Source organism: Zosterops lateralis, assembly GCF_965231275.1.
Source record: "Zosterops lateralis genome assembly, chromosome: 6".
In the NCBI taxonomy this organism is placed as follows: Eukaryota; Metazoa; Chordata; class Aves; order Passeriformes; family Zosteropidae; genus Zosterops; species Zosterops lateralis.
Genome location: NC_139761.1, coordinates 41,141,117 through 41,285,295, shown reverse-complemented (window position 1 = coordinate 41,285,295; position 144,179 = coordinate 41,141,117). Strand labels below are relative to the sequence as shown.

General features: G+C 41.4%; 3 protein-coding genes and 1 long non-coding RNA gene across 4 annotated transcripts; all 4 read left to right on the top strand.

The window, feature by feature from the left end:
- Nucleotides 1-13,085: 13,085 nt before the first annotated feature.
- LOC310911050 lies at nt 13,086-22,775 on the top strand. The gene is made up of 3 exons (XR_014590438.1): nt 13,086-13,116; nt 21,057-21,221; nt 22,124-22,775. It is a non-coding gene; the product is annotated as an uncharacterized lncRNA (long non-coding RNA).
- A 1,820-nt stretch (nt 22,776-24,595) lies between these two features.
- HSD17B12 (hydroxysteroid 17-beta dehydrogenase 12) lies at nt 24,596-107,551 on the top strand. The gene is given in 12 exon segments (XM_083863247.1): nt 24,596-24,714; nt 24,716-25,044; nt 55,963-56,009; nt 60,459-60,534; nt 74,146-74,256; nt 78,927-78,991; nt 79,954-79,998; nt 90,171-90,205; nt 95,609-95,690; nt 98,973-99,038; nt 105,543-105,692; nt 105,846-107,551. Coding segments are annotated over 12 exon segments (1,215 nt in total). The 5' UTR covers nt 24,596-24,610; the 3' UTR covers nt 105,951-107,551.
- Nucleotides 107,552-108,899: 1,348 nt separating this feature from the next.
- ALKBH3 (alkB homolog 3, alpha-ketoglutarate dependent dioxygenase) lies at nt 108,900-127,533 on the top strand (the record flags this gene model as incomplete). The annotated part of the gene is made up of 9 exons (XM_083864186.1): nt 108,900-108,969; nt 110,187-110,299; nt 111,470-111,504; nt 112,344-112,391; nt 113,958-114,061; nt 115,331-115,419; nt 118,250-118,459; nt 124,968-125,066; nt 125,592-127,533. 9 exons carry the CDS (start codon nt 108,900-108,902, stop codon nt 125,682-125,684), a joined length of 861 nt encoding a protein of 286 aa, XP_083720312.1. The 3' UTR covers nt 125,685-127,533.
- An 11,807-nt stretch (nt 127,534-139,340) lies between these two features.
- On the top strand, nt 139,341-139,755 carry LOC310910559 (uncharacterized protein C11orf96 homolog; the record flags this gene model as incomplete). Its single annotated transcript, XM_083863371.1, has 1 exon — nt 139,341-139,755. One exon carries the CDS (start codon nt 139,341-139,343, stop codon nt 139,701-139,703), a length of 363 nt encoding a protein of 120 aa, XP_083719497.1. The 3' UTR covers nt 139,704-139,755.
- Between the last annotated feature and the right edge of the window lie 4,424 nt (nt 139,756-144,179).

Sequence of the window (144,179 nt, the reverse complement as noted above, 5' to 3'; positions counted from 1 at the left end):
TTAACTATTTCATTAATTGGAAAGAGAGCTCTCTAAGTCATAATGTAAGCCAAAAATGGAAAATGGAACTGACGTGTTAATAGTATGCTTTGTTCTTTATTTTAAAAAGAAGAATTTTAGAGGTGAATAGTAAATACTCTGGAATAAATTCACAAATGTATATAACTCTATTACTTTTTGAAAATGTTTTGTTCTCCTGTCATTAATTATGACAGTAATTATGTAATCTCTTTGCTCTCCAGAAATTATGCCAAAGTTGCTGAAAGGGCCAAAATATTGCCAGTTTAAGTCCCCCAAAAATGTTTTTAAATATTTCTATATTTCACATTACAATAACCCATATGTGAAAGATGATTCAATGTAATTCATTAATTAAAATTTTTCCAATGGTGAAGATTCAGCTATAAATTTTTATTCTAGTAAACTCTTTCTTTATAAATTTTTTTTTCTGTAGGATACCATAAATATAAGACAAAGTCCTACATTCAAAACTCCAGCTGATAATAGAATAAGATTAGGCAAGGCAGAATTTAGAATGCAGTTTCCTCATTTCTGACCGTAATCTTATAACTATAGGAATATCTATATTAGAGGTTCCAAATTGAATACTTTTCTTCTGCTACAGTTATCTAGATTTCTATTCTATTTACTAAGAGTAATATTTTTGCCACAATTTTGATAGTTAAGGTATTTCAAATAAGAGGACCCAATTGCTTGGTCTCTGGTCTCTAAAAAACCATCCTGTCAGGACGAGAATTAATTAATAGAGCTTTAATTAACTTTAAGTTTTCTCTTTCCCTTTTTTCTCCCTGGTTAATTTGGTAGAGGGCAAAAATAGAACTCAGATTAGTGTAATTTTGTCTGCCATGGCAGGGGGGTTGGAACTAGTTGATCTTCAAGGTCCCTTCCAACTCAAACTATTCTGTGTTTCTGTAATTTCCTAACTAATATCAAATCCTCTGTTTTTGTAAGACAAATTCTTGGGGTAATAATGACATGATGCTACTAGCATGAATTTGTTAACCTAAAATATACCATTCATTAAATTAAATTCACTCAAAAAATCCAGTTAATTTGCCTCAATATTTATCAGAGCTGCAAATTGGGATTTTAGTTATTAAATCTTAGTTTTAATGGTCATTTTACTTATCATATAGAATGCTATTTAAACAGTCAGGCCTCATGCTTTTAAGATTTAAAGCAACCATTCAAGTCATCTTCACCACTGTTCTGCTATAATAATGCAGCAAATCTGTATTTCATGACATAGGGATTTAAGATGAGATGGTACTATGTGCACAAGAGTATCTAATTGGAACAAAAAGGAAAGGAGTCAGAGTATGAGGATATCTGGATTTAAGTGGGTTAGCACCAAACTTCTTTGTTTTTGCTGAACTGAAGATAAGGAAATTTCAATTAATGTAGAATTCATAGGTGTGAAGATGTGAAATGCTACAGACTGTGTGATATATATAAATCCAGCCAGGAGCTTGTCAGTGATCACTGGGCTCATGTGACAGCAGTGACTCGTAGTGCAGCCCAGCTCCGTCCTGAAATGGAGTCTGGTGTTGAGATGTGGATGAGGTGGAGGTGCAGGCTGAGCTTCACAGCCAGAACACAAGCCTGCCCCCCCTCAGAGCAGTCCAGCTCTAGGATGGGAACCATTCCAGGTCTGTGGTACCCAAGTCCTCCAGAAATTTAGGGTCAGGCCTGTTTAGGTAAAAAATATTTGTCTACATTTTAGTGCACAGTGTGGTCAGTTTCAATTAGGTTGTATTTATCAGAATTTTTGTGTACAATATTCTGTATTTATGGCTTGGAGATCCTGATTATTTTAACTGTTTGCTTAAAAAAATGGAAACTTTAGGAATAGAGAGGAGTTATTTTTTTACCATAGAAAAAATATCATATATAGGACAGACTCTGTATAGATAACACATCACCTAGCTGCTGGTGTATTTATTCCTTATGCATGTGAGGTGGGAGGTAACATTAACAAAGAAGGTATTAACGACTGCTTAAACTGGTAAAAATCAAGTGGATGCTGACAGAATCACTTACCATTTGTGGGAGTTTCACATGTTTCTCATTTTCCAAATTTAATTAAAATTCAGAATTTTTCCTGTATACATTTTCTGAAATTTCAGAGTTCACTGGTCACACGAAGATATGCAACAGCAGTGAAGTATGGGTCATATTTTTCAACTGAATGGCATACAAGCTCTGAAGGTTCAAAAGGGGGGAAAAATTGTCATCTAGGTTGGGTCAATTAACAGTGTTCTTTCCACGCTCAGTTTATTTGAGAAGTTCAACAGAGTGTAGTTTGAATTAATCTGCCCAACCTTCTCTTTTTCTTGAGTTTGTATTCTGGCAGCTCACTGGGTCCCTTTACAAAACATAACAAGACCAGCTTCAATACCATTCATGTGAGAGACAGAAAACCTGAGCAGAAATACCTGACCTTAACCTATGTTGAAGTGTCTACTTCCTACTTCTTTGATCAGGAAAATGTTCTTGGGCCCACAGCCACTATTTACAGATAGGTCTGTAATCTATTATCATATGGATAGCTATTTATCCACAAGCCAAATTTTTCTTCTTCTCTCCCCTTTTCTGATTTATGATTATTTTAACTATGGTTGGGTAGGTAGAGAAGACTATTTTGCTATTAGCTGTGACCAGAAATCCTACAGTATTTAGACAAATATTGTAAAACACCATTAATATTGAGGTGCTGCAAAATCATATAGGATGATAAGAAATGTCCATGGAAAATAGTGACAGGACCTAATTTTTCATAAAAATCTGTAGGATCATTAATGTAATTTTTATACAGCACTTTTTTTTTTTTTTTTTTTTTTTTTTTTTTTTTTTTTTTTTTTAATAGGAAAATATCAAAGTCACACCTGTGATATTTCTGAAACCGGAACACCGCATTTTCTTTTTATGGAACTCTACTGAATTTTGTTGAATCCCATTTAAATTGTTACATCATGCTCATAACTGCACTGTTGAAAAGTCACTCGCTTAGTGCTAATGAGTGTGTTTTGATACTTGATACTTTTGACTTGACTTGGTTCCCAGGAAAGGGATGGGTGTACTGTATATCAAAGATTAGTTGGACACAGCTTGGTTTACAACCCACAGATATGCATTCCTGAGGACTAGACACTGTACAGTTTTGGATGGTCCTCCTGAGGGTAAAAATGGATGTTCTGTTAGTCTCCTGTTACTAGATGGTTTCTGATTTTCATTATGCTACAAATTTCTATGCCATAAACTTTTGTTGTCCGGAGGGTGTTATTTTTTACACTAGTATGTTAAGAGGGTGGGAGAAGTAAGGGGTCTTTCATCTTTTCAAGAAGTTTAATATTAACTGAGTTGAATGCCATTTGCCTAGGTGCCCTGGAATGTGAAATGAGATGTAGAAATATAATTCTATGTAGAATATATGTATGAACATGTAGAATATGAAGTAAAAGAAATTATTTCAGATTTGCTGTGGGGGAAATCACACACTATTTTGTCCCAGAAACAGTTGGGAAAGGACTTGGAAGTGTACAAAGCTGGTCTAAGAACAATAAAACAGAAGGACTGTTTGGAAATAAGTTGTTTTTATAGCTGAAGCTCTTCAAAATGGCAGAGGGAAATAGAGTAAGCTCATCAGCTGTCTGCATACAACCCAAAAGGTACCAAGGTCATAATACATTTTGAGACAGGTGAAGCCACAGGATTTTTAGACATACTGAGCACTTCCTAGAGCTAAGATGAGTGGTGTGCAGTTCCTTCCCATTCATCCACTAATATCTGATTCAGAAGGACCAACGTTTTCAGACTGTGAGGATCATGCCCTACTTTTTAATTATAGGATACTGACTATATGGCAAAAAGGTAGACACTAAATGATGTGCTGTTAATTGATCAAATCTAATAGATCTGTTACCAGTCAGCCCATCATCATGGAAAGTTTTCTGTATCTTTTTTTTTAATCTCATAGGGAGGTAACCTGTGGTGCAATTCCTTTTTCTGTTGGCAGGCAGCATATGCACTTCCTTATTTTGCAATCTACTATATGCAATGTCATTACATCCCTTATTACAGTGTTTACTGAACTTTCTGAATCTCTGATTTCCTTTTGATTCACCTCCCTCCCTGTCATTGTCTTGAATTCTTCCGTTATTTGATGATAGATTTTTGTAATTGCTGCCTGAAAATTCACTTTTTCAAGGAGACTGGACTTACTGACAGCCAAGGTAGATCAGTGACTACCCTAGACAGGAGCTTCTTGGTCCCCAGCTGTCAAAACTGAGATACTCCTGACAAACTTTGGTTTTTTTAACACTGTGAGTGTCATTGTCCTTTGGCAACCCATGGTTTCAGAAACAATTGTTTAGCAGAGGTGAAGTTCCCATTGAGTGATGAATTCCCCAACAGCATAATTTTAGAGAATGACAAAAAGCAAGTTTATTTAACCTGGATTCAGAGAAGGTCTGCTGATAGTGGCAGAGGACCTGCATAATTCCATAACAGCACAAAGTCTCTCTGATAACCTGAGTTACAGGTATCTTTCTCTTATGTTTCTCTACAAACAAAATTATTCTTGGTAAGGGATATGGGCCATAGAAGAGATTTTGATGTTGGTATATTTACTTTAAATTTAAGGAAAGAATGAAAGTATCTTTTCCTTATGTTGTGTGGCTATTGTTTTAGATCTCTTGATCAGCCAGTCTTTAGTTAGAAGTTGCAAAAGACTGTGGGAAATCTGTGAGGTTGTGTTACCTTGGTTGTTTAAAATAGGGCCAGGTAGCATTTATAATGCATGTGTTATAATAGTCACTGTATCTCTGAGATGACTCTGTTGTGCAAACGGGAAGATGCTGTTGAATTACAAGCCAAAGGAGGGGTTCCAACACTCCTGGGATTCTCTCCATGGATCCCCATCCCCCGAGCTAGCCTGGTTATTGCTATGCTCATCTTGGTCTCTCCTATGTGAGTGCCCAATTGAGTTAGGATCAGGGCACGGCTTTAAGATTACAAAAAGGTAAAGACAGCTAAAGTCTGGTGTATTTGGGTGAACTAGAGTGAAAGAGAGGTGAAAAGTCAGCGATCCTAGGCTGCACTCCCCTTACCTGTCACAGACACTGTTTGACCTGTTCACATCTCTGTTCCACTGTTTAACCTACCTGTCATGACAGTTACTCTCCACTTGCCAGGATTATGAATAATGTGGCTATTACATAGCACAGGTGTTATGCCTGGTGCCTTCCAAGACAGATACACAAGCAAGTATTTGTTAATAGTTGCTCTGCTCCTTGTTTCCAGAAGGGAAAGGGAGAGAGAGGCAGACTGTCCTTGTGATAACCTCTTGTACTGCAGCAGAATCTGTCAGAAGAGGGTAAACCATTAGGAACCCCAAGAAGAGACTTCAGAGCCCTTCAAAACTGCTGGTATGGCTAGGAAAGGCACCTCATGGAGAGTTCCCTTCTTTGCACCTCAGGAATTGGTTGTAGTATTAAGTATATTTGACGTAACACCAACCCTCTTTCCGTCATCTTTCCTGTGTAATTGTCTTTGGCCTTTCTACCACTCTCACTGTGGGTATTTCGAAGGGTTCATTGAAATACTTGCTGTGAGGCCTTAATATCCTTATTATTGGAAAACAAAAGATAAATGGCATATAGCTAAAATTATCTGGTTATTCTAGTTTTAGAAACACAAAAACGTTTAGCAAATACTTATATAAAATTCAGGTAAAATACAGGCTAGAATGCTCCAGAAGGAAATAATTTCTATGAGTGCACCAAGAATAGCATTTAAGAACAAGGCTAAGTTATGAAGCACATCCTTTAAAGGAACAATTTTGAAATAGGCTATTGTATTTCCTGTAATTATTTATCTGATTCCACCAATATTAACTGATAGATATTTACTGGTTCATGAGTGATCACTTAAGCTTCATCCTATGTTAAAGAAATTGATACAACTCAGGAGTTTTGCCCTAAAAGCTAATGCAAAGAAAGCTGGCAGTAGCAAAGTCTTTCTCCCAGGACACTATTACTGGGACAGATGCAGCCATGGGTGAAAGCCTGATGTAAAATCTGTGTAATAGCTAACTCCCACAAAAACATTCTATCAACAATGTCATTGGACATTAGGAAATTAGGGACAAATAAGTCTTAGATGTTGATGTTGGGAAAGAGTGAATTTTGTCACTTAGCAGAAATGTGGATGGATACTCCAAGATGCAAATATAGCATGTTTTGAATATGTGAAAGTCCGTGTTGTGATCATGCTTTCCAGTAAACTAAGTTTTCTGTGACCCAGGTCATGGTGGTTTGTTTTTGTATGGCACTGAGGCACCTTAAGGTGTGGTTTACCTAAGTGAGTGAATAACCCCACAGAACATGGGGTATATTTGTACACTTTAAATGTAGTGTGAGTCTCATGTTGAACTGGCCTTGGAAACAAAATGATGTCTTCTGGGGAAAGGAGTGGAGACATTGTGGTTGAGAAGGAAGGCAAAGACAAATTCTTTGAAAGAGCAGTTACTCCTCTTCTGTGTAGTAATATGCAGAAAAACAGAAAGCAGGAATGTGTGCTACGTTGTGTTGTGGAAGCTGCTTGTGTCTAGATGTGTAACATGACAATATAAATCAAATATACAGTACCACAGATTACTGGGATAGAAAAGTATGTGAATGTGAAGAAGATGAGTACGTGATTACAATGCAATTCTATGTTTTTATTCACATTTTATATGATGAAATAAACAGTAGCGTAAATAAAACAATGATATAAGTATTCTCACAGGAGTTGCATATGTGAGCTTTTAGTATTTGACTTTTGGCATGTAAACATGACAATTTCTGTAAGCAGCTAGTGACAGTTTCTATGTGTGCTTATGGGACACAAAATGTCTATGAAAGAAGTTGAAAAGCGATTGTTGCACAGCTCCTATAAACCCCTAAGTCTTTCCATTAAGTCTCAGTGTCTCAGAAGTCCTTATGTCTACAAAGGCAGGAACTACAGTGCTTTGGTAGCTAAAGGAAGAGTCCGTTGTATGTATAAATGTTTGCCTCCACGTGTGTGAGTTCACAGCTGTGTTTTGGAGTCTGTACCATAGACAGGGAAGGTAATATAAATGGGAATATATAGGTTTGGAAAATATAAATACAAGATTGTTTTTGTGCTGCTGTTGATTGTTTAGTTGTTTAGAGCATTGTGGTTTATCCTGAAAAAATGAGGGTTACACAAGTATATACTTTGGAAACTTTAGTTAGACAAGGTCCTGGTGCAAGACAGTAAAGGTGCTGTCTGGGCTGGAGTGTTTTTTATAGATTGCACTTGGCATAAGGAAGAGAAAGAGTTACCACAGTTGGTAGCAGGGAGACAGTGTTTCCTTCCCCATGCAAACCAAAGTGAACATATGCCCTCTAATTTCCTCCTATGGCCTATGTCAAGAAGAGTATTTATTGCTAATTTAAAAGTATACAGAAAGGAAAATGCAGGGATCATTTTTTTCCCCTTGAGTTTGCATAGGAAAATAATTAAAGGCAAACACTGTATGTTATAAGGAATATATTGATCTGCATATGGCATTCTTTGGTTGCAGATTACAGACCCAGTGGCCTGATCTTGCTATCACTGAAGTGAATGGCACATTTCCTATTGATTTAGGGAAAGAAAGAGCAGACTATAATCCAACATGAGACAGGTGAAAGCTGCTCCTTTAGTAGAAGCATGCCACCCATTATATTTAAGCTCCCAAATTACTTTTTTTTACTGTCCTGGGAAGTAGATGGACACGAATTGTTCGTATTAAAAATGTAATGACGATTGTTTAAAGATTTAAATGTTGTCTTTAACATTGCTGAACCAAAACCATAAAAGATTCTGCCAGTGCATGAAAGTGAAACTAGCTGAGAACAAAAGTGAAACCAACAGGCAACTCTTCCTTCCCAGGCTGAATGAAATGCAGAAATCCTAAAGTGCTGATGCTTAACAATAAATTTGAATTTTAAAATTTCCTTTACTTTTATTAGTGTGAAAAAGTGTTGCTAGTAATCTAGACAAAGATTTCCTGTAAGACAGGTGTTTTCTCATGATGGTATATCTTTAAAAAGTCAGAACTAATCAAAAATGTCTTTTTCTTTTTCTTTATGATATTTAGGGGCATCTGTACATGTTACCCTCTTCTTCTTTCTCATGCATTTTCCTTTTGCATGTGTTGCATCACAGACTTTTAAGTCATGTACCCTTAATATTATGACAGAAGTATGTGCTAGAGCAGAACAGAATTGATCTTGCTTTACAAAAGTATTGGTGACTGTAATCAGCAAGTTTCTAGGGAAGGGAAATAAAAAATATCTTAAAAAAAGATATGAAAATGATGGTCAAATGTGTTTAATCGATAAAACACAAAAAAATTAGAGGCAGTGTAGCAATGGGGAGAGACAGATATTCAGTTCTTCCTGCCTGATCTAGTAGGACCAGCAGGAGACAAATGTACAGGAAAGTGGGGAAATACCAAACAAAACAACAGCAGAGGGTAAAAAAAAGTACTGGATGCCATGGACAAAAAGAGAGAATGGAGGAAACAAGTGGTTTAGATAAGTTAACTTTGTGCAAAATTCTTCCTTGGTTCACATTTGTCAGTGTCTAGGAAATTGTGTGTACAAGTGTAAAAGATCTACAGTCTGCTGTAGATCTAAGAGTATGAGGAGGGTGAATACATGGAAGGAAAAGGGTAAGACATGACAGATTTTTTTTTTTTTAAGGCAGTTTAGTCATGAATACTACACCCTACAGTGCTGAGGCTTTCTGACCATGATTTATGTTGATAATGCTTATTAAATGACAAACTGAAGCAAGGGTTGTTTTTTTAAAAAATTAGCACACTGAATTTGTACTCATTATCTTAAACATTTTTTCCCTCTCACATTTGTTTGGAAAAGTTTAGAGGGAAAAGTGGCTGGGGGGCGAGGAATGGTGTATAGACAGTGATTTTAGCTGGTATCTACCTCGCAGGTGGAGGGAGGAGATAGAAATCTCAAAACTACAGGCCTATGTAAATTCTGCAGCATCAGAAGTAAGTACAAAATAATACAAATCACAGAAAAATAGGTAAAGCAAAGATTATATTTATCTGGGAAGGTATTCAACTTTTAAAGCAGAGAAGGGAAAAGTTACTGTCGGAAGAAATATCTCAGGACTTTGTCCCTCAAGTAAATGGCTTTAAAATAATTTCAATGTATATAAAAAATATATATTTTTTAAATATAAATCATACCACTTGCAGATTAAATGTTGCTAATGAGATGAAGCATGCAGTGAAACAGAGACTGCTAAGAACTGAAAACCAGGCCTGGGGACTCTGGTATTTCAATTGACAATGTATGGAACTAATTTTTGACATGTGTACCTGACTTATCAAAACCAATTTTGAGGTCTAGAATGTAATAAGAGTTTTAAAAATGTTTTTCAGACCAAAAGATATAGAGCTTTTTGAGGGCCAGATAATTTTAATGTGCAAAAAATGTGCCTGGGTATACAATAATTTTAATCTATTCCCTCTTTTGTTACAGAGAGCATGGCACAGCCCCTGTTCTGGACAGAAGGACGGACGTCTGAGGGACATGAGCATCTCTTCTCAGGTAACCCGCTCTTACTGATGGCTTGAGAGAGAAAAAAATAACTTTTCTGTTCAGATTAAATAATACCTGACCTTTTGGCCTGTTAGATTTTTGTGTTTGTTGATATTTCAGACAAACATACATACTTTTGTTTTATTTTGAGAGAGGTGAGGAGGCAAAGTGTTGTGAGGGAGGGAGGCTAATGCCAAGTCCTTCTGATGTCTGATCGGTTGCAGTGCTGACAGTGGTATACTGGATTTTCCCACTAAAAGATGCAAATGATGGGATATTATAGAAAGATCAATGTATTTGTGAACTGTGCTGTGTGTTTCAGTTTGCTTCATATTAGTATAGCTAATAAATTGGAAGTAGATGCTACAATCTCTGGTTGGTCAAAGACAGGGCTAGAAAAAATAGTTATTTCTAATTGTATGTGGTTTTATTGTGTTGACAAATATATTTGATGTGGTAGCAGTTAAAAGTAGTCTGTTTTGATTAGGTTGAAGGGCTGAGACTTTGTTTTAAAGCATGCTAGTTAATTAAGCAAGAGTCAGTAAATGGCATAAAGCTCTAGATAGGATGCTTTTTGAGAAAAATGCAGTTGCTTGAGGTCAAATTAGTTAATAAGTAAAATTTTCTCATCAGGAAGGAGTCTGTGTTTCTGAAGTATTTTATACTTTGTGTAAGCTTTTTATACACCAGTAGATAGAGGAACTGTGTTAAAGTGTTGGAGTTGCTATTGTGTTACGGTACGTCACTTGTTCTTCCTGGTTTAAATTGTTGATTCAACTCAGATAATTAAGACAAGAGAGAAATGTAAATTCCATTTACCAAATAGGATGTTTGTAGTATTGAAAAAAGTGAGAGATTAGAAATTATTAAAAGTCTCTAAAATCTATAGTATTGTTCTGTAGCCTTTGCAAAGGTAGAAATCTAAATAATAATATTTGTACAGGCAAAATAATATACATGATCTAAAATAAAGTATAAACTGCTGCTAGAAGAGTTTTGAAATAAATAGTATGTGCAGATAGGTAGTTAGGATTTTTAGGTATTTTTCTTCCCCTATTCTCTCTCCTCAAGGAAAATAGAAGGATTTATTTCAAATATAAAAGGAATAAATAAATACAATTGGAATGAAACATTATGCTAGATATTTGGTGAAATTTGTTTTCTTCTAAGTATTTTGGTTTTAAATGTAAGTGCTGTGAAATAGTTCAGATCTCAAAGTTTGTGGGGAGGAAATGTTTCAGCATCTTTGTTCATACCTGAGGAATCCATTTTAGAAGTCTATTTTCCCTGTTTGCAAAATACATTTTTATTAGATCTATGTATTTGGGTTAAGACTTACTTAAAATTACTTAATTAGGTTATACTGAAATTCTAAGTGATTTAAAAAGGATTATGGTAATATGACAAAACATAACACTATTTTCATTGAAATTCTTAAATAAAGCCCTTTTAACATGCCAATTTAAAAATCTATAAATTTAGGGTGTTAAAATAGTACAAAATATAAAAAGGCTGAACTTATAATGGAATGTATAATCCTGTAGCAGTGAGCAGGGATTTTGTAGGTACGTCTGGAACATGGCAGGAGGTCATTTACACCTTCAGTTTGGTTTTTAGCATTTTTCTTGTGGTATTGTCCTTCTTCTTACTTTATTATGTGTATGTAAACACTTATAAAATGTTTGTGATCGATTTGTAAAGAAAAAATGTAGAGAAAGAGGTAACAGTATAGGTGCGCTAAGCTAGATAGGGACTGATTGTGTTTTTCCAGGAAATTCTGAAAAATATACTAAAATAAAAATTGCTACAGTAAAGAATAAATTCTAAACAATTTTATTCATACTGTTTGAAATAGTGTGGCTGTGAATTGTCTTTAAAAACCTCCTGTAAGAGTCCAAAAACAGTGCAACATAAAAAGGTTTTCCAATTGTGTTTTCTCTAGATAAATCTATGGGTTTGTAGGCTGATTTCAGGGGCAGGGTATTAAAAAATGAACTTAAGAAAAAGGAGCTATGTGTGTGCTTTTCTCATAGATAGAGTTGTTGGGTTTTTTATAAAAAGGAAAAGGTATATATGTTTCTTTCCTCTGTGTTGTTTATAGTTTGAAATAAATAATAAATTTCTAGTGGCTTTTTTTAAAGACGTATTTGTATGAAAAATATGGCAGTCAGTTTATTTTACTTATAATTTAATATTGGAGAAATAGCAGAAAGTTGCTGGATATTTGCATTTGTTTCAGAGGTTGGAGCCTAAGCCAGATTTCTGTATAGTCTGTCAGGCAGTTACACGTCTGAGCATGTTACATTCTGTAGCATTTCAAATTGGAGCTATTTGACTTTTATTTGCTGCATGAGGCTTTAATTAGAAAAAAAAAAAAAAAAAAGCAAATAAAATAGAAGAATAGGGGATGAGCTCTGCATGTGTGTGGGGGCTGTTTTGGGATGCGATGACAAGCTGGTGTGGGGGGGTGAGACCCAGAGGGTTTTACTCTCAGGTCCTGCTTTTGCCTGAACTTGTGCTATCTGCCCCTGTCCCTCACTGACTTTATAAATTGATCCTGACTTTCCGGGATATTTTTTAGTTCCCAGCAGGGTAGTTGCATGCACGTTGTTACTTATTTTAAGAGAGGAGCAGAAGTGGTGCTGTGTGTGTTAGTCACACGTACACTGAACACCTGTATGCAGAGTGTACAGGAAGGAGGGCAGAACACGAATGTGTGACTGATTCCCACATTAGTTTCACTGCAGGATACCCCAGCTTTTCCCAGTAACTTTGTCCCAAAGTTTTCTGGGGGTTGTAAAGCTATTTTTGAGTTAATTTGTTTACTACAATTTGCCTCCTCAATAAATAAAAAATTCTTTTTAAAACTCCACCATCTAAAATAAGGTATTTCACTCCTTTTTACTGTCTCGCAGGGAGCGTGCAGTTAATGCCAGTAACAGACTGTGGCTGGGACCAGAAACCACACTGCGGGAGTGCAGAAACCCGCCACAATGTCAGCGGCCCGGGGCCCGCCGCTGGGCCGGGCCGGGCCGGGCCGGGCGGCTCGGAGCGAGCTCCGCCGGCGACCCGGGGCGGGGTGGCCCTTCCTCGGGGGCGGCGGGTGCGGCGGAGGCGGCGGGCCGGGGTCCCGGGCAGGAGCCGGCGGGCAGCGGTGAGGGGGCGGCGGGCGGACGGGCCGGCGGAGGCGCCTCGGTGCCGCAGAGGGTTAACGGCGGCGGGGCCGCGGGGGCCGGCGGGAGTTGTAGGCGCCGCGGCATGACGGGAACCGCCACCAGCGGCCGGGATTGGCCGGCAGCGCCCGTGACGGCGCTCGCCCGCTCTGGTGCCGGGGGGGCCGCGGCCGTCCCGTCGGGCCGGAGCTCCGGCCCGCTCCGTCCGTGCTCAGCCGGCCCGTGCCCGCCCGCGTGTCCCGGCGAGCGCCGGCATTACCCCCGCGCCCTGAGAGCGGCCTCGGGGCGCGGCCCGGCAGGTCAGTGGCGGCTTTGCCCCGGAGGCGGGGGTGCTGCCTGCCCGGCCGGCCCTGGCCAGCCCCGGTATCGGCGGGGCCGGGGCCTCCCGGTGCCTCTCGCTGCCCGCTCCGGCAGGGCTCGCCCGGAGCCGCGTCCTCCCGAGAGGGATTTGCTTTGGCTGAACCCCACGGGCGGCTCTGGGCTCCTGCCGCCCCTGTGGCTGCTCGGGCCCGAAGAGGCCCCGGCTCCCGGGCTCCCCGCCTGTGCGGACCTTCCCTTCGCTTCCCCTGGCGCTGAGCTCCGCACACACCCCGAGGGCAGAGCGGGGCCTTCCCGCCGCCTCCGCCGCTCGGCCGCTGCGGATAGCAAAGGCTGGCCCGTGGCAAGGGGGGATCGAATGCTTTTATCTGCAAGTTGGGTTTTTTCCTTTCAGTTTTTAAAATGTGAAGTGGAAGAATGACGGTGTGTGAAGGTGCTGAAGTGCGTTTAAGTTATGGGACAAAGCCAGGAAACAAACAGAACTTGGTAGTTTACCTGACAGAGGGGTATTTTCTCTCCGGGCAAAGGGAGAGGGAAGAAAAAGGAAGCAATTTACACAACGTGTTAATTTGATTATGCCGGTAGTGCGAAGTCAGTTGTTGTTAAACTTTCTGATGTTTTAAAGTAACTTGTTAATTAACTAGCAATAACTTACTCTATGTATCAAAGGAATGACAAATAATAAATCAGGTGGAAGTAAATTTAGTAAATTTTGTTTGTATATTTTCGTTTTCCTCCTTACGTTGTGGAAGTAGATCTTGAAAGACAGTGGTGTCCTGCACCTGCAGTCTGCTGAACTTGGGGCTGAGCAGGCTTAAACTTCTCTTGGGAATAGAAAGATTCTTGTTAGGTTTTTTTTCTTGCTGATAGTAATCCTCTTGAGATTCGGAAGAACACTAATTTATTTGTTAACTAATGAATAAAGTGCAAAGAAAATTACACTGTTGAGCTCAAGCAACAACATGGAAAAATAAATATGCTACAGTAGGCTTGTTTTCTATTGCTCAGTTTCTGCGAGACGTGAGGAACTCTACAAACACCTTTGTGTCAGAAAGTACATCAGATTTTGCCAGTGATATCACCTGAAATACATTTCTTAAAGCATACATAGATGGTTCTCCAAAGAAAGAAAATAAAGAAGTGAAATATATGTTTTTTTTCAAGGGAGGGTATTGTTTTAGTGGAGGAAAAAAGTTGGTTTGCTTATAAAGAAATCATTGAGTAGCCAGAGAAAAGGGATAAGTGCCTTCAGTGCCAGTGTTACAACCTCTGGTGGTTGGGACTTGCAGAGTGAAGCTGGTGAAGGTGGCTTGAGGTACAAAATAAAGCAGAAAAGGTCAAGGCAAGGGAAATAAGATTAATCTATTGTAATGTGGTTTAAATTTGTTAGTGTATGGCCTACTCTGTTCCCATTCTAACCATTGCTTTTCCAGGTTTGCAATAGCAGGTTTTCCTGGATTCTGTTTCCTTAATTCAGTGGCAATGCATTAGCACTGCAGTTGTGCTTTAGCACACCAAATACAATATACCCCCTTTCTAAAAATGTATAATCTACCTGCAAATACTGTACTGTATGAGCAGTGGGAGCTACATGTAAAGGACATCAAATACTTGAGGGTACCCAAAGGAAAGACAAAGGAAAGATTAGTAATAGAGATGATCTAATCTGGCAGCCATTGTACACTTAGCTGTAGGACAGTTTTTGAAGGGCAAAATAAGATCACAGAGAAATTAAAGGCGGGATGAAATGCAGCATTTTTAATTAAAAAAGACTGCCAGACTACCTTATTACCTTATGTTTCATTGTGAGGAAACTTTGATACTGTACGATTGAGGAAATCATGTAAAACAGGGAAAATTTGGATTAAATGCATTGTAAGGTGACTTTGGAACGAACTGACAGATAATAGGTGAAAGACACTATACTGATGGCTGCAAACTGGAGTTTTTCAGAACTATTGGAATTCTTTCCTTAGTGACACTAGTGACAAAGTACAATAATGATAAAATCCTACGACACAAAACCGACGGACTGTATTGGTAGGAGGATTGGAGTATCCATGTGCTGACATGGGATGAATCAAAACTGAGATTAATAGAATTAGATGAGATTTAGTGATGCAAATAGAAACTGATCACGATTTATTCTACAAGGGTTCATCACTTCAGTGACAGGCTGGTAGTTGGTTTAATAGTCAGCAGCAGAATGATAACATGTGACATAGCTGAGAATAAAATTTAAAAAAAAAAGGTAGTGTCCTAGAAAGCATTAAGACTTCCTGTGTGTATAGAAAATATTACTATCAAAGTATATGGCATTAGTAAGACCTTATCTGGAGCCCAACTATCACCCACATTCAGATAAATGGGTTCAAACAGATGGATGGAACAGATGCAGAAAAGAACCACATGGATGTTAAGAGGAACAGAGAGGCTTACCAGAAAGACACAGAAGTGACAATTACACTGTTATGTAAGGAAGAAAAATAATTATATGAGCTCAAGATTAGAACAAAGCAAAACAAATATGTGTAAAAAGAATAATGGATAGACTTTGCTGGAAATTGCAGGAAGAGCTCTAACTATCAGACTAACGATATTCTGGAGTGGTTTCAAATGAGAAACAAGTTTAAATTTCTTTTAGAAGGAAGTTTGATATATCCAGGAAAGAACATTAGTGTCGGATTCTTCCTGGGAAATTTGACTTGGGAATCCTTGATATCCCATCCCATAATACTGCATTCTTGTGTATCAATGGATTCAGAGATGGATATGTTAATTTACAGTGGGTCTCTTTTGAAATTGCTACTGTTTTTTGGCATAATAATTTCCTTTTATGCCTCTTAATAGCAGCAGAGTAGTTTAGTTCTGTTTGCTCTGAACCGTGTGTTTAGTTTGGACACTATGGCTGAATGCATGCAGTGCTACATGACTTCTTGTGCCTGGATGGGCTACTTGTTGGAGTCTAAATGGAACAATTTTTAGGTAAGTTTTTAGACATCTAGGCCAAGACAATGTTGCATTCTAAAATTTATGTATAATCATTTACCTTGGGATGTTACTTGAGACCTTGTGTCTTTGGGGTTTTTTTCCTGCCTCTTGGATTGTATAGTTTTTACATACAGCACTTAGTGCAGTACTGAAGAATTAACAGAAGAACCTAAAGATTAAAGAAAAGTGCTGTTCAGCAAGGCTGCTTGTCCTCTAGGCAGAAAGTTTAGACTGTTACTTGGCATTTTGGCTTTTGGGAAATCTCCACAAGGCAATCATTGGGAGTTAAACAATCATTGCTCAGTCATCCATTTTAATTTTATTTTTCAGTCCACAGCTGTAGCAGGTTATCCAAAGAGAAATAATATGTTTTAAGGGGGTAACTTCCTGTTCAGTGGTCAATAGAAAACTAAGTGACAGAATCCACCCAATCATCAATTTATGCATTAAGTGCTACTGCTGTCACTTTCAGTAGTTGCTGAAGCAAAGAAGTGAATGGATTATAAGAATTAAACTGTTCATATGCCTAGAGGTGAACAAGTCATGAAAATGGAAGACTCATTTGGTATGAGACGGTATGAAAGACTAGGAAAAAGTCTAAAAGTCTAAATGGTTTATTGTACCTTTTTCTCTGTAAAGTGGGATTTGAGCTACAGTCACTTATCTCGAAGCTTACAGGGCAGAGGTGTGACCATAGGGTGATGGTATGAATGTGGAATGAAACATGCTTGGTTGTTACTTAACCTCGATTCCTGAAAGTTATTTTCCTCTTCCATCATGAGTCTGATTCTTTAAAGAAAATAATTCCTATTCATAGCAGGTTCTTTCTCTTGTTCTTTTCTTAACCTTTTTGAATTGGAAGGAAGTCATGGACTTCCCATTGAAATGGTAGGAACACTGTGTTAGGCCTTCAGCAAAGAAAAATTTTCTGACCTGATTTGCCCGTGTCATCCTGCAAGGCATTTTGCCATTAAAAAAGGCACTTCCACTGGTGTCACTTGTTTCTAGTCCCCTTGTACTGTATATGCCTCTTGAAATAACACTGACTGGGGGAGCAAAGTCATGGAAGTGAGCAGCATTCATGTGGTACGGCTGATAATGACATTTGTGAGACTCAATAACAAAAGCAAAACAGCTCATATTTTAGTATTAAACAAAAATAAGGTATTACTGCTGTCACTAAGAGAGGCCAGATCCATTCTTTGGCTGTTTTTTTGTAACTTTGTTGGGGGGAATGTGTACACGTGTATGCTCACACACATGTATATATAAATGTATACCTGCTTTGCTGCAGATGCTGGCTGATGAGTAGAAGTAACAGAGAATCAATATATAGAAATACTGGGAACCAACACACAGAACAAATCAGAGTATGGCAAGGCTTGATTTCGTAGCAGTAGACTCAGGTAGGGTTCCCTGCAGCCTGTGGCAGCTTGTTTTGGGTTGGTTTTTTAAATTGCTCATTGTTTGGTTTTAATTATTGTTTGTAGGAATACTTTGGAGCCAGGCCATTGCTGGTGTAAATCTTCAGATTTCCACTGAAGTCTCCAGAGGGGGATAGCATTTTACACACCTTGAATAGATGACCTTCTGGGTGGAAACATTATTATGGTGTCTTTGGTCTTACGTTGTTTTTAAACAATGGTGGGTTTGAAATGCCAATTTCAATGGTTAAAACTGCAATGGTAAAAGCTTTTAGGAAGCCTGGAAGCCAAACATTGTAAAGAAATATGGAAAATCTGATGAAAAATACACAGATGCATAATTGGGATTTAAAGATAGATTGCAATCCGAGATACTTTTCTTGCTTGCAACTCCTGTCCCTGGTAGGGTGCTAGTTGAACTTTCTGCCCTCACATTTCTTGTAGGAATGATACATTGTGTTTAACAGGCATTCAAAGTGGAATTCATGTTTGTGAAACACTGGGAGTAGCCAAGACAAAGTCTTCTACAAGTATTAGGTTTTGGCAGGGGCACTGGAACTGTCTGGCATGTGGATCTTTAAGGAGACACTTGAGGACTACAGATTTTTAAAAAGGATGAGAAGACAGAGATTTATTACCAAATGTATTCCATCATGTGGTCTGAAAGTGACTGTATCATGCAATATGACACTGAGTGTTGGCAGTGGTGTGAGTGCCATGCATTCCTGAACTTTGTTCATTTTATGTGGACAAGTATCTGTATCACTTATCTACAGTTACAAAACTGGGTAGAAGAGGCATCAAGGATTAAACAGTGAGCACACAGCATTTCATTTCTACAGGTGATATTTTCAGCTCAAAATCAATATATTTCAGTGAGTGGTAGGATTGAAAAAGGGTAATCTGCTGCCACGGCCTTATATATGTCTCCAGTAAACACATGCTGCGCTTGGATTTGCAGCATGCACAACTGTTAGAATTTTTTTTTTTCTTTTAATAGTACTTGATTTCCAATGTTGCTGGTGATTAAAAAACCCAACCCCCACTTTATATGCATGTCCTACTAAGCCTTTCCTTGGTTTGCTTAATAAGAGGATCTGGATCTCCCCATTGCAATCACTTCTGAGAACTCTAAACAGGGAATGGCAACAAAAAGGGGAATTTTAACAGGAGACATACTTGACAATCCATAGTAGGTAAAAGTGAAAAATCTCATGTATCAAGTGCTAGAAGTTTGTGGTACTATTTGTATTGTTTCCTGTTTGTAAGGGAAACTGAACAGACCTTCTCATAAAGAGCAGCGTACATCTGCATGGCACATTAAATTTGTAATCTATAGACTCGATTAGTTAATATGCCAGCTACTGTTTGGCATTAGTTTCTGTTTATCTTCCATTGCTACATTTGTCTAGAGTGTTTCGTTGTTGAGAAATTTGGGACTTTATTCCCTGAAGCAGGCCACGTTGCTGATGCCCAAGGTTTATTTGAGAAGCAAGCAGTGTATAGCTGTTACACAGTGTGGCAACTTAAAATGCCTGACTGAGTCAGTTTCAATGCTAAGATTTGTGTTTTGCAACTTGCCTTGTGTTTGCAAGTTTCTGGTCTTCTCATAGGAACTACACCCAAAAGTGTGCAATTGCAGATGAGCGACACATCAATCAAAATTTGTGCTTAGTTGGTTATTTATTATGGCACTTAATGTTACCAATTCTGTCCCTTTCTCTCAACCTGCTGTTCTCTGGCTCCCTTGCTCCCTGCAAGCTCTGCAGAGCAGGGCCAATCAGCTCAAGGTGCCTTATGTTAGGCCCACAGGAGTCCTGTACTGAAGGAGCTGACAGCGAGAGCCAGCTGGCAAAGCCCAAGTCTGAACCATGGATCCCCCAGCACCTGCTTCATGTGTAGCATGCCAGGAGGGAGGAGGGTTACATAAATACCTGCTTCTAGAGTTGCCCAAATACACCACTTCGACATATGCTGGAGATGTATGCACAGGATGGGGCTGAGAATGTCTGCCCCAGCCCCTCCAGTCCCACTGGCTTTCCCTCTCATCATTACAGCTGAAAGAAAAACAGTTACTGAAAATAAATTCTTTACTGAGGGTGATGAGTCACTGGAATAGGTTGCCCAGAGAAGTTGTTGATGGTCCATCCCTGTGAATGTCCAAGACCATCTTCAGTAGGGTTCTTAGAGCCCTGGCCTTGTGAAAGGCATCCTTGCCCATGGCAAGAGAGTTGAAAGTAGATGATCTTTAAGATCTCTTCCAACTCAGGTCATTCTACGATATGATGATTCTGTGATTTTGTGTGCTGTGCAACAGCTTCATCCCACACACCTGTGCCATGTTGTTAAAGCATTTTTCTGCCCTTTCGAGCAGGGGAGGGAAACCTGAATTCCTGGGTGAGTGCTACACAGTGTACAGACTTGGAGAGGTACCATGACCCCTGCAAGGAGATGGAGTAGGTTCCTAAGGAAAGGCTGAGGATCTGGAGTTCCACAGGTGTCCAACGTATCTTGCCTCACCCCGTCATTACGATGAACTCAGCAGTTGATGAGGTGTGTTGAGAGATTTGTTGGCATGTCTGAATGGTTCTTGTAGAGATCTTAACAGAATGGACAATGAAGACTACATTCTTAGGTATTCTAATCTTTGCTTTCAGTGTGCATTGGGGCAGCGTGTCTTAATTTGGGGCTGTGGATTTAGGCAAAGACACACTGCAGTGCTCAGCACCGCAGCAGCCAGGCCCTTTATTGAATCTGGCCTCACTGCAATAAGTGTGAGTAATGGTAAGAGAGGCATGAGAGCAGAATGACTGTACAGGGGGGAGAGCTGCTCTTGAGTTGCTAGAGTGAAAAACATATTTGTAAAGGGATAAAATTAGTGCTGGGTACAAGAATGCCATTTAATGAAACAAATGACTACACTGCTCAGAGGCAGGAAGAAACGTGACACATCGCAGATAACCAGCAGTGTCCCCCTTCCCTGTCTCAGGGTTGCTGCAGAGCAGACGGCATTTCTGGCAGCACTGGGCAGGATGGAATGAAAAGTGGATCCTAGTGCTGAGGTTTCCCGAGTGCTGAGACCCCCGAGCCACAGGTCCACTGTGGGCACAGTGAGGGACTGTCTTGGGTTCTCACCTGTGGGCTGGTAGTAAGAAGTGTTTTTCTCAGGTACTGAGAGAGCAGGGCAGGAGGGAGATGTGGGAGTGTGGTCTCACCGAGATGTGTATTGCTTATGAGGTATTTGTGGCAGCAATGCCACAGAAAAGCTTCATAGTAAAAATTGAGTGTTTCTTCTTATTGGGTGCTCTTTTATCCCCTCTTCATTGTGTTTTATTGCTCCTATGCTATATTTTTGTTTTCTTTGTCTCCTTTTGATGTTGTCATCTGTGTAGTTCTACATCCTTATTTTTTGTCCCTTATTGTTGCATTTTTTAGTCATGCATCTCCCTACTCCTTTAGCTTTCCTAAAGACTTCTCTCTTGTCTGTGTTGTGATCTGCTGTACAGCTTGGCCACGATCCATATGATGGAGCAATGTAGCCAAGCTGTGGGTTGACTGAGGCTTGCATCACTGCCCTGACCCAGATTGCATCTGCAGTCATCCGGAACTGACTACACGCCTGAACTGATAAAAGAGGCTGTGGAAATATGGATCTCTGGAGCCTCGGCAAGGTATCCTCTTATGTGTATGCATGTTGATGTGTGAGTACACTCAAAATGCCTGTCTGTTCCATCAGCTCAGCCGACTGGGTGCTCCTTTGAGATTTGCTGCAGTTTACGGCAAATGGGAACAGACCTGCAAAGCTCATGGGAATGCTGGGATTAACCCTGGAAAGGGGAATATGCCTGTTGCTCAGGAATGTGTGATGCCCATAAGCAAGAGATGCAAACCCCCTCATTTGACCTTTGTATAATTCTTTCCCTTCCAGTGAGTCCCTTTCCCTGCCTGTGACTCATCTTCTTCTAAATGTAGACTGTAAGCCTCTCAGAGGACTGCCTTTTTTCTCCAAGCAGGGTAGCATAAAAAACAGCAACACTTTTGAATAACCAGTATGACTTTTTTAATACAAAAATCTAGAGGATTGCCTTGCTGTGTCTATGCTTCTCTGTCAAGGGGTTTATCAGTCCCCCTGAGAGAACAGCGGGGCAGGTTCTGTCCTGACCTGCAACAAGAAGGTTGCCCAGACAAGAGGTCTCAGGAGCAGCACAACTGCAGTGCAGTAGGCAGGAGATGTTATAATAAAAGATGGGTAGACTCTGACAAAGACCAGCAAATCTTTCGTAGCACCCACATACTTCCTTCCCTATTTCTGACCCATTTGTAATTGGCAGCATCCCCTTGGTAACTGCAGTGCAGCTTACATAAATATCCAGTAGGAAATTGATGAGCAGGTTGCCCAATGCTCATCTTCTTTCCCCCAGCCTCTACATGCACTGTCCAGCTGCCCAGTCCACCTCTGTTCTCAACACTTGGTGACTCTGTTACCTGTTACTGTTACCTTCCATCCTTTGCTTCAGCTCTTATTTCGTCTTTGACTTGTAGTAGATCTCTTTTCTACCTTTTCTCTTCCCAGATGCTTGTGCCATATCCACCTGTCCTCTGGAAGACAAAAGAGTGAGGATCAGCAGTGTGTCATTTATTCTGCAAAAAGTGAACAGATGAGAACTGCCTTGACAGCCAAAAGGAGAAAATAGTGTGATATGGCCATGTTCTATCAAACAATTGCATTATGATCCCAACAAGGAGTGGCACTCAACCTCCCTCTGATTACCTCTGTTCTTTTCTTTTGTTGTAACAATATAGTTTCTTTTCAACACACAAGTGTTTATGCAAAAATGCCAAGATTCTATATGTAGATTAAAATAGTTTTACAAATTAAGGAAAAACTAGAATGGAACAAGAGGAAGACAATCCCAGCATTTTGCACTTTTTTGTAATTGAAGTCCTGTCTTTAGAAGGTGTTATGTCAACTACACACTTGTGTGAGTACACTCAAAATACCTCACATAGGTGAGGCCTCTGAGGATTTTCCTTGTGTAATGACTGCAGGAGCTAGCCCTAGCATACCACACTATTCTAAAAGTGGTGTCCAGTAAGCAATAGGTGGGCTCTCTGGGAAAAATGCAGGAAGAAAACTTGGAGAGATCTGGATCCTCTGCAGTGTAATCTCTCATGTGTGACTGACAAAAGAAAAAAAAAAAAAAAAAAAAAAAAAAAAGGAAAAGTGAACTAGTTCACCTTGGGGATGGAAGGATGGATGTTGTACAACAGGACAAAATCCTGTGACATGTTCCCTCCTATTAGGTCTGATACCACTGCTTATGATAAAGATTGATTTCTGAAAATCATCTGTAAAGCTATAGGTCAGCCAATAAGATAGTGACTTGACTAATTTTTCATTGCAAAGTGTATGATGGTTTCATGCCTTTAACTGACATCAGTGCAGACAGTGTGTTGTTGAATGTAATTAAATTTGAATGCCACTATGAATTTGTTTTCCACAAACAGATTATGAACAGAAGCCTTTGATTTCTATTAATTATGTATTTTTTAGTGAAAAGCTATTTTGTGTCTATATATATTTAATAACAGGAAAGGTAGCAAACATTTATTTTTATTAAACTAATAAAAGGGATAAACCTATCACAGCAAATTTTTGTTTCGTTTCTTTGGTTTTGCTTCCCTCAGCGTGGATGAAAGGTTGTAAAGTGCAACCTCAGGTATCTCAGGATGCACAGTTCTTTGCATCAGGTAGTTGATGCTATACAAGAGCATCTTGTTCCTAAATGAGAGCTTGAAGTGGCAGCAGTGCTTGTAACTGCATTCACATGGCACATGGTCAGGCTGTGGCCTGGAGGTGCAACAGGCAGGGCACTGATCACCTGTTACAATTAAGGTGGCGCCTTACATGAGCTCTTTCCAAACTCTGAAGCAGGCAAAGGTGAGGAAATGTGGAATGGGATGAGGAAAGAGAAATTGCAGAGCACTTGACAATCCACTGAGCTTACAGTGGGCGGTCTGCAGGAGTGGATCTGCAAAGGGAAGCCAGGATCTGGCAGGTTGGGCTCCTGGAGGCTGCCTCTGCCATCGATATGGTGTGGGGCAAGTCATGCAAAGGAGAGGATGAGGCGGCTGGTACAGCTGGGAGACCTTCAGCAGTAGTGACTGGATTTGAGTATGATCTATTTGCCTGTCCAGGAGAGAAAGGAAAAGCAACATTAAGACTACTCCCTGTGCTGCTTGTTGTTAGTAACTCAGATGGATGGGGATCTCCACAAAACCTGATCTAGAGAAGGTTTCTTACTGCATGAACTAAGGTCATTGTCAAATAAGCGGTATAAAAGGCTTGTTTTCTAGAAAAAAATGTTGGCATTGAAAGTTGCAAGAGGCTCCCTTTAAAAACAGCAGTCCCCTATACCTCAAATGGTCTTCTCTGACCTTTTAATTGACCCACATCTTATACCAAACTGCCACTGATTTTCCATGTTCCTCAGCCTCTCCTGCCGTTTCAGCCTACACTTCTCCCCAGTGCAGGCGCTCCTAACCCATCCTGTGTGGAGCTGTGGGAGAAAGGTCGTGTTAAGCGGGTGGGTGAAGGGCGGGGTAACTCCAGGCATGGCACCACAAGTGGTCGGCTCAGGGGAAATATTTCAGGGAGCCTACGCTGATCTTGTCGGGGAGGACAGCTGGAGGCCGGTCGGGCGGGACAGCGCTGCCAGCCCCACGGTGTAGGCGGTGGCAGCCGGGCTGTGGTGCCCAGCCCCGCTCTCCCGGGATGGCCTTTCCCCGGTGCGGGTTCCCTGTGCCCGGGGGTCCCTGCGGTGCCGTGCCGGGCCGTGCCGTGCCGTGTCTCCGTGGGCGAGCGCAGTGCGGGGCTGGGGGAGGGGAGCCCAGGGACATATTCGAGTGCGAGGCGGAGCCTGAGCATTTTATGAATGGGCTCATATGACGTCAGTGGGGGCGGGAGCAGGGGCCCCATCTTCCACCAATCCTGCGAGGTTCCCGGGCAGCGGGGCCAATCGCAGTGCGGCGGCCCGTTGACGGCCATGCTCACCGACCAATGGCGGCAGGAGAGCGGTGCCGACCACGTGGGGCGCAGGCCGCAAGTAGTACGGGGGCGTGTGGCCGCTCGCAGCCTGCCCCCCCCCTTCCCGGCGCGGCGGGCCCGGGCGGCCCCAGGGCGGGCGGGCCCGGCCGCGTTGCCGGGTTACCCCGTGGCTGAGCGGCTCCTCCGCCAATCGCGGCGGGGCGGGGGCGGGCGCCGTGACGGCTGCGGGGCGGCGGTGGCCGGGAGGGCTCAGTCCGGCCGCGGCAGCCTCCGCAGCATGGTGGCTCCCGCCGCGCTCCCGGCCGCCGGCCTCTTCTACTGGGTGGGCGCGCTCGGCGCTCTCTATGCGGCGGCGCTGGCCTCGTACCGCCTGCTAACCGGGCTCCGCGTCTGGGTGCTGGGCAGCGGCGCGGCCGCCGTGGGGCCGGCGCTGGGCGCCTGGGCAGGTGAGTGCGCGTCCCGACCGCCCCCGCCGCGGCTCGTACTCGGTGACCCCCCGGGCCGGGGCAGGAGCCTCGCGGGGGAGCGGCTTTGGCCTCGGCCTGGCGGGGCGGGGGGCGGGCGGCGGGGCCCGGTCCTGGCGGGGAGCGGGGCGCTCTGGCGGGGTGCCCGTGGGGCCACGGCCGGGGCTGGGGCGGGCCGGGCCGGGGCAGGGGCTGAGCGGCCGGTGGGTCCCACTGCTCTGCCGGGTGGGCCCCGCTGAGCCGGGAGCCGGTCTCAGGCTCCCCGCGAAACGTGCGGGGCAGGAGCGCGCCGGTCGGGCCGGTCCTGAGAGAAGCGCCGATATTGTGACTTGTGGGCGGGCGGTGGGGCGGGCGGTGCGGCGCGTTTAACTCGGTGTCTCGGGGCCGCCCGGCAGTTCCAGCGCGGCCCTCGGTGCGCGCCGCCCCCTCCGCGCCGGCCCCGCGCCTCAGCGCTGACGTCAGGCCCGCCCCGGCCCCGCCGCCCCCGGAGCAGCGGCTGCTCCCGGCTCCGCACGGCCCTGCCCGGCACCGACAGCGCCTCCCGGCCCATCCGCGGGTGCCCCGGGAGAGGAGCTGGGCTGGGTTGCGAGGGAAGAGCCCCGCTGAGAGCGGCGGGCGGACAGCGGAGCCGCTCGAAACTTGTGCCGAGCCCGCCCGCTCTGCGGCTGGGCCCTCCTGGGCGCTCAGGACGGGCTGGGGCACGGGTGGCCTCCCCGGGGAAGGGGTGGCGGTGGCCGGGAGGGGCGGCGGCAGCACTCAGCTGATATCCCCGGAATACAGGAGCGCGGGGGAAGTACAGCGGAGGCTTTACCAGAGTATTTTCTGTGCTGCGCTGCTCTAACTTTTCGCAGTACTTCAATTCCTGGTCATAGGAGCCACGCTGGGGAAAGACAATTTCTTCCGAGTCTGTCACTGCCACTGTAATGATGAGGCGATAGAAACGGCTTCTCTGCTGGTGTAACAAGGGAATTTTTCAAATCCATTCTTGGAAAAGTCATTGGAAAGGGCAAATCTTGTCCCTGATTGGGAATTTATAAGGTGGGGCACAAAAATAATTGTAGCGTGTAAGAGGTGTGAGTTTAAGATGAGATGACAGTTTAAAAGGCTGCAAAAGAGACTTCCATCCCTCAAGGGGACTAGGAGGACATCAAGTGCTCAGCTGCTGCAGCTGCTCCCAGGTGTCAGACCTGTAGGCAGAGCAGTTCTGCAACAAGCTGGCTGATTGCTGGGCTTATGGCTGTGCTCCCCCATAACCTCTGCTGCAGCCAGCACAGAACTTGTGTGTGAGCAGCTGCCTGGGTAGTTGAATGGCTGCTTGTGTGAGACACCAGTGAACCAGCACTGCTACTGGCAGCATACACAATACCAGAGCATGGCACGAGTCCTGTGTGCACAGGCTTGAGCTGCAGCAGCCATGCCTTGGATAAGTTACAGCTTTACATACAAATAACCAAGGCCCAGGTCTTCCTTTCAGCTGGAGAGACGTTATGCCTGTTAAAGCTATGGCTGGCACAGGACACCCAAACCTTCTTTGACTTTCTAATAATAGTTTTGAATATATTACTGCATTATCAGTTGCTTGCTGGCTTGTGGTGCATCACAGAAGTCTTGGTGGTCACTTCAATTTGTTTTGCATTGTTTCAAACGTGGAAGTTTGCAGTGCTTGAACCAAATGCCGGCTTATCAGCTGGAACCACAAACTGTAAACAGCAGATCTTCTCACAGTCACAGCCTCAAACAACAAGAGAACTGCAGTGCAAGTGTCCTCTGTTTCTGTTTGTACAAGTGCAGGCAGCAGTGGGCCATTGTATGTGGCCAATGGCTGTTCACAGAAATTGTTCTTTCTCTGCCAAGATTGTGATCTTCAAGGCAGGGAGGAAGAGGAGCACTGGCAGCACAGCCAAATTCCGTGTTTATTGCTCTGCTTTAAAGTGGCAGCATTGCTCCAGTGTCAGGGAGAATGGAGGAATAGGGTGATGATGCTGCTGTCACTGTGGGAAGTGGCCGTCATGAGTTACTGTTGTGTGTCCTCTGTGTGCAGCTGGTGCAGGTGAGATGCTGCTTTATTGGGACAGCTGCTGTAGTCTCCAGCTGCAATGAGGAGAGGTTGGCTTAGTCTGAATGAATACTGGGGTGGTTTGCCCTGAAGTATGTTGTGACTGGGCAGGCTCTCTGTTTTCTCTCATGGAAAGGAGGATGGAGGCACAGCAGCAGATATGTCGGGTCACCTTGAAAATTAGCAAATTACTAAGTCATACTCTAGGAAGAAGTGCAAGAAGTGCATTAGTGCATTTCCTTTTTTTTTTTTTTTTTTTTTTTTTTTCTGATACTTTAAAAACCAGTGGTTTTGATGATGATTGAGTGCTATGGTTACTGTGTCAATGTATTCTTTCTAGTGCACAACTAGAGAGCAGCTTTATAAAAACCCTAAAACACAAGTCCTTTTGGAAGGACTTCTTACTGCCTTTTAAGTCTTCTACATGTCCAAAATTGGGTTGCAAATTTCTTCCTTGTTTTCTCAGAGATTTTTTTTTTTTATTGCTTCTGTCAATCCTCAATCTAATTTACTGATATTTAGAAGGAGGGGATGTGAGGAGGAGGCACAACTATGTGAACTGGTAACTTACTCTGGGAAAATTAGGTTTGTACTACTTGAAATAGTACCTCTTTTGACAAAAAATTAGGTTGTCTGCAGTCACAGTTATGTGTAAAGGTCTGTATGCAGCTTTTCTGTATGCAGGTTTTCTTTCCATATACCTTGCATCTGGTTTGGTTTTTGGCTACTATACAATGAAGTACAGTGTGAAAGTTGGGTGGATGTGTGAATGTGATATTTCTGGGTGCATCTAGAGAAACTATACGGTGAAAACTCCCGGGCTGAATGTTCTATCTTTAATGAGCCTCGTAAGTTGGAAGATAAGAATAACAACTCCTGTGATTGAGAAACAATGATTGAGAAAGCACAGACTCAACAGGACCAGAGTGCCAAGGAGTCATTCTGAATTCACCATCAGTACAGCAAAGCTGTGGCTGTTCCCCTGCCTTCCTCTAGGCAGACAGATCTGTTCATAGTGCTGATTGTTGTGATCCATAGTGGTATTTCCTTAGGTTGGATGAGAGTCCTGTTCTTCTCCCATTGATGGTAGTGGCAGGCAGCCACCTTGCTTCTCTGCCATTGAAAATTGGGTGTATTCTGGAGTACAGAGTGTCTGGAGCAGGGAACTGTCTGCTGCTGTTATACCATTTGGAGAGTTGCCGTGTCTCCTATTTTAGGAAGCCGCCTCTTTTTCAGGAAAACATGAAATCGTTTTTCTGCTCCTTCCCTTCAGTAACTTGGCAAAACGAATGCAAAATCCTATGAAATTTAGACTGGGAGGGACCTCAGGAGGCTTGTAGTCCAACCTCCTGTTTGGAGCAGGGTCAGCTGTGTAATCAGACCAATTCAGTATATGCAGATAATCAACTTTGTCTATTCAAAACACACTGTTAGTGCGAGTTGGATTGACCTGGTGCTCTAAAGCATCCAAGGTCTTGGTTGTGTCAGTACATGGTTGTGTGGATACTTAAACTTTTTTGTTTCTTTTTTTCCTGTCTCAACATTGCAAATATTTTGGTGATAAATGTCAGTCCTGTCCCCCCCCCCCCCTCCAATTTTCTGTAGCTGAAGCAATATGTTAACTGGAAAAGTTTATTTTGATTGTATGATTGGCATATGACACTTGAAGTCCTGCTTTCTTTCAAGCCTCACAGTGGTTTAGAAAAGCATCCACTTCTTCCCCCAGTGCCTTTGATAGAGTAATGGTTGAATAATTGTACTTTTAGTGGATACAAGATGTCTGATAGGGGTGGTGCTTTCTCATGTGGTGAATACAGCTGTACAGTTGTATTTGGGCCAACAAACATTTGTGAAGATGAGCTTGCCTTAATTAAGCTTCTTGGAGTTTATGCACTAACATGCAAAATTAACTAAATGGGGGCAATTTGCTCTGGGTTTCTTAAAATAGAATTTGTGCGAGGTCGTTAATCAGGATGGTGCTCTCAGCTGCCTCTAACTTTCTGTGATTTAATTTTAGACAAAATCCCCTTATTCAGTCTTAAACCATTCTTTTCCTGTGTAAATATTTAACAAAAAACTTACTTCAGCAGCAACAGAGCTGGGTGACCCTCTCTGTCTTCTTGTCAGCTTCTTTTACTTAACAAGGGCTATGCCTAGTCTGGCATCTAAACATAGAAACTTGTGCACCAGGGCCACTGAGGGAGGCATGAAAAATGTATGTAACTGGGTGCATGAGCAGTGGAGTAGATACTTCTTTGTATCTGTGCAGCCAGGTCTTTTAAAAACTAAGAATATAGGGGCAATTCCAATACTGGTTGACTAGTAAGTTGAGATAATAACAAGCTCTATAAATCAGACCTTATGAATAATATTATTAAATTAATAAGATATGATGCTTTATGTCATGACAAAGAAGTCTGAGAAGAGGACTAGCTGGCTCTTGTGCTTGTAAATGGTTTGACTTCGATTCCATCTGAAAGGTAATGCTTTCTGTGGTCCCTACAAATGCTGTCTTATGAAACAGACCCTGATTCTTATAAAGTTCTTGGGGTATCCTTAATGAAATAAGTCGGATGGTAAAATATTTTAGTTGCAATTTAAGAACTCCATACAGAGGACAGACACTTCACTGCTAATCTAGTGCTAACTTGTTGATGACTTTGAGCAGCTTTCACAATCAGTGTCGTTTTTCAAACTCCTTAGCATTGAGTGAAATGGTTGTTACCTTAAAGCTTCTTAGTTTTCTGCAGGCAAGTTTCAGTCCCACTTGCACAAACAAGTGCAGTTTTGCTTTGCAGGTGTTTCACAATAAGGTGCAGTGATAAATAGTTGACAGACCATATCACAAGTCACTGTTGTGGTTTTAAACAGCCACCCTGGAGCAATGTGTGATGAGGGTGTCGTTAGAAGGAAGACAGAGGGGGAAGGGAGTTTCAACCTCTCTGAGTGTTGCTCTCCCTACAGGGTGTGAGAGGAGAGGCTCTGCCCAGCTCCCCATTTTCCCTGCTCATGGGTGCTTGGCTGGTGTGTGCAGAGCTTTGGGGGCAGCTTTTGGTTATTTCTCATTCTTTAGCTGAATCACTTATTCAGGAATTTGTCACCTTCAGCACTTCACATCCATGGTGAGGGTTTTCTGGCCTTGTTCTCAATTCTGGACACTACCCTTGTATGAAATAAAGCACGACACTTGTTAACCTGAAAAGTAATGTTAAGAATATATGAGAATATGTGTAAACTAACTTGTGATCGTGACAGCCCAAGTGAAATGTGCAGACTGAACTCAGAGCATGTTTTGTTTTCTTGAATTGTTATTGCAAACTGGTTCTGAAGGATTACTGCACTGAAGAGTGGCTCAGAGAACAGTCTGATGCAAGTGTCCTAATCCTGTCTGTTCTTCCCAGGAGTACTGTGCTCCAGCGTGTATGGCTTTTTATTTTCCTATTTGCCATGTAATGTTTCCAAATATTCGTCCTAAATGTTCTCTAGTAAAAATTTAGCTGTCTGCCTTCAGTCATCAGTCCTACTCATAGCTTGTAATATAGAAGACTTCTGTCAGTGTATCCCTTCAGCCTGTGCTTTGTTGGACTAAGCAAATGATGCTCCTCCAGAGCAGTCCAGGAGAAGTGGGATCTTTGACCCTGTTTCTCTAGACTTGGCAGCTCGTGCTGTGTGGTGTTTGAGGGGGCTGTAACTCCTTCAGAGACCTTGCAGCTCTTGGTGAGTCAGGGAGGCTCTCTAGTATTTTTTACATAGGCTACTGCTATTAACATACCCTAAAATCAGTCCTGCTTCCTAGACAGTATAGAGTAATGAACCATACTCTGCAGTTTTCTACAGTTTTTCTTCCTGGTGCTTGCCTACTTCTTTCAGGTGTTTACATTTGCACATGATGTTACTGACTGTTTAAAACCTCTGCCTAGTAGGATTGCTCAACACTTATTGCATTAAGTGCTCCTTTTTGCACTCTCTGGTCAGAAGAGTAGATGGAGATTAACTGTTCAGAGCCCAGATGTCTGGAGTCTCAGTTCTGTTGTGTCCTTGCTGATGGATTTCAACCCTTCCCTTCTGGCTCATGCCATCACATTAAATGTGTATATGTGGGTACCACCAGCCTCACCATCAACCAAGCTCATAATCTACAGCTCTGCAGTTTGATTCAGAATATGAACTGACTTGGCCATGTTTAGCTGCAGGAGCAGAGAGATGTATATGGAGGAGGGTTAACTGCTGTAGTATGGTTTCTTCACCTGCAAAAAAACCCTACCAAAACGCCAGCTAACGTTGAGTGGAGGATAGATGTTTGCATTAAGGTGAAAAGGGTACCCATCTCTGATAAACAGCCTGGGAGGGAAATGCTTGACAATTTATTAGCCTAGAGATAAATAGCTGTGTTATTTTAAGCTAGGTCGTTCATTCTCCCAGTCTTCTGTGTGTTTTAAGGTAGGAATACTTGTAGTGAAAAATGGTTACTTAAAACTAGAGAATTTATACAAGGATGTAATCTAGAGTAATATCTTGCTCCAGTTTCTTTGGTTTGCTCTTTTGGCCAGTGTGCTTCCCTCACTTTGGGAAGATTACGTGTTAGGTCCCTTGGTGACAGCAAGGAAAGGCAGTGCGTAGAAGTAGCGAGCAAACATCTTCAGCAGGGAAGTCCCAGCTGGAATTGTGCTGGGGGTTAGTGCCATTGGGTAAATGCACTCCGGTGTAAGGAACAAGTAAGCTGGCAAGAGGCCAGAGCTGAGAGTGACCTTTGGGAAAACCACAGTAGTTCTCTACCTGGGAATTATTTTTTGGTAGGTGAGTGAAACATGGTGTTCTTGGTCTTGTGAATATATTAGTTCCTAATCCATAGGGTGAGGATGATCATCTCTGCTATGGAAGGGATAACAGTAAGAAAGTATCTTTCTTGATTATCCTAAGAGAAATGCCAAATGTGATTCTTTAGGCCTGTATATGAACACAAATGTAGGATAAACACTGTGACTAGTAGGTAAAGCACCCATGTGTTGGGCTTGCATGGTTTCATTGCTTACCTAAGTTGCTGCTTCTAGCTTCAGATGACTTCTGGTGCTCATTTACTGGTAAGTTTTAGAAAACCTGGGTTCTTAGAGAAAAGCAAAAGATTTTTTCAGATTGAGTACGTTAATAACTGAAAATTCTAGAATTAGGGCAATTCAAGTTCCTTTCCCTGTAGTACATTTAATTGCACAAAAGAATTCTACCTTAAATCTGCTATTTTTTGATTCCTGATTTAAGCTTAAAATAATATATTGTTTTTCAAATCTCTGCAAGTTTCCAGATTCCTGGAATTAAAGTCTAGAGCAGTGCACCATCACCCACTGGGTGAGTCATTACCAGCGTTGAAATCCTGCTCCACAAAAAAAGCATCTCCAGCTAACATGGGAAGAGAGCTATATGCAACATTTCCTACTGAGCTTCTAATTCATTCCATTGCCCTCAGCAGCAGATGGTGACACCTAAAAGCCTGGGGTTTGGTTGTAGATTTTGAAAGAAACCTCTTGTTTAGTGGTTCTTAAAACTGGAGTTGAGGTGTCCGGAAGCTGAGCATCAGGGAAAATAGCGTCTGTCCCATTGTTGCTTCTACTTCTTTTCCCATTTTTGTTACTCTTCCTGCTTCTTTCTCTCCTGAGGGTTCTCTTGTGTTTCTCTCATGATTCAGTTGTAGGAGACACCTGGGTGGCTCAGGTTCAGGAATGGTGTGTGTATGTGCAGAACTGACTGTCTGGTTGGCTGTATAGATTTGGTTTTGGTTGCATGTTTGATTTTTTTTCTGGTTTTTACACCTCCCTTCTATTTTGTCCTCTTAAGCAATTGTGAGCCACATGTTCTTGAAGGGTGTATTCCATCAGTCATATCTCCACTTCTTGAGGAGTTCTGTACTTACTAGACAAAGAAGAGTGGACTTGAGTAGCTCAGCTCTAGGGCTGTTAATCACAACAATTTTTCCAAAGGATTTTTGTGTATGTTACAAGGTTACCAGAGAAGCAGAAAGGGGGAAAAGCTGTAGTGAGAGAAGGGGAATGGGAGGTGATAAGCTCGATGGGAGAAAGGTTTTTGTTGCTGATGGGAGGAAACTGTTGTGCAGTGACTGAAGAGTTTGATCTCCTTACAAGGTATCTAGTCCCTGCTTTTAGGTGGAGAGGTTTGCAGATGTGTGTTAAGATACATGTAGATAGGAAAGGCAGAGAACTATGTCTATTTCTGCAGCTGCTGCTACTCAACAAACACTTTCTTAGGGGCTTGCATGCTGCTCTTTCCTGCACTCTATTTCACCACTGGATCCTTGTTCCAACAAGTCCCACTTTCGCATTCCTCGTCTGTGACTGGCTGATCTGCTTCTCCAAAACTCTTCCATTGTTCTGATTTCTCTGGAAGACCTGTTTCCCATAGGCTTCTGCCCCTTTGCTCCCTTCCCCATGATTCTTATCCTGCCAGCAAAGGTGCTTAATCTATAAACTTGATATAAACTATTATTTTGCATAAATTTTATTTTCTTGAAAGAGATGTATATGCCCAGTATTCCTGCTGTCTCAATCTCATCTGCCAAAGAGCTCTCCATCCCCAGAGTGTGGATTCAGTGTGGCTTATGAGTAAGATCTCTAACAGGAGGGAGAAGCAGCAATGATAGGGCAGTAAAGGATCACTGCACTGCTGGAAGAAGCTGCTACCCAGTCTGTAGTTGAACAAGGGATTAGAGTAAGGATGTCTTACAGTTTGTTCCTGCCCTCAGTTGTCCTGCGTGTCCAACCCAGTGTTTGTATGGCATGGCAAAAAGGGATGTGTATCCTGTCAACTTACAAGTGCGCTTAAAGGCAAGTTATCTGTCCTGATACAAACTCTGTACCTCAGTCTTTTTGTCCTGGTAGACCCAGATCTATGGCAAAACTTTGGGGCTCCACAACTCTGTGTTTGTTCCTAGATTTTGATCTAGATCACTCCATTTGGTGGACTGGTTCTTCACCTTGGGTGTTCACTCTGACCTCCAGAACGTTGTTCATATTCCTTTGCCCTGGAATCAGTTTACTGGCACTCTCACATGGTATCAGTTTATAAATGGGATGAGGTCACAAGAGTGAATGTGTGTTTTTACATCATGGCTTTCTGATGTAAAAGTTTGGTGTGGAAAGAGAAAGTGGATAGAGAGCTCTTATCTTGCTTTTTTCCTCCTTACGCTGGCACTGAGGTTGGTCTGTTTGTGTGGTGATCTGGTTAAGGATTGTGCCCTGCAGAAAATTAGTCCTTTGTGGCTATTTATGCTCAGTAGACTTTTTTGGAAATATGAATTCCACTGCTGGTGCAACAGGAGGGAAACTTGGTAGTATTATGGAAATGTATGTTGAAGATACAGTTGAGCCCAGCGGTCAGCTTGAGTTGCTCTGAGACCAGGCTACTACCAAAAGAATTGGTCACTGGCTGGGAGCTCTTGCTGCTTCCCTCAGTCAATGTGTGGTGGTGGTGTTGGTGAGCCTGCTTGTGTGGCTGACCTCTAACTCTGCAAGGAAGACCAGCTGCAGTCAGCTGGGTCAGCTTCCTGAGCTGCCTGAGAAATAGTTGGCAGTCAGGTGCTGAGGAAGCAAGTAGGCATGGATGGTTGGGTGATGTCCTGCAGCTAAGCTGGCTGAAACTGAGGCTAAAACTGCAGGAGGAGCCTGTTGTCAGTTCTGTTGCTTGGTCCCTTGGGCTGCTCCAAAGTCTTGTTTTGCTTGGTGGTTTGTGGGTAAAGATGAGTGGCACTTCTTGTGTGTTTGAGAGGATTGTTTATGGGTTGCAGAATATAATTTTGGAAGTCTCTGCTAACAGGTTTTAACTAGCTCCTTTTCAAAGACTAGGATAATGGTGTTGTATTGGTTTGATAGTTAGTGTTTTTAATTTTAAGAAATAAACCTCTTTGTCATTCCTTCTACAATAGTTTGTAGTATTGTTCTTCCTGTGACCTTGTCCTTGGGGACAGACTGGTTGTGCTTGGCCGTGTTTCAAACTCTTACTCTGGTAACTAAATTCTTGATGTTTTACAGTGTTTGAAAATGGTGGGGTGGGAATCTGCTCATCTGAAAGTCTTTGTAAGCCAGGAAATTTTGGTAAAATGAAAGAGGTGGATTTTCAATCTGCCAGCTATGCAGAATTTTGGTAGCATCTCATCCCAGCTGGATTTGTCACTTAGTTGCTGTTGATGGTTGTGGTTAAATCAAAGTGTAGAATTTCTAATGTAAAATATTGCTGTGGCAACATAGGAAAATAATGCATTTGTTCAGAAAAATGTGTGATGTTCCAGCATAGACTAGCCTGATTCAGTCACTGTTGGCTTTGGATTGAAACTGTGTTTCTTGTGCACTAACCTAGAATTAGGCTCCTCAAACTGACTTTCAGCACAAATTCTTTACTAAGTGAGGAGGCAGGTTTGAGTAACAAAATATCTTTTTTAATAAATGCATTTTGTTTTAAAGTAGCCGTTGCTGTAGAAGTTGGCTTATATTTTCATTTTAAAGCTTTACTTTGGGGGGAATTAGTACTATGGGATTCATGTAAGTAAGGGATGCTGATTAAAACTTTTAATGCCTGGTGTTGTACTATATGCACATATTCTTACTAGCTGTGGATTTTCTGCAGTCTGACGTTTGCTGTTATTCCTAAATCTTGGAGCAGTGATCCTGTTCTTTTTTTTCCCACCCTCTCCTTCTTTTCCTTAGGGTGTCTTAGTTCCTTAGATGCAAGCTGCTTTCTCTAGCCACAATGGCCATTTTCAGCAGGAATGAAGTCCCTAAATTCACTGCGGGGACAGTTTGCATGTGCAATGGGCTGCTCAGCCTCTCACCAGGCTGGGCTGTGCCCCAGCTGGCCTGTGTTTGTCCCATGCATGTGTCCTGGCAGTTGTGGGACAGCAGTGTTTTGGCGAGGTGGTACTGGCTGTCTGAGTGTGTGGTAAGAAAGGTTTACAGGACCTGAAGGAGTGCAGCAGAAATGCTGGAACATTGGTGGGGAGGGGAGCTTTGTTCAGTTTCAAGGAGTCCTTTGAGAGAGAGGCTAGAAGGACCTGTGGATAATAAAGCTGTTTTGTCAGTCTGGTTCTGATCAGTGGACTAAAGGTGCTGGGATCAGTCTATGCAGATGTGGTAAGAACAACCTCCATTTGCTCTGTCTGGTGCCTGACTTCTAAAGGAGGGTTTTCTCTTGGACTGGAGAAGGAAGTTCACTTGATGGCCCTTAGTCCCACTCAAAGTGGAGTTGGAGAAGGACTAGCGAAAACTTTTTTTGCTGTGTAACCTAGAAAGTTGTCTAAAACAAGGAAACCTTGAGAAGTTTGGATAGGAGGGCTGCAAGAATGGGATGCCAAAAAAGGAAGGAAAGCAGCAAGTAGATGAGAGATGGGGCAGGGGGTACCTGAAGTCAAACAGGGAGCCAGAGGGCTCCTATTGAGCATGCTGCTTTCCAGAGCATCCTGGCAGATGGTGGAAGCTGTTTGTCCTTTATAGCATTGCATCTGTGGATAGGGGATGTTGCTGAAAATTCCTCTGAGCTACCTTTTCTTCCGAGCCATGGCTGCTGGTTTGCTTGCTTGGGACAAGCTGACGGGTCCTGTCGCCACTTGCTTGAGTGGACTCTGTAAAGGAAAAGGGCACTGCGGGGATTGTGATAAAGACCTTGGAAGGAGGTGGTGGTGGACCTTGACAGCGGAATGCTGCATCTTTGATTTAACTCTCCAGAGAAGTCTTCACTTTGTCAGAGACAAGGTGAATAGTGCTGTGCTTGTGCCAGTGCTCCCTGCTGGAGCCGGGGCTCAGTGGGAGCTGAAATTCACGCGTGGTGTGGGCTGGCGCGGGGATCCTTCCCTCTGCCGGGCGTGTGTGCCCCGCTGCCTTGTGTTTGGAACAGGAGCAAGCAGGGCGAGTTCTCTGTGCGGGTGGATCCCGTGTGTGAAGGCCGGACACCCGCGGGGCAGGCGGAGCGGGGGATGCGGGGAATGCTGGGCCGGGCTGGGCGCGCTGGCGGCTCCGCGCTGATCCTGCTGGCAGTGCCGGCTGCTCGGGCAGTGCCGGCTGCTCGGGCAGTGCCGGCTGCTCGGGCAGTGCCGGCTGCTCGGGCAGTGCCGGCTGCTCGGGCAGTGCCGGCTGCTCGCCACCAGCGAGGATCCAGCACCCCGACATCGTGCGGGCTCAGTGCCGGGGGCTGCTGGCATCGTGCGCCGTGCCGCGGGCGTGCTGGGCTCGGTGTCCGGGAATAGGACGTGCCCCTGCCCGCCGGGCCGGGCCTCACGCGTGGGCGCGGAGCCGCGGCTGCAGGGCGCCGGCGCCCCCGAGCCGTCAGTCCGTCCGTCTGTCCGCCCCCGCCCGCCCGCCGCGGCGCGGCAGCGCCCCCTGCCGGCCCGCTCGGCGCGCCGGAGGTGCGGGCACTCGGGGCCGCCGCGCCGCCCTCCCGGCGGGACCGGCCCGCTCCCCGTGCCTCCGGTGGGCGGCGGGGGAAGCCCGCCCCGCTCCCAGGGGAGCCGCTGCCCGCGGGGAAGGGCCGGCCCCGCCAAGGGTTAATGCCGCCTCACCTCAGCCGCCCCGGCCGCGGCGGGAGGGGGCGGGGGAGGGAGGAGAAGCCGTGCCGTCACTGCGGCGGCTCCCGTTACCTAACCGGTGACATAACGGGCTCCCTCCGCTCCGCTCAGGAAGCGCCTGGGGCCGTCACGGGGCCGGCTCGCAGACCCCGCGGGGCGCTGGTAGGGCCGGCCGGTGTGAGCCCTGCCGGGAGCGCCTGGCTTCCCCCGCCCGCACTGCCGCTCCTCCCGGGGCGCCCTGCCTCCCCGCCCCGAGGGCACCGGGTGCCCCGTCCCAGCGCCGGGCGGCGGCGGGGGAGCGCTCCCTGCGTCCTCCCCGCCAAGTTTCCCGGGCCGGCAGGGGATCGGCGGGGGCCGCCATCCCGGGCCCGGGGATGCGCGGCCGCCTGGCGTGACGGGGACACTGCCGGGGGACCCTGCCGGGGACAGTGGCGAGTCCACGTGCGGCCGGGGGGGCCGGGGCAGCCCATGCGGTGCCCGCAGGCGCTTCCTCTGCCTCCTTGCTCCGCCAGGGAGAAGAAAGTGCAGCGAATCAATCGTTGCTGAAACATTTAAGGAGGCTTGATGGGAGCCTCGTTTCCATGGGAAAATCTGGGGAGTTTTCCAGCAGGGGAAATACTGCGAGTTTTTCATGGGCTTGGAGTGAAATATAGAAGGCATCGGTGGGCGTTTCTTTATTTAGAAACGGGAAAGCAAAGGCAATATTGCCCGAGTTCTTCCTTAAATCTTTAAGGCAAACACCTCTTGCAAAACAGTGCCGATACAAATAAAACCGTCAAGGATTTCTAGAGCGCTTTAACGTAAGAGTCTCCCTAATGCTTTATGGTAATTTATCGAGGGCATTTCTCATGAGACAACTGTTGCCTTCTAAGTTGATTAACTTGGGCGTGTTAACATTATTCATTTCCTCTCCCCCCCCCCCCCCACCCGCCGATGGATAGAAATACTTAATTAAAGCGAACGTAATTAAGAGCGTGGGATGGAAGGGACCTCTGCGGAGCAATAATTACCACATATGCTCATTTTAGCTAAAACTGTATATATATTTTAGGGTCAAGGAATGCATAGCGGTGCTGAGATTCGCTGGGTTTCCCGCCCCGCGCGGTCGCCCCCTGTTTTTATGAATGGCGGGGTGTGCTGGGTTGGAGCCGGGCGGGCAGGGGGCGCTGCCGGGAGCGCTCGGGGCGGGCTCGGGCGCGTCCTGCCCCCGCCCAGGGGCACCCAAACCACGGGACCGCCTCGCTTCCCGTCTAAACAAAACTGCTCTGCTGTGTCCGCTTCCAGTGCAAAGGCTAGAGTGCAAAACTAGAAGATAAGTTTATTGGGTTTTCAACAACTTGAATTTCTGGGGTGTGTTGTTTGTATGACCCATCTCTTTGAGTAGGTTATTTCTCATCATACTTAGGGAACTTCCAAGGACAGTAAAAATTTAAATTCTTCTAGTGCTTCTTCTCTACATCTTTAAGGCTTACCTTTATAGGATCTTGACAGCTGAACAAAGGCTTGCCAGCTGTGGCATCTTTTATCTGTGCTTGTCTTTGCATCTTTTTAACAAAACAGTATCTACTAAATATGATCCTGAAGCCATCTTTGCCTCTAACAAGCCATGAGAAACTATTTCCAGTATATCTGAGGAGCTTCCACTTTTTAACAGAAATAAAGGTGTTATTTAGAGTTAGGGATTGTAAAAGATTAGAGCCATTTGTAGCATAGCATAAACATGCTTTCAAGCTTCTTGTGGATCTTCGTGTATGTGCAGTTGTGCTTGAACCTGCAAAAGGGGACACCCTGAGGGATGTTTTCCTCTCTCCCCAAAAGAACTACTTTAGCAGTTGGTTCCAGTAAGATTGCACACATTCTTCATTCCAAAGTAGCAAGGGAGAAGTATTTGATGATAGTTTGTGTCTTGGATAGCAACAGGCAGCTTAAATGGTCCACTTCACCTTCTTTGGTCCTTGGGAATTGATGGTTTGGGTGATCTGAAATTTTGATGAGAACAGAAGCATAAGATTCTACTAGAAGATCCAATATTGTCTCTAAACAATATGATTTTGGTTCTTGCTTAATGTAAACTACTTTGCTAATTAGCTCAGGTGGCTTCTTATTCTAAACCCTTGCATTTTATTTTCCATTTTAAGTGCTGGAGACTTTCACCTGTAGTGGTCATATTAGTTTCAGTCTGCATTTATCCTAGTCAAGCTGTCCATAGATATAATAAGGATTGTGAGTGTCCTGCAGTCCCACACTTCTGCAGCATCAAGTGAGGAGCAGTGGTCTGGGTGAAACGGGAGTAGCTCTTTCAGCCTGTTATGACACTAATGTTTCTTACTTCTGTGTCTAATGTGACACATATTATGTGGCTGCTGTGCTCTTACACAGTCTCTGTAAAACCATGGGGAACTGGCTATGGAAACTGGTCTGTTCTTCTGGCTTATCATTGCACCTGCTGTGCTGGAGTGAAGCTGATGTACATTTGTACACTTGTTTTCTGCTGTATATACATTGAAGGGTCTGAACTTGTATTCTGCAGTTGTTATCCTCCTGATACTTTCACAAGGCCTTGTAAAATTCCCACTGTGATGATTCCCATCCTACTGTTTAGGGGCATCAGATATGGAAGTCTCTGTGCTTCAACTTCCTTACATTTGAGCAGGTTACACAATTGGGCATGAGTTTTGTTGCCACTTCAGCTGTTTTGCAGAATCCTTATTTTCATACATCTGTGTTCCTGGAGCTAATCCTACCTTCTCAGCCTACAGCTTGTTTTAATGTTGCTTCTAGCCAAAATGAATAAAATATCACTGGGTGTCTTCCTGCTCAATTTCTGTTCTACTTCTGAGCCGTCAGGATCTCAGGGAGAGCTTCTGAATGAAATCTCTCCAAGTCTCACCTCTTTGCAGTTGGATTCCTTTTTCTCAGATAGCCTGGAGATCTTACAGATTCTGCAGACATTGACTTTCCCATGCTTGTGTTGGTGGGGGAGGAAGTGAATACATTGTGTGGGTGGTGGGGAGGCAGGCCTTCACTGCTTCAAACAAGAAGTTTTGTCAAGCTTTGCTACTTCTGTCTTTCTTGTGTGGTGCATGGCCTGATGAGAACTCATGACAAGGGAAGATCTTGGAGCTATCCTTACACAAAATAAATGCTTTAGCTGTGCTCAGAGCCATCTTCATACCTGCTCTCTCACAGCCTGTTAGTGCACTGTGGGAGCTGAGGTGTAAAACTTGGGAATATGATACACATACAGAAATTTCTCCTGAGCCCTAAAAGCTGGCCATGACTGATAAATGGATGGTATGAAATAGGACGTAAGAGCTCTTATATGTCCCCTGCCTGTGTTAATAAGTAAAGGACTCAAACTCTGCAGGGCAGCAAGTTGGGCTCATGGATTTATATAACACATACCTAATATATTTTGTCCATGACCACACATTCAAAACATAAAGGCTTTTTTAGAACTGTTGGATGGTGTTCCCCTCCCATGGGTCCCTGGAGGTAAGAAGTAAAACAAAAGTAGTTTCCTGGGTAGCTCTGGTTTTGGGATTAGCTTTGGGGGTTTTGGGAGGGAGCAGATGGAATTAGAATTTAAAAAGGGTCAGTGCAAAACTTAGCAGTAAGCTTGACTGTGTTACATGGAGGTCCACATGGCTGTTGCAGAGCACAAAGGATCCACATGTCCAAAGGGCTGGAAATCCCTATTCTATTTTAAAAACAATTCTAAAAAGCCCTAGCATTTCAGGAACTCTTCTTGTTTTTTAGAATTTTTAGCTATTGAAACAGTTACTTAGCAGAATTGTGTCTTAACAGTTGTCTGTTAGACACAGGAACTTCTAAAAAAATCTCCAAGAATGGAAACAGCTTGAGGAAGGATTAGATGTATTAGCTTTGTGGGTTTTTCAAAGTCTTCACAAAAATTCAGCAAGGAAGCCAGGCTGCTTCGTATTTCAACAGAAAACCAAGAGGTCAGAAAATCTCTGTACAATGTTGTGTAACTTTCTTGTCATCTACACTGCAGGGCAGGTGTGTTTGCTGACAAATGTATAGATACAGATTTTGTCTTCATATGCAGAATCTGTCTCTTTCTTGGAAGATGAAACTTGAAAAGAGTGACTTGCATGGGTAGTAGGCTGGTGCAGAGAATGGGAAGGTGACAGTGCAGGGATATTGGGTGTCTTGAAACACGTTTTAGTATGGCTTGGGCTCTTAAATTAAAGGTTCTGGGAGAGCCCTTGCAGCTATTGCATCACTTGCTAAAAATAGCAGCTATACTGCATAAGGCAGCCTGTCTGCAGTGTGGATAGTCTTGAGAATTTAGTGCTTCTTGTGAATGATGTTCAGTCATTTTTACTTCTCAGCTAAGCATGTTTTTAATCTAAACGGTGATAGAGAATAAAGCAAAAGGTTTTATTTTCTGTTTTTGAGGGTGGAATGAGTTTCAAAGTAGCATTGTCCACAGTTCTGTCTGCAGCATGATTCTAAAAATACATTTTTAAGCTTACTGAAATTACAGTTTAAATGCACTGATAAATATATTCTTATATTGTATTGTCATGGGTGGGGAAGAAAAATTTGTTTTTTGCAGCATGAGGTATTCTGCTCTTCTTATCAATCACTTAAAATTTAGCAGTTTTTTTTTTTTTTAATGGCAGTTACACAATGCAAGTGAAGTATAATGCTAATCTGAATTCTTACCAAAAAAAACCCAACCTCATAAACCCCAAATCCCTTCTCTTGAAAATAGAATATATATTGTACAGTGCTTTTTTTCCTTCTCTTATTTTGAAATCTTAGTCAAGAATCACCAGCAAAGGAGTGTGTTTGTATTCCAGTGGTGTTGCTGAACCAGACAGGTCTGCAGCACAGCATTTTATTTTTAGACTCTAGGTTGCCATTTTTATCCTGTAAAAAATATTCATCAGCGTCTGGGTGACAGGCCATCAATTTTTTTAAATGTGTCAGACCACATTTTTCCACCTCTCTCTATTTCTCCTTTTATGTCCTGCTATATACATTTCTTCTTTGGGGAGAAAGGGAGAGGGGGAACGAGGGTAGGGATTTTAATTCATGCATTAGATTTTTCAATTCACAGATCTTTAGCGTCACACGGTTCATTCATCTTCTGTGCTCGGCTGCTTACGCAGCTTTGCTTATTGTCTGCAGAGGGTGAACTGCTCTGGTGCAAGCAGCAAAGGCATGGGATGGGCAAAACCAGCCTCCTGCTGGTCTGCTCACCTCAGCTGCCCTTTCTGCTTGCCCAAAATACCTCCACGTGGCAGTGCTGTGGAGAAATGGTTTCATGTATGGTTTTGGGGTGCTGGTCAGGTATAAAATTACTTCCTGGAGAAGCTATTCAAGGTCTCTTTGCAATAAATGTATATGGGCCAGCTGACTTCTAACAATAGAAGATGGGAGATCTCTTCTGGTGTGGAATGCTGAGAATTGTTTAGTGCCTGGAAGGAGGGGCTCGAAGCCACACGGTTTTTGGATGGTGAGGCAGTAACTCACTAAGTGGGAATCTGCAGCACAAATCCCATGGCAGAAGTGCCATATTGCAGTTGCTTTCCAGGATGCTGGACTTCAGAGCCTCCATTAGTGCAGCTGTCCTGTTTATGTGAAGAAAACCTGAGGCTTTCTAAAAGAACTGCTCTTTTCCCTTGAAGAGCCTCTAGGTTGGCAGGGAACTGTTGTCATCAGGGCAGTTGGTACAGCTAATGGCCCCTCCCTTTTTCCCCTGAACCCAAACGTGGGAATCTTTCTGTAGCAGTGACAGGAGCTTGTTTTTGAGTGGTTCTTCAGTGCTTTTGGTGGTGCTGGAGAGGAGTTGTTGCTTGTGGGAGGTGGGAGCCAGGAACAACTTGCTGTTGGAGCAGAGTTAGCTCGTAACCCAAGGGGGCCTCACCTGTGAGGGTGATGGGGTTTCATAGTGGTCTGGCTGCTTACTAAGACTGTGCCTGAATCATGTCATCTCAAATGCTCCAAGGGAAATGAGAGAAACAAGAGAAAAGGGTGAATATACTCTTTTAGTAGCTAAAAGTATAAGCCAACTTTTCCCTGATTAGTTTTATTTATAATTTTAAAAGCTTTTGAAGTCTTTGGCGCGCTGATACCCAAGATGGCTTGTTGTGGCAGGGCCAAGCTTATGACAAGTAATAAAGGTATTCCCAAATGTAAGAGCAATAAGGTTTTTAGGATGGTTGGTTACTGATCCTTTTGGAGTTAGAAGTGGAGATGTAGTGTGCTTAAACTATGTATCCACACATGCTAAACCTGTTTTCAGGGGGAGAAAATAGATAGGATTTTGATCATATTTATAGAGACCTTGTAGGTAGAGATCTTCCTAAGGAAGGTTCTTGGGTACAATTGTGCACCTGTGTGTATGGGAAGATAATATACTGAACTTGTGGTGTGACTTGTAACCTCCTTAAATGTGTGTGATTAAAAAGTTTGTTATCAAAGATAGACTTTATCAGTCATATCAATTATACACTTTATCAACCATATTTCTGCTGCCTGAGATAATACAACACTTTCTCAGGGTTAAAACTTGAGTTTGCTTCTGCACAGCTAAGTAGCTGTCCTGATTTATATAATCCCTTCCTAAATATGAAAAATCTTAATTTTTGCATATCAGAATTTGGAAACCCTAAGGAAGTGGCTTTGTGGAAAGTAAAGTGGTAGGTGGTATTCCAGAAGAAATTAAGTAGCCCATATGTTTGATTTCCTTCATCTGTTTTGACTATGATGAGTTTGAAACCACTATGTAAATAATTGGTTGAAGATTGGAGACTAGACCTAAAATATCATAAAGAGTAATGATATCCAGGTTGAAGGAGTTTTACAGGAAGAAGAGGTGAGGCAGTAGCTGGCTCTCTGCTTTCCTTCTCAGGGGCTGTGCTGCAAGGAGATTTGTTGAACGAGAGCAAGACTGGATGAATGTATGACTCCAAGGCATTCCTTAGCTTTTCAGGAGTTCAGAAGGCTCCATATGGAGGCACCCAGCGGTTCTGGGGAGCTGCTTAGGTCTGGATGGGCTTCTCAGCTGAAAGCTGGCAAGCTGTGTTGTGAGAATATATTCCTGAGAGTCTCCGTAGTCTTTCTGTGCTTCCCAGTTTGTCTATTTTTGGTATATTGTTGATGCAGTGAAATTCTGCTCTGTAACTTACATTTGAAATGAAGATTTTAATTCTGGGAGTAGGGCAGGAACATGGTTTTTCTAATATGTGAAATATGGTTAGTTTGGTATTTGAAATATACTTAATTTTTAAAATGTAATTTGCGATCTGCAAATCTGTAGTCTAAGGGGATTCTGATAGAGGCTTCTGTCAAAGGGTTTTCTAAATATCTAATCTTATAAATTTTGTTATATCTGTTAGATTTACCTGAAAATCCACAACATCAATTTAAAGGACAGAGAGAAAATTAAGCAAAATGACCAGTGTCATTGCTTGCCATGATCAAGAGGTAGTGGATAGTGGAGAAAGCACCAAATCCCAAAGTAGCAGATGAGTTTCAAAAAGGTGATACTGTTCTATGTAGGATGTAGTTCAGCTAGGTGGCTTCTTGTATTACATGCTAAAACTTTACACAGATTAAAAAAAATATTCTAAAATACCTTAATAGCTTTGTCTCATGTGGATTTGTCCAGAATCACCAGCTGTAGTCCCCTAAATTGCAGAGCTGCAAGCTGGAGACAGGAAGAGCATCCTGGAGTGGTATCATTATACTTCTCAAAATCTCCCCTCAGTACCTTTTGCTGACCATTGCCAGAGACCAAGTCTTGGGTTAGCTGGATCTCTGCTCTGAGCTGGAAGATCTGTTCTTGGGATAAAATGGTTATACTGTGAGAAACCCTGTCTACACGGTGTTGGGTTTTTTCCCCTTTGCTTCCAGCACAAATGGTTGGATGTGTGCAAAGGCAAAGGAACAGGTGAATGCTAACACGGGGTTTTTTTCCTAATGACCTGATGTGTTGGATGTGCCAGGCTCATACAGAATGATGCGTTATGCTTGAAATATACCCCAACCTTTATTTAAAAATTTCTTCAAGACTGTGTTTTGTGTAACTACAAATAGTTCAGGTCCTAGTCATGAAGCTGTGAAAGGTCAAACAGTATTTCAAAGGTGCAGAGAAAAGGTTGTATTTAGCTCTGCACCAATTTCATGCCCACGGTCTGATCTTTAAAAAGCCATTACAAGGAGGTGCTTTTTTCATGCCCCAAATGGAGACTGGTGTCCTCACTGTGGATAGGGAGGTGCTTGAGGAAGATCATTTGAGTTATTGCTGGCAGGATAAGGGGTTCAAGAGGGAACCTCTTCCCAGTTCCAGTGCTTCATGGAACTGGAGTCTCTGCTCTGTTAGAACCACTGTGCGTTTGACTTGCATATTGTTTTTGTTTCATATTGCCAGCTTCACCTACTAATGAATAGACACCCTCTGGAAGTCAAATTGTGTGTTGAGATGGTGGGGGAGGAAGGATAATTTCTGATGCCCTCTGACAACTTGAGGAAGTGTAGAACCATGAAGTCCATAGAATGTATCAAAACCAATAAATAAATAAGTTACAGTCAGGCTTATTTTGTTTCCCATTTTCTGTCTGATCCATTAAATGGATAGTAATGAACAGATTCTTGTTGCAAGTTTGTAGCTCTATTTCCGGAGTTAGCTCTGGCTTGAAATCTCACATCTCTTCCAGCAGGTCAGGTTCCTTACCCTTATTCTGCTCATCAGAGTCAGAAATAGGTTTGTTTGTTTGTTTGTTTGTTTTTGTTTTGTTTTGTTTTGTTTTTTTTTTCTTCTTTGAGATATAGTGATTTCCACTTGGTTGCCAACAACTAGTTTATATTGTCTTCCCAATGTTAGCCTGAACTTTTTCTTTTCTGGTGATTACCCTACAGGAGCTTATGAAGAACAAACAAAACCCTTTTAAACTCACCTCCCTAGAACAGCTAACTAAATCATCGTAGCAGCCCTTTTTTAAAAAAATCTATTTTGCAGCTGTTTCCATTTAAATTACTAAATGTATTGTTGTTTCCTATTACTACAGGAAGCACCTCAGTAGTTATATAAGTTGTCTTTATAGTTGCATCAGAAGGACAATTTACAGACAATTTTATATGCAGACACCGGATACACCTTTGATCAGATAGAAAGACCAGATAGCTTTTCTCCATTCCGTACAATGGTCAGCTCACCTCTAAACAAAGTTGTTCTCAAGTGCATATTTTCACATCTCTTGGTAGATCCTCTTCAGGAGCTAGGTTGTCTGTGAAGTTCATAAAGCATTTCCTTCTTTGTGTGGTGGTCAGTAGTAACAGTGCTGAACAGGATTTGTGCTGAGATCAGTCCCTGAGGAGTGTAACTAGTCATTTGCTTTTAACCTGATAAAATTCTGGTTTTGGTCTGAACCATTGCAGCTGCCTCCCCAGGCAGCCCCTGATGATATTCTAAGATTCTTTTGCTTCATAGGTCTGGAGCATTATTCTTGTCTAAACTGATCGTACCTTTTAGAAGTTTGTCACAGTTTGCCTTTTGATTAAAAATGGATCTAGTACTGCATTTTATACCAGTCTCTACTTTTTCTATGCTGAAAATTATCCTGACACCTTGCATAGCTTTGATTTGAAATGAAAATGCCCACAGTTAGCCAGGATCACTTGTTATCCTCTTCTATTTGCAAGTGTTGGTTCTTTGTTGCCATATTGCTAACTGGAATTTATTTTTCTGCCTGCTTACAAATACTTAGTGAAAAAGGAAAAACAAATTCAAATTTCTTCTAGTGACTTCTGATGTATAGTCTTCTTTCAGCATTGCAGGCTCTAAACCGAGAGGCCATTCTTCTGGCTGCTTAGTTTCTTCTCAGAAAAGTGACTTATCTATGTGTGTTTCCAGTGGCGAACACAGTGAAAGCCTTCAGATGGTGCCAGTCCTGAGCTATCTGATCTTTTAAATGTTCATGTTGTATTCACCCCCTCCTAGAGGCAGGAAGAACCAGAAATGGTAATTTGAATGACCTCTATGCATGTGTTTTTTTGGCCTGGTCGTGCTTGCCGTGACAGTCAGCATCTGTCACGTATTTCACAATGATGAACAAACGAGAGGTCGTTTTTGCTGAATATTAATGCTATGCAGTAACTCTTACTGTAGTGTCTTACAGAGCACAAGGCAGCTGTAGCCTTTGCAAATGCTTAACTCAACTTGAACTGGCTTGAGCAGGTGATCTGAACAACTTACTTGCTTACTTGCAGAAAGTTTAATTCCGGGCAATCTTGGTTTTACCTGACATTTTCTGGATCAAAAGGCTTGGAAGCAGCCAGGTGGGGGCTTCTGAACAGGATAACAGAATTTCCCCTCTCCTCCCAGACCTCCCATGTCCATAATGCAGCAGCCCTTGAGTAACAGGAAAAAGAGACCTCACAGCAAGGGCTGGAGTTTGAGGGCATAAAAGACAACCAGCCTGAACTGGGAGAGGTCCCATAGAGGCAATTGGAACTGGCAATTCGTGACTTTCATGAATTCTTCGGTATGCTTTTCTTGTAGGAATTTCTAGATTGCTTCTAGTACTTAAATCTAAAGAATCATCAGAGTGCACTGCCCAAAACCCTTTTTTGCTGTAGTTCTGGGTGAAATGGGAACTTGTCAGTGCTGCGGTATTTATAGAATATTTTTCTACCCACAATCCTAGCTCCTAGACACAAGCTGTTACCAAGTAAGTGTTTGGTTTTGGGAATTGAATCTTTTTCTGTAGCCTGTCTTTTCAAAGCCTGACCATTAGGTGTTAGCTCCTCTGTGCAGAAAAAAACCCTTTATGTGGAAAAGAAAAATAAAAAAAGAATATACAGAACTTCTAGGATTCCAGCTTGGGTACAGATCTTTCTGATGAGGCTTCCTATTTCAGCAGTTAAATTGAGAATAGATGTGAAGTTTGTCTTATTTTTTGCACAGAGTTTTCTGGTTTTATTTAATAAAAATGCGGGGAGTTGCTGCTGTCTTATTAACTTGCAGCCGGCATGCTTATCTTCTTTGTTCTTTGTTAAATATGAGCTGGCATGTGTTAGACTGCGTTAGCGTTCACTCTTTGGGACTTCAGTGGTTTCTAAATTTGGCATTGCTAAGCCGGTGCCCTGTTTGCTTGAATCAATTGGGGCTGCTATTTTTAGCAACAAAAGGGAATTGAAATAGCAATTTTCTTTCCATGTAATGGATCCCCAAGAGGAATACTGATGTAAGCTCTCTGTCATCCTGTATTCTCCCCCTCCCCAAAAGCACTCAGACGAAAGGCAGCTGTCATGGTTTGCGGCTGTATTAATCTTTAATCAATCGAGTGTTTTCTGCATTCAGGTGTTCAGGGAAAAAAAGGGTCACGACTAAGATCTGCCTGGAATAACTAAGCACTCATGCATGGTCTGTGCAGTCAGAATTTGTGGATAACGCAGGGATAGATGGAGCAGCTAAAAATAGTATATGCTTCCAGTGTTTCTCCAGTCTATTTTTGATGCTTGATTTTGATAAGGTTGATTGGAGTCTTACTAAAAATAGCCGTTCCTAGCAAGCTGAGGACAAAAAGTAGAATATTTTTAACCAGCACAGACTGAAGTACTTTTGTTGGCTGGAGATAATCTAGAAGCTTGGTATTGGTCAAATGCCAGTGATTTATATAAATCTGTAATAAATGAAGCACTGCTTGATGCCAAGCAGGGATAGTCTTTTCTCCCCTTGCCAGCTTTTGTTTTCCCCAGGAGCTGTCATATTCTTAATATAGCCTCTGTGTTTCGTAGCAGAAGAATCTCGAGTCTTCAGTTATTTATGGGCTGTACTTTAAACCTATGCTGAGGTTAGTCGTGCTGTGAAGTTTCTCTCAACTGTATTGCTTTAGCAATACACAGAGGGTCCTAGTTTATGTTGATGTATGCTGCAGCTGGATACTGTGCTGTGACAGACCCTCACTTGTATCTGAGTTCAGTCTTGCAGGACAGGGATGGCTCTTCTGTGTGAATGGAGGATGTTGCAGACCAACTAGAACTGCAGTGACCATTTTGACAACAAATTTGAACACTTCTCAGGGGATCAGAGATGTAGCTAAGCCATCCTCCTTGAAATCTGTTAGCTTAGTTTTTTCACAGAAAAGGTGTAGGTATTCCCAAATTGCTGGACCCACATCTGTCTAGGGAGAATAACCTTGCTGGTGGCCTGAGTTCTCCCTCCTAGGTAATGACATGCATGAGTGCATCTGCAGTGCTCTGAAAGATTGCCTAAAAACTCAGGCTTTTCTGAATGAAAACAGGAAAATGGCTGAACCAAAATGAATTTGTAGTTTGAAGAGACTAGTAGAGAACATGCGTAATAGTTGCTGGCTTCATTGTGCAGGTAGTCAGAGCACTGCAAGGAGCTATGTCTGGTGCTGTTTGCTAGAGGCAATATGGATAAAAGTATTCTGTGCTTTATCTCCATTAGGCATCTCAAAAGTTCATTTTGCTGTGGAAAACGTGTGTTTGTATCTGAAGGCAGGCTTGATCTCTTTAAGCTTCTTTTTTTTCACTGTAGTCTAACCTTGAGTTGGGGAGTCACGAATCTATAATCTTGTTTCAGCGTGATTGCTCTGCAGAACTGCAGTAGAATTTTCTATGCTTGCTGTTGCTCCCTCTCCTGTGTCAACACTGGTCCTTGCTCCCGTCGTGAGACAAGATGATTTCTACATGCCTGCCTCATGCTTTACTGCACCGCTCTTTGCTTTTGTTTTAAGATGTCCTGGCTGCATGAGAAGCAAGTAAAAATGTTCTTCTCCCTCCTTGAATACTCACTTTAGTCAGAAAATAGACTGCCCATGGCTGCTGGGTTCTGGTTTTGCCATTTCTGGTTCTGGAATGGTAGTCCCTTTTTTATGAGCAAGGAATACACCTCTATTATACTTCTTGGGAGGTGGTGGATGTTTTTTGATTACCTCTTATTTGGCAAACAGTGGCTGTTACTTCTTATAAGCAGAGAAAACATGCAAGTTCCCCACACTGTTAGTGGTACTTTCTCTCATATTTAGCCATGGGCGGTGGGATTTCGGAAGGATGCAGGTGATATTGGAAACATTTGTGTATTTACCCCTATGTAAAGCTTTTGGAGACGTGTCTATATTTTTATGCCCTAAAGTACCACTGATCATTTTAATCTTCCAGACTAAGGTCACTGTATGGTTCCACAGGCTTGGTCTATGGCTTTTTTAATAACAGGAAAGCTGTTCCCTTTTAGTGCAAGATGGCACATCTCACTGACTGGTGAGGTTTTCTAACTTTGTTTGTCAAAGGTTGATCAGGAAATGTTGCCAATACTTATGAACTACGTCATACCTGTTGTATATGTGACAAAAACATTGAAGCATTAGGAGATAAGTTGGCTAGAGAGTATTAAGGTATAGAGAATTAGTGAGTTGTGTCTGTCAATAACTATTCTAGTAGTAGAGGCTGTGGTGGGTCCCTATGTAGCTGTACCTTAAATTAAAGAGATCACTGCAAGAGGTCAAAGATGTGCAGTTCAACTCCAAGTAGGAGTTGAAAAGTCTGTGGGGGGAGGTGTCGGTTTCTTTTTTATGTCTTCTCTCCTCACAACCACATAGGAAGCAAAATTCTGGCACAGCCATTAGAGCAAAGATGCTATTCTGTCCTGAGGTGAAGATTTTGGTGATTTAGGAAAATGATTACATGATGTATTAAGGATAATACTGTAATAAAAATTTAACTGCTGATGACTCGTATATATACAATGGTAGTTGAAATATCTAAGCCTACATGTGGCATAACCTCCTCCAGCAGTGTGAGCAGATGATGCCCCATACTGCTCTCATTGTTTGGAGACCTTGATACAACATCGGTGGTTTTGTTTTGCACCCTATCACTGCATCCAAAGCATGGGCAGGTTCACACTCATTTATTCTAATGCGTACACTAGGGTCTAGCATGAATAGTGATTTTAGTTTCATCAGCTTTCCAACTTCTTGTCTACTAGTTCACGCAGTGTAGGATTTGGAATATAAGACTATCAATGCAAAACTGAAATGAAAGCCAGAACTAGAGGATGAGACCATATATACATCTGTCACCAGTTATAGCAATGATTATGCCAGTCTTACCCAAAATGTCATTTCCTCGAAGAGCAAGAGGTGTTTCTTTCAGTGTGCTGGACTCACTAGGGCCAGGCTTTGTGGACTCTGACTCAGAACAGGAATTTTTAGACAGGCTTTTTTGGAACTTAAAAAAGATTATGTATATGTCAGCTCTCTAGTTATGCATATACTGGCTTCAAAAAGGGTTCTTGAGATGGGAATCTGTTCCAGGTGAGGATTAATTATTTTGTGAAATTCTGTGTATCCAAAGGTCTGGCCAGTGGGGACTTCCCAGAGTAGAACATCTCCAGCCCAATGCAAGTGCATGTATTGATTTATTAAGAGTGAGCTGCTCTCAGAGTATGTCATGTTACTGGATACCTTCCCTTATTTTTTGTCCCCTGACTTTTAGGGCTGTAAGGGGAAAGACAAAGATGGGTGTTGACTTCTTTATCTAAAATTAGCTAGTGCTGCACTACAGGCTTCCATTCAGGCAAACATTTACTTGGTGGGCTCACACACAAGTTGCCTGGGCACTCTTCTTGCTTCTCTCCTGGAGACAGCAGATGGCTGAAGTGGGAAGCTACTACAGTTAGTCTGACTACTGAGTAAATGTGTATAATCACACTTAGGTGCTGGTGCATTTCTTGTATAGACAATAACTTATTTCTATCCTACTTGCTTTGCCTTCTTTAAGCTCTGCCAACTACAGTAGCTTGTAACTTTTGTGGGAAGGCAGTCTGTAGAAGAAACAGAATTCAAAAGCTTAATCCACACTTGGAGTCAAAATAGCTTGGGCACAACAAGTTGATAGTAGAAATTTAGTTAAACTGACACAGCTTTGGAGTGGTTGAAACTGCAACATTTTTCTCCAGTATGGAAGCTTTGAGATGAATGTAATCAATATGAAAATTGTAAGTGCCTTTCTAATGTACAAGCTTTAGGTAATCCAAAATGTGAAGGAAGATAAGGTGGCTGAATCTTGACTTCTGTGATGTTGGTCCTATCAATTGCCTTTACCCCACCTCTTCTCCCTGCTTTTACAATTTAGGGTCTAAGTTTTGTTTTCTGCTCTGGCAGATTCCTGTCAGGGCAGCCTTTCTGACCCTCCATACTGCTCACTAGGAACCAGTAAATGGTCAGTAACCAGACCTGGCTGGACTGGATGCTACTGGTCTGTGTTAGTGCATGTTTCCCATTGCAGTTCATGGGTGCCAGCCTTGATGGCCTCTCCAACAATGCCCATCTCTAGATGGGAAATCCATTTGCTTTGAATGGGAGGGAACTGAGCCAGGTAGCTTCTCTCAAAGGGCCTTAGGAAGAGAAGTGTGGCCTGAAAAAATGGGGTTTAGGTTAGATGTTGGAAAGCAATCTGTGCACTGTTTGTTCTTCTAGATGGTGTGGCAGCATGGAGCAGAGGACAGTTATCCTTCTCCACATGGAACCACTAATTAAATTATGGGCTCAGTGTCACCTTGTGAGGAGTTCCTTTATTGCTAAGAAAAACTAGCTGCATACTTTATCCTGATGCCTATGCCTTTTCCTCAGCAGAAGCAAAACAGGGATGTATATCAACCAGGAGTCTGTTTCTGTAGGTGATGGCTCAAGCACTTTTTTTCTTTGTGATTTTGTAATTTTTATGTACATCAGATTTATTTAAATTTCTCACATTCTGTTCTGAAGGTACTTTAACCTCTGGACTACAGGTTATTTTATTTTGAAGTAGAGCCTATGAAGGGAAAAAACCCCATCATGTTACTCACACTTCCGTTAGAAATCCCTGATCTTCAGCTTATGTCTCGTGCTCCAGCTGATTCCATTACCATTTACCTAAGCAATGGATTCAATAAATGAGTAAATATCCTTGACTGAAACTACTTGTACTTTACTAAGTCTTTAAAGGGCTACTGGTGCTTTTTGGAGTCCCTGCCTCATGGAGCGTGCATTTTTGGCTGCAGCTGCTAGAAGTGGAATAACTTGCTGTGTCAGAAAACAATATTTAAAAATGCCGAGCTTGTTATCTGGGCACAAAACCATTAAGTCCATGGATTCTGAGGTGGATGGAGAAGAAAAAAATCTAAGTCTTACAGGGAATGGCTCTTCTTTAGATGCCTCACTAACTGTAGTGAAAGAAACGAGTCCCTGAAATTGAATGTTTTCCACATTGGGTCAACTTAGAACTTGTCCAGGTACTATTGTGATCCTTACGGGGAGGTGTCCTGGTCCTGTTTTCACTGTACTCCTGTTTGCTTCATTGTTTTGCTGAAGCAGCAATGACTGTGTGATAATACATAATGTGAATCCCAGGTCAACAAGGCTGGAGCCAAAGCTTGTTAGTCCTTGAACTAAAGGGGTCGTGCTGTCCTGCAGGACTGTGGTGTGTCTGACTGAATGGGTAACAGTATTGGTACAAGTTTGGTTGCAGGAAATGGGCTTCTGGGCATGTATTCTTGATTTCTTCTCTAAAGTCTGATTTTTATTGGTCATTTGGACCCTTGCTTCACCTTTCATTACATGGCTTTGCTTCTGTACCAAAACTGTCACTCACACTTCCATAATGTGGCTGGATAAGAAGTGGCAAAACAGACACTTGGTTCTCTCAAAATTCCCTGGCACTGACAGTGCACCAGCCAGAGCTCTGTTTAGTAGCTGGAGCATCCCATGTGTGCAGTGTGCATATCCTTATCATGCTGGAGCTAGGGCATCTTGCAAATAAACCCTACAGCTAGGGAGGGGATAAACATATATGCATCATCTTCATCTGTGGCCATCTGTGAATTTCATTTAAATCAGGGATATGACTGGATCTTTCCTTCTAGCCTGTTACTGAATTGTTGCTGGACCATTCAAACTCAAATAGGACCCTCGTTAACAGTTTCATCTTTTGTTATTACATCCACTTATTTATAGATAGGCACAGAGACTGTGAAAGGATTGCAGCATTTCCTAGCTGTTTTTACTCAAATAGAAATATTCTGGCTGCAATTTGCATCCCAACTGTTAAAGGGGATCTGCAAGCTGTAACTAATCAAATCATCTGCAAACACATCTCCTTCCGGTGCTCTGAAGGGAAGTTATTGCTGAATCCCAATGCCAGACAACACCTCTCTCTGCTGAGTTTCATTCAGGTAGAAGTTGACCAGAGAGTTAAACCAGCACTCCCAGTTCGCTGTCCTGAAACATCAAACAAGTCCAGTTATTTGGCTGTGGTTACATACAGTGATAAGCATTGGAAGCACAAACCAAGCTGTTCTGATCTGATAAAAGGACAGACAGAAAAAATCCAGTATGTTCTGTGGCTACTTGGACAGTGAGAGCAGAGACAGGTAGATGAGGTTAGACAGGAGAGCTAAAAATGTAAGGATGTCGAGGTGTAGGCATTGGGTTTGGTGAGAAGAAAAAGCTGAGAGAGAAAAGAAGTGGTGCTGAATGTACTTGTGCAATAAGTGGCTGGAACAGCAGTTTCTGTATGGAGGAATTGCTATTTACTGAGATGATCAGCTACTAGTGTGGCGAGAGCCCTGGAATAATCTGTCAAACTAATGGCATGTTGAGTCACTCACAGCTTCTCAGCTTGTGGAAAAGAATCCTAGAAAGACTTGAAGCTTGACACAGATCCAGTCACCCACAGGTGAGAAAGTTTAAGTTGTAGAAGCCCAGCTTGGAACTGATGTCTGGTTCAGTCACTCATACTTGCTGCTGGTCAGCACAATGGTCTCAGGGATCTGAAATCTGCTGGAGGAACACTAACAGAGAGCTGTTGCCCATGGCCTAAAATCTGTTTTTTTTGATGCTTACAGGATTGGAGTTACCTTTTATTTTACTGTATACTTAAAACTAAGTTGGCAGCTGGTTTAATAGTCATAAATCAGATTTTTTTAGGTAAATGGCTTGGAGATCTCTCTTAGTCCACAAAGCCTCTGATGAAGTATATTAGGATAGAGGACTGACTTGAGAAGGGGGGCTGAACCTGATTCTTGAAACACATTAGGCTTCTAACTCCATCTTTCTCTCCTTTCTTATCTATGGAAAGGTTTTAGTGTGAGCTTTTTGAGTGATTTCATAGAAGTGGCACACCTGTTCCAGAGACTTTGATGGGTTTCTGTCTAGAATGAGTACTTTAACAGCCTAGTAATGAACACACCCATTGCTGTTACTTCTGTGAAACAACTAATGTAGATTTGTCTTTGTTGTTGCAGTGGTCACAGGAGCTACTGATGGGATTGGAAAAGCCTATGCAGAAGAGGTAAGAATTCTTACCACTTGGAAGTCTGTCTTGATTCTTGGCAATATGTCAAGCTGTCTCTGTCAAGCTGCATGTGATAGATATCTCCTCACCTTATCTTAACACAGCTGTGGAGAAAGAGGTCTCCTACCTTGCCTCCCTCTAGTAACCAGCCAAAAGTTGTGTCTCTTTTTGTTACCTTCTCTTATTTGTGAATTATACTTTCAGTTCTTTGTCCTTCAGTTCTTATTTTTAACTTTTTTGGTTTTTAAAAGAATTTCAACTTTCTCAGCCCTCAGTATTTCCTTTTGGTACTTTCAGGCACTGACTAAACGGCATTTACAGCTGCCAGCAGTATGTTGAAATTATTTCCTCTAGTTCATGAAGTCTCTGAAGCTGGATTTTACCTTTATCTCTTTTACTGTACTTTTGCTCTTAATGGATATGTGGGCTCCAAATATATTTCATATACTGGAAGGTATTGCTTAAGACAGAAAGTGTCTGTTAGTATAGGGTAATTTAGCCTATAAGCCCAGAGAACATAATGACAAATAGTGCTGACTACAACAATTTATAGCAAAAATAACTTTATACTCAGCATTAGTATCAAAGTGAGCCTGTTTGTGCTCATTTTTGTGTTTTCTGAAACACTAGCGTGATTTTGTGTAAGATCAGCTCTGGGAGATTCCCTTTTCCTTGATGGGTGTTTTGTTTTGCAAAGCCCACAGGGAAAATGGCATTCCTTTTCATGGGTAATCATTGTCCTTCAGATTTCCTGTCATCCTGATGTGCCTGCCCTGCCACCTACACCCCTAGCCCCCAAATTCCTTTCTACTTTGCAGGAAATAGTACCTCATTGTATTGGTTCAGGAAAGGGCACTTGGCTGCAAAAGGAGTTAAGCCTGGTGCCAGCAGCACCTGATCCTGGCATATTGCTCACAGCTCATACATGCCAGGTATCCCAGTTACATGGCACAGAAGAAAATGATGCAACACTTAATTTTAACTGTCGAGAGCAAGTGGAAGGAGGTCACTGTGTCCATAGCAGAGGAGGAAGGAGGAAGTCTTCTAGTGTGGGAAACACCCCCTGAACATCATGGGAGATTAGTTTCAGGGTATATATGCTAAGATGCTGGGTGAATAAAACTACAGCTTGCCTTATTTTCTGTAATGTCTCTAAAAACTAGGCTGCTTATGAGCATGAATTTCTGCTACTTGCTGATTTCTGCATTCAACCCCCCATTGGGAAAGCCATCATGAGTGTGAGATACTGTTGGAAAACCATGTCTATTACAGCTGCCTTGCAGTGGTTGCTATAAACACAGAGCACCCCAAAGAGTACAGATACTCATTCTTGGGCTACAGAATAAAACACACTGTTCATGAATTGTATTTATTATTCTTGCATATGCATTTATTTAGAATAAAACACAAATCCATCCTTTGACAGCTTAGATAGATGAAGAATACTTGATAAAGTCAAGTGTGGATGTAGAGTGAAATGTGGAATAGCTGAAGAGACATCTCAATCGTTAAATTAACTTTAGAGATAACTTCAGAAGGCTGCCAGCAGAGGCTTGATTTTTCTACTAAAAATTCCCTTCTGGCTACTATAAATTCCACTGGCATATGGCTGCTTGGGCCCTGATGGCTGTGATTATAGTCATGCAGACAACTTTGTTTTCCTTGGAGGAATTTGTGAGAATTGTAACTGTGTGTTGAGAATTGCCTCTTTGAAAGTTTGATATCGTCTCACTGGAAGGTGATGGACAAGCTTTATGAGTGAGTGGAGTCTTGGGTTATACTCTGCTCTGTAGATTATTTTCCTTTTCCAAGAAAAGAACTGTTTTTACATTTTCACACTTGCTGTATTAAGACCTTTAATATAATGGTAAGGATATCAGCACTGATATCCTTACCATTGCTAGATTACCCCTTTGTGAAAGATTTCATGTTTTGAGGATATGGTCAGGAGTCAGTATTTGTTGCCCCTCTATCATTATCTTTTGTTTGCTTTGGAAAATCATTAGTATGAATTCAATCTTAGCTGTATTTGTGTGCTAGTGATAAACTAGAAGCTGTGATCCCATTGCATACTCTGCGGTACTCTACTATGCACATCTGTTTAGTATAACATTTTAGAATCTCTTGCTATGTCTACTCTAACAAGAGCTTTAACCTTGCTTTGGTTAACTTGCTTTGGCTATTGATGTCATTGTGTTTCTGTCCTGGAGAGAAAGGGTTTAAACAGCACCTGTGTTTTGTTGCCAGAATGGAAAATGTGGTAGTACTAACATGGCATTTAAGGAAATCAAACACCTCTATTCATCAGCTCCATTAGAATGGTGACCCTTGCTTGCATCAGTCCTTAGGCTACAAGGGTATCTTCCCAACATATGGTACTCTGAGTGAGTTTTTGTGTTAAGTTTTAAGGTCTTGTCATTCAGCCATTTCAGGACTCTAAGGATATTGGCCAAAGGCACAAGTATAATAACAGGCTGTCTACAAAGCAAGTGGGTCTTCCTTGATTCTTATATAAAAGTGTATTTAGGAACTGGGATCTTGGGGATTATTATATCTCTTTGGATGATTGTGGTTCTTTTCAACCAACTAGGTCTCTACCAGTGAAGGCAGAATGCTCATCAAGCACCTTAATTGAACTTGCTCTCAAGTGCTGTATCTTCACCAAGTCTGATGACTTCTCTTAGTGATGTTTGTTCCTAGTTACAGGGTCTTCTGTTGGCCGTTTTACGTGCTCTCTACTTAGAACTCTACTTGCAAGAGGGTTTCCAATTTCAGGTGTTCTTCTCAAAACGCATCCCTTTAGTGTGAATGTATCAGAGGTTTCTCTTAGGCTCGCCCTTGTAGTGGAAATTCTCTAAATGTGGTGAGATTCCACTGACTGGATTTATTGGTATCGCTTTACTTCCTTGGCTTTTGAGACAAGCATAGTTGAATACTTTTCTGTTAAGCCCAGGTACCTGCTGAAGCAGTCTGAGAGCCCAAAGGTCATGACTGCTGAAAGAGACCAAACTGTTCTGTAGGCGGTCTGGAGCTTTGCATCCATGAGGAAGATCTCTGGGTCTTTTTTGCCTTATAGGTCCACAGTTATTTTGGATTCTGAGCAGTTTACTGTCAGATTATCCTAGCAGGTTAGGTAATCAAGGCCTTCACTGCCTTGATCCTGTGGAATGAGAGTGCTATTCCCTTCTTCCTGGTGCCTTCCAAGTCTACTGTGGGCTTCATGTAAAGTGTGTTCCAGTGAGCCAGGTGCTTATCTGGTGGCTGGATGTGTTCATTCCTTTTAGACAGTAATTCTTGTAACACCATGTCATTTCCTTGAGCAAAAGGCTTAAGTTGCCTGTAAGCCTGAACCTGGCAGTTGTTTGCCAGTGATTCCTGTGGTGTCTTTGGTTTCACCACACCTCACTCTATGCTCATGAGATCCAGTATGAGATTTCTACTGCTCAGAGATCACATCTGGGAGTAAAGTACAGAGTTCGCTGATGAGCTCTGCCATACCTCTCTCTGACAGAATCACTACTACTTTGCTTGAAGAGTAGATGCCACGAAACCACTTGAGGTTGTTGCTGTACAATGCTGTGGTGTTTTGAGGTTTGGGGTCTGTATGTTTTGTTGGTTGGTTGGGATTTTTTTGTTGTGGTTTTTTAAAATTCAGTTGAAGACCCATTCTCATCAGCTTCTGAAGACAGTGAAGGAGTTTTATTGGAGCATGACAGCATTCATGTTTTTATATGTAGGTCTTAAGTGTCTGAATGGCAGTGTCGTGTTGAGCTGTGGATAGATATGTTGTTTCTACTTATAGTAGCCACAAACATAATTTTCATTTCAAGTAATTCAGATACGTAACTCTCTTCCTGTAGACACTTTTCAATTGAGTTCTTAGAGCCCATTTTAAACCTGCAGTGGTAGGTCTGGTTTGATGACCAGGGTATGCTCTGGCCATAGCTTAAGTTCCACAGATAGCTTCCCTAAAAGAGTTTCAGAAGTAAATTAATCTTAATACCTATGAGTATCACAAAGTCAGAGTGGAGCTATATACTATAGGGAGGAAGTACTGAGTTGCAACACAGGTGTTCAAGGGGATATCTTAACTTGGGATGTTAAACTTCATTATGGGTAGTTAATGTCTTGCTCTGACTTGCAGAGGTAGTGTTTGTAAAAGTTTTGTAAAATATCTATTTGTTTTCTATTTCATAAGTGTGCCTATCCACCTATGTAAGTTGACTGAGAAGATAATGTGGTGTGAAGGGAATTAAGTAAGAAATAAGATGGAAGTATTTGTCCTGGTTTTCCCCTTTGTGTTTCTATTTAAAATTGTATCTTTTTCAGACTTGCTGGTCATATATGGTTGTGGTATTTGATAAATTTTACAGTTCCTTTGATTAGGATACTAACTTAGAAGTGATTTATGACTATTCTAATATCTCCTGTTTTGTTTTCTTGCAGTTAGCAAGACGTGGAATGAAGGTGGTTTTAATCAGTCGGTCTAAAGAAAAACTGGACCAGGTTTCTACTGAAATAAGTGAGTTAAAACTTCTTCCCTGAACTTTGTGGGCATGCTTATAAATAAATGCAGTTTCACATGAATGTCATACATGCTAATATATACAGTCCTGATTCTGAAAATGGTTTGCTCTTGTGCGCAGTGCAAATGTTACAGATATAAGTGGTAAAGGCCTTGCAGATCAGTTTTAGAGCTGTTCATATTTAACTTCTGAGAACAATAGGGCTTAGTTCTGGAATAAGTACTCCTAAAACTGTTAGTCTTCCATAAGAACAGCTTACAAGGCCAGACTGAAATACCACCTATTCACGTAGTAGTAGCTGCCTAAAATCATAATAAGGCAAGAAACATGCAGTCATTTCTCCATCTGAATATTCCCTCAATTTGAACAAGTTTGATTTCATGGGCTCCAGCCATAAGGGTGGTTTATTTGCAACTAGAAGCTGTTCAAGCATTTTCCTTATGTTACTTGTTGTCTTACTAAGTGTACAAATTTATTGTGGGTGGCTTGTCCCTCCTCCCTCTTTTTTGTTTTGTTTGAATAAACTACTCAAAGATTAGATTAGAGATCTGTAAGATCTTTTGAGGTGATGAGTGTCCATAGTCATAAGAATATATGGAATGAGTTAATGTGTTTAAGAACTTGTATTATGGATTGTTTCTTCAGAAAGTGTGTAGTAAATGTCTGTAATGGAAAAATAAGACGGCAACTTTAGTGTTTCAGTCACAAATGGATGTTTGTATAGGATCAGTTAGGAAAAAGCTTCCTCAAGTCTCATGCTGACAAATGATTTTCCAATCAGAGCAAAGTATAATCTAATCCACAAGAATTCCTCTTCTAATCTATATCTCTTTTATTAAGGCATATTTCACACAAGGTTATTAGTTTATGCAGTGTATGTCAAGATAAAGTGAGAAATGTAACCATGTGAAAAGGTTTTGATAAGCAGGAGTAGGAGTTGTATACTATAAAGCAGGTTTCTCATCATAATGATGTTGGGCAAAGAAACCTTTAAGATGAGACTTCTGTTTTACCCTCCCTTGCCTTGCTTAGGTTTCTAAAATGGTTTGTGTACATAATGCAGATAATGGTAAGAACTGCTCTCTTTCCAAGGTCATAAATGTATATTTTTGGCTTAAGTTTACTAAAAATTTTTGTGAATTTGTTAGTGGAACTGCTTTACTATAAAGCATAATCCCTTAAGTCAGTTGTCAACACACTGTCCTGTACTAACTTGTGAGGGACTGCTGAGTGAAAGTAAGGATGACTGAAAAACTCAAGGACTTCAACTTGCTAAACAGTAGCTGTTGTACTAGATCTGTGAAAGTCAGGGCATACAGTTCTATTGATATCAAAGTCACTGTTTCTGATTTTTAGTGTCCAGTGTAAGATGGCATAAGAAAATCATTCTTTTCTATGTGTATGTTTAAGTTGTAGAGAGCATTCCTTCTTAGAGCAAAGCCGTCAGCAAGTTCTGTCTTCACTGATTTGAAAGTAATTGGCATTGTTCATTAGTATCCTGCATTTAAGGGTGTCACTGCAGTGTCTGGACCTGTCTGTGATGCTCGGATCAATCCAGTGACAGTGTAAATGCAGCAGAATAGGTGGCACTGCCTGGGTAAGCTGTATGGCTGCTGGTGCTTGCTGCCAGTACATAAAGAAGCTACAACAAGGTGGTGTTTTTTGGTGGTTCACTGCAGTAGCTGGATGATAGTTTGCTGCATGTGTGTGGGCATGTGCAGTCACGTTTCTAGCAACGTTACATAAAGTTGTTTCGCTAAGTCAAACTGTAACTGAAAGTAGTTTCTACAAATAATCTTGTTCTGGAATCAAACACCTATGCATCAAGTGACAAGCTTCCTGAGAGTGGTCATAACCCTTTCTACCCATAACAGCCTGGGTAGCTCTTTCTCCCTGGGAATTAAGCATGATGCTGACACAACAGATAAATCTACTGCTTTGAGCTTCAGCACTTACATGATAGCTGCTGGGGGAGGTTCTCAGATTAAAAAAATAGGTACCTGTACCTATGTGAAGCAGGCTGTAATCCATAATTACTGTTAGGCCTCACCCAAACATTTTTCTGCTTCCTTTCCTGAACCATTCTGAAATGAGATGACTCACGCTGGGTTTTCAGAGCACTTCTTTTGACAACATGGAGCTGCTGAAAAGTCTGCCTTGTTCATTGTGGCATATACTGAAGGATTAGGATAGTCTGCATGATGAAGCAAGCCTGAGTCGCACTTTCAGATCCTGCTAGGTTTTAGCTGGACAGAATTGGCTTGTATTCAGTCTCATATAGTCTCTGCAGTCTGCTCAGATGTTGTCATATATAAGGTGGGTGACTTTTTTAATGCTAAGGTTGTAATTACTTCTGTGGTTCCCTTGCAGGCTTCTAAGGTAGCTTTAAACTTCTTTATGGTGATTCATTGTTCTTCAAACTGGCATGAGCTTGCTACTCTTCTTTAAGGAGGAATGTCTTTTTAGCTAATTCCAGTTCTTTGAGTTGTGTGATTCTGAGCATGTTTTTGCTCATGTTTGCTCATGTTTTCCTCCTTTTCACTAATCAGCCTTATGCTTATCCTACTGAATGGATAGATGCACTCTGCCACAAATAATGAGAGGGCTTTTGAGGCTCAGGTGCGTTCATTCTGTTTCAGAAGGGTCTTCTGCTTATGGGGTAGACTTCTACTAGGAGTGACATCTATTTACAAAATGCAAGTTGTATAACCACCATCATAAGGGAAATACTGATATGTCTTTCTGCATGTTAAATGCCAGCTGACCTGGAGCTGATTTTTTTTTTAATGTGCATATGCACATTAAAGTGGCTGAACTGATGTTAGAGGAATGCCAGATGTTCTGAATGTGCAGCTCACTTTGAGCAACAAAAATTAGTGGGTTAATACAAGTCTTTTAAGACTTAAGAAGACTTTTCATTGTGTTTTCAAGCATGTTTTAAAGCTATCTTTTTTACAGAGTACTTAAGTGTTACAGGATTTGCCATGAAAGAGAAATTCTGCTTTCTGTTCCCTAAGAAATAGATTATCAGCCACTGACTGAAGAAAAAATTTAGAATTTCCTCTTCAGTTTTCATGGACAACCTTTATGAGGAATTATATAAGTTTTATGGAAATGTATTTGATCTTTTGATCAAGTTGTCATGCACAAGCACAGACTATTAAGGTCACTATAAAAAAATGCTTGTCTAGTTTAGTTCATGCTGCTTCACTGTTCCAGCACTTTTTTGAAGTGTCTGTTGCACTGCATTGTTAAACACTTCCCAAGGTTCAGGGAGGATCAGAAAGAAGAATTTCTCTGTGAATGGAGGCAATTGATGTTTGAGTGCCACGTAATGAGTCTGTTCCTTGATTTGCTGTATTTAATAATGAGCATGGTCCGAGACATCTCAGGTGCTCTATGCCAGCGGTTGGTTCTCGACCCATGGATTTGCAGACAGAAAAGCTTCCATAACTGCACTGGATAGGTTTGTTCTGAGGAGAATTGAGAACTACTTTGCTGTAGAAATGCATTACTTAGGGGCTGCAATATGAAGAATGTAGTGCAGACCAGATAAGCAAGTAACAAACTTCAGTTTGTCTATAAGGAAATTGTGAAAAGAATTTGGTATTGGTGTCTGTTGTTAGCTGGTAGTTTCACAGGACAGGTCAGGGAGTTGAGCATGAGCTGCAAGAGCCAGGGAGGAACAGTTTTTGCTTGCTAGTGTTTCTACTTTCAAGTCTAAGTAGCCACTTACTCCTAGGTGAGTGCATATGAAAGCAACATGGCAGATTTTGAGTTTGTCATCAGTTACTATAAAATGAAAGGAAATTCCTATTTACTGCTTTAAAGTTGGTGGTTTAGTGTTACATACACCCAGGTGATAAAATTGGCTTCAAATGTATTGTTTGAAATGAGAGAAATCAATTGTTTTTCCAATGTATTCTCACAAATTAACATTTAATTGGAATACACTGTAAGCCTTTCATATTGTTTGGGAAATAATGTCCAAAACTTTGATTCTGCTACATGTCTATAAGAAAATACAAGTTTCTTCTATAAGGAAGTACAGGTTTTTTTGTAAATAAAATCTATGTAGCTATTTCCTTCCAATACCTTTCCTTACCCCAGTGTGTAGTATATCTAAGTTGTTGCTTGGTTATGGTAGTTTCATTCTTGAACTACTCTCTAACCCTAAGATTTTGGGTATTGTAAGCTGATAGCTGTTATGCTTATACTCAGGATCTGTTGTGTTCTTACAACTTTGGCATGATTTTTGAGTACAAAAATGGGATGTGGTGCCAAACCCAGAAATGTTTCTTCCCCATTTCCTGGGCCATGTGTTTTTTACAGTTTTCTTCTGCTTTCTTGGTTACCAAGTTGTGGGCAGCATTCTGATGCTGACCCCTGTGCTCGTGCCCCATCCCTTACATGGCCCACTGCAACAAAAGGACCATGCCAGATCTGACCCCAGCAGATGCTCTCCTCTACCTCCCTTGGAGCACTTGGCTCCTTCATTTCTGCTCTGTCACCAGGATTTCCTCCCTGCTGCACCCCAGTAAATCCTCCTCACATTTTGGAATTGGCAAGTAGGAATATTTCTGTTTAACAGAGGAGGTTGAAATGTAGACAAGCTCTGAGAGGAAGGGGACGTCCTTTTACTTTTCTTGCACAGAAATGACAAGGTTCACTTGCCAGAGCTTAACTTGAAGAGTAAGTGAATCCGGCAGTTTTTCTGACCTTTTGTGATCTATTTTAAAGTAGATGAATGTGTTTGCAGCCTTCTATCATCTGAGCCAGGTTCAGCTTGACATACTTGAAATCCCCGTATATTTCTTGAACTTGACAAAATGGCTTCAAATATTTTAACTTGTCTTGATGCACTGAAGTCACCTTTCACATAAAGTTGTAGTGTGAGGATCTTTGATTCAAAATGAACTCTTGGATTTTATTTCTTCAGAAAGTTTCCCTTGGATGAAGTCAAGGAAGTTCTCTTGGTTTTTCCCTTATGTGAGCCACTTACTAAAGGAGCAGTTGGCAGGTGCTGTAGAGAGCAGACAGAGGATTCAAACTGAATTAATTTTTATTAATTTGTTAATAAGTTAAATAGATGAATCCTGATGTAAAAGATAGAGCAGTTGGAAAGGAAGCTTATTTTTAGTTTTTTTCTTCTTAAAGAAGAATTCTGCTTCTGTGGTTTTGGCTGCATTTTTTTCCCCTTTAGTCCCTCTTTTTTATCATCTTCTCTTGAATTTTCTCAGTGACATTTTGCCTGGATTCATTTAAAGAACACAAGCAGAATACTTAGAGAGGAACACTTGACAGATGTCCTGCAAGCTACATGATGCAGTCCTAGAACTACTTCACCTCTTAGGAGTTTTTGAGGCAGCAATCTGGTAGGACAAGCCACAAGTAAAATGTTCTGCAGATGGCTAGTGATATCCTTGCAGAAGGACTTTGTTTCCATGTCATCTGTCAGCATATGGGGTAACAGAGCACATGTCACAGGTGGTTTTAAGGATGAAAACCAGGAAGTTTATTGGTCACTGTTGTGGGTTCCACAAAGCAGTAGGTGAGCTGGCAAGCTCCAGGAGATGGTTTTCACACCTGCTAGGGCTGAGTCAGCCTCTTCCAGAAAGAGAGTGTTTGCTGTGAACCTCATTGCCAGTGTGTTTCTATGAAATATTTATTAATAGTTTGTAAACCCAGAAAGTCTAGGGGAAAGATATGTATGAAGGTTATTTAAATGTGAATTAAGTACTTTGGGTTTCCTTGTCTGAATGTAAACACAGCTGAAGTAGCCTCTTCCTCTCCTTGCATACTCTGTGTATTGTGCCTGTAGGATCAGGACTAACTTTGGAACCTAATGGTTTCCTGAGTCTTAAACTTTTACTTGTTAGGTAGTTGGATCAATGGGCAGGTGACTCCCTTGGTACTTTTGAAACCCACACTTGAACAACCAGGAATTGTCTTCCCTTCAAACATTCAGGGTCTCTGCTGCCTCTGCGTGGCAGTAGTTGTGTCAGGGCTACATTGCATTCTCTGTAATACTCAAACTTAATGCCTATCTCTGCTAAGCCTTTAGGGATGCCAGAACAAGAGCCCTTGTGCTGGTCTCTGGGCCATTAAACACCTTTTGTTAGCATGTAAGCTGCAATCTATTGCTTATCACGTTCGGTGTAAAATAAGCTGAACATCACATGAAAAGATAACTATTGGATTGTTTTCACATTGGACTGGGTGAAAGTCTGATTTGCAAATCTGGTTTAAGCCAGTTGGTGGAAGCTCTATATTCAAGAGACTTAAAGTTAGCCCTTTTAAGTGTCTCTGCAGGGAGCAGTCTCCCTCTGGCACAAGAAAGGACTGTATGGTGCAAACAGTGCTGTTTTTCTTCTGCAATTTCCTTCTATGAATGTATATTTTAGTCTTATGTCACTTTTTTAGCAGGTTAAGTTCCATTACATCAAGTCCTTTTTATCTGTCAAAGCTGTAAAAATCCCTGATAGACTTCTCTGCTGAGAAAATGGTGATAATCGCTTCTATATTTTTTCAGGAATATGTTGTGGTGAGGAAAAAAATGCTAGTTAGTAGCTCTTCATAGAGAAAGGAAACTCAGTTGACTTGTTCTGCACAACAAATTCTTAAAAAAACATCCTGGAATATGAGAAATAAATAATTTTCAAAATCGTGTAGCTAGTGGATAAAAGTATGCCTGCTGTAACTCCTCAGGCATGTGCCACACTTCCAGTGCTGAGCTGGGTACTCTAGCTCTTTGAGCAGTAGATGTGGACTAAATAACAATGTATTTTCCCTTAAAAGCAATACTTTGGAGAGCCCTGAAAAGTTGTGCTTTTAAGTGCCTGACATTGGGATACAGCAAACATTTTACTATGGATGCTGAATTGGAGGTATAAAAGATAATGCTGAATTAGCCTAGGAACTTGTTTCCCTTTTAAAATCTGCTTTAATTCAAGTAGAATGACTGACTTAAATGTCTTGAAATTGACTTGAGAGAAAAGGTACTTTTTTTTTTTTTTCAATCCATGGCATGACACCTTTCAGTCTCTATAAGTGATGCTAAATTCTTCTTATAATATATTTTTTCTGGTCTTTCTGAAATTCCTTCTGTTGAGCCTAAATCTGAAAAAAAGGTGTTAGGTTTTTTGTAATAATTACTTTTCTAATAAGTCTGTGGCTGAAGAATTTAGACTTCATTTTGTAAAAAGTGATGCAAAATTCGTGTTTACACATACACATATTAGGTGTACACACTGTTACAGACAATAATAATGACATTAAGGGAAAGGAAATGTTACAGGAAGTATGGGAAATAGTCCATATGCCCTTCCTAAAATAATTAAGTAAATTAAAAATAGCTCTTCTCATGCTTAGTAAAAATAAATACATCCACGAATATAAAAAAAAATTAATCTTGGTGGAGGGTTGAAAATAGTGTTGGGGAAAGAGGAGAGACAGAAGGGGAGTTTGAGATGCTGCCTGCTACACAATAGCAACCTTCTCACACTTTACCTTGCGCTTCCCCCTGAAACAGCTTGGGCTTGTGCCCTGCCCAGCTCCTTGTGCAGCTTCAGGCAGAGCGGATATTTTGGGGTTGCGGTGAGCAGCGCTATTCCGGGAATCACGACTCCCCACAGCACGAGGGCGGCCGCACGTGCAGTGCCCGGGAGCCTCCCGTGCCTGGCGCACTGGGCTGAGGGGGAGTGCGTGGGGAGCAAGCACTGCCATCACTTACTTGAGTGTACAGCCCCCCTGGCTGTCAGCCTCTGCAGCTGTTTGTCACAGCCTGCTTGATTTTGTGTTTTCAGTTGGTAACAAGCTTGGTAATTAGAACAAGCTTGATTTAGAAAAGCTTACAATGCTGAGCGTAATATTTGGGTGAATGGCCTTATTGATTGATCCTGCGTTGCTCAGAATGTGTTTCTGACTTGGTTAGTGTGTCTTAGAAACTGTAATGTATTTTGATGTAATGGAAGTCGGAGGAGAACGAATGGAGGCAACTATTAATGAAGTGTCTTTTCTGTCTGTTTTGTAGTATTGTATATACACGTTAAAAATTTACACACCCCAATGGCTCAATGGTTTTTGGACTTTGACTTGGAGAGCCAAAGTCATCTGTGAAAGCTGAGGAGTGAGGAACTGACTTTTACGTGTCTGTGTATATTGAAACTTAAAGTTGACAGAACATTTTAATTAATGTCTGTCATTTTTTTACCTGCTCCACAGTTCTGTGTGATTGGATTTTTAAAAATACTCCCTCTTTTAAAGGAAGCTGTTTCTATGAGATTACACGTGCAACTATTGCAGTACGTAAGGAATTCCCTGGATGTCCTGCATGTTTTCTTGAATGAAAAGAATTGGAACCTGTTCTTTGGTGCTTGACCAGGTATTCATATGCACATGCTTTAAAAAACTTACGGAAACATAGCAAATACTGTTAAATTGTAGGCAGGTATCTTAAGCTATGCAGGAACAGCATAGCCTTCCTTTGCAACAGGTACAAGAGCTTCCTTTTAGCAATTTCTTAGGTTATAGGTATTCAGCTTCAGAGTTTCACACCCTTCAAAGTGTTCAGAAAAAACTAGCTCTTGTTATACCCAGCTGATTTTAATATGCTTCTACATGGTGAATATATCACTGTATAATAACAGTCTGCTATCACCAGTTTGGAAGTACTTGGTACTTCTGGAGAAGAGTTTCCATCCATCCATGACACTGTGAGTTACTTCTGTGAACTCTGGAAGTCCTAGATTGGTTACATTACCAAAATTAATGGCTTTTCCTTAAAACCAATCAAATACTTTGTAGAGCTCTCAGGAGCCTCTCTATAGTCTTAAATTCTTCATCTCTGTCCTGCATAGGTAGTGTACTAAAAACCAGGAGGTTTTAATGTTTTGCTTTCATCTCTCAGCTTCTTAACCTATATTGAAAGGTTACAAACTTTGTGTCTGGAGACTGGGTGCTGGATGAGTTTTGCCACTGCAGTGATACTGGAAAGATGGCGTCCTTATTTGTGGATGTAGTTGATTCTCCTTACGTAAACAAATTTGTCCTCTCCTATATGATGAAAAATGGAGAGCTATTTTTCTGCTGCTTAGAATCCCTGACCATCCTGAAGCTGAAGACCAAGTGAGACTTTTAATGTTTCTGCAAGCACTTGCATTATACTATATCACTGTGATGGCAATATTTATATGTGGCTTTGAATGTTAAGTGATGAGATGCTTCATTTCTAGCAAGAATTCTTATTTTTAATGTTCTTTCCCTGATCTTGAAAGAACCATCCCCATTACTTGCTTACTGTATGCACCTTGTATCCCAAGCCTCTCTGTTGCAAAGTTGACTGGATTTGTGTCAATATTCTTGGTGCAAATTCAAGCTGCTATAGCAAACTGCTTTGAAACAGGTGGTTCATGAACTACTGTTATTAGGAATGTAGTTTTCCCCTGTCCCAGCAAGTGTTTGTATGACAGACACCCTGACACTGGTTCTCTTGGGTAAACCAAGCTGCTTCTCCTGACCACCAATCTGGTGTCTGTTTGCTGTTGCATCAAAGTACACAAGCTTGCTCCTCTTGGGAACCTTCTTTCAAGTCCAGTTTATCTGTATCTGAAAACTTCCTTAGCATTTTCTTAGCCTGTCAGCCAAGTTTAGAGGGGCTGCTCATTTGAATTATTTGCAAGCTTAAAAAATTTTTAAAACAAATTAAAAAAAAAATATGCTTTCCTGCTAACCACTTTACAGTTCTTTGGTATCATTTAGGGTGTAGCTCACTGTAGTTTCTAGCTTTCTGCTTAATTTTTTTAAATTACAGTATAATCCTTTTTTTCCTGGTTTTCTAGGTAACATGGTGTTATTTTGCAAGTGAATCTTTTTAGTAGACAAAATGTGTCCTACTTTGCCTGATAGTTAAGATTAGCATTTTCCTTGCATAGCAAGGCTGGATATGTTTCCTGTAAGTCAGACATATCTGGCCTTTGGAACTAATTAAACTTTTACTTCATCTACTGATGTTATAACTGACGATCTTAAGTGAGAAATCAGGCCAGTGTTGTCCTGTTGGCTGTTCCTCAGGATGGTTGTAAGGGTTTTTTTAATGTTTATTTTGAGTAAGTAACACCCTAGCCAAAGTTTCAGACACTATTTGAAGTCCCCTTCTGAGGATACTGAAGGTAGTGTGTCCTTCAAGGGCTTATATGTGAAAGTTTGTACGTCTGATGGTGTGAAGAATGTAGGTAAATAGTGTATTTGTTTCTGGACTGTCTCATCCTGTAATGTGCAGAAATACACAATGGGAGCATGCCTCAGGAAGTCAGTAGTTCTTTTACCACTGCAAAAATAGGCACTTTCTTCAGTTATCTTATATTCCCCTTTCATTGTGTATCTTACATACTGCTTTTGTTTACATGACCACCATATCAGGCTATGCTTTGCCTCTGCCTCTGGAGTCTGTGTGATTGGGTTGCTCTCTGGATCTTGGGAAGAATGTATCCCAGTATCTTCTGCAAAAGTTCACTTCATCTTTTTGTTTTGTACAGTGTTTATACCAGCTTGCTCTATCACTATTTGGACTGTTGGTTCATTCAGCCTTTCCATAGCTGTGAAAATTTGTTCATGGTCAACAGCTTACTTCTCAAATAATGCTGTGATTGCAGAAGATCATGTCTGCTTTTATTGGTTTACCAGGATACTGTTGAGCACAGTTGGTATCTTGCTAAATTACCAGATGTCTTGGCTAAGGTAATACAGACCCTGTAAATTAACTGGACATGTGAATGTTTAGGTTAAAACTTAATTGTGGGGTCAATACTGATCTCACCTGGGTTTTTTAGTAAATGAGATGATTGGGACACTTGTGTGTCAGAATTGAGAATTGTGGTGGAGATCTGCTGAATTCCTTTTCCCATCCTATGGGTAGGTGATGACTGACTGCTGCACAACTGTTGATAACACGATGGTATAATATTTAGTCTCCTGCTAAGGCGCATTTGAAATACCAGTTCCCAAGACAAACCATCAGATTCACTTTTCAAAATATCATCAGGAATGTTGGACGTGCTGGCAGGTAATAGCTCTTTCAGGTCCTTTAGCTATGACTGCAAAAACTGGCTTATACCCTCCTTTCACTCCCTGTGGCTCTCAAGTACCTCCTGGTCCTCAAGCTGAAAGCTCCATTAAGGAGTTTCAGATTTTCTCTTGGGCAGCAGTAGCCCAGACACTCCTAGATACCCTGGATAAGGACATAGCCTATTTGCTTCTTTCTCTATTACTCTACATCTCAGTGTCTTTTTTGCAGATAAAAAAGGAATGTGCTCTACTCTCTCTTCTAGCCCATCTGCTTGAGAACATCTTAATCCTTAAGATCAAGGAAATTCCCGTTTCCATTTTTTCATGCAGAGCAGAGCACACCTGCTCTCCTCTGCACCTTGTGCTCTGACTACTAGACCAAGTTTACACAGAAGTGACTTAATGCTGTTTGCATTGTCATTTGACATAAACTGGTTTTTCAGGTGTATCTTGTAGTCTTTTTCTCTGAAGTAGGGGATCATCCCACCTATTGCAGGTTCTGGGACAGAGCACAGGGTGTGCAATAGTTACAGGATATCTGAAAGCTGTTGTGAAATGGGGAGGGAGGGTTTGGTCAGCTGGTGGTGTCTGCTGGGGCAAGACAGCATTGCATGTTTGCGTGAGCACAAAGACCTTGTCCTCTGGCCATATCAGTGGGCAGCCTTCTACTTTTCCCATGTTTTTATATGTTGTACTCTGCACCCTCTGCCCACCAAGGGTGGTGCAGCTTTTTATAGGTGTATTGCTTAACTAGTTTAAGTGTAATGGCTCTTTGCTAATTTTCTAAAGGCTCAAAGAAGGGTCTTGGATGAATAGTAGTGTGAACACTTTTTCTTTTCTGTTTATAGTACTTAATATGCAATAGTAATATGTATATAATTTATAGTATTATTTCTATTTATAGTATTCAGATTTGTCTTTACCTTGTCCTCTTAGTATTTCTGTAGTGATTTGAGGAAGCTTTGAAGATAGATTGGTAACAATCCTAATGAAGAGTGTTTAGTATAAAAAGGACAGTACCAATTCAGCAAGTTTGTGAGAATGGTGTTTGGGTCCTTTAAACAACTTGCATTTCACAAATGCATCTGAGTGGCAGTGAAGGCAACAGCAGATCCCACAAAACAGTTAAAAATGACACGTGTGTAAAGTGTGTGACTCGGGCTTTGTCCATCTGGTCCATTTGCACATATGAGATGAGCCTCTAATGTTGCCCTTAATTCTGTGTCCTGTAAAAAACCAAATGTGTGTGCTAAACATTAGAACAGCTGTGTTCAAAAATAGACCATTTCTGTGCCCCCCCCCCCCCCCTCCAGTGCTGAACTTGATTTTCTTCTGACGCGATCACAAGACTGCTGCTGCAGTAGGGGCTTAATGCTATTTACGTCGTCATTTGACATAGCAACATCTCTCAGGGGATTTTTAAACAATGCAGCTGTTCAGGGGAGATGAAGAGGTTGAGGATGGGAAAAGGAGCAGAAATAATTTCATCTGCCATTAGGGATATTGAGCGGGGGGAGGGGAGGCAGCCAGCTAACCAGTGAGTTCAGTAGATTCATGATTCTGCATGAATGGATGGCAGGATCATGGGAATCACGGCTTTCCCTTGAATGGGAAGGAGCATCATGGGAATCTGGCTGCTTCTAATCTTTTTTGTGAATGATTCTTTTCCTTTAACATGGCACTGGTTTTTATGAATGGCTCTGGGGGCAAAGTGCTGCAAAATCCTTCTTGAGCTGTATACAGGTCCCTTAAGGAATGCTAGGGTGGGAGTCGGGTGCAGCAGAACAGAGATGCTGTGATGTTAAGCTACTGTCCCTCTCTTTTGAAGTCTGAGAGGACACTGTGCTGCTTTTAATTCAATATAATTTAGCTTGATGAAAGCAGAGTTGCTTTTTATATAAGGTATTTTTACTACTTGCCTTCTCTTTCAAAATGTAGTTGCCTACGTGTATTTTTTCTGTTCTAGTAAGGCTGGAGATGACAGCACATCAGAGAAGGGCTTTGGAATGATCAAATTTGAAGTTCTGCTCTTCTTGTTCACCCACACGTTCCCTTTTCGTTACATGTTCAAAAAACTAAACATTCAAAAAGTTTTATGGGACCAGAAGTAAGAATGGGAAGGGAGGACAATAAAGAATTGTTTTGCTTGGTCTGAAGCAACTTATTTGCCATTCGGCTTTAGCTGAAATAAAGTGTTCTTGTCAAGCTGTATGTGAACACTGTTGTGTACATGTGCTTCCAGATTTGTCCCTTTTTGCTGTTCTATGCAAAGGTGTATAATTTGCTATCTTGCCACCTTTCTTGTCCCTTACAAACAGAATGTGCTGAATCATTTGTGAATTTATGTTCTCACCAAAAGTAGCTTAATGTCATAAACTTCTGTGCAGGTAACATTAAAATTCCAGGATTCCTGTTGCAGAGGTGAAAATCTTCACATGTAATGCTAGCTACTTAAAATGTTTTGTAAAACCTAATAACTGATACAGTCTTAATATCTGAATGGTAAACTATTTCAAATTTCTCAAAACTGTTTTTTTTTCTAGAGGAGAAATACAAAGTGGAAACAAAAGTCATTGTGGCAGACTTTGGAGCGAGGGAAGATATTTACAATGGAATCAAAGCAGGATTGGAAGGCCTGGAGATTGGTGTTTTAGGTTTGTATCTGATCTTTCTAAATCTTTCATTGTGGTGTTTTGTCTTGACATGCCTACTAACTTCTTCCCATATTGAAGTTTATTGAAGCTAATTCACAAAAGCTATTATTTGTCTGACTAAAGCTGTGTTGCTGCATGCTTGAGATGTTTTCTAGCTTGCTGTTGATACACTGTGGTGATGAGACGGTGCTTGCATGTGTGCCTATTTTCTAGGAATTTGTGATGTTTATTGAATATGCTCAGTGTGCTGTCTGTGGCTGTTAGAGGCCTTTGACTGCAGCTTGTGACTGCACACACTGCGACGTGAGCACTTGGGGTTGTTGTCTCTCTCCAGGGGGACCTTGTTGTTGGCCCTTCAGTACTTAGAGGAGGCTGTAAGAAAGATGGGGACACTTTTTAACAGGGCCTATGGAATAGGACAGTTGCAAGGGGGCAATGGCTTTAAGCTAAAAGAGCGTAGGTTTAGATTAGGTATAAAGAAGAAAAGGTATTGAAACATTGGAGCAGGTTGCGCAGAGAGGTGGAGGATGCCCCATCTCTGGGAACATTCAAGGCCAGGTTAAATGGGGCTCTGAGCAATCTGACCTGGCTGAAGATGTCGTGGGGATTGGACTAAAAGACCTTTAAATGTCCCTTTCAACCCAAACTATTCAATGATTCTATGACCTAATGCCATCTTAGATCCTAAGCAAGCTTTACATACTTAGTTTAGGAGATACTCAATATAGGAGTAGAGCCTTGTGGGAGAACTGTGAACTTTTAATTACAGGGTTGTTGAAATTAAATCATTACAATATAACATCAAGTAACTGTCTCCTGCTTCAAAAGTCTTAAGCCTTTTCTGGCCGGGTTGGTAAGCTGTGTTTCTTTTGCTGATAGGAGTGCAATATGCCTGAGTATGGTTTGCTACATCACAGGAGTGTAGGTGGTGTGGGAGTCCTTGAAAAGACAAAGTAATCCCTCCAATTATTTGTCTAATGTGGAACTGAGGTGATTTCATATACATGTTTTATCACAAGCTAAGAAGAGTTTCAACATTACAGCAGTTTACCTGAATCTTTTTTGAACAATGGGGTAAAGGCAATTACTTATTGGTTTTCTGTTTTTTTTTTTTTTTTTTTTCCCTTGGAAAACATATGTCTGTGCATATCCTTATATTTCTATGGTTAGTCAATATAGGGATGAGAACCTGTGATGGTTAAACACATGAAAAAAAGTTTGTGGCTCAGACATCTACCAGTACCTATCATCTGATAAAGCACTCCACACTACAAAACTTGTTTTACTAACCTGAAGTGCAGCAATAGGAGCTGCAACTGTGGGGTATATTAGGTATTACTGTGGGGTATATTGGGGTATTTCAAAACAGATTTGTTTATATACGTGATAATATACTGTATGAACTTTGTTAATAAACAAATCTTGTTGTGCAATGTTTGAAAACAGTGCTCAAGAAAATAGTGTATATGAAAACGCAATTAAAAAAATAATATTAAAGGATAAACCCCAGAATGCTCCCTACTACTTTTAAGTAGTACTTTTTGAGTACATACAACTCATGGCATCCAGTCTTTAATTGCTATAAAAATTCAAAGCCATTGGAGTAACTTCAACTGCCAAGGATGTGTTTTGTGTAAAGAGTGGTTATGACACAGCTGTGAATGCCTTGTTTCTTGTTTCTGAAGGAGTAAGTTCCAAGGAAACTTTGAAGAGTAAAATTAATGTACATTCTAATCTGTCCTGTCAAAATCCACTCAGGGAGTGTAAGGCTTGCAAGCTGCCTGTCACGTAGCAATTGCTGCAGAGTGGTAGATGGTTTAAATGTCTCAAAGCACCAGCAAACCTTTTACTGTGCAAGGCACATATCCACAATGGAAGGGTTTTTATTATTTCTTAGGCTGTGATTAGGTTATGATGATTTACAAAATCATGAAAATCTGACTTTTTATAGCCTTGCACAAACTGGGCACTAAAGCAGTGTATGTGTGTGTCAAGTTTTGTGTAAGCTCCTTACAGGAAAACAAAGCACATTCCTTAAACAGAGCCTGCTTCTTGCTTTTATTTGCGTGAGCACCTTGGCTAAAAACATGGTAAAAATAGCAACTAAATGCTCTAGAGTTGTGTATTCTCCAGCTGAGTTCCTCCACTTTTTTTTTTTCCTTGCAGCCATTGTCAGTGCAGGTTTATGAAAACCTCCCTTCTTAAGTGATCACTAGCAGTTTTAGTAGATCTTGTGCTCAAGATCATCAGATTATGTGATACGTAGGTATTTTCTTTCCCCTCAGATATAGCTGTAATAATAGAAACCATTTGCCCGTGTAGTTTTTCCACACAGATGATGGCTTCCCCAGAAGCATAGTATTTTAATTTTTATGGTAATTAATCTCATGTTTTAGTGCCTTATATTTTAAATTCTGTAATATTTTTTGCAATCCAGAATGTTGCTTTTGTTGAGCTATGTTTTTTCACGTTTGTGTGTGAGGGAAAACATGGATTTAAATGAGAACAGCCATAAGGGTTGAGTTCTCAGGTTCTAGCATATTTTTTTCTTTCAGGCATCATCTGGAGCAGTAGGTATGGGAAGCATTGGTAGCTCAGCACAGTTGCCAGTGATCAATGCTGGTTGTTTTTTAACCTTATACTTGGAGACATAGGAGTCTCCACACGTACTGCTCAAGAACAAGCTTCTAATTATGGAGTTGCACAGAGTCTAACTAAAGTACTTACAGATTGAAATCCTTGTAAACTTCTTATTTGGAAGCTTCTTCTCACCCACGTAGGAAGGCTAAAAGAGTTTGCATAATGTTTTGCTGTGTGTTCAAAACAGCGTCTGTCAGTGACTTCGAACATGTGCTAGCTACAGCAATATGTTAAACAAGCAGAGGTGGGAAATCTTCCTTTTGCCATTCTTAAATAGCTCTGATTCTTGAAAGGAGTTTGTGCTGGACAGTATCTTTCCCTGCTGCTATCCATTTTTTTCTAGTTAAAATATGGTGCTATAACCCAAAAGATGAATTTTTTAATGATCTGTCACAAACTCACAGCAGAGATGATTGCAGAAAGCAGAAAGGTGCATATTTGGGACCCAGCTTGCAGTAAGGGGTGTGAATTCCATGTGACTGTCTCTGTGGCATGAATCATTCTAGGCATTCTAAATTTGGAGAGAATTACCACGGTTAGTGCCATAACCCTGCCACAATTCATAGCCAAAATCCTTTCCAGGGAGATGGAATGAAAAACAGTTTATTTTTGGATGAAAAGAAGAAAAAAAACCCTGGTTCACTCTAGCAGTAGCAACACTGGATCTTCTTCCTTTTAAAAACTTCTCACTCTTTCTAAATATAGCAAACCTCTGCTGGGAATTTGCCCAGTTCCCGTTCCCCTCAATTCCTCACCTCAGTTTTTAAAGGTTATCTAAAAGTTAAGAATTTGAAACACAGAGCATGACTAATGAACTTCCATAAATACACTAAGATCTGGACTAAAAGAGCTTGAGGGAATTCCGAATGAAGTTGGCGCACTTTGCCAGAATCTCTTCCTCCTGTTTCTTCCACATCCTGCTGCATCCCTGTTGATATTTAAATTACCTTTCAGGCTTGGTCTTAAAACGATAGCTTTTGGCACAGATGGAGGGGGCTATTTTATTTTATTTTTTGAAAAAGGCATCAATGCCTTTTTGACGAGGTTTCTTGTCCCCGTGCAGACTCCTGCCTGGAGGTGCCCAGTGCTGCTGAGCATACATAGCACTTGGGGATTCTCTGGGGTGTAAGACACTATATAAATGTAAAATGTTGCCACAGCAACCACATGTCACGCGATTCACTTGCGTAAGATGAACAACAGATACTTAGGAAGCGGAGATCCCTTTTGGTTGCTGCTTTTTGTCTCCATATCAATGCGCTCTGTGGAGTTGGAGGCTGCAGAGCGGCAGCGCTGTTTTCGAACAGAATTAGAAGTTTTCTCCTGTTGGGGTTGGGATTTAGAGAATGGGTATTGCTTTCAGGTCCGAGAATAAAACCGTGCCAGTGAAAAGTATTGAAAAATCAATAAATCTGGGAGGTTTCAGTGATTCGATGGAGGTGCGGGGGTGACGGGGAGGGGGTTTCCCGCGGGGAATCTCCGGGCGGGTCCCGGTTGTTGTTGTTGGTTCCCCCGCGGGGCGCGGCGGCGCTCGGGGCGGGGTGCGGGACGCGCCCGCCCGCCCGGCCGGGCTCTGCTGCCACCTGCCGGCCGCGCCGCGCACTGCGCCTGCCGCTCCCTCCGCGGGGAGTGCGCCTTTGCTCCTGCTTCACTTATGTGTTTATTTATTTATCGGGGGAACGGTGTGAAACGGCTTCACCTGCTGTCCCGCCAGGCAGCTGCTCTCTGGCTCGACACCCCCGGTGGTGGCAGAGGCAGCGTCGTGCCCCCCAAGCCCCGCGCTGTGGGGCGTGGGTGCGAGGTGCTAAATACGGCAGCTTGTAAACAATGGGAGGATTAACGCTTCCACATTAAAATGGCCCGTCCATGTGCTCCCCCATTCCTCTGCGGGTCCGCGGGGATATTTATAGTTGAGGAAACTTGGCCAAAGCAGTTAGAATGTCTTAAATATAACATTTTACATTTCATTGTTTGAAATTTGTCACTAATCAGGGGGCACCCAAGTGATCTGATTCATCCTTTTCTTTCAGTCAACAATGTGGGAATGTCCTATGCTTATCCTGAATATTTTATTGATATTCCAGAGCTGGAGAAGGTAAGTGCTTTTGTGGTACCTTCTAGTGTTTTACTGTGGTTAGCAAACATTAGAAGTATTTAGGTTTGGTTAGGGAACCCACATAATGAGGTTTTCTGAGTAAAGTGTTCAAAAGCTTGGAGATTTCCTTAAGCACATAACACAGTGCTGCTGATGGCAGTGTCACTTCTTGGTGCTGTTCATTACTTACTTTTCCCTGCTTCTTCTGCTCCTGCCCCTGCTCTCATCTGGCTGTTGCTTATGAGCTGCTTTAGCTTTTGCTGGGGGGGTTCTTATGTGACTGAAGGCAAGGAAGCAATTTCATGGATGAAAGTTGCATAGTTCACAACACTTATAAAGCTTAAATATGACCATTTTAGGCAGTTCATAATGTAGGGACAGTCTTGGTTGTACCGGATACATTGAAAACTCTGATTATGAACAATTTCACTGGTGCATGATTTTCTTTTTAAAACCCCTGTAGCTCACTGAGTCTATCATGGTTTTGTGTTTTCTGCTTAACTGTTGTTAAATACATCTGGTGTTTGTTTCACCTTCAAATAAACTTCATAATGTTTAGCAGAAAAGAAAAAAATCCCAATTTTTAACCTGCTGAATAAACTTAAAGTCACTAAAATGGTGAAGAGTAAGATACAGTAGTTAATTTTAAAACATGTGTGAAATGTAACAATTTGTTCATGTTTGTAAGTATTGCAGATAATGTTAGAAAATAGTTTCACTGTGATACACCTGTATTGTTCTGTATTAATGAAAGTCCCTAATCAAAGATGAGACCTGACCAAGAGCAATTTAGAGACTTTGCTTTGAAAGCCTGTCACTCTTCCTGATACTTAAGCAAGTATCTCCTACCTAGGCAAGGAGAAAAGGCATGTAATTTATCCCAGCACTTAAACCCAGAGAATGTATAAATACTGTTCAAATGACTTAAAATGAGTAAACCCCAAAACTTTGTGTTCTTGCAGACGATCGACAACATGATTAACATTAACATCACGTCTGTTTGTAAGGTAAGTTATCAACACTTCTTGATAATTCAAAACCACATAACAAGATTCAGTTGTCTGAGGGGAGTTACTTTGACCTGTTAGACTACAGGTTGACTTTTTGTCTTGGGGAAACCCAGGGGTTCTGATTGTCATATTGGATTGTTCTGATTTTTGTGTGAAATGTAATTTGTTGCAAGATGCTTATTAGCTGTTTGAAAGGAGCAAGGTAAGCACACAAAACAGCACTTAATGCTTCTTCACAATTTTTCTTCTAGTAGTCCTTCTTGTAAATGCTTCATTCTTCTCCCCCATTCTCCGGAATCTGTGTTTCTTGGGGTGGGCAGCCCTTATCTCTGTATGCCTAAGTTTTTTGTACACTGTAGTGAGAAGGCACTTAAATATTTTCTGCAAAATATGTGAGCAAGAAGGAAAACCAAACTCACAGAAGCATGCATTAACTTAACTTAGGGAGTTACCTTCACTTTTTGGTATTTAAACTGAACGTTTTCTTGAGAAGAAATCAGCATGACTTCAGGCTAAAACATATATCTGTTCTCTTGTTGATTAACTTGAGGTCCATTCAGAAATGAGATTTTCATCCTGGTATATCAAAGCTTAGAAAGGACGGAGGGAATAGCTGCTTACGTGTCACAGGGACACTGTTAGTGGATTACCAGCATGTGCTGATGAAACTCCTTGTGACTATTCACTGCCAAACCTTCTTATGCATACCTGTGTATCTCTATTAGCTGAGGGTTAACCTTCTGCCTTAAAGCTAAAATATTAGAAGTTTCAAAGATGGCTCGAAAGATTTGACTTTTTTGCAGCTCTTCTGATTAGGTCAAGTACTAAATTAATCTAATACAGTTCTTTTGGGGAGCCTAAACTCTGGTTTCCATGTGAGGAGGCACAGCACCTCTTAAAATAATGCTTTCATAAGATTCTCACACTTCATTAAAACATAGACAAACAGTGAAAATGCAGCCACTGCATGGGAGTTAGTAATATCAGCTTACTGCTGCAAGGTCCTACTTCTGTGTATGTTTTATTTTACATCTCAGAACTACTTGTTGGAAAATTAGAAATGCCGTAACAGTGAGACTTCAGAAGCCTTTCACCTGGAAAATGACTGTGAGCCTGACAAGTACAGATTTTCTAGTTCACTGAGAAGGACAACCCATGGTGTCTTCTTGTCCCCCTGCAAGATTTAATCAGAGAAGTCAGTTATTAATGAGTTTTCTCTTAAGGAAAGTTTCTCTTAAGGAAGTAATTTAAGTTAACAGAGCTGCATCAGGTGCACATATGAAGAAGTGTCATTCCAAGACCTCCTTTGCTGAGATGTGAGGTCTGTGCTGTGCCAGCAGAGGGAGTGCACTATTCAGTGATAAAAGAATTTGGGGTGTCAGTCTTCCTGGGAGCATTTTGTTAGAGTAAAAAAGTTACAGATGAACTACTTCAATATGTATTTCTGAAGATGGGAGGGTAGAGTAATAGTTTAACTCAGCGTACACCTGAAGTTCCAGAGATGCAGCTGGACTCTGTTGTTTTCCTAAGTAAACTAATGCTTCAGTTGTAGTGTCAGTGTTCATCAACAATTTAACAAAATTGTAATACAACTTCTTGTAAAATTTGCATCCTCTCAGCCTCTTCACGTTCTAAAATGGCTATTTTTGCACATATAGAAAATTACTAAAGATCTGTTTGTTGTGTGTTAGTAGTGTTTTTTGCTTCTGTTTGAAAACTTTTTTCTTGACTGTGAACAACTCCTGCTACTGCATTTAATCAGAGTTTGAGCATAGGATTCCAAGCTTGAAAATGTTTTCTCCTGCACGAGTGTGTTGTGTAATTAAACAGTAGGCATGCCAGATGCTTAGTGTTTTGTGGAGAAGAGCACATTAGAGATGCATGCCATCTGTATGACACTTTTTCAGGAGAACCCATAGAACTGGAGAATCATGGTAAAAAAAAAATTAGGAGAAGTCTGTATATCTTTTCATTTAGACTTTTAGGATGTAATCCTGTGAATATTTAGTTCTGTTTTTTGAGATTGATGCCATCTCTTACGTGTGTGTATATATATACACATGTGTTTTTTAAAAACAGTAATAAGAATATTCTCTCTTCTCGTCTGACTAAAAACATGAAGTTTGTGCACAAAGTTGTTAGGCAAGAAGCTGAAGGACTGCTGAAATGTGAAAGTACAGGACAGCCAGAGCTACTACCCATTCAGGCTCTGCCCACAGTATCTCCAGATCCTTGTCAGAGATGTCATATAACCTGTACTGTTATGTTCTAGAGCATTGGCATCCACTTCTTTGCCATTTGGGCCAACCTTTGTCAGAGCCTAAAAGGTGACGATATCCTCTGTCCTCTCAGTAACCTGCACCATGTGCTATCAGCAGCACCTTTTGGACAGCACAACTCTTCTGGTGTGTGTGTCAAGTAACTCCAGTTCTGGCCCCTTGAACTTGAAGTGGGAAAGTCAGGATAATTAGCACGGATTGATTCTGCAGAAATGTTGAAATCTGTTTTGTTGCCATAAGCATAGGCAGTTTTGAAGTATAATGCTCATCCCTTAACTTTTGATCCATCTTTTTCTTCATTAGTCAGCTCATTGGATTTCCTAGGGGACATGCAACATGTAAGAAGGGTACACTGAGAGAGAAGACATCTTCACCTCATAGGACAAATTTTTAGCCTAGTTGGTCCTGCTGTTTAGTGTTATTCACAGCTACAAAATATCTAATGCTATGAAATTTTGGCAGGTATTTTGAGAACTTGTTTCCTGTCAGACCTTTTAAAACCTGTGTCTTTCCCAAATCGTATTCCATGCTGCCGTGCCTGCCCCCATCAAGTCCTTAGAGCACTGTTGGATTAGATCACCCATGAACCACGCAGTCATGCAATTTTGGGGTTCACTCAGTCTGGCATGAAGTGTTGATTTACCATGATGTGCCTTTAAAGCACCCTGTACATCACTGAAGGGAAGCCACGTAAAACTGCTTAAAACGTGTTGGAAATCTCATGTCTTTTAAAATACTGATTAAAAAAATTGATAAAATACTACTCTGTCCCCCAGCCAAAGTAGATGCTTTTTAAGCAGTCTGGGCAATATCACATTTTTATGATGATGTGCAGTGCAGGAGTTACTCTGGTGTTCGTATAATATACAAAAAAATAGATGTTACGGGTCTTGATGCCATAAATAGAACGAAGATTTTTCATTTGTGATATTTTCTCAAGAGAGCTTGAGACTTAATGTAGTCATATACAAGGATTGAATTGACAAATAAATGAGGAAGAAGATGAGGTAGTATATGTAGTTTCATGGTTCTTGTCATAATCTCACCTCAAGCTTCTGGAGGGATTTAAATAGCAGAACTTTAATGAGTGTTGGTAGCAGTTCAGGTAATGTGGATTTGTATTATAACTTTTGGATATCTGGTTGCATTTTGTGACACAAATATGAGTGGCATTGAGTGAAATATCACGTCAAAATCCCTGAGTTTTTTCATTAATCAGCAAGTGTTGAGAAATCAAAATTAGAGTTGTTCTGCATGGCTCTAATCATGGTTCCTTTGTATTAACTTCATCTTCTTGAGTTGATTAATTTTTGTATTTTACAGTCTTTAGTTTCACTTCAGAAAAAAAGCTTGATTTGGCTATTGGCTTAATGTCCTGAAAGCCAAGGGTGCTAGAACTGCTGTCCAGTGAAAATGTGGGTTTGCAATGAGCACCAAGAATAGCTTCAAATGCTTCAGGGAGCCCTTGTTTCTCCTTTGGAAGCTGCAAGAGTTACTTGGTATGGAAGGAACAGCAAGTTTGTGATTTCTTTTGCAGCATCACAATATGCTAATTGCATTGGGAGTGAGGCATAAACTTACGTTCTCTTGAAAAATGAGAAGGACTAAATAGTTGAGGGAGTGCTGGCTTAGCGGTTGGTTAAGCAAGGAGTTGAATTGGTTTGCAGGCTATTATGTTGTGGGGGGATGCAAATTCTAGGCTTGCAGGCCAGGCTTTGCTTGGAAATTGGCATTAACAGATGAAGCAGGAGAGTAAATTATGTTCATGTACATCCCTTCTGTCTGTGGTAGTCTTCACGTTGATGACTTTACTCCTGTTTCATACTGAGTGTCAATACAAAAGGCTAATAGGCCCTGCAACATCAAGGATTTTTGTTGTCATATTTGAGATGCTTTTAATTTTCTCAAGACTTCAAAGTAAAAAAATACTTCATGTTGAGCTGAGAGATCTGGTGTCAGCTGCCCCTTGTAATGGAGGAATACTAAGAGGTGAATGACATCAGCTTGTGAATCCTAGGCAGGACATGGGAATAACTACTACAAAGTCTGAATTTTGAGTTTAGGAAAGAAAGAAACAACAGAACCCACTATGAATATAAAATTAAAAGGAGGAGCAGAAGTTAGTGTATTTGAGAAAGAGGGGAAGTATTGTTATGCAGACCTGTGTGTAGAAAGGAGAAAAGTCTGGGAAGCATCAATCCTGAAAAGAAGTAGGAAATGACGTCTCTCTCCAATGTGTGTTCGGCTGGGCTAGTGCAGCTAATACCACATCTGTAAAGGTACCTTACAGAATTCAGGTGGTAGTTGCTTGTTCCCCTTAAGAACCCTATATGAATTTTTGTATTTGCTGTGGAAAGGGTCACAGTAAGTGGAACATAATTCTGAGGACAGTGGCAAGACTGACTTGTAAGAAGAGGTCACTCTGTGTGTGAGTATGTATTCCAGTCTAGTCAAGAGATTTTTTTTTTTTTTACATTTATATTCCAAGTGATAATCAAAGAAGGGGTTGATGATTTGGCTAAGTACATAATATAAGTTTAAAACAGAGAGGGAGTTGCCAGCTCTTGGAAAAGGAGTAAGCATCCTGTGAAGGTGGTCATGAATATCATTCAGATGGTCCAGAGGGAGAAATTCAATGCTGTGGTTTCCCACCTTGCTGACTTTGAACCTGAGAGTGTGATACACAGAAAGCTGGATCAAGGGAAGTGTAGCTGTGATAAATATTTTTAAGCAGTAGTCAGAGAAGCACAGAGAATTTTTGTTCAAAGTACAAGTAACTTGGGAAAATTCAGGAAATCCTAGAGTTCTGTGGTTTTCTGTCGATTTGGGATTGACACAAACATGTGTTTTGCCTCTTGAAAAGAGCAAGTTCAGCCTTATTATTTGAGCAGTCTTTGTCCTGTGTAAAGAGCAAGAGGAGAAATACAGTTATTTTGACAGCTTTAAATTTTTAACTTGACTCAAAAGTTTGTGGCTCTAAATAGGGAAAACTTTCTGTTCTAAAACTGTTGCTCAGAGGAAAGTCACTGAAAATGAACGGAGTTTGTTACTTTCATAGTTTCCCTGGCATGGCCACATGTGTTACTGTGTGAGCTGAGCTGATGTCAGGTGTACTTGCTAGTTTTTACAAATAGAAATAATTTTTGTTTGGCTTGGGTGCAAGCTACATTAAGAAGTTACTGTTTCAAGAGAGACACATTAAAAAACTTTGTAGATGATGAGAATAGGCCTCTCAATCAATTAAACCACCAGTGCCTGAGAACAGTTCCTTAGTTTTTCAGTGTACTCTCTGCGGGCGAGGGTGCCAGTTAACTTTGTTAAACAGATACTGCATTTGTGAACTTGTGTGAATCCTCTGCCCAGAAACTCTTGAGTTGTCGCATGGTAGTAGCAATGATGTTTTTGTACATGAGTGGGTGCATCACAGGGAATTCCTGATCTTTAAAAAGTTATATTGCTCTGAGTTGTTAAAATTTCACCCCAGGTTTGTGAATGAGGGAAACTTCTTAGCTGCAAAACACTGTAGCAAACTTGTCCAAATTCTCAAACGTCACCCTTTGTTTCATTTGTATAGCCTAAAGTTAGAGAAAGGGTATTATTTTACTCTTTCAAAATGGAAAGAATGACTTGCAGTTGTAACATCATAGAATGATTTGTCTCTAAATATACAACTGTGGTATTAGATTTCTGGCATTGTATGACAGTTGTGGGGCCCATAAGATCTGAAAGATGACTTTGAATATTTACCTCACCTTTTCCTGCTGTATTTTAGTAGTCTGAGTAACATCACTCAAAAGATATTCAAGATTTTGCATATTATTATTCTTTCCAAGGGCTCTACTTCTGAGCTATTGCTTGGACCAGACTGAGAAAAGACTACAACGCCATGGTAACTAAGAATGGGAGGTTTTCTTCTAAAGAAAAATCGCAGGAAATCCATGGTTATAACTTCCAACTATATTTGTTAGTCCTCTAATAGCAGCTTTTAAGTGTAGTGCCTGCTTTAGAATATAAATGAAGCCACAAGTGTCTGCATTCTTGTGTTTGTAAGTAGGAATCTGAGCTTTGTTAGGGTAAAAGTGTTGTTACTTTTCCTAAAGCTAGAAGGTAGAGGACAGAGTTTTGTGGGGAAGAGTGGACAATGTGACCAGTGCTTGCCAGGAATGTAATAAAGGCAGTTGCAGATAAATGGATGTCAAGAAATGATAGCTGCCTATAAAAGATTATTGAACTGGTTTATAATCAATCTCTACCTTCAGTTAGTCATCTGCCCTGAGCATCCTGGAACTTGAGATCTGGATGGTTAGGTATAAACGAAGTTGACTTAAAAACAAAGCAACCCTCCTCCAAACCAAAGGAACTATACTCTATGGTAGCATTATATGTGTATGTGAAATAATTGGAAAACACATGAAAAAACCAGAGTGCAACAACCACTCTTCATGGTTGTGTGCTAAACATAATTTTTAGCCAGACTCTGTAAAATATCAAAGATTAACAACTTCTGATGTTGAGTAGTCTGTCCTGAACAAATTTGCCAGATGCACATGCTCGCTCTGCTCTAATGGAAATTTTCAGAAAGAAAAAATGCTTTGTTTTGGAAGAGCTGGCAGTTTTCATGTAGCCTAACCACTTGTCTGGAATTACTCGAGTCTTCAGAGTCTTGGGAACCTTCATATTTCTGTGGAAAGTAGTATTCCTTCAGAAAAAAGCTTATGTGAAGGAAGCCTAACCACATTCAGTAATCACCAGCTGAAGGCTCTCTTTTTCGGGTAGCTCCCAACCTCTCCTTTAGGCTTCCTGACACTTCCTTCTACCTGTGTGAAATTGCCTGCAAAGAAACAAACACTACTGTAAAGTTCTCTGACATCCTATGTGCAAATTCCTATAGGTTGACTTGCAAGGCTTCGCCGTTTTTGAAAGAGGTGCCATTATAGAACTGACTATCTCTAAACAAGACTAGCTAGAATTTGGATTTTTTTTTTTAATTTGGGAGATATTTATTCAGTTCTAGATGTTTTGGTTTTGAACTGCCATTTTTCATATCAGCATGTTTGAGACTACAGCTACTGAAGATAAGTGTTAACCAGTTTGACTGTTTTGGATAAAGATCCTGCAATGCAAGCATGAGTGGACACCACTGACACCATTCTTAGTGATACAACTATGTTTCTGCTATTAATTGTTTTATTTGAATTAGTGCTGAAAATATTTTACATGTGTGTACAGTGTACAAAATTGCCAGACCCTGAGTATGGCTGCAGAATACCCTGCCAGCATTTTTCCAATCATGCACTTTGAGTGTGCAGTTGGCTGGGTCAGGTGAGTCTGACTCAGAACACTGCCTTCTGTTATCTTGCTCTTTAAAAATAACACTATTTTTACATCAAGATACTGAATAGTCATAAATGTATCTTTTTCACACATCACAAGGTGTAAAAATACTGATAGAAAATTTTGCTTTATTACACAGAATTTTGAAATTCCCTCAAAATAAGAACTCTAGTAAAATAAAAGGAAGTAATCTTGAGTATGAAATCCAGTTTTGCCATCAGTATTTTTCTGTGGAAGGAAAAAAAATTGATTGCCTGTCCAGCTGAACTTCAGAAACAAACCATTTAACACAGTTGGTAGTGAGAGACTTCTTGATTTCTCTCCAAATTGTGTACCTATTGCTGTATTTAAGCTGTCAATGGCTTCATAGCCTTTTATTTTATGTAAGTCCACCAATTATTGTAGCATATTTTAGTAGCCAGCAGGTTAATGATAAACTGTTAGAGTTGCTTGGTGGGTTGCAATTTGGATTTAGACCATAAATGCATTTGTGTGGATTTATGACAAAGTTTCAAATGTGGGGTCTCCCCTACACTACAGTGGGAAATTGTGTACTGGTTTTTCAGATCATTTATGGGTTGCCTAAGGGAAGGCAATTCCAGTCCATGTCCATGTGCCAATCTGTGGAGATGATATGCAGCATTACACTGCTCTGAGAGGCAAGAAGCAGTATGCTGCTTTTTGCCAAGGGATCTGTGGAAGAGATCATAAAACTTGGATCAGATAAAAGCTCTTCCAGTCTTGAACTAGTCTTTAAAATCAGCCCAAATCATTCTTTATCCTTTAAGATTAAAATAAACAGTTGTTTCTATATCTCTTTTGAAGCATTAGTGTGTGAAAAAGCTCATGTATGCTTAAACTTAATACTAGAGGGTTTTTTGAAGCTGCATCAGATCTGTTTAGCTTGTTGATGCTTATCAGCTCTGAATACTTAGTTTGACTTCTGGGGCAGTGCTGACAGCTAAGTGTGTCAACAGCTGACTTCATGAAAGGAAGGCCTGTTCAACTCCTGCCTATACAGTCCCTTATCAAAACTGTCATGCAGTGTGGCTGATGGCAGAATCTATTCTAAGGGAGAAATGCCAATAAAATGCAAAATACAGCCCTTCTCTAGCATTTTCTTTGTGTGTCAGCTGCAATCAACTGAGATTGTTTACTGAGTTTTTTTTCTCCTTTATTCCTGAAAAGGGTATGTTTTATAATTAAAAAATAAAAACAAACAAACAATAAAATCTCAAACCCAGACTGAGTCATATGTAAGGGCTAATGCAGTGGTGATAATAAAATGAGTAGGTTCGTACAATAAAATGTTTCTTTGTAATGAAAGTGCTTACAGGTGTTGTGTGCCTGTATATACTGATTTCTTTTGTGTGTATTTTTTCCCCATACTATTCAAATATTAAATGTTTTATTTTAAGCTATCAAGGTAATTTGGGGTCAGTGGGACTATCATTACCTTTTGGTGTGTGCTGGTTTTAGTATTTTATTACCCACCTCCCATGTTCTCAAAAACTGTTGGAATACCTTTTAGATGTCAAAAGTAGTAGCAGTTTATATTTCTTGTGTGATCTGTCTTTGGTGTCAGTGGCAATTATTCATAGGATTAGTTGGGGCAGGGCAGAATTTGGCACAAGCAGGAATTTGGTACTATTTCAGGAAGGCAGAAGTTTTGGATTTAAATTGTATTTTAGGATGGTAGTAATTAGTAGTGGGAAAATTAACTATTTTACATTAATTAAAATTTTCTCCAAGTTTGGATCAGTGCTTAATTTGTCTCCTTTGTCAGAGGTGCTCTGTCTGCAACTGGGAATCTTGTTTTAGGATTACTGCTCTGGAGAATCCTTCAGTCAGTTGGAGATGGATTGCTCACAGTCATAATAAAGGCAGGAGTTTCCAGAGCAGTGAGGAGGTTTGCCAGGTGACTTTCCTCTTGGGGGTGTAGCTTTTTCAGTGTGAAAACATTTGTGTAATCAGCAAAAAATATTTTGGAGTCTTAAGTATTTTTTGTAGGTAATAATGGAGGAAACTCATGTTCACTAGTTCTGTCAGTGCTCTTGCTGCTCCCTATTTTTTTTTTTTTTTTTTTTGTTTTGTTTTAAATTCAGCTGTTCAGTAAGCCTACCTAAAATGTATTGGATAATATTTTGAATCTTGGAATAGGTGGTAAATTTAGTCAATATTGAGGAAGACAGGTTTTTTTTGTTTTTTTTTTTTTTGCAAGGAGAGAAAATTGGTGCATATACTGTAGTACTCTGGTGTTTTAATGTTCTTTAGAGGCTATGGATGCTGCAGAGTGGTGAAGACATTTGTTTTATTTACTCTTGTGCTACTAGCTAGATGGGTTCACCAGATTCAGTGCACACACTACTTGACAGAGCCAAGTTATCCAGGTAGAATAAAAATAAACTGCCTACGCAAAGTATGGTCTCTGCTTCCCCGAGCCGTGCTTGGGGTGGAGTGGGTGGCAGCTGCTTCTGGGAGGAAGGGAGGCTTCCCTTGGTCTCTGGCTGTCTGGTGTCTGCATTCTCAGCCATCACGAATGTTTTCCTTTTGCAGATGACACGATTGGTGCTGCCCGGCATGCTGGAAAGGTGAGTCACACTAACACTATCCAGACAAAGTCATCATTATTTATAGGGGAGAATCCTTTCTTGAAAAATTCATTACTGTGACTAATCAGCCTAGTCTCCATGTTTTAATGGCAGAGTAATGCTGGGTGAGTCACGCTGATGGTGCATGAATCATCAGACGGTGGAAGCCTTTTCCACTCGATTCCCTTTTTATTTTTCCTCTCCCTTCTCCACTGTTGTGGTGATTCCTTTTAGAACAGAATTAAAAAGCCCGTCTGACTCATCAGCACTAACTCAACAACCTGCTATTCTGAGGGGGTGGTTACAGTTCCTGGGAATAACCTTCTTAAGGCTATTTCTCTAAGTCATTGTAAGTAAAATGGATGCAAAGAATATGTTCTCATTATACAGTAGGAGGTATATTGAGGAAAGGCTGTGATCATTTGGAAAAGTAGAATTGGAGACCAGCTCTTTAGAATAACACACCACTGTTGACAGGGAAGACGTACACTGACTTCCCAGCTAGCTCCCAGGTGAAACCAAAAGGTTCATGATTTCTATTTAGTCCCTGCAAACTGTTTTCCAACTGATGTTGGCTCTGTTGGTTCTTTGCCATCTCTGTTGGGGTGCCAACCCTACTTTGCTGGGGGTTGCCCTGGATCAGGCTTGAGCCATGTTCACACTACTGGGGAAAACTGTTAGAACCATGCAAACGACTACAGCAGGAGGAGCCTGTATATGGGACAAGCCTCCAAATCTAGCAAAGATGATGAAAAAAAAAGAGTTTATTTTGTGTCATCCCACTGTCTGAGAGTCTTCATTGCAACCAGAATTCAGTTGTTCAAGTGTTGCACAGATGCATAGATGTTTCACTTTTAAAACAAAGCTTCTTCCTGGGTGCAAACTGTCAGAGCTAGTGGTTAGTACAGGAATCAGTGTCTAGCACATCAGGGTTGATGGTGAGCTAAGACTTTTACTTAGCTAATCAGGAGATATGAATAAGTTTATTTCATGTAAAGAGATTTGAATTAGAAATAAAGACCCAAAACTAAGCTCTGGGGCAGGAGTATAATGTTTCCCAAAGAAGCTGGAGAAGAGGGTGAGGATTGTAGTACAGGGGTGACGTACTCAGGGCTTGTAGGTCAAAAGCTACTCCTTGTCCTTGTACTATTATTGATCAATAAAGGGACTTGTTTTTTGTGAAACCACTGTCCTCTGAAGGTATCAGCATGACCAAAACCTTTATACTTTCAAGAGGATTTAATGTTGTTTCATTATCGGGTTTTGGAACTTAAAAACTCTTCACAGTTTCTTGTTTCTTGCCTCAGTTTCTTCTTTGTCTAAAGCAATATTGTAGCTATCTATTTGGCAGAATTCTCTCTTCAGCTTCTCAGGACAGAATGATGTGTACTCTACTTCCAGAATATCCTGTATAGGTTTTTCTGTTACCCATACACACAGGTAAGATTTGAAAGAAAGGCTGCAAACCAGGATCCTGTTGACTTCTGGTTCTGACTGCCCTTGAGCACACATCATCTTTCCTCTTACTTTTCTAACTGCATGACTACGTCAAGGATTCCGGGGGTAAATGTTCAGGAAGCCTGGAAAGAAAAGGTTAATAGTGGTTAAAAAAAATTAAGTACACATCTTGAACTTTCTCCTGAATATAAGGAACCACTTTAAAAGACTGCTTTATTTGGATGACAGGCTTGGTTTTCTGTCTCAGGGAAAAATATTTTAAAAAGCTTCCATTTTCTGTCTGATTTTTGTGAAGTTGGTTGGGTTTGCACAGAAGCAATGCCTGCAGCTGCCAAGTCCTGCACTGTCATAGCTCACAAGCCATTAATACCGCTAGGAGTCTGTAACCACAGAAGGACATGGATGTTCAGCAAATCCAAGGGCATGAATGAATTGGAGCTGGACTCAGCTGCTCTTTAGGTCAGCCATATATTTCTCACATGGGACCACAGGCTAGAAAAAGGGCTCTAGGCTCTAAGAATAAGGCTAGGCTAAGAATCTCATTGTCATTCCTCACTTGTTCAAGGAGGAGAGCATGTTGAGTAGATAGATGTGACACCGTGTGTTAGAGCATCTTGCAGCTTGCTCTAGTGTGTACTTCTGTGTATTTGAATGTTGGGTTTATGACAATATATGGCAAGATAAATATAAAAATAGAGCATGCTTTGCATCCATGTCTGATAGAGAAAACAAAGCTGCATCTTGGTGTGCCTTTTACTTTTTATTTATGATAAACACAGCAGCATTAGATGAAGGCTGCTTCTGGTAATGGTGTTTGGATTCTCTGCTGTGACTTCTCTCCTGTGCTCTGAACACTTAAAGTGACAATTTATTATCTGAAGCTTCCTATTACACTTAAATGAGCAGTTCCTGTATAAATATGCAGGCTACTGTCTGAGATGGGAAACTTGTGGAACTGAAAATCAAGGCTTGATGTCTTTGGGAACAAAAAAAAAAGCCACCACCACCAAAAATCAGTTGGCTGTTGCTAGACAAATACCAAACTATGGTATTTATTGCCAGGAAAGTAGCAAGTGCACAATTACATTACAGAAGAAGCTTGCTCTTTCCACTTGGCATGCAGCTGGAGCAGGCGCTGGTTGCCACAGCAACAGGGAGATGGCTAAATATAGCCTCCCTGGTGCTGGACCACTTAAGGTAGAATGACCGGGAGGTGTGAGGGTGTGGGCCTGCCTCTCTTCATCTTAACCAACTTTTTTGTCTGGCTTTGTTTTGGGTTTTTTTTCCCATTAATGGCACAGTCGAATTCGATGGAGCCAACATTTCTTTTTACCACACTGATGCTTGAGTAATTCTTCAGATCCATCCCTAAAAACATTTATTCTGCAATTCCTCTAAGAAGCAGAATTGTAATTGGAGTAATTGAAAGTATTCCCCCTACTCACATGCTTCTCAATTTCATTTTATCTGTAGGTTTTAAGTTATGAGCTTTTAAGGCTAGGACTGTTTTCTTTAAAATGTAAAAATACAAACCACGAAATCCCCAGTGTCACTGACTGCTTCAAAGAGACCAATACACAGAGCTTCTGCAAGGGGCTGCTATTAATGTTTTGTATTTCTGAGAGGATTTTCTTCACTGGGTCAAACCATTAATTCACTCCATCTAGGTGGTGGTCACGACTCCTGCTAGAAAGTTGCAGCGTAGCCAGACACTGCAAGACCTGTGCTGGCAGTCTGAATGTCAGCCTCTCTTCTAAAGCTTCAGTTTGTTTTAAAAGCGTGAGGCTCGTGTTTATCCATATCAATGCTTATCCTGCTTTGAATCCTGTTAAGCTTTTGTCCTCAGTTAAGTTTTGTGGTAAGTACTCCCTAGTCTGAATAGGAGAAGAGCACTTTCTTTTATCGAATCTAAATTTCAGTCTTTCATTTAAATAAATGTCATTTTTCTTTTGTATTCTGAGAGGATAAATCAAGATATTGATCTTTTTCATTTGTTAGTTTGTGTACTCTTATCATGGCTGCTCTTGATAGTCTCTTAAATAACTAAATTGATGTATCAGGGTGGATTTTTTGTCTTCTCTTCACCTTTCTTAAACCATCAGTTTCTTAATATTTCTGTTCTTATCCCTCTGTATTTGGAGGGATAAAGATGGTTTGTAGACTGTAATACAAGATTTTGATGGTGGTGGAGGATCTGTCCCTACCATTCCCAGCATCCTGTTGTTTGGCTGGTTTTGGTGACTGCTGCACGGAAGAGATCTCCTTGTTCAGATTTTTCATGGAGGGGACAGTTGATTTAGAGTCCTGCAAGGTTTGTAGTTAATTCAGTTTTTTCTTCAGTATGCGTTGTTGGTTATTGCTGCACTCTTAATATTGATTTTTCATCTGCCATTCTGTAGTCTGTTCACATAGCAGCCTGAGCTTTTTAAAAAGTTCCTTACAGTATTCTTCAATCTGATATTCTCTTAAAAAAATGCATAAATACTCATTTCACTGCTAATCTCCATTTGAGCTTATGAATAAATATCACAGTCACCACCTGTCTTGATATGAAAAACTTCTAGCATTCACTGTTAACCTTTTGCTGTATGGAAAATTCCTGATTAATTTGTGATCTTAGGCTTTGTGCTACATATTTTGATCCGTTTTACTACTTTATTTCACCAACCAACCCTTTCAGGGAAGTTCTGAAAAATGCAATGAACTTTGGCAAAGGTGCCTGAAATCCTGAATGACTGAAATTATTCTTTTCTGCCGCATTTGCTATCTCATTTCTCGTGACTAATCAGTCACAGTTTAATTCACACTTGTATCATGGCACAAGCCATTCTGGTTTGAATCTACTTTCATGATTCCCAAAGCACGTATATTGTTTTAATTTTTAATGGTGACTTAAATTACTGTTTCTTGTTAAGATGGTTCCTTAAATGATTGTGGCAGCAGTGGTGTAGGGTGTACCTGGTTGAACAAATACAATGGAAACTCATGTGAATCTGCAGGAGCTGAGCTGAGTGATGTCTACCTGCATGAGTGTCCTCACTGCACTGAGCATGGCACACTTGTGCTATGTTCAAGTAAACTGGCTTGAGTTTCCAACAGAGTAAGAAAAAGTAGAGATTTGTCTTTCACTATGTTGGACTGTCTCATAGCACCTTCTAACAGAGTAATTGCCCTAATTTGCATGCAGCTTTTAAAATTAATTCTTTTTTCTACCTAGCACTAAATATGTCTGGTTTTGTAGGTAGAACTAGTCTCAGCAATAGATATGGCTCAAATCAGTCTGTATTGGGAGGTGAGGAGCCTTCCTGTCCTACCTGCATGTGCTTTAGAACAGCTTGACAGAGCAAGTGGTTGTTAATTTTGGGTATCTTTACCAAAATACTCTTGATGAATATCTTCAGTGTTACTGTAATACAGCTGTAAGACAACTTTCATTTTCTGTGTTCATCCACTGAATATCTTCCATATTTATTAAAACACTTCTATGTTTGAGCAGTAGATTCAGATGCTTGCTATCTTGAAGATCCATTATGAAGTAATATTTAGAAGATGAAAGGAATTATCAAAGTGTAAATCATACAATGAAACTCTGTTGCTATTTCTGCAATCTTATCCCAAGATTTATAAACTCCTCTGAACTTGTGCCAGCTTGACTCAATGGTTTTGCATTGTTTAGCTCATTGTGTATATATGTGTATGTGTATTTAAATACAACTTGGATTCTCTTGCTGTATTGACCTTGGAGTTGTTCCTGATCTATACCAGCTTCTTGAATACTTCTAACTGTGCATAAAGTGTATTTCAATTCAGAATTTGGTTGGGGTTTTTAAACATATCGTAATCTCAGTTGCAGTTTAAAGGGTTTTTTTAGCATTGCTGTAATTCTTGGAAACATGAAAGATGTTTCCTTTATTTAATTTATAATATATCTTTGCTTCCTTTCAGATCAAAAGGGATAATCCTGAATATTGCATCAGCTTCAGGGATGTGTCCAACTCCACTGCTGACTCTTTACTCTGCAACCAAGGTAAGTGTTCCTTTCCACACTGAAATCAAGTGTCAAACATAAGGCAACACTTACAGGAATAAATGTGTTGGTGTCCATCTAGTGGTGCTTTCATGAACTAAAAGTACAGAGTTTCTGTCGTGAATATTTCCAATAGTGGAAGCTGGAAGGTTGAGAGAAAACTGAGTGCAAGGGTTTACTGATGTGGAAATGATTATTTTATGTATTTCCTCATGCATTCCATTTTTACATGGAAAAGGATAGTAGTGTACCAACCAAGCTTAGTGTAAAGTTGAGAAAGGACACTGACTAATCTTAACACATTTTAACTTCTTTCCCCTAAATTCTGTGATGAATCTATGATCTATATTTCATCTTGAGTTCATCTGCTCTGGTTTCTCTTTGTGTCACTGGGACAGTTGCATCTTTTTACAGCTGGTCTTATGTTTTTTTTCCCAATGAATGAACGCTGTAAAGACAGAATGTGAGTACCCAGCATGGAACTGAGGTATATGTGATAAAGCAGAATGCAAGAGACATTTACACTGATATTAAAGCAGTATGGCACTACAGCTTTTTCAGGCATATCTGGTAATTGCCTTGAATATTTCAAGCATCTCAGAGCCTAAGCAGAACCTTGACAGGATGAAGAAACCTTCAGTAGTGTCATTCATGTCAGAACATACTCACATTTCCTTTAGACTCTCAGTAACATCTTCATATTCCCAGAAGGGAGTTGATGCACACTATTTTATTCATACTAAAGGAGGAGGTATTTAAGTGTAGAAGACTGAAGTAGCTTTAGCTGATAAAATTTCCCCTTGAAATGAAATAGCTGTTTCCTGAGAGGACAGTTCTTTGTTTTAATACAAATAGTCACTTTTGTTGTGGCAGTGCTTTCAGCTTTACGGAATTGATTGAGCTTCTCATTTTACACTGCTTTGGTTAGTCTTTTTCACAATGAGAATCTGAAATATTTCTTCTGCTCCCCTTAAAAAACTAAGTTACAGGTCAAATAATCTGCCTATTCTCAGCACTGCCCATCTTCTACAGCAAGATTAGTAAGCATGAAAGTGACTCCCCTAATGTAGCTATAGAATGACTGTATCTGCACTTTCTAGGTGTGTGTGTGGTTTTTTTTTTTTTTTCCTCCCTTCATCCATTTAAAGGGGATTTAAAGCATAATACCCTTCAGATGTAAGTCAATGACTTCAACTAATTATCAGGAGCAAATGCGGTCCAACTCTTTAACCTTCCTGTGGAGAATTCCCTAGTTTATAAGAGAAATGAGACTCTTTTAAAGGAATCATAGTGCTGTATTTTGACAGGTTTACCTACCTGTGTTAATGCTAATGAGAAGTGAAATATGATTATATCATTTCCCACCTCACCCTCATGCCTTTACTGCTTGGATTTGTTATTAGATATTTAGATACACAAGGAGAGAAGAAATTTTCTAACGAAATGCTTATCTGCTTATTCAGGGAATGTTTACTTAGCATTCGTAAGACTTTCAGGTTCAAGGTTGTTGGGGGACTTGAGCTTGTGGAGGTAGGAAACCCAACTTGTCTTGAAATAAACTTTTCAAGAAAAAAAACTCCAAAGCTTATTTGTATACTGGAAGTTGCTTTTTCTTCTCATATAAAATGAGCACTTTGTTTATAGCAAGCTCTTTACAACCAGTAGAGAAAGACAGTCTTTTATACTTTGTCTCCGTATCTGGAGCAGTAGCTAATGTCAGGACTGGTTGTGGAGGCATAGTTAGAAATTTGAATGATCAAAGCACTTTCATTAACATAATATAGTTATTTTAAATGGATTATCAGTATACTCTGTGCCCCTGCCTGCTGTGTTCAGAAACTGCATCAAACTATTTGGCATGTTCATGCAGGTACCTTATTGTTGCAATAGGATAGTCAGAGAATTCACTTGAATAGTTGCTGCTAGGCCAGACTTTCAGTCATGTTCATGTTGAGTACTGAATTTTCTTATGAACTTACACTCAGGGGAGGGGGAGAGGGAGAAAGAAAGAGCAGGTGAACAGCAGGTAAGCTTTTTATGGTTTAAGGAGCCTCCTGCTAGCTTATACATGCAACTTGAAGAAGAGTCAAAGGACGTACCTGCTACACAGCAAAATCCAGTTTTATTTCCAGTCTTCCAAGTATGCTCAAGAGTGTCTATAGAAATAGTCCAGTAGTGTGGAGTGTTTCTGTTGCTGCTTGTATAGGCTGGGATGGTATGCAGTGGGATGGCCCTGGTAGGAAAAAGTTGGCCATTGCCAACTGTAAGTGCTGGTTTCAGTTAGGGTTTGTGTTAAACTACTGGGGACATGGTGACCAAAGGAAGACTGTAAAGGACACGCAGTACTAGAGCTTTGCTGCTTGGTTTTAATCTGGTGTGAAGCAGCTTCTTCTTAAATACTTGAAGAAATTTATTTAAGTATTTATTTTAGCATCAAGCATGGATGGGATGGTTTAGTTCATTGACTTGAAGGTACTCTATTCATCCTACTTGGTTGTATCACTTCACTGAAACAAGAAACCACAGCAGAACTTGATATTTTTTATCACTGGACAAAAGGATAAGGTAGAAATGTGGTTTAGAGGAATTTGGGAAGTGGTAATCTCTGTTGGGGTGAACTGCTAAGTAGCCTTTGATTCTTAGAACAATATTTCCTGGCAGGGTTAAGGAGGCAGCTGTATCAGCTTTGAGAGCATCTGGAAGGCAGGGGCTAACATCCAACTTTTAAGCCCTTTAACATCTTTCTTTGAACTTTCAGTCTTGCAATTTCTAAAACTTCCAGAAGTTTGGAAGAGAATCTGTGGAGGTGGACTTGAGGATTAGGAAAAGTGTCACCATAGGGTGGCATTTTTTAGAAGTGTAAAGGCAGAAGACTAAGTGTTTAAACACTGTTCTAAAAGCTATGCACAAGAGGAACCCAATTAAATCAATCTTAAAAATATCTAAGAAGATGACATAAGTAGTGAACAATGTCAACATGAAGTTGTCATTTCCTCTTTTAACTAGGCTTTATTTAACAAATGTAGTTCCTTTTTCTTCTAAATTAAAAAGGGATTTATTTGTTTAGATTGAGCCTTGCTTCTGTAAAAATACTTCATAAGAATAGAGCTTCTATTTGAATGGCATTGCTCTTGTATGCAAAGTTTCATTGAAAACCTAGGGTTTTCACTTTGAAAACAGGAACTCCAAATAGTAATTCAAATACTCTTACACAAAATTGTTAAACTAGAGTTTCCATTGTAACGTGTAGTGTGCTGCATGTTTCCCTTCTTCTCTCTCCAGGCTTTTGTGGATTACTTCTCCCGAGGCCTCCATGCAGAATACAAGAGCAAGGGCATCATTGTGCAGGTGAGTAGTTTGTTTCATGTAAGTGTGGTTACCACAGCAACATTGGTGTCTTGGCAACAAAAAGGAATCAGCATATTCTCTTATTCATGAGTGTGTGACACAGATTAAGGATAAAGATTTCCTTTGATCCCATTAGCAGCTTTCTTAAATTACTCTGAAACCGTGGGTCTTGAAACAACAAAAGACATGGTTTGGTTTTGTGTGATTTTTTTTTTAGCTGATGGTGCTAATTGAACCTTTTTGGATAAAGTATTCCATAAAACTGTGTACAATGCTGTAGAATACATCTTTATGAAGCTTCATCTACTGGAATACACTTGTGGAATGCATTTGTACAGGCATTCCATGGGTAGCAGCTCAAACAACTAGAATAGTGGAATCGCTGCAGTGTCAGTGAATCAACTGCTAATCTAAGCGTAGTTGAAGAATGAACAAAAGCATCAGAGATTCTTCTTGTGTAACTGACTGATTGAATTTTCTGTATTGCTAAGGATTCTTGCTTCATACCCCTCCTTACCTCCTCCCCATTTGTTTACTTCCCTTGACTTTAATTATTTTTGGTGTGGCACAAAAGCAAACCAAGCCAGTTTCTAACAGATTTATAGGATTTTGCTTTAATATCACTTCTCACATACTCTTAGTGTTTGCTTACAAAGTTAGAATTTCCAGCTTTGGTCACAAAACCTCTCCAGAGCAAGAATCAGTTTAATAAAGGTGGTATGAGATCTTACCTGTACTGTGAAGACAATGGTACCTCTTTTTGGAGTTCAGTTAGGGATTTTACAAACAGGGTTAGCTATGTCCATGCCTCTCATTCCTCTGTTCTGTGTGGTGGTTCTTAAAGCCATTTGAACTTCAAAGGCATTTATGAAAGATAAGGCACAAAGTTGCCTACTTTAAATGTGTAATCATCATACAAAAGAGCACAACTCGTATTACTGGCTAATACTATAGGGAAGGGGTTACCAGATTAAGGCTATGTTACCCTTTTGATGTGCTAGATTATTTTTCCCTTTTAAATATATTTAGCAAAACAAGAACTTCTCACCAGAAAATGTCCTGTCACATTTCCTGAGAATGGACTGCATTAAGAAAAAAGACAGTTTTTGGGTGTGCTATTCCCATGCAGTCACCAACCCTTTAATGGAAACCTCCTGCAAACCTAGATCTAAACCTTATATTAAATATCTGAAGGGGTGTTGTATGTTTTGGGATCTGTTTGCAGTGGAGAGAAAGGGGAAGGTGGATCCTGAAGGCATTCCATCTGCTTGACTTTAGTTTTACACTGGAGTACTGCTCTGAAAGCTTGACTTCTCCCCTGGGTGCTTGATTCTGTGCCCTAGCACTCTGGGATGTACAGCTAAACCAATGTGCACCAATGAAGGATAAAAAGGTAGCATTCTGAACAGGTTCAGTTCAGCATATAGGGTCATTCTGTGTGCTCTCAGTTAGTGAAGTGGATTTAGCTGGAGTAACTTTTAGTGTTTCATGTCTTCTTGTTACTTTCTCTTCTCACAGGGCTTTAGCTCCAAACTGTCCTGCACTGGGTCAATGTTTACCATCTGGCAAGTTCCTTACAACTTTCTCTTCACTTCTACCCTTCTTGATTACTTCTACCTCCTCAGTGTCTTTCAAATTGTATTACTAGCAGATTTATCTCCACTATCAGACAGCTGTTCTTCAATAATTTTCACCTACATGCAATGTGGCCTTCTCTGTCTGTGATCAGTCTCAAAAAGAATCTTAAGGAACTGTTAGAGTATTGCCCTTTCCTACATCAGTATCAAGTCTTCTGGGTGGACTTCCTCCTGAAGTCCATCTGCCAACTGAGCCACAGGGCCCTTCAACACACAGCTTCACTGACAATAAAGATGGTGTGAATTTTTTGGGGCCTGTGTTATGGTACTATGTCTAACCTCTGTTTTCTGATGTTTTCTTAGGCAAAGTGCTCATAAGTTACTTCAGTGTGAGGATGCTTAGGGACAGATGCTTGCAGGAGAAAGAAGTGTTACATCTTTGAGATGTGTTGTTTCTATGTGCAGCTTTCTCCTCCTCCCCAGATTTTGTCTAAATAGTACTCTTAGGAGTTTGAGAGGAGAATGAAGGAGGAGCAAGAACTGTTTATGACTGGAGTACCCGTTGAGACTGAAAAGGTGGATAACCCAGTAACTCATGCTTGGCTAAAGGCAATAAGCACAGTATGAATGTACTGTGTACATTCATAGTATAGGCATATCTAGCTTTTGGGTATAGAAAAGCTAGGAAAAGGGTTTTGGTATCTTACATTTTTAGAATTATAAGCAAATGAAGAATTCAGTCTAACTTTCTGTATCTACACTTATATTTTCCTGTACAAAGCTTCACAGGTTGTAGTAAACTGTCTTTTTGTGACTGGTGTTCGCTTAGGATGCTGAATTCCTGACAGCACTGCTTTTATCCCTTAAATGTAGATAGTGAATTGGCTTTGAGTTATGTGGGTCTGATTATCAATAGCTGTCACAGCTTCAATTTGTTATGCTAATTTTGTTGCAGTCCATGTCCTTGTCCTCTTGTTTCAGCCTAAGTCACTTTAAGCCACTAATGAATATTACACATACCTTCCTGTGAAGACTAGCTGACCTATCTCCTTCAATCCCTAAGAAAGATTGCATCCCTCTTAGATTTTTTTTTTAAGTACATCTCTATGACCTTCAGAAGCATTACACTTTTCCAGACTTGCCCTTCCAGCTAGATCATCATCATTGAAACCAGTTGACTTTTGCCATGCAATACCTACAGAGTACCACTGTGTGAAAAGCAGAAACAAAGTGCTGGTGGAATTTTACCAGTTTCTTTATATCAGCATCAAGTATATCTCTTGCTCAAGTGGATTACCATCTGTGGAAGCTCAGTTTTGATAGTGCTTTTGTTGCAGTGTAGCCATCTTTGGATTAAAAATATATTCTTCTGGCTGACAGGTCTGCTTAATTTTTCAGAAGCAGCACAGTAATAGCATAGGTTAAAATTTTGTGTGTGTTTTCATGGGAAAAGAGGCAAAAGAGGAAGAAGATGAGAATGACTTTTCTCAGGACTTTCAGAAAGATCTCTCCTTGAAAGATTTTTGCAGAGTCTTATCAAATTTTTGCTCTTCTAATATGTCTAGAAATATTGCTTGGTTCTTTGACCCTTTCTTTTACTCTCTTTTTAAACTTCAGTTAGTTATTGGTATTGTCCCTCTCTACTTTGTTACTATGCATAGCAAAAGTATAGACGTAGAAACTTGCACTTTTTAAAATTGTATTCACTACATAAAATACCAGACCACAAATTAATGAAAATGTTCATTTAAAAGGATTACCAGAAAGTTTTCTACCCCAACCTCCTGCTCTCCCAGCTGTTGGATTGCCTAGCAATTAGCAGTGGGATTGCTGCTGGCACTAGGTCATGGACTGATTGTGGCTTTATGCAGCCAGATCTTGGAAATCTTCAGGGGCAGGGTTGCTGTGAGCTCTCTGGACAGTCTGTTTGAATTTTATATTGCTCTCCTAGTAAAAAGACTGTCTCTCTAACGTCCGTTCTGACAGTCTACAGCCAAAATTGACAGTTGTCCCTCTCATTCGATCAGGCATTACCAAGAAGAGTTTGGCTCTTAGCTTCATAGCTACCATTGAAATAATTTAGGTAAGATGTCACCACCAGCTTCCTTTTCACATCACTGAACAGCCCCAGCTCTGTCTCCAGGTATTCTTCACAAAAGTGTGCTGTCACCAAACTGATGTCATTACCTTCCTTATTTCAAAGCTTTTTAGCTTTGCTCTTTAGCTTTCTATACAGGTCACCTTAGGGTGATGTAACTCTAACATTTCCCTTTTATGTTCCCCACTCTCCTTTTTCCAACATTGGAAAGGGAAGGAAACTTACTTGGCAACATTGGAGACTTAAGGTCTTTTTACTTTTTTAAAAGTAAGGTAAAAAAGGTGATGTAACTGTGTAAACAAGTTGTTTACACGGTTGAACAACTGTGTAAACAACTTGTTCTGACTTTGGAGGACTTACAACTTGACTATTCAGGACTTGAGATCTGACTTCTTACATCTAAATAATATTCAAGAACCCAATTTTGAGTGTGAGCCAAGTTTAAGAAGCTTCAGAGCTATAAGTATCAAATGTTTTAAGTGAGCAAGACACATTGTTCTGACATAAGCTACTTTTAAGGCATGTTTTGAAACTGTAGTGCAGGCTAAGTTTTCCCTGAATAAGGAGAGTTACTTGCCCAAGTAGTGTGGGTTATATGGCTGAATGTAAAATGCTGAAAGCAGTGAATTTATTTTTTTTTTTAATTTGTTATGCCTGTTTTAGGTATAGTTCTTGAGTCTCTGAATTCCTTGTGGGAAGGAAGGAGGGGAGAAAACTAAATCAATTTAGCAGGTCTTTTGATGTCTATTAAAATAAGGTCCAGTTAATACAAAGATGGTAAATATAATTTATTTGAAATTACGTACCTGTCGTCTTGTTTTCTGGAGTGCCTCTGGGAGAAGAAAAATGTTGGAGTGTAATCCCATGTTTCTATGTGCCTTGGAGTCTGTGGATCAATCCAGTAGTGCTACCATATGCTTGTTTTTTCAAGTATCCTCGTGCACAGTTGTTTGCTCCTTCATGCTATCCAGTGGTGTAACTGGTTAATGCAGTTCACTTTTGAAGTCTGTTTTGAGTAGAGAAAGAGAATAGATCATATCTATTGTGCCTTTCTTGGTGGGAATGTTGCAGACATAATTTGGTGGTGAATAAGCTTAAATTTTTAACTTTTTAAAACATCAAACTAGAGATTCAGCTTAGAAATGTAATGTGAAAAATAGGTGTGGTTTACATTCTGGAGCTGAAATTAGGCACCTATGCTACTATGGTAGCAGAATGAGTAGTTTTCTTATCCAAGCATTTGTAGGTTTTGATGATTTTAAAGGCAATGGTAGCTGCTTTCACTTCTGAAGTTTAGGTGTCTATGTTTTTCCTTACTATTTGAAAATGGACTCATGTAGTATATTATTGAAAGTCCTATTTATAAACATAATGGCATAATGGTTTTCATGTTCTCAGGTGAAGGAATGAGCAGACATACCAATATTTCCTGTTTGTGGTGGTAAAGTTTCTGTTCAAGTGTGCACAGCTATGGCATGGATAGACACTCAATGAGAACTGAAGGGGTCCTTTCCCTGCTGTGCTGCCAAGAGCAACAGCAGATGTTTCTGAGTCAGGCATGTGTGGTCATTCTTTAAGAGACTAACATGGGGAAACAGGTTTACAAACTGTAACTTGCCCAAATACATACTGTTTTTTGAGATGGTATTCTCATTTGGAGAGGAATTAGTGGAGCAGAAGTGGACACATGCTTCTCAGATACTTGCTGTAAAGGTACAGCAGTGGGAGCAACTGCTGGTTGGGCAGTAGTGGATGGATGTATTGAATCACTGCTAGAGCCACTGACAGTGTCTTAGGAGGTGCTTGTCAAAGTGGTGATAAAGTTCTAACCTCTATAGGCATGTTGAGATATGGTATATTTAATACCTGTTTAAGGGCTGTAGACCAGGACTTTTTTTGATTACTTTTTTAGAGGCAAAAATTGAGAAGTTGAAAGCATTGCCAAAACCACGACCATGAGTAAAGAGCATTACTTCGTATTATACAAGTATATGTGCATTTCCTTTTCCTTCTCCAGCAGCACGAGATTGGCATAGGTGGAATGAGATTTTTGGATCTTTCAGGTCTAACTTGCCCTACCATGGACATGCCTTTGTGCTATTAGCATCCCTCCATCAACATATACCGATGCTACTTCCTCTTGCTTCTCCACTATTCTTCTCCAGACAGTTCTGAGACCCAGCATCACTTTTCTGTTCTGCTTCCAAACATTGCTATTAATGTTCATTAACAGTACCCTGTTTCTTGATCCTGCCTTCTGTCATTCCATGCTGGTACTGATAATCTCCTCTGTCCTCTGAGCCCTGCTGTGGAGTTACAAGCTCCATGTTTTGAGTCTCTGGACGTTCTTTTCTCCTTCCTCCTGCCTCCGTACAGATGCCAAACTGAGGAGCTTTTACTATAACATTCCTTTCTTGGGTTCTGCACCTCCTTCCCAAGCAAACATTGTGGGTTTACTACAGAGAAGCAATAGTACAGCATTTTCTATTAAAAAAACTGGAATAAAGTTTTGTACTTACAAAGGCAAATTGTTAGAATGGCTTTTCAACCCTATGCTTGCAAGAGAGTTTTTTCTAGGGGTCCAGCTGGTGATGTTGACTGTCAGGAAACAACTGAACTATGCCCAAATATGACCCATGGGTTATCTGATTAAATTTTTTTTGATCTTATATTGGGATCCTATTGTGATCTTGGAACTGAAAATAAGGCTGGCTTAAGCTAGAATTCAGTGCACAGATTATCTGATTTCCAGTTACTTTAGATCCTTGATGGATCTGTAAGTTAATCTTGAAAGCATTCCCTGTTTAATGTGAATTTTCCTGTGTGCAGAGTGTTCTACCATATTACGTGGCAACGAAAATGTCCAAAATCCGCAAGGCAACTCTGGATAAGCCCAGCCCTGAAACGTATGTCAGAGCTGCCTTGGGCACCGTGGGCCTGCAGTCCCGCACCAATGGGTACCTACCTCATGCACTCATGGTAAGTCACCTCGGAAAATGTAAGGATCTCAAATGTCCTTTGTGTTTATTATGGAAAAAAACAGCAATTAGTACAGGTTTTTAAATGTTGAGACCTCAACCCTTCCTGGTTTTTTAATTTTTTTTTTGTTTTGTTTCTTTTGTTTTTTTTTAGGGATGGGTCATCTCTCTTCTACCTACATCTACTGCCATTAACTTAATAATGAAAACAAACAAACAAATACGGGCTCGTTATTTAAAAAAAATGAAGGAGAAGTAAGTGAGAAGCAACTTGATCTTGGGAACCTGGGACTCCTGAAGGTTCCATACCATGCTGCAACATCAAGTAGACCTAATGTTTTAAACATCTCCAATCGTAGGTGTGCTTTCTAACAAGAGGACAGTTTTGTTTTGAGGATACTGCTGAAACAAGACTGATAACTTCTAATTTGGATTGAAAAATAGGCTTTATTTGTTTATAGATATTATGAGGGGGGAAGTGCTTTGAACTAAAATTGCATTGTGCTTTACGAAATACTTTCATGGACTTGATCAGACATCATGCTGTTGAGGAACATTTTGGTTATATAGTGTCCATCATATCTATTATTGCGCTCATAGGTGAAGGGCAGGAAAAAAGTAGTTCTCATATATTCCCAGACAGGTGGGCAGGAGAGGAAAGGGACCATAATTATTTTAAAAGGTAGCCTAGCACTATTTGCAGAGTATTGACCTCTTGAATCTCAGGTTTTGGATACTTGCAAGGATTCTGCACTATCAGCTAGCTCAAGAGTGCTCACCTGCTTACATGGTCCAGTGTGATTTTTTTGGTTATGAACTTGGGGGAAATGGGCCAAAAACCAAAATAAGTGTAATAGCTCATCTATAAATATATACATAAAGTAACATTACCGGACGCATTTAAAATGTTGGGTCTTGAATATGGATTCTAACTTTTCAGTAATATGTAATCTTCATGATTTGTAATAACATTTTAAAAAGTTCAGTGCCTGCTCTTTGTAATAGGTGGTGATAACACAATGTAGATAAATGTCACAAGTTACATGTTATATGCTGGTTGCTATGTAACAGATTATGGGTACTTTAAATGCAGAGCTTGAAATGAGTTTCTCTCCTTGTTAGCAATAGCAGTTAAATTCTTTCTGAAGTTATCTATCAGTCTGTCTTTCTGCTGAGGTCCTTTGAAATGTGAATCCTGAATATTTAGATGGCTTTAAAAATGAGAACCAGGAAATGTCTTAACGAGTAGAACAGTTTTAATTTAATTACATTAAAATTAACCGATTTGTTTCATGGTTCTGTTCCAAAGTGGAATGCTCCCATGAGGTTCAAGTTACCGAACTCCTGGACACAGGGGTCAGAGTACATGAGAAATCTGCACTGCTTTGTCTGTATTTACCTACTCTTTATTGAAGATTTTGGTCTCTAACATTCCTTTTTATAAACATAAAATGTATGAAACTTGAAAGGCAAATGGAATTGCAAGTAGATGCCACTGTTTTCTGTGGTGACTTCCTATGGTTGAAGAGGGGAGCAGTTTTGTCTGTCCTTCAAAGAATAATTTCAAGCTCTGATTTTAAAGTAAGATGTGCTGCACTGAGACATGATTTGGGGCTAACATTTCTGTACATTGAAAAAACCTGAATACCGATGCAATGGTGCTGATCAAATCTGAGATGCAGATCCTATCCCATAGTTTTCTTAATTTTTTGGAACAGGGATGGTGAAGTTGGTGGTATTAGTTCTCTAAGCACGTGATTTGGTTTGCTCTGGATCTGATGTGAAAGCATTGGACTAAAAAATCTGTATGTTTTTGACTTTGTAAAACAAATAAAATGGAAATTACTCTTGAGTCTTTAATGTATCAGGTTTTTCTTGTAAAAATGGTTGTGGGTACATTCAAGTGTCTGTTTGTCTTTTATTGTGAGTAATAACATTGAAAATTACTGTACTTTTACATGCCAAAAACAATGCTTACATTAATCTGTTTTCCTGGCTATCATCTACTCCCCATCTGGAGTGCTTTAGGCACAGCATCTCTGGCCAGTTGAGGTAGGTGACCCTCCTGCTCTGCTCTGCACTGGTGTGGCCTCACCTTGAATATTTTGTGTGCAGTTTTGAGTGCCACAATATAAGAAAGATATAAAGCTGTTGAAGAGGACGACTATGAAGATGGTGAAGGGCCTGGAGGAGAAGCCTTATGAAGAGCAGCATGGTTTGTTCAGCCTGGAGGAGACTTACAGGAGACCTCATTGTGCTCTACGCTTCCTTGCAAGGGGAAGTGAGTGACAGACACTGATCTCTGTGGTGACCAGTGACAGGAACCAAGGGAAGAGCATGAACCTGAGTCAGGGGAGGCTTGGGTTGGATATTGGGGAAAAGTTCTTCACCCAGAGGATGTTTGGGGACTGGAACAGGCTCCCCAGGGAGGTAAACGTGGCACCAAGCCTGACAGAGTTCAGGAAGTGTTTGGCCAACACTCTCAAAAAGCACATGGTATGATTTTTGGGGCTGTCTTGTGCATGACCAAGAGTTGAACTTCAGATGATCATTATGGATCCCTTCCAACTCAGGATATTATATGATTTTACAGTGCTGATACTTTAAAACCATCAGGACACAAATTTTATTAGAACTGTTAAGCTATTAATAAATAATTATTTCCAAATAACATTTTTCAAACTATTGAAGGTGTTCAGACAGGCATGGCAGAGGGAATAGCGTGCACATCCACCTGGCACAGGGCAGGGGTGCCCAGGTGAGGAGGTTCTCTGAGCCCCTGGTTCCCCTTCATGGCCTTGTGAGGTCTGCTGTTGTCCAAGCTGCAGCAGGAAATCACTAACCTGATTGTTTACCTGAATTTTACTTATACTTCAACCTAAATTACCTCGACTTTGATTTTGAATGTCTGTTCACCTCCGTGGTGGAGCCAATGTCTATTTAACAGCTGTCCACGTCCTCGGGACTACCCTGGGCACCTGTCAGAAAATAGGAGGGAGGTTCTGGTGGCATCAGTCCCGTCCTTTGCTGGTTCCAAGAATGTTTTGGTTCCCGGCGCCACATCAGGTCTGGTGTGCCTTTGGCCCGCCCTGTCGGGCCGGCTGTGGCGGGCTGGGGGCGGGCCCGGGGCGCCTTTAGCTGCGGCCCTGCCCCTCCTGCGCGCCGGGCGGGCGGAGCTCTGAGGCCTCAGCCCCGGGCAGGGCCGGGCATGGCGGAGCGGCGGCGGCAGGCCCGGGTGCAGGGAGCCTGGGCCGGGGCCCCGCCGGGGCGGCCCGCAGGTAAGGAGCGCTGCAGCCGCCCTTCCCTTCCTTCCCGCCGGCCGGGATTTCTCCCTGCCGTCCTGGGCAGCGGGATCAGTCTCCGGTGCGCTTCCCCCCCCGCCCTGCGCGGCCCCACTGCCGGCCCCGCTTACCCCCTCCCGGCCGTGACTGAACTGCGGGTGCTCCAACCCATTTCTTACGTAAAATTTGCGCGTGTGCCGAGTTTTGGGTGCGGAATGCAGGGTATGGGTGTGTTGTTAAGGCGCACATTCAGGTGAGCGCGTTCTCAGCTCTGGGCGGCTCGAAGAGACCAATAGTGTTTGGTGGAGCTGACCTGCGTGAGAACACTCACTCCCTATTCATGAAACGCGTTATGTGCCTTCGTTTGGCTTTTCACGGGGAAAACATTGTAAAATAAAGAGAAGTAGCGGAAAGGGATGGAGTTAAACATTGAAACCGAAGAGTTCAGAGGCAGAGGAACACTTTGAACGTTTCCAGTGATGAAGGAGGGACTGGTTTGTTTTTGTGAACAGGTTCCACTCACCTGATTACAGTGTCCATAAAGCTCCTGTATCTTTCAGACTGAGCATCCTAGGCAAGCTGGGGTTCTTTTAATCATGGAAGAGAATAGCCAACTGTTTTGACTTGTACATGTGGCCTCAAAATTTTCTGTCACAGGTGCATCTCATTGCTCCTGTTCCTAAGGGGATTAAGAAAAAATATTTTCCCTACTGTTTGAATTACTCAGAGTGAAAACTTTGTGTTTTAGGCCCATTTTAAAGCCTGTTTCTGTGTATATATAAAACACCTGAAGTGGTGTGCCAAAGTTGCTCTTCCATTTTCTCTCTGGTTTAAAAATCCTGTTTTAATAAAAGTATTTTTCTTTTTTTTTTTTTTTCCTAAGAAAAGGAATACAGAGGCAAGCAGCTTAACTGCATGGAGCATTTTCTGCTGGTATGTGATAGGTGTTTGTTGTAGAATTGAAAAGTTAGAGATGTCATCCTTTCTGATAAAAAGTATGTTTTCAGTTTTGTTTGTCCATAAATAACAAATATATATATATATATATATAAAATTCAGTTCCTGTGCAATTTTAACTCTTAAGTTTGGCAATTTCCTGAAGTCTCTGCCAAGCATAGGAGAATACTCTAAGGAATTATTCCATAAGTTTTTTCTAACTATATTTTTTAGTATAGTGATATTCAATTCGTGTGATCTTTTTCTCTTTGTTTTAGCACCTAAGGCACCTGCGGCCAGCAGCCTCACCCTTGCAAGTGCCAGACCAGCATGGAGACAAAAAGATCAGCCTCACACTCAAAAGCAATTTGTCTTTGAAAAACCGTCAGAGGTAAAAATTGCAGGGTAACTAACAGAATCTCATCTGTTATTAAGTTCAAATGATAGGTAAAAATTATTTGAGAATATAGTCCATTGTTTAAGATCTGAGCTGAACTTTGAGCTTTTACTAAGCAGAGTGGGTAATTGTTTTGTGTATATGGCAAGCCGAAAATTACAGTCCCTCTGTTTAGCCTGTTCATAACTACTCCTTTTTTTTCAGAGAGCCAAAATAATAGGTTCTACTGAATATTCATTGTACAATGTCATAAGCGTGGTTTGAACTCTTCTTGTTTTCCTCAGGTGGAGTATCTGTCTTAACTTGTTACAGGGGAAGAGCATGGGCTGTGTTTTATAGACTTTACGTCCCATCAGCTGATGAAGGATATTGTGCTCTGTGCAGAGTGAGGGCACTTCCTTGCTTGGGGAAAAAATACTCATGAGCACTTATTTCTAAGCTAGATTTATTTGAAAGGCTGTTACCTTGGCTTGGAAGCATTGAAGATGGCCTGGGAAGATGCTCTTTCCCCTGTGGCAAAGACCTGCTATCTGTATAGTACTACATTTTGATCCTCTTGTTGGTTCAGTGTAGTAACTCCTTGCAAATCAAAACTCCACTGAGCTCAGAGAAGAGAAATATAAATCCCTGAGACAACGAGAATGATAGCTAAGGCTGGATTAAACTGTTCTGTCTTTTAAGAAAATACAGCTGTCTCAGCTGTGCAGACAGCTTTACAGTGTAAGCTCCTCCTATGTCTGATCTTATGTGTTTTTGCTCGTTTGACTGAGGCCTGCAGTTTGTTCATGCTTCTTAGGGTTGCTCTGAATTTTTCCTTACATAAGGATGTTCTTATAAATATAAAGGTAAGAATTTTCTTGATTGCAATTGATAAGTAGCAAGTATTGTGATAATCCAAATAATCCAAAGAAGCCAGTGTCCTTTAGGGGGCAGTTGATGGCTAAAAACCAGCCTGCAGTGGAAGCTGCATTTGAGAGTTTCTGGACTCTGGGAGGAGGGAGTGGCTAAGCTGTTACTACTTTCCTCTTGCTCTGAGGTGTGTTTTTCTCACTGGCTTATCAGTGTCTGGCTACACAAAGTCACTAGAGATGACTGTGAGTTCTGTTTGACTGTAGAGTGCCAGATGCTTTAATATTTATTGTGTACTGTCTTGTTCCCTTTCAGGTGGAGCGCAGAGTTCCTGAGGCAGGTGTGATAGAGTGAGTAGTCTGCTGACTTCCCTGTGCACTTTTTCTGTCATCGTGGTTGGGAAGAGTAGAAATTGTAGACCTTTTAACCCTTTTATCATGACCTAAAAGTATTATAAGGAGAGCCCAAGTCTGTTAACTGGTTTTCATGCCTTTGGTATAGCTGGGAAGCCAGTAATCATGACCAGTTGGACATTCTGGTTCAGCACAATTGCCAGTATGTCTCCTTTGGTTAGCAGTGTACATTTTTCTGGGACAGTCCCAGTGTAAACTATGCTGGAAATTACTTTCACTGCAAGAATATACCAGAAATATAGCTGGTGTGGCAGCTTCTTCCAGGGCTCAGAGAACTAGGTGATCGTAAGTTTCATAGTGAAGCTGGGTATTTGTATGTCATTTACCCTTTGGGGATCTTCTCAGGATAACTTTGGCATGAAGCGTGACGAAGTGTGATGATGTATGGTGGAGTTAGAGATCCTGAAAAATCCAGCCTGCTTCAGTTTGGCTATCTCAGTGTGCAAACGTAGTGATCTGAGTGCAGTAATGTATGGTTGACTCCTTTAGGTTCCCCGTGACATCTCTCTTTTATTTTTTTCTAAGAGTCCTTAAACTGTACTGAGCCTTTGGTGGAAGGAGGGGCAGGAAGTACATGCAAACTCATTTTCTTCTGCAGCACACCTTGCTGCCTTACTCTGACCTTTATGTCCAGGACATTATTTCTTCCCTCTTTCAACTTTCCTTTTTTGAAGAAAACTTTCCCTAGTCCAGGCCTACAGCAATTCTAGTCTGTGCTGCTCAGTCTAAGATAATTTCTTGTCTTTCTGATGGCTCTTTTCTTTCTACATCCTCAGCAAGCCTGGTGTGTATGAGCTCAGCAAGGGACCAACTGGTATTTCTAGGTGAGTGGATGAAATGTTATTTGCTTTTGCAGAGTAAGGTGGTGAGAACTCCATTTTATGAAGTCCAGTCTCTGCAGAGGGTTTTGATTTGAGCAGCTGCACACTGTCCTTCCTGTGCATCATCTGTTTAGAGTACCTCTGGAAATACTTTTGAGTGACAGGTAGCAGGGACTGAGATGGTTCTGAGCAGGGGTGAAGAGAAGAAAAATAAACCTGTTGACATCTGGTGGGTACAGCATCTGGTGCTCTTTCTAGAATAAGGACAAGGGGCTGTGCCCATTTGTGTCACGATTCACAGTAGGTTGCTGCTGCAAATTTGGATCAGTATTCCTGTGTTAGCAAGTGTGTGATGTCTGCGTTGTATAGTTAAGAGCGGCCCAAAACTTGTAACTGAGTTGCTTCAAATAAATCTAATAAAAACATTTAACTTTAGGAAATTGTGGTAACCTCAGGATTGTCCCTTCTGCTTATATGCCATGCCTTAATTATTTCAGCTTCAGGTCACTTCAAAACAAAACCTACTTGTTCTGTGATTCCTACTAAAATACATTTTACTTTGCTGACTTAGATGCAATATCAGTATTAATCCTCTTCTTTTGAATTTGATTGATTTTTATTAAGTGGAAAAAATGCCAAGGACATAGTAATTTTTTGTGCATTTATTTAATTTCTTCTGATTATTGTGCTATTTTATTTTTGTGCCTTCATCTTAGTTTCTTCTAAAGATACAAATACATTTTTAAAGCATTTGAAAAAGTAAAAGCTTTGACCAGCTGGGAGGAGACAAGATACACAGTCAGCTGGGTTATCCTGCATTTTCTGGAGCTTGTTTTCATAATACACTGATGGAACATACATATTTCTGGAAAGTTAATAATCAGATTTGCTTTTTTTTTAACACCTTTATTATATACTCTTACAGTGAGATCTTTGGGACATGGAATGGTTGTGAGAGTAAACTGCTGTTAGCAGCATTCCTACGCTGCAGCCCACCACTGTGGTTGTAATTCTTGTATGACTGTTAGTCCAATCAAAATATTAGATGTGCATATGGAAATGAAAAAAATAGGAGACATTAAATACTGTCCTTATGCTAAATACTTTTCCTTATGCTTTGAAAAAGAGAATAAGGATGGCAGTATGGATAAAGGGCTGTCAAATTCTAAGTGATGTGGAGGATTATTTACTTAACATTGATGGTATCACCATAGTCAGGTCTATCTGATTTATCAGATATGGAGTTAATAACAAGCAGAAGGGTGCCATTTTTTTCACAGCATGTGGCTGATTCTGGAATTCATGGTATGCTGTGGATTGTCATATGTTTTAATAAGTTTTGAAAAGAAATTGCATACATTTGGTGAGGGTAAGACTCAAAAGGAGCCCTTCTATTCTTTCCTTCACATCTCCTTTTGGCACTGGTCAGAAACAGGATACTGGGCTTTGACTTTTGATATGATTCATTACAACCATTTTTAACTCCTCTGGGAATGCTGGAAATGAAAATATTTTCCCAAAACAGATGTAGAAATGTATATTCCTCCCATTTTTCTTTTTCGTCCCTAGGATTCATTTGATTCCTGGCTTTATTGACTCAGAACAAGCAGACTGGATGTTTGAGCAACTCCTCCAAGACATACCCTGGGGTCAGAGAACTCACATCAGACAGGGTAAGGAGTGTGTAGACCCTCTTTTAAGTCATTCACAGGTCAATTCCATTACAGAATCTGTGTTTAGAATTGTTGCTTAGAATCTAATTGTTGTTTAGAATTGGCTTTCATTTTCAGAGCTACCACTTCTTCAAGTTTCCATGTGGGTTTTCTGTGCATATATGAAAATGACTGCAGCTTACTTTTCAGTCTCTTAATACCACGTTGCTATTGCCAACTAAATGAGATATTTCCAAATTAAAATTGCCTGTCTTAAAGGTCTTGGAATTTTACTGTCTCTTCTGTATCTCCAGTTCTTTTTTTCACTCATTTCTTAGGATTGTCTGATCACCATCATACAATCTCCCAGCAATGCTGCAAAAACTGTTCTTTGAGGTTTCTTTCATGAGGTATATTTTTTGCCTCTTTTACTGAAAGTCAGCAGCATGCTGAAATTGCTGAGATTACTGAAATTACATGCAGTTCCCAGCAGAGCATGTTCCTTTTCCTTTGGCTTTAGTTATTAGTTCCAGTATGCAGTAGGAGAAAAGGCTGCTATTCTGGATTTGTTCACTAAGGGGCACCTGTTCAGCTAAATTTCACTTTCAGTCAGGAACTGATGTAAAATAATGTATCAGAGTAGTTACTGGATGGGGCTGGAAAATATCTCCAACATGTGTGTTTCTTGGCTGGCAATAAAGGGACAGTATAATGGAGAATGCTACCTGTCAAGCATGAGAAATAGTTGCCAAGATATTCTTTACAGAAGCTGAAACTATTTTTAACCTGATGTTTGTTATACCACAGACTACACACTTATTTGACAAAATATTGTGTCCAGCCTTGCTACATTTTGTTTCTGTAATGTCTCAAGGATGCTGCAGTCCTTTCTATTTCACCCTTTCCAGTGGATCCATCTGCATCTTGCAACTTATGCCAGCATACTGGGCACCAGAACTAGGTGAACATATAACAAAATAAAATTTCAGTTTCATTTCCTGTCTTTAACTCATCCAGTCCCTGCTCTGTCTGGCATATAGGGGTAAAAAATGGATATGTTTTCAAGATTTTGGCAAGGTAATTCCTCCTGCAGATGCACACCTAATTTTGAATAATTTCATTCCTTCATTTGAGTTCATTATGTGAACCTGAGGTTTTTAAGGGGTTGCTTTTTAACTTTAGGTGAATGGACAATCCCTTTTTGATCAAGTTTCTTGGCAGAATTGCATCATCTTTGCATTTTCAAATCCTTTGAGAAGGCAACTGAGAAAGTCTTCCCGTTTTTTTCAGAAGTATCTTTTGAGGAGCCACGGCTTACATCCTGGTATGGGGAACTTCCTTACACATACTCCAGGATAACAATGCAGCCAAATCCAAATGTATGTATATGTTTACATGTGTTTTATTATTGTCTACAGAGAAATCCTTTGCAGAGATCAAGAGACAAAAATTCCCTCTATCCTCTATTTTAGTTATTTAGAGAATCTGTTAGCATTTCATTTGTGATCAGCAGCAGATTCTACTGGAATGTGGTCAGTTTTATAAAATACACTTTACGAGTGAGTTGACTGAGAACAATGTGATTTAGTTGCCAAATGTTGCCAAAAGGAAGTTATTTCTTTAAAGTTATGTTTTGGGTCACTGTAGCTTTGGACAAAACTCTGAAATGCTTTGTGTGACTTAGTCCAAGCATCTTTTTGTATGGGAGATTGTACTGTACAGTCATACTGATTTTTTTTGTTATAAAGATGCAGTAATGCCAGTTACTGAAATAGTTACTTTCAGAAACACTTAGATTCAATGGTGCTTAAATGAAAGTTTAGGCGTATTCTGATTCCTATGTGGATGCTATGAAATTCACACATGCAGCTCATTTGCTCAGCAACTCCAGATTGTGGCATATCATTTCCCACAGTTTTGGAAGAGTTAAAAACCTTCTGAGTGACTCAGTGATGTTTTGTTCATGTTTTCTGTCCTTCTCTCTCTCTCAGCCTGTTGTCCCATCAGCCTGTCTCTTGGTATTGCTTTGTTTAAAATTTCCACAGTAATTAGGTGTCACTGTTAAAAGCTGGATAGAAAAATGTCCAGAACTGCTGCCAAAGTGGGATGTTTGGGAAGAGCTGGAAAGGTGTTATTTAACATGATGAGCTGCAAAGATTTTATAGTCTCAAATATATTGTAGTTAAAAATTCTATGACCTACAGAACTTATGGTGGGAAAACAGGCATTTCTTTGGTACTCATTTGTGAAATACTATTTTAAATGGGCTTTTCCGAAAGCTGAAGGGCTTTAGGGATTGGAAGTGCCCTCACAAAATCATTCTGTTGTACACTAACGATTTAAATCCAGTTCAGAACTGATTGTTATGAAACCCATTCCTGCTCAGAGGTTGGAGAGAGCCCATATACCCTGAATTCAAGTTTTCATTTCAGTTTGCATCAAGTTCTGAGTTAGCGCTCATTGGGCCACTGGCTTGTTTCTCTCATCCAAAAGGTACAAGGCCTAAATGACTCACTCAGGCTGGTTCTGTCTTTTATTCCTGAATATTTCTGCTTTTTACTGAGAAAGAAACTCAAGCAGAAAGTGAGATGCACTGGAGAAGTTGCATAGCTGGAAGCCAGCCCATCCCTGGCTGGAACCTTACTGTAGGCAGATCTATGGGTACACTGCACATGGGCAGTGGGAATACCTGCAGCTTAGAAGAAGTAGGGGATGGTGTAAAGAGCACAGTCTCTACCTGTAGAGTAGGGTTTCTATCATAAAAATACCCTGAGTAAAATGTAATTTAGTGCACAGCTTAGCCAAAACTGATTAGTCCCTTAAACACTTGATATGTAGGAGTAATTAGCTTTGTGCCCCTCCTTTTTTGTTTGGTAAGAATTGATGTGATTGCAGCACTTCTAGATATAATCCAGTGTTTGTGCCTAAATGAATTTTGCTATTAAAAAATGTTACTCTGAAAGCAGTGATAGAGTTGTTTCAACAAACTTATTTCCACTGCTGTGAGTTTGTAGTGGGCTTTCAACTACACTGTAAAATTTGTCATATGGTAACATTTTAGTAATACATACTTCTGTGATGGAAGTTGAAGAAATCGAGTCCTGTTTGGTCACTGAAAAGTGCTCTCAATAATCCTTGTTGGACTCTTCTGCATGTTCAGGCAGCCCAGTTGTAAGCAAACTCTTTTGGGGTTTTTTTTTTGGGTAGTATTATGGCTTTCCTGACATATTCCATAGCTGCAAGCTGTGTTTATCTAGAATTAATTACTTACATGATGGTTAATCGTTGAAGGCATGACTTTGCTAGAAATATCCCATTAAAGAAAGATGGTATGTTGGAGCTCCTGCAGTGTAACCAATAAGTTAAATACCTGTTAAACTTGGGGAAGCTTGGAAAGAAGGTAGTGCAGCCTTGTTTGTTAGAGGTGGATACTAGAAAATATTTCCAGCTGTCTGTTGCTTCTTCTGCCAGTGGTGCACTGGGAGATTTGGAATCAGTTTTTTATCCTCTCTTGATCTCTGTTTCTGCTTACATAATGGGCAAAAATTCTGGCCTACATTGCTTTGGCTTTTTTTTTTCTTTCATATATTTCTGTAGTTCTTAAAAGCACTCTGACAGATGAAAGTTGTGATGTAAGTTTATAATGTTAAATAACTGGACTGAGTTGTAATGGAATGTGCAGAGCTTCCCTGGGCTGTGGACTCAGCAAAATGTTAATAAAGGGAGAGATGAAATCCAGGGCTGGTGACATGGGTTTTGTGACCCACTGAAGAGTTACAATGTCGAAGTCAAAATCCCAAGAGGTGATGAGTTGAGCTCAACAAGCTGTGCTAACAGAGTGGGGCAGAGGGCTGTGTTATGCCAACCATTTCCTCTTGTTCTCTGTCAACAGCTGCAGGCAATTGAGAGCAGTGTCATTTAGTCACTGATTGCCTCCATTAGTATGAAAGGCAGCCTGGCTTCAGAGTTTTAAGAGATGATTTAATATTTAGTGATGGGTAACGTGCATATTTTTCAGAAAGCCCAGCCCATTCCTCTGCTCTGCTAAAAATATCATCAGAATTGCTGTGAGTCATTCATTTTATTTTAAGGTTACTGTGATTAAAATGCAGTATATTTTGCTTCTTAGTAGTTTTTGCCTTCTGTCTTGCATTACCTGCCCCTGGCCTGCATTCATGGCATTTACATTCCTCTCTGTGCTGACTGCAGTGGCATCCTCTGCTGACCATGCTGAAGGAGCGCATTGAAGAGTTCACTGGCTACACCTTCAACTCTCTTCTCTGCAACCTCTACCGAAATGAGAAGGACAGTGTGGACTGGCACAGTGATGATGAGCCATCGCTGGGAAAAAACCCTGTCATTGCCTCACTCAGCTTTGGTGCTACTCGGACCTTTGAGATGAGGAAAAAACCTTCCCCTGTGAGTGCTCATGTCACACTGAGAGAGTCTTACAGCTATTAATTTGTTTATTGTTTTCCCCATTTAAGAAAACGTAGTTACTAAAGCATTTCAAAGTTAATGAAAGCACAATTTGAAAAGTTCTGTGCAATAAATGTAGGGATCATGAAATCTTTTGCATGGGCCATGACATTCTGAGGATAGGGATTGGGAGTACCCTAATAATGTGCAGCAGTGTAGTGTTGTGCTGCAGTGAAATTGGAACCTGGGCAGTTGTCTGCCCAAATAAGGGCCCTTCCTGGTACTTAAAAAGAGATCAGTGATGCTGGAAGTGGACTTACACTGTGCAAATGAATCAGAGTTGCTACCATTTTCTTAAACTCAGGCCAATGTTATGTAAGGCAGAGTGTACTTGGGGTGAAGAGTAGTTCTGACTGCTCCTGTAAGTAAAAATCTTCTTAACAGTGTTTGCATTTTGACGTGTGTGTATTCAGGTTGAGGGGCAGTGAACAAAGGGAGGAAGCTTGTTTCTTTTCCATAAAATGACTTGGAAGCTGTCACATCATATTCACAGGCTAAACAGAGATCCTCTACTTTGTTAAGGAGACGTGTGGAGTATCCTTTCAGGAGTGAATTGGTAATTCAGTAATGAGTACTCTTTTTAGATAAAGTGCTGTGCTTGGGGATGCTTTGTTTATAAGCCAGCTTAAAATTTGCAGTTTGTATTTATCCAAGTAAGGGATTCACAAGGGTTGAGAATTCAGGCCTTATTTTAGGGTGTCCTGTTTCAGATGGATTTTCTGCTTGTGCAGTCTTTGACAACTCTGGAAAGTAGTTTGCTATCTGCTTGTGTTGCTATTTATTCTGAGTAGGTAGTACAGAAAGCAGATGTGATAATTACCATCCTGCAGGAAAACTCTATGCTGACATACTGAAGCCTGCCCATCAAGAGTCACCTTGGGTTGTCTGGTCTGACAGCAAAGGTCAGAAATTGAACCAGAAGACAAGTTTGTCATTTTCACTAATTCTCCAATTGGTAATTTTTTTGTTGCCTGAAGTGAATTTAATCTTGGTCCCTGAGCATGAGATGACATAACCAGTCTATTAGGCCAGTGGGCATAGCATGAGTAAGTATCCCTGATGCTGTGTTGATAATAAAATATCAGCTGGAAAGTTTATTCCTCTAGAAAACTGTAAATGGTGCTTTGTTTCATTTTAGAAGTGCCTGTGTTTCCATCAATGGATCAGAATAAAATACACTTAAACTTCAGTATAAACTTTGCAGGTTCTGCCTTAAAAATCAATCTTAGTTCTTGAGTAAGATGCCTTTTTTATAGATTTTCTGAGAAGACACCCGTTATCAGCAAAGGGGAAATTCAGTCTGTGCCATTCATACTTGGCCACCTTGTTTGATGTGTACTGCACAATTTCTTCCCTTTTCTTCCAGAGATGGATGGTTTTTTATAGATCTATCCCTCAAGCTCTCCTTGGTTTTTTTAGCACTTTTGACGTGGCATTTCTCACTAACTGAGTCTTGCTAGCTGTGAGGTGTATTCCTTTTGCAAGTGTGATATACCTTTTTTTTGAGGTAGAATCCCCATGTGCAGATCTTTGAAATAGTTGCTATTAAGTGTGTCCTGTGCCTTAGGGAACTCATACTTAATAATTACATGGCCCACATTGCGTATTCTTTGCACATTCCCAAGGCCTGAAGTTTCCTGAGAGCATCCTATGACAATAGATGCTTTGCCAAGTGGGAGTTACAAGAGGCTCTGATGGAAATTACAACCTTTCAGGCTGTATCACCAAAGAAGTAATTTTCATACTCTATTATACTGTAGCATTCTCTCTTTCATTAAGAGAAAGTTAAAACTGATTGTAGATCTTTGAAGTTTGATCATTCCTTTGTTAAAAAGCAAGTTACAGGAAGAGGAATGTAATCTAGGGAAAAGGAATTCAGATTAACAGTCATCATAGTCATTCAGACTCTCCCTGGTTTCAGTATCAGCCAGTATCAGTACATTGGGTTTTCCAGAGTTAGTCTTCATTGAGGAGGAAAATAGAAAATAAATTCTTTTCCTCCCAGAATTAAACCTCTTTGAGGGCCAACATTGTGCTATTTCATATTCTAGGGTTTCAAAGGCCTTCATTTCCCTCTGTTCTTGTAAATGCTTTTAAGTATTTTGAGATTAAAGATATGATGAACATACAAGATGAGAAATACTATGGTAGAGCATCACTGTGGATAAATGGTACTAGGAAAAAGTGTGGTTGCCCGTGTGGGATCATGTGCTGAATACAAAACAGGTATGTACCACAAGTCAGGTCACAGCTTGAAGGGCAGTTGAAGAATACTAGATCAGAGCCTTCAGAGACTTCAGTTTGTGTTGGTATCTCTACAAATATTTTCTAGGTTATATCTTGAAATGTGGATGAACCTGTTAGTGAATAAAATCCTGTTTCTCTAACTGAAAAGATGACCTGTAGTGTTGATGGGTTCCATTCTTGTGCATATTTATGTGAATTTTGACAGTTGTCTGTTAGTAATTTGGTAGTGTTTATGTAAGTCACTCTGAAACAATCACACAATCTAAAATCTTTTTTCACTTGGCAAAAATGAAAAGAAGTTACTTAGGTTTAAGTGGGTTTTCTTTATTATACTGAAAATTGTTCTAGGGTGAGGGTAAGGAATTCATTTTCTGTTTTTCTTTTTGGTGAGCACTGTACTGGATAAGTCTTCATCATATAATAGAGGATAAAGGAGTGTAGCGACATGCATAGACTATTTGTATCTTCTTAAACAAGCATCCTTCGTGGATAAGGAGAAATAATTCACACTGGGAATTCAGCCCAGTGCATGTAAAAAAACCTACAAATACATTTCAGGTGTAAATTCCTCTCTGGAATAAGGAGATTTCATGGGAATTAATATGACTCCAGAAATTGTTTTATTTTGCCTGCTGGAATTTTTATTTTTAAGTATTCTTTTTTCTAAATACAGCCTTTTCTGTTTATTTGGACCAGTTACATGATAGCAGCTGGTATTTTTCTTTTGCTATGAATGGTTTCTAGGGTTTTTTGGATGCCTACTTCATAGTTAAAAGTCTACAGTGATGTGGTTTCTTCTATTTTCTTCTTCCAGTTCCAGTAAATTAGTTTAACGTTGCTCCTGCTTCCTTGTTCCCCTGCCCCCATCATTGTATCTCCTACCTACACTGAAATCAGGAGACAAACGCTTTGCTTTTTAGAGCTGTGATTCATGCACAATTCACACAGCTATTGGTTGAGTCAATGAGTCCTCTTGTGCTTGCCTACAGCCTGAGTGTCACCACTGTGACCTCCTCCCATTCCCACACAGCCTCAAGCCCCCAGGCCCACTTGGACATGACTTCATCCTCCCAGTCAAGAGGAATTGATTTCACTCTGTGGGATGGGTGTTTCTGATATAGCCTCACTACCGTTTTTTACCTATTGCTGTTCAGTGCTCAGCTCTGAGACAGTGCCAGTTATCTGATTGTGTCCTCCTGGGAGCTGAGTGGGGAATGTTAGTGGAGGGGGAAGGGTGATACATGGTGTCCCACTAAGTTCCCACGTTGCAGTGGGAGGTGCCCTATGGCAGAGGGGTGGGTGCCATAGGGACCAGCTGGGTGACTGTCCAGCAAATGTGTGAGCTGTGGAAGGAGTTAGAAAGCCAGCTGTCAGCTTGCTCTTCTTCCAGCTATAACCAAGGAAATCGATGGCTGCTGGGAAGGGAGAGAGCTTCACACCTGTTAGGTAATAGCAGGATGTTCATGGTGTTCAAAAATCAGCCTTCAGATGGGTCTGTCCTTCAAATGAACCCCTGAAGCACAGTCCTTTTTTCCTAGCAGAAGGTAAAAATCTCCTAGCACTTCTGGAAACAGCAGAAAAATAACCCTTTGTGTATTAACAGACCTAATTGAAGATGAATGTGAGAATATGTAGAGCATGATAGAAGCAGAGATTCAGATTGAGATGAAGCAGGTTGAACTTTTAGATTGGCATGAAAGAGACTCAGACAGCAGTGGCTGCAGAGGAGGAGGAGGTGTTGTCCACCAGCATTGGCAGGGCTTGAGGAGCTGTAGACAAGCAGAGATGAAGAAGGGAGTGCTCAGCTGCAGGAGGACTGAGGGAGTTTAAAGGCAGGCATGTGTAGACAGGCCAGTGTGTTATGTGAGGAAAGGGCAGTAGAACTGATACCCATCTTCACTGAATCTGTGGAGAAAAGAACTTGCAGTGATGATTTTGTCAGAGACAGTGAAAATAAACATGTTAAATGCAGAAGTATTGATAGGTGAGACTACTTTGTTGTGGACGAGGGTGTTTACAAAGCTGGTGCCAGAGATGTAAACTGGAAAAGAGGGATGCAATCAAAATGAAATCTGAAAAATACAAGATTTGAACTTTGTAAGGATAATTCTCTTGGTAATAGGTAAATAGGTGACGCAGAAGACTAGAAGCCAGTCATTCTCCATGAAAGATGCTGACTTTTGCAATTGAAAATTGTTTTGCATTATTTGCCTGTATAACTGCATTATTATTTATACATTCTTCTACAGGATGTTTCCTTTTACTTTTCCTTAGAAGATTCCTCTACACTGTCCAGAAACCATTTCCTACCACTATAGCAATTAGCTTTCCTGAGACTTAAGAAACAAACTTGGGTGATTTATATAGATGTATACTAGGTCTTTTCTCTTGATTTTGATAGCATTTCAAGAAAACAACCTTGATATGGTCTAGGAATTCTTTTGTATTCACGGCTTCCCACCAACTCACACTGAGCTTTCCTTACTTATTAACTGTAGTTACTGTGATTAAGGATTTAAAAAAAAAGATTTAGCCAGTGTACTTGGGTAGTGTAAAGTTTGGATTGCATTAAATGTGTAACTCAAGATTATGAAAATTCTAATATATAAAAAAGCAGAACAGTTGCTTTACTATACCTGTTTTTGTAAGCAGGTGGTTTTGTGGTACATGCATAGAGTTACAAAGTGAACATAAAGAAGTCATCTGACACACTTCTTTCCATGTTTGCTGCCAGGAAGTCTGTTCCACCTTAGATGTCAAAAATAAATTCCCTTCCAAGTGAGTTTTCTCTATGTCTGACATAAGCTCTAGGAAGAAAAGTTCTGAAAGGCTCTTTAGTCGACAGTAATGACATATAAGAAAATAAAAACTTTTTGTTTAACTTTGCTGGCTTTGCAAAGCAAATTGGCATAAAAATCTCTAAGTAAAATGGAGTTCAGCAATGTCCCATGAAAACCAGAAAGTACTTGCTGTTTTTACATGCTGACTTTTCTAAGCTAAAAGGGTGTTTTCTCCTAAATCATTTATCTTAGCAGAATTCCTTTTTAAATAGGATGAGCAAGAGATAAAAATAAGCCCACTGTTGTCCATCACAAAGTGAAATGATGTAATCCTCTGAAATAGAAACTGTGTGCAGTGATATTTCTTTGCTTTTCCTCAGCAGTCACGTTTATAATACGTATTTTTGAAATTTTTTGCTTGTTTCCACTGAAGATAAGAAAACATTTCTTAATACTGACTTGATACCCACCGAGCTCTTTTGCATTTTAGAAAGTGCAGTCCTCTTTCTATCTGCATCTTATTTATAAACAGATATGTACTCCCAGTTGGTTTTCTGAAGATCAAACTGTTGTAATTTAGGACATAATTTTCCCAGTATCTGTTGCTCTACCTCATTATTTTGAGCTTTTCAGCAAGCCATGAACTTTTAAAAGGACAAGCCTCCTTCAAGTTGGACTACGACACACTTGACTTAGCAGTGTATGAATCTGATTTAAAGTTGGAAAGGATAGTGCAAAGCAATAGAGAGTTGGTGTTCCCACTCATGTGGCATGTGTGAGAGCACTGCTGGAGTGTGTCACTATGTCTAGTTGTTATATTTGAGTTTTAAAATAGTTGCACGTAATCTAAAGGCTTCACAAAACAAAAGTTTTTTCTCTTAGTCTAGCATTCTGTTTTGCTTAGTGGCGATTAGGACTTGTTTTACAGGGTATTACAGGAAAAGGAGATTTTTTTTATATATAAAAGAAAAGCTCTTCTTCCAGCAGCTAGTGCCATAGCAGCATGTAATGTTTTAACAAGAGAAATTCAGAATAGCAGGAAGATGTTACTTTTGATGAAGTAGTTAACTGTTGGAATCTAGGGTGGCTATTGCAGAATGTCTCCACACTGAACTGTTTAAGATGTTTCCATAAGGTTTGCAGCATCACTCCAGAATTTTACACTAAATGCAGGAACCGGTTGTTGAGCTTTACCTGTGGCATCCAGGTAGTGAGATACCATGGGTTCTTTTCATTGTTTAAATGCTCAGCTCCTGGACTTTATATGAAATACAGATACGGAGAGGTTTTCTTAGACTTCTTGATCTTGGAAGAGCCTCCTTTTCCTCCTCCTTCACAGGCTTTTTAAGCTCTGCTGTAAAGGACTGGTTTTCTACCAAATGCACATGCCTGCTTCTTCAGTGTCTAATGTTTCTTTTCAGGAAGAGGATGGAGACTATACTTATGTAGAAAGACTTAAAATCCCACTTGATCACGGGGCTCTGTTGGTGATGGAAGGAGCCACCCAGGAGGATTGGCAGGTAAGAACTCCTTGACACTGTTCATGTGCTTTACTTGCAATGCAGTTTTCCAGATATACTGAGGCATTCCCCTGAAGGTATGAGACATTCTGCTTCCAGTGGCACAATTGTTTTCCAAGGCATTAGGATTGCTTTGTGCCTCAGAGTTTGAAAACACCCACGGAAACAACAGGTTTGCTTTCATGTGCCAAGTGATGCAATAGGAATCAGTTCAGATGTTCCAGCATTAAACTTCAGCAATGAAGGTTGCAGCCTGCAGTGAAAAGAGCAAAATCAATATAGAAACTTGGAATATCAAAAAGTTGTAACTTAATTTAAGAATTCTACAGTAATCTACAAAGACTTTCTGTTTTCAGTGGCCCTCACCAGTCAGAACCTGATTTTTTACCTTACCTAGGTGTTCAGAAATATGAATAAAAAGCCATTGCAGGAAATAAAGGGTTTAGTCTCTGTTTGATTACGTGTATTTTAAATGCACAACCTTATGCTGTTTTGTTTTTTTTTTTCCCCTAATGCCACTTGCAGCATCGAGTGCCTAAGGAGTATCATTCTAGAGATGAACGGATAAACTTGACATTTAGGATCATTTATCCAGAACCTGACGGAGTTTGGAAGTGAAGAACTTCTTTGGACATTGTTGGATATACACCCACAGCAAATCTGGAGCCTCAGATTGCTACAGATTTAAAGGAAGCCTTACAGGAACAGAGTTCCCTGAAGTCACGTGGAAAAGAGTTGATATTATGAAGATCTTGGCAATCAGAAGCTGCCTGTGTTGTGTGGACAGAAATGATATGTTATTAGATGATACTAAATCACAGGCTTTAAGTTTGTGAACAGTGATTATTCTTAAAAGAGCACAAAGCACGTGAAAGATTCGAGCGGTCCCAGCTGGAGCAGACAGATTCAGTGAGCAGATAGTTTGCACCTTGTCTTGTCTCTCCTTTACTCCCAAGTTGTGATCTCTGTGTGAAGGAATGACAAGATGGGATTCTTTGATGTAAAGCCATTTTTATGTGTCTGTACACAAATGAGAAAGCTGCACTTGGTGATGATCTCTGGGTATTACTCATTTGACCAAAGGGTGGTGCACTGCTTTTTATCTAAAGGTTGCAGAGTCTTTTCCAGTTAAGCATTCAGTTCTCTAACTTAAATAACTACTTGAATTACACTGGTGTCTAGTGGAACAGAGGGTCAAGGCTCTTGTTGGCCATGCACTCTGTGGTCAGACTTTATCCTAACTGTTTATCCATGTAGACAGGACAAGGCAAAGGCAAGCAACAGAGACAACCCTGCTTCTGGGTCAGTGCATTTTGCATTAAAGTATATCACTCAGAGGGTTATCTCTTCAGCCTCTGCTGTCACAGATCAGCAGTCAGTACCTCAGACCAGATTCCAGGCTGACTTGCTGGAATCCTTCAAGTTTGCCTGCTGCCACTCACATGCTGCTGGGGGCTGATGACTGCAGTCTGGATGTTAAGTCAGGAGTGCTGCCTGTGTGATAAAGTCCTTAGTGCAGGTAAATATCATCACTGTACTGGATCAAATCATAGGTTTGGTCCATCTTCACTGTCTGCCTGCAGTAGGATCTAAGCAAAGGTAAATATCCTATGCCTTGTAACATGTTAGCTTTGTTAGGCAAGCTAACACCCCTCTTCGCTGTAAGAATAAATTGGTGTTGAGAAAATATGTCCTTTTTTATCCAGCATTTATTGTGGTTTAAGTTCTTATTTGGTGAGAACAGTCAAGTTATTAAAACTTAGTATTATTAAGTTATGCCTGTGTTTTAATGTTATTGATGACATAAAGGATATAACAGTTGAGCCATTTCACTCTCTGTGGTCTGAAATTGGGCAGAATCATTTCCTAGAAACAGTTTCTCTACTAAACCACCATACATTATTCTTCTAAAATGAATTAATATTACTAGAAAACTGAACTTTGTTATCTAATGATGTCTTCACTTTCATGCCAATTTGTACAGAAATGTTTTTGGACTATTTTTAATGTTATTTCCTTGCATTTGAATCTTTTGTCTAGTCTCTGGTGTATTTCATGGGAATAAGAGTTGAAGGAGGCAGACACTTTCATATTTATTTCTTTGTATCACTGGAGCTTAGTGCCCATCACTGTATGTGAGGTTTGGCAGTCGTGACAGAGAGTGGTTTTTCTTAACCAAGAGACAGTGCTAATTTCTCAAGGTATTCTGAGAAGGCAACACTTTTGCCTGGATCAATTCATATAAGCTCCATTTGTTTTCACTGTGTTAAGAGCAGCCAGGCTGCAAGAAAGAGCAGGAGGTGGGGATGAGTTGGAAGCTTAAACCCCCAAACCTCAGCCTGTGGAAATTGCAACTCATTTGAATTTAGCGAATCTATGGCGCATAACTAATGGCAGGACCCTGGAGGCTGATACTGTTGTGGAAGAGCAGTTTTTCACTTCCTTTTCTTGGTTTCAGTTTGTAATGTTAGCAGATTTTGTTTTAGTTTCTTTACTTCCTTTGATTTGGGAAAAGACCAGGTTTTCCTCCCCAGAAATGAAATGATTTATAGGAGAAATGTTCTATCCTCCAGCACTCCTTTTGTTGCTGGAGATCACTGCATCCTGCTTTCTCTCACGTGTCAGCTTCACTGTATCCAGCTCTGTTTGACAGTGAGGAGAAGGCATATGGCATCATTCCCCAGCCCCTCCTCTGTGTACTGGCTGCAAGGGGAACTGTTGACCTAAAGGTCAAGTTTCTTTGTCAGCTGGGAGCTTGTGGGTCCTTCCTTCCTTCCCCCAGCTCCTTGCCAAAGTCAGCTAGCCAGGTAGCAGCAAATTACAACCTCCTGCCAAGACAGCAGGAAATGGTTTTGAGCAGAGGAGATTCCAGCCCAGAGCTCCTCGGGAGACCTTTCTGCAGGGACATCTTTCCTGTCAGTTGAAATTTGTTCCTGAATGCTACAGGCACTCCTGCTGAGTTCTCAGAATGGGTGTGCACAAAAGTGAGATTTGAGAGTTTTTGCGCTGTTGGTGTTCCCATGGCACCTAAAGATTTTTCACTAGAGACCTGGGCAGCTTGCACATTTCTTGTACTGCTGTTCAGCTGTTTCTGCTGTTGCAGTCAGGTGCAAAGGGCAGCGTGTTTAGAATGGTAAATATGGAGTTAGATTCCATTCTTTAACTTAAAGGTAGGTCGAGGAACCTTTCCCCTAGTTACATGGATTTGAAAACAGTATTTCTAAAAATGTCATCCACAAGAATTACTTTCTAGTTATAAAGCTTTTCTTCCTTCTCAGGACTGTTGTGGTATTCTCAGCCAAAAACTTTTTGAAAAAATGATTTAAACTCAGTGTACACTAAGGTGTAAATAAAGTAAAATATACTGTTTATATGTTCACAGAGGATTCGAGGGCAGAGGACTGGCTTGAAGAGTTTTGTTTTTGCAATTGGCACCAGATTCTGTCCATCTGAGGGGCTGCACTGGCTGCTGAGAGCTGCTTTGCTTATAGAACACCTCTGTGTCATTATTTTTATGTGGAAGATACAAACTGTGGGTTTACTTTTTTCCTTTTCTTTGAAATACAGAATTGTTTGGGTTGGAAAGGTCCTTGAGGATTTCAGCAGATTATGTATCTCTTCCAAAAAATGCTAAAAAATTGCCTTCTTCAAAACTATTTTTCTCTGGCTCTCAAACAGGAGGAATCTGCTAGTAACCCCAGGTAAGGTTCCCTTATCCAAAACAGCTATCATCTTTTCTAAAATGTAATGGCCCTCAGATTTGATGATAAGGAGCAGATGAATGAAGCTGTCTTGGGTAAGGATGGACTGCCTTCCTCAGGGAACATGCAGGTTGAAGCTGTTCTGGAAAAAAACACAACTGGGTCCATATGTAACCATTCATTTATTTAAGAGCTATATAAGCAATAACATTATTAATTAATGACACTGGTGTCAGGCATCACTCTGTCCCCATGCTACTTGTAATCACAGCATACTTGAATATTCAAGCACAAGCTCCTGGTGAGGTTGGAGTTATATCTGATTCAATGCTGAACTTTGGGGCCACAGTGGGTTGATCTGAGCACACACCATTTGAAATAGCAAAGTTCTGTCACTTCTCTGCTCTGGGGTTTTTGTTCATTTGTGTTTCGTTGGGGAGGTTTTGAGTTTTGTTTTCTCTCTCTCTCTCTCTCTTTTTTTTTTTTTTTTTTTTTTTTTGTGAAAAAGAGCTCTTTAGGATGTTTAGTTCTGATAAGCTTCTGTATCAGATGAATTCTGCCTGTGTCTTTTCTGTTTGTCATGACTTACAGGGTTAATATAGCTGTACGTGGTAGTTTATAGCTACAAATTGTAGTTTATAGCTACAGTAGTAATGCAGAAGGAGACAGGGTGCCAGGAGGGGGTTAAGAAGTCAGAATTTTCATACTGTAGTGTTGGCAGAATACAGAGGACTGTTCTCCTGGGGTTAGGGATAGAAGATGTGTGTTTGATGGGTGCTGTGAATCCATAACGCCTCCTCCTCAAGGACTGCCACTATTGCTTTAGCTCAAAAGCATTTAATACCCACTTTGCCTATTCTGGTCATAAACCTTTTCAGAGTGGATAGGAAATCTGCCTCACTATGGTTTGTTTTCAAAGTGCTTCTTTTCCATCCTTGAGGTTTCCATAGCAACCTGGATAATTTGTTTAAATGGGAGCCTCCTGGCCTGTCCTGTCTGCACCTAAGTTCTGCTGAGATTTTGCAGATATCATCTCCTCTTGACACGCTTGGGAGTGACTGGTGATGGTTGACCATGACAGCGCTAGCCCTTCCCAAAGAGTCACCCACTCATCAAGGTGACAGATGTGTGCTTTCTCCCCTGTTGTCCTGTTTGATTTACCTCCTCCTTCTGTGTAGTGTTCAGTACAGTTTCATGGAGTTACTGCCAGCTCCCTTGAAGCTGGCAGGTCCTTGGTTGCTCATGTTGGGAAAGCACCTCTTGAGGGAGCTGGGAGGCCTTGTTTTAAGTAAAGAAAGTAGGGAGTGCATTGAAGAATTTTAATCAGAATAAGGAGCAAAGAGGTCTGTTCCATGGCCCTGAATCCACTCTTTGATTCAGGTTTCCCAGCAGAAACAAAAGCTTTGTTCTGTTCACATGGGAGATTTTGCTGGCTGAGCAAGACTTAGAGCAAAATCTTCACATCACAGGATCATCCTGACAGACACTGCTCTCTAGATCAGAATGGTGCTCAGCTGGAAGCTGTTTCCATCTAAACTTGTGTGTTCAGCTGCTTTGCTGGTCACAGAGGCTGTCACTCGTTCTGTTGCTCTGCTCCCATTGTGGAGGCATCACACAGATCCATGCTGAAGAGTGGGTTGACATTACAGCTGATCTCTGAAATGCCAGTGCCAGCCCTCTGCCCCTGGGTATGTATTTCCAGCAACACCGTTGTGCCAAGGCAGGCTGCTGTGCAGCTGGAAGAACACTTGGACTAGAAAGAGCCTTAGTATTGGATGGGATGGGATTTGTGGCTGTGACTTATCACAAACTTATCATTGAGTCCTCATCATCCTTAGGGAGGGCTGTGGGAAGGCTTCTCCCCCTGAGGAGTTTCTGATGCAGAGAGCAAAAGATAAAGCAGGAATGAGCAGAGACATGAGTTGCCAGAGGGTGTACTGGCCTAGATATACAACCCACGCTCCCTGGCTGGTTTGTCAGAGTGCAGAATCTGCATGGTTCCCAGTTTCCTTTTCCCACATCCTGCTTTTTAGGGGCAGATCTGTGCCAAGGAGGAGAGAGTCTGTCCAGCTGACATGGCCTTAGCTTGAGGTACCTGTAGGAGCTTGGAGAGGAGGGGCCACAAGGTGCAGCCCCCTCGAGTTTTTGGGAGAAGCAAGGGCAAGTGCTAGAAGAGGGATTAAAGATTCCCAGTGGTGGTTTCTGTTGGGAAGCAGTGGGAGGGGAAAAGGAGGGGAAGTGGTGGTCACATCAGTTGAGACAGTGTCTGACAAACTGTACATACATAATTCAAAGTCTGTCAATGCCTGCACTTTTGGAGCACTGATGGAGCCGTGACAGTTCGTGCCAGAGAAGAGATTGTTACCGTGGAATAAACTGACAAGCCAGCCTGAAGAAATCCTCCCAGGCCTTAAGGCAAGGAGAGAATTGAGTGAGGCAGAGTAGACACAGGACACAGCATCTTGGTGCTGCAGCAGCCACAGGTGGCAAAAATGTCCTGAGCATTGGCTGCTTCTTTGTAACATCCCTGTGTTTTGCACTGATCATTTTTTCCTGGTGACTATGCCAGTTACCTCCTGGCTTTACTTTCCTTGCAGAGACTAAAGTGGCTCTATTTTATCTTAGAAAAGATCATTCCTCAGCTTTGGACACTATGGGCTTTCATCTGGCAGGAATAGGGTTATGCTTTCTTTTCTTTCTGCTTCTCCTCATTAGCACCACTCTGGCTCCTCTTTGCAAGACAGGGCTTCAGTTGCTGAACCATCACTCAGCGATTTACTACTTTGGTTGTTACAATTTTTGTCCAAAATCCCCAGAAACATTTAGAGATTGAACAAAAATGTCTCAATGATTAGGTTACTTGAAGCCTGATGGTTCAGTTGTCAAGAAACTTCTGTATTAATCTCTAAACTACAGTTGATTTCTTTCTTGATTGCTTACAAGTAGGGATATAAAGACAAGAAAAAATGAAATCTATTCTGCTGAAATAAGTGGATGCTCTACAGTGCTTTTAGCTGCAGAAGAAAATGGGAGGAAAAAAATCTATCAGAAGTGTTAAGATCTGATTTGTGGCACCAACCTAAGATTTTTAATCGTGACTCATATAGAGAAGATTTTCCTTTTGTCTGATCTCCAAGGCAGCCAGACCCATTGTGGCTATGCTCTCTGCTGATCAGGCCTTCCTTGTTATATTTGAGATGTGTGGTCAGTTTTGTCCAAATCAGATAGGATGAGAGGTCTCAGAAATAACTTAATTCAGCTCTTGCAAAGCTCAGCAGTTGAGTACAGAAGAGAAACCGAGAGAAGTGCTCTGTGCTCAGACAGCTCTGGGTTACTCTGGGCCTCCCTGGCAAGGAACAGGAGAATCCTCCACTCCTTGCTGCCTTGCCAGTAGCATTTCTGCTCTCCAGCTGACTTGTGTCCCAGGAGGCAGCACAGAATGCACTGCTATCAGCACCTTCCCAGCCACCAGCTCAGTGTGGAGCATGTGGAGAGTTGGAAATTCCCGGGATTCATCAGCAAAGCTCTTCCCTGCACACAGAAAGTCTTTTTTCTTCCTGGACATTTTTAATAATTTTGCAGGGCAAAACGTTTCTTTCAGATTTTGAACCTGAGACAGAATGTCCTGAACCAGAAATCCTAATTTCTGTGCTGCTTATTTGATGGGGTCACAGTAACAGCTGAACATGGTAATGCTTTGACAGTTAAAGCCCTGGGAGGTTAGAGGTTTTACTTCATGTGGCAGCAACTCATACCAGGATGAATATTCAAAGCAGTCAGTACCTTAATTAGTTTAAAGTATAGTTTAATTCTTTAAAGAGCTGAGTTTTCTGCAATCACTGGTCTTTGGTCACTGGAACCACACTTTTTCTTGTCTCCTCATATCACTGTGACCTGATGCATCAATAACAGTGCTGAGAAAAGCTGCCGTCGCTTCTGATGCTTGTAAGGCCAATCACAGGAAATTTAATGTAGCAGTTTTTTGTCAGGAAACACTTTGCAGCTCTTTTTCAAAACAAAGAGTTTTATTACTACATTTATTATTAGTAGTGTGATGACAGCCAAATGCTGTTAACTTGTGAAGTGCAACTGAAACACTGACTTTTCACTTCAGCTGTCACTTTGCAATTTAAACAATTCTATGTAGAGAATAAAATAATACATTTCTGCGAGAAGCATTTTTACATTCAAATATTTTAGTCTGTACTTTCTCTTAATGGCATGGGGCAGAAGTTTATGGGATTTATTGCAGCTTGTAAAAAGGCAGGCAGGACTGAAACTGAAATATTTGGGGGAAAAGGAGCTTTGAACACACATATTTTGTATTAACTGTGTGGGATCATGAGCTTCCCACAAGTACTGACAAGTGTTTGTCATGTCTGCCAGCCATGCTGTGGGTGCATTCTCACTGTGCCAGAGGGAAATGGTCCTGCTCCCAGGTCTGTTCCCAGGTGGTGAGAGGCACCTTTAGGCATGGTGAGCCCCATGGTGTCCCTGTGCCAGTAAACCTTGTTGAGCTCTTGGGCCTGGGCTCACCTAGAGCCTATAAAACTGTTGTGTCTGGGAGTGAGGAAGAGGGAATAGGAGGAAAGAGAAGCTGGGCTTCAGGGATGGGCTGAGGAGGATCATGCCATGAAGCTCTCTGTACAAAAGAACAAGTCAGGAATCAATAACCTGACTAAGTTTCCCACTCCCATTACTTTAGGGAGACTTGGAAAGAAATTTTTTCAGCTAAAATGGCTAAGTTATATATAAAAATGAGACATACACAAATGTGACAAACCTTTTCTCTTAAAATGCTATTTTATCTAAAAATTACCTTAAAACCTCAGTCAGTGTCAAGGGGGCACCATTTCTGTGGCAGGTTGCCTGGTGAGATGTAAAAATCCTGTGCTCCTATGATCTGTACACTGGACATATCCAGTTTCAAACATCCCTCAGAGAACTTGCCCATCCCAGCAACTCCCTGCTACATTAGGAAGAGCTTTCTCATGGAAGTGGCTTTAGTAGAAATAAGTTTTCACAATCTGCCTGCAAAGGTCCTAGCAGCAGCCTGAGCCTCCTGCTACCACCCACAGGTGCCTTGCTGAATGTAGCTGCCCTCCAGTAGATGGCAAGTGCTGTTAGGGAATCCTCATGCTTTATTCCCTGAGGCTTTTTTCTCATCTCATGCTGTGGGGAACAGAAATCATGGTGCTCAGGGTGTGAAGGAGACCCCCAGCCTGTGGGAGGCTGGAAGAAGAGTGTGCTGCAGATCAAGTGAAATCTTCTCTTGCCTCTGGAGATTTTCAGTCCTGCAGCTAAGGCTCTGTCAATACCTGCCTGTTGCAAAGGGAGATGTGCTTATCCCTCACCTGTGCTGTTGGCTGCAGGGCTCTCCACGGCTGCCCCCAAATGATGCCAGGCAGGATGCCCCTTGGCATGGCCCAGGGGAATGTGAGGGGTTTAGAAAAATACTTCAAGGGACATGTCAAGCATTTAAAATGCTGACTGCATGTTGGCCTGCTGGCTGCCCAGCTGTGAGCAAGGATGTGTGATCCTTACTGTAGGATTATCCTCAGGCAGTCAGCTCCTGGGCTGGCTTGGCTTTAATTTAATTATTTCCAAGGGAGAAAATGTTAAAAGATTACTGAAGTCAAAACAGTGGAAAGAAAGGTAAAGGATATCCAGCCAAATACATAAGGAAAGGTTTAGGAGAGCCCTGAGTGCATGGCTCTTGCAAGTTGTTAGCCAGTTAATTCCCTGGTGTAAATGCATTCACATGTACTGGAGAGAGGCCTGGCTGCCTCTCTCAGGTAAGCTGCATTCTATGTGCTGCAGTTTTGTTATGATAGCTAGAAAGAAACAACAGTTTGTTTTTCTCCAGGCAGAAGCTTAACAGTGGGTTTCAGCTGGGTCTTGTTGGGTAACTCCCCCATCAGAAAGGTACACTTTCAAATTTAAATCAGATGTGCATGCAGAGAAAGAGACACAAAGACTTCTGCTTTTGGAGGTAGTTTGTATTTGGTGCCTGTTTATTGGTGTGTCATCTCCAGTTTGTAAGCAGTATCTGTTAGGTTGCAGTTGGCTGAATGTTTTTATTGCTATTTTATAAATGATTGTTCCAAGATACAAATTCTGGTGGAGAGAGAACAGCAACTCCTTCCTCTTTCCTGATAAAAATGAGACTGGGATGCTGAATGGAGATGTACACAGTGAGGCACTGTGTGGTGGCTGGAAATGCCACCTGCCAGGACAGCAAGAGGCAGCTTTTATTCTTGAGTATGTTTTGGGAGGATATTTGAAACATGCTGGGTGTGGATTAAGGCATCTTGCTGGGAAGTAGCTTATCCTGCTGGCTCTCAAGGGACCCCATCAACTCTGACAGACAGTGAAGTAACTGCTCTGTTTTAGGACATGAACTGTGGTGTTCACTATGGCTGCCCAGCTACAGGCCCTGGCCCTTCAAAAGTTTCTTTTCCTGCAGGAAGAGGTGGATATGCCTCTACATCCTCTTCTTAATCTTTCCTTTCCCTTCTATGGCATGAGATTTGATAGCCAGAAAAAGGCTCTGTGTATATTTCCAATAATCACATTTTTAAATGAATAACCAGGTGACAAGGTAATTTCCATGCTGTTTCAGCAGCAATAATTGTGTCTCCTCCTATAAAACTGGTGATTTAACTACACAAGGCCCCAGATATGAATATAAAATGTTCCTTGCTCTGGTAAAGGGTCCATACTGCCCCTGTGCTGTGTGCTGGCATACAATGTGGCTACATGAAAAGAAATGAAATCTTGAAATCAGCGAACAAAATGAGCAGAATGCAAAGGAGATGAATTATGATGAAATGGAATGCAAATGAAAAAATACTAGAAAATTCTGAAACTAAGTGAAAATATTTAAATGGAATAATGGAATATTTAAATGGAATGATATGAGGCACAGCAAAAAATTTCAAAACTTGCTGAAATGACACATACTGAAATATCAAAATCAAGGAACTAAGTGAACAAACAGAGACAGAAAAAGAATTATGATGAAATTTGCTTGAGTGCACAGCAAATGCATTTTCCAAGGCTGAGGTGCTCAGCCCATGGGTGCTGCCAAGGAGAAGTGTGTTGAGGGAGCAATGGGGGTGCACTGCATTGGGGTTTTTTTGCAGTGAAATGGGTTGGAAATGCCAAAGTGATACTCACTGAACTCGTGTGATTCTGTTTCTTCCATGAAGAGAAGAATTTTCATTTCATGGAAGGAATTTAAATCTTCAAACCAGAGAAGGAACATAACCAAACACACAGGAGAGGAGGTACAATGAAATGAGAAACAATTGAAAGAAAACCTGAAAACTCTGAAATGAAGTGAAAACTTTTAAGAAGAATGGGATGACATGAGTTGCACTAAAAAGTTCCAGAACTTTTGTAAATTATATGACCATTGAATTCTCCATTCTCAGGGAGCAAAGTGAGCCAAACACACAGGAGAGGAATCATGATAAAATGAAGTGCAATCAAAAAAATTTAAAAAAAAAAAAAAAAAAAAAAAAAAAAAAAAAAAAAAGAAAGAGAGAAATGTCTGAAATGAGACGAAAACAATTAAATTGAATGGGTTGACATGAAGTGCAGTGAAATGGACTGAAACTTGCCGAAATGTAACTCATTGAAATCACAAGATTTCATTTCCTTTCATTCAACAGTGCTGGGAGCAAGTGAAATTTAGTCCATGATTTAAACTACTTGAGTAAATATTTTTTTTTATGTTAGCACCTTGGAGATCTAACTCTGGAGATTATGTCACAGGATGTATTTTCTAAATTTTCTCAAATAATATCTTCAAGGCCTCTCAGTTATTACCATGGTGATCTTGCTCCATCTCAGCATCGAAATTTCCCAAAGCATTTTATAATTATATATGTGAGGGTATTAAACATACCTGAGTTTGCCTTAATACTGAACTCTCTGTAGGAAACCAGACAGGCAGTTTGTCCTGAGACATGTATTGAAGTTCAGATATTAAGTCAGCCAACCTTTTCTTGACAGAACCTTGGGTAGTTTTGGGCTAGAGCAGATTAAAATTACCTTGCTTTGAATAAATGTGCAATGTTTTTCTGCACTGCCAGAACAAGGCTCCTATGTCATCTTGTTTCTGCATGAGAGACAAGCTCAGCCCTAGAAATCCTCCAAGCTGGTCATCAGGCTTGTCTTCTTGGAGGGCTGTACTGAGGAAACAGAGTTCAGCCTTTGCTGTGCTGTAGAATCAAGTTGTCAGGAATTTAAGTGGTTGTAAGTTGAGCTTTTGGAGAGAAAGTTTTGCACTGCAGGGATGTATGGGCTAAATTTAGCCACTAAAATAAACAGTAAAAAACACAGCCTTCTGCAAGCTGGAATGATTCAATTTGACCAAATATGAAAATGTTCCCTTATTAAGTTAATAGTATCTCCCAACAAAAAGGCTTCAAACTGGTTCTGGCCCTAAAGATGCCTTGGGGAGCCAAGAAGCCAAGAGGTTGCAGCCAGGTGTTTCATAAAGCCAAGGCTCTTAATGCTGCTTTTGCACTGGCAAGGAGCAAAACAGCCAACCTTCTGAAAACACACTAGCAAGTGCCTCTGGTCTCCTCTCTACTGAAACTGTGTTCTTGTTCTATTTGATCCCATTTGAGACAGGGCTGTAATTAAAATGGTTTGCTTCCAGTGCAGGTCCTGAAACATTGCCACTGCCAAGGCAATTTGAAAAGGGGAGGGACTAGTCCCAAGACTTACCCAAAGACAAGCTTGAGAGTTTCTGATGGTGAACTCACAGAAACAAGGCCGTCTCTCTGTGCTGGACTATGGCACAAGGTATGTATTGTGCATGTAAGCTTCTGGGTTTTTTTCCTTGATCATTTGTCCTCCTCTGCACAAATAATGTGTTTCATGGCAAGACACAATAAACTCACACTTGGCTGCAGGTGCCCTAGCTTGGGCACAGACCAGGGTAAGTGCTGGGGTAAGTGTAGATTCCATTGACAGTCTGTGCTGGCAGTGCCCTGGGTGCCTCCACACTGCAGTGCTGTGCTGTGTGTGCACACTGAGCACGGGGGTACTGAGTGACTGACTGCTTGGCAAACCTCGGGGCCCTGAGTGCACTGTCCTTGTCCCCTCAGCATCACAGAATTCCTGACACTGCTGCTAAGCCTCCGCTTCCTCCCCGGTTCCCAACCGAGCTTCAAAAATATCCTCAAGTGGGTGAAGCTGTACTAGAGAGTGTCTTTATAGGAATCATCTGGTATTAGCCCTGAAGAGGGGACAGACTAACCATTTCAGGCTCTTCCTTCCTCATGCTTTTCTACTCCTCCTCCCTCTAGCTCCTTTCCTGTTCCTATCATATGTTTTTTCTTATGCTGTTGGGTTTTTCCATCACTGGGAGTGATGGCAGGCACGGCTTTAAAGCGTGGTTCCAGCTGTCACTATTTGCAAGCTTTTGTTTCAGCTCAGTAATATTTGTATGCCATTTTCTGGCTGAGCATCTGATTCTGCATCATATCAAAGAAGCACCACAGAGCCCACAGGGAATGGAAAATTTTAGGATTCCTTCTAAAAGGGAAAAAAAGGGGAGTTTCACTGAAGGAGGTATTTAAGCTGCGTTAGAGATGGCAGACTTGGGAACAAGATCCCGGAGTCCGGCTTGCTCACTCTGTTTGCTTGGGTCCATTCCGTGTGATCTCTGCAGTTTAGATCTGGGTCACTGTACCATCAGGGTATTCAGATTGGGGCTTGCCTCGGAGCTTCCTTTAACCGTGGGTTTGTGACTGACAGGTAACCATCAGCCGAAAGCTGACCTGAGGGGTCTGCCTGTTCTCTTTCATAGCCACAGAGAGCAGGGTATTGATAAAAAAGCAGCGCGGTGAGACGCGGAAAGCTGAAGTACCGCTGTGGCAGTCCCAGCTCCACTGGGAGCCGCGGGGCAGGAGAGGGATGCCCTGGAGGCTGAGGGGAGAGGAGGCGGGAGGGGGCGATGGGGCAGGACGGGATGGCCCCCCCGGGCCGGGCTCCAGGGACCCCCCCGCTCCGGCGGGCGGGGGCGGCGGTGGGGACACGTCATGCGGCGGGGAGCGGAGCGGAGAGCCCGGCCGGCCGCGAGTGGGCTCCGTGCGGCCCCGGCGCTGCCGTCTGTCTGAGCACGCTGCCGTCTGAGCATGCTCCCGCGGGGCCCCGCCGGCCTATATAGCGGGCCCGGGGTGCTGGGGCAGCGGCTCTGCTGAGGCGGCGGGGAGGGAACGCTGCACACCCCGCGCTCCGCTCCCGGCCGTGCTGCGCCTCTCCGCGCCGCCCCGCTCGCCGGGTACCGCCGGGTACCGCAGCGCTTCTCTCCGCTCCCGGCCGTGCTGCGCCTCTCCGCTCGCCGGCTACCGCAGCGCTCCGCTCCGCTCCGCTCCGCGCGTCTCTCCGGATAGCGGCGGTCCGCTCCGCTCCGCTCCGCACGGACCCGCAGCGCCCCGCGGGGCCCGCCCCCGCCCCGCCGCCCGCCGGAGCCCCCGAGCCCGGCACGGCCGAGGCAGCGCGCCCCGCTCCGCCGGCCCCGGCCCCCGCCGAGGGCTCCCCCGCGGGCGGCAGGATGGCCGCCAAGCCGGCCGAGCTGATGGGCATCTGCTCCAGCTACCAGGCGGTGATGCCGCACTTCGTCTGCGTGGCCCAGGAGTTCCCGCCGCCCGCCCGCCCCGCCAAGACCCCCAAGGGCAAACTGCGCCGGCCGCGCCAGTCCCGCTTCAAGACGCAGCCGGTGACTTTCGACGAGATCCAGGAGGTGGAGGAGGAGGGGGTGTCCCCCATGGAAGAGGAGAAGGCCAAGAAGTCCTTCCTGCAGTCGCTGGAGTGCCTGCGGCGGAGCACCCAGAACCTCTGCCTCCAGCGGGACCGCCTGGGCAGCTGCCGCCTCCGCAACAGCCTCGACTCCAGCGACTCGGACTCGGCCCTCTGAGGGGGACCCGGCCCGGTTCGGCCCGGCTCGGCCCGGTTCGGTTCGGTTCGGCGGGACCCGGCCCGGCTCGGCCGCACGGACTGACCGCAGGAGCCGCCCCCGGCACAGGAGCGCCGGCTCGGGATGTTTTCTAAGAAAGCGCTTGTACCTTCGTTTCTATTTGATTGTATGAAACTCACCGTTTAAAAGACGAAAAAAAGAAAAAAAAATCTTTTTCTATTCGTTAGAAGAAATGAGCTGTTTTAGATGCATTGAGCTGCTGGACTTTATATTTATTTTTGCATTTAAACTGTTGACTGCATTAATTTAATATGTTTCTACCTGAATGTCTGTTATTATTTCCATAAAAGAGTAATAAATCTGATATATTTGCACAGTACTTACTGGGCTGTCCTTATTTCAGGGATCTGACTGTCCTTGTTCAGCTTTGAGGGGTAAAGGGGTTTAAAAGCTGTCGGTAGCTGGTGCAGAGCCAGCAATGCTTTTCTCGGGGATGCTCAAAGAGGTTCTGCAGGCTGTACTCTCAAGGATAAACTAATGAGACAAAAGTCAAGTTAGACTAATTTTAACTACTTTATTTACTTCTTTGAGATCTTTGTATTAACCTGAATTGAGGTTTGAAGAACATTTATAACTAGTGCCCAAGATCCTTAATTCAACTGGGCAAGCCTCTTGCATTCACAGAAATGCGTATACAGTTTCTATTTTCATCCAAGTTGGTTTTGTCCTTCTCCCCTTCCCCTTCTGCCCCATAAATTATTTAGTGTTGCAGACAGTTTTGGTAATTGGTTAGAATTTACTAGTTTATGCAGTTTTATTTACTAGAACAATTGGTACTATGTGGACATGTTTTTCTTGGAGTTTAAAATAAGGGGATTTTGATGATGCTACATTTGTAGGAGCGAAGCTTCTGTTGGGCTGCTGCATGTGTGTATGTGCAGGTGCATGTAAGATTTTCTCTGTCCGTGGGATATATACTGAAGAGCATCTGAAGCTCTCTGCAGAATGAAAACCTATTCCTGGACTGGGAATGTTCTGCCTGTATTTTCTCTATTTTCTTGAAACACTCCTGTGCTAATAGTGTAATCCTGCAGTAGCACCTTCCTTCAAGGCAAGCCTCAGGCAATTAAAACTTCCCTATCAGAAGGTATTAGCTGATACTGAGCTGTAGATAATATTTCTCTGGTATGATTTTCAGGGGATTTACTGTGTTTCTAATGTTGTGGTTTGAGGTGCAATCCTACTGATCACTATGGAGAGGTAAGGACTGGGGCAGAGGGAGAAGAGGGACATGGTGCTGGTGAACAGGGTGTCTTGATAGGACTGAGGACCACTGACTTCTACGCTCTGGGCACTGAAGTACAGCAGATGACCCATGAGACTGGCTCCCAGCTGCAGCAAAACTGAAGCTTGTCTCTTTCTAGCTTAAAGCTGAGGAAAATCCAGGGGCATGGGATGTGGCTTGTTTTTGGACAGGTCCTTCACATCTCCCTTGCAGTACCAGCACCTCCAGCTGACCTCCAGCACCAGGGGAAGGTTGTGCAAGCAATTCAGCAGGTAAGGAAACAGGTTGGACTCTGACCCAACCGCATAAAAATCAGTTAAATGACCCCATGTGTCTCCCTGCATGCAGCCTGTGAAACAGCTTTTCTCCCTTTGCAGTCAGACCCTCATGGCTTCTTTCTCTGCATGGTACACATATACATAACATCTATGCACCAAGCAAAGCAACTTGACCTTCAGAACAACTTTCAGTCAGGCAGACAAACTGTAATCAGTAAGACATAATCAGTTACCAGCAGCTGGGCTAATTTTCCTCTACAAATCCTAACAGTGCTTCCATTCTGGGAGTTCTGAGTTTGGGAAAGGGTTTGCAACATCTGCAGACATCATGTGGGAACTCTCTAGCCATGTGCCTACATGGTGCATAATGCACGCAGCTAAGAAGTTCTGTAAGATTTTCAGAGATTGTATAGCATCCTTCCCACACAGCAGATTTTAGGCTACTTTTCAGTTTGCTTTGAGGTCTGGTACAAATCCCTGTGATACACTAAGTGTGGGGTAGCTTGAAGAGGCTGTGAACACATGATCCTTGTCCCTACTCCTAATTTTTGTTTAGCAGCTGGGGTTGCTAGCAGACCTTTTACCATTGCTGTTGCCACCCCTCCTTCAGCGTGCAGCTGTGCTGCACCAGCCAGCAGCAGAGCACTGGGCACTCACTTCCTGGAAGGGTGAGAATAGCTGCGTTCTTTTTTCTGTTTCAAGAGATGAATGTAGATGTTAACACATCTACAAAGAGTATTTGAAAATCTGTGCTAGTGTGTTTGAGGAAAATGTCATATTCCAGTGGTTAGGCTGAATAAATGAGTTTCACTTCACTCTTCTTTGTTGACATTTTTCTGTTCCATTTCAGAGTGAATAACATGGGAGATGCCAATGCTAAAGATAGGCTAGTGTTTATCTTCCAAACAGTTGCAATCAAGGCGAAAGGGTGAAAAGCCAGGGTGATTTAGCTATGTCCTAGAGAGGCCTTCCTGAATGCAGCTGGAAAAATAAACCTCCCTCCCAGTCTTCCTGTGCTGCTAATTTTGAAGGTTTCTTGTGCAGTACTTTTTAGCATCATGACTATTGTGTCTATCTGTCCTGTAAGGATTGCAGGAAGACTTATTACATTCACTTTAGCAAGGGTAATGACTGTATCAAAGGGGTTTGAGTCTGTCATCCGCTCCCTAGGCTTGAGATGTGGGCTGTACATTTCCTTTCAGCAATTCACAGCTTAAAAGCATCCAACAGATGCCACTTACAGTGATGCTTGGCATGGCAGTGAGTAGGCATGAGCATTCCATGTCTGCACAGGAAGGAGCTGGAAGTCAAATGCTCATGATGCAGTAGGACGTGTCTCAGGGCAGATGTGAGACTGAGCACTCCGAGGGTGTCTTCAGTGCTATTTTTCCAAATTACAGGAAATTGCACAGGAAAATTTGTCTTTAATAGGACTGCCTGTTATTCTCATATCACTTTATGTGTAAATCATTCTGTCCTCATGGCAAGAGGCTCGTCCGGTCAGTAAAAACTTGAACTTGAAAGCAATTATTTTATTCTCTTTCTGTTTTGTATCCACTCCCCTCCATGCCTGTCAGCATTTCTCCCCTTGCTTGTTTTTAAATGCTGTGTTACTGTAAAGCTCATCGTGGATCTGCACCTCCATGCCTTATTTTGGGCTGATCAGTGTAGAGGGGATCTGTGAACAGTGCAGTATCATTGCTCTACCAGCATCAGGAAAAAAAAAAAATCTTCTCTGTTCATTTTCTAAGAAAGACTTTTCCATTCTTTTTGCAATCATTTTAGCTAAGTTTGTCAGTAGTTAATGGAGCATTTCTGGGTGAAATTTAGTGTCCATCTCAAGAGGCTGAGGAAAATCTCCTTTCCTTGCTGTATATGTACTGGTTCTGCTCTTGCATAACTTCTCTCACCCCTTGGCTTCAAATAATTTACTGGCAACACTTCAGAGTGGAGCTGTTATCAGGAACAAATATGAGAAGGTGCTTGCAATTCCTGCAGGATTTTGTGCTGGGATCCTGAAAATGCATTTGCTTTAGGACCTGGTTAATGATGAACCTTACCAGTGCTGGGGATCTGGCCTGCAGGAGCACAGTGGGCAGACTGGGGCACTGCTGTTGGTAAGAGGCACCACACTGTTGTTTTCTAACCTCCAAAGTGACAGCAGAGCCACGGGACAAAACACAAACCGAGGCATCTATTTAATTGTTGGGCTGACAGCAGACAAATTGCAGTGTAAGAGAGGCTGATGAGTGAGCTCTAGCAAATCTGGTTGCTGTGGTTTCTCAAATGTCAGCAGTGCCAGCAGTTTGCTGGCTGCCTTCCACGAGGTTTGGCTCTCTGGTAGTGTGTGGGGACCTCAGCCTCCAGGGCCCCTCATCTTAGGCTTTTGAGCCACCACCAGAGAGACCAGCATGGCTTTCCAGACTGCATCAAACCTTGTTTGAGCCTCAGCTCCCATGGCATGGCTCAGCCTGGGCTGTCTTTTGTACATTGGGCTTGCATTGGGGGAAAAACACCTTGGGGAGGTGCAGATAAGCCTGAAATCCCTGAGCAGAGCTCAGACTGTTTGTGCAATGATGGTGCTCTGGATTTACAGTTTGACTTTTCACAGCCCCCTTAAATAGAGTGTGCAAGCTGCAAGTAGTGTTTCAGCAAGGCTGGCTCCTAACTTTAGGGTATTTTTTAAGCTGGAAAGAGGCAATATTACATGCTGAGCAGAAAATAATCAGGTGTTCAGTAACAACACAGCAAGAAGATCTCCCTTCTCCTGAAATAGGAGGCCAGCGTACAGGACAGGGAGGTCACCAGGTCAACCCTGAGTGCTTTATCAAGTAGTGTGAGGTCTTCTCCTTGAGTAGCTTGAATTCAAGTAACTGACTTTGGAAGAATTAATTAATTGTGGGAATTAATTAA